Source organism: Poromitra crassiceps (assembly GCF_964638095.1).
Source record: "Poromitra crassiceps genome assembly, chromosome: 11".
In the NCBI taxonomy this organism is placed as follows: Eukaryota; Metazoa; Chordata; class Actinopteri; order Beryciformes; family Melamphaidae; genus Poromitra; species Poromitra crassiceps.
The window spans coordinates 37,321,734-37,465,912 of NC_139643.1; the positions used below are offsets into that span (position 1 = coordinate 37,321,734).

At 43.9% G+C, this 144,179-nt stretch overlaps 3 protein-coding genes across 4 annotated transcripts; 2 read left to right on the forward strand and 1 right to left on the reverse strand.

The window, feature by feature from the left end:
• Positions 1-51,851: 51,851 nt before the first annotated feature.
• Positions 51,852-113,971, forward strand: LOC310784731 (large ribosomal subunit protein eL14-like). 2 transcript variants are annotated; one of them, XM_083645765.1, is made up of 6 exons: positions 51,852-51,873; positions 104,206-104,307; positions 104,396-104,490; positions 110,039-110,138; positions 113,310-113,363; positions 113,871-113,971. In XM_083645765.1, exons 1-6 carry the CDS (start codon positions 51,868-51,870, stop codon positions 113,928-113,930), a joined length of 417 nt encoding a protein of 138 aa, XP_083501891.1. In that variant the 5' UTR covers positions 51,852-51,867; the 3' UTR covers positions 113,931-113,971. The 2 variants fall into 2 exon arrangements, with proteins under 2 accessions (XP_083501891.1, XP_083501892.1); XM_083645766.1 differs by lacking the exon at positions 51,852-51,873 and adding an exon at positions 95,865-95,907.
• Positions 62,479-79,431, reverse strand: LOC310784732 (large ribosomal subunit protein eL14-like; the record flags this gene model as incomplete). Its single annotated transcript, XM_083645767.1, has 6 exons — positions 79,413-79,431; positions 77,207-77,308; positions 77,024-77,118; positions 63,901-64,000; positions 62,759-62,815; positions 62,479-62,538 (listed from the first exon to the last, which is right to left on the reverse strand). Exons 1-6 carry the CDS (start codon positions 79,413-79,415, stop codon positions 62,479-62,481), a joined length of 417 nt encoding a protein of 138 aa, XP_083501893.1. The 5' UTR covers positions 79,416-79,431.
• A 4,864-nt stretch (positions 113,972-118,835) lies between the features above and the next one.
• LOC310784580 (SNF-related serine/threonine-protein kinase-like) lies at positions 118,836-137,143 on the forward strand. The gene is made up of 8 exons (XM_083645572.1): positions 118,836-119,012; positions 123,155-123,549; positions 124,257-124,475; positions 125,115-125,361; positions 131,741-131,882; positions 132,719-132,931; positions 134,028-134,162; positions 134,529-137,143. The coding sequence occupies exons 2-8, from the start codon at positions 123,427-123,429 to the stop codon at positions 135,826-135,828; spliced, it is 2,379 nt and encodes a 792-aa protein (XP_083501698.1). The 5' UTR covers positions 118,836-119,012; positions 123,155-123,426; the 3' UTR covers positions 135,829-137,143.
• The last annotated feature ends 7,036 nt before the right edge of the window (positions 137,144-144,179 follow it).

Here is a 144,179-nt window from a genome sequence, read left to right on the forward strand (position 1 = left end):
GTGTGTAACGTAATGAAAGAGTAGGACGCACCTCGGATCCGATCGGGTCCAGGAGGCGCCTCGAGTCGACCGTCCTCGTCTGGATCTCTGCACAAACTGCCTCCAAAACACTCGCTCAAGCCCTCAGCTACAGTACCTTCTCGCCGCGCGCACGCGCGCTCACACAAACACACGCACGCACGCGCGCGCGCGCACGCACACACACACACACACACACACACACACACACACACACACACACACACACACACACACACACACACACACACACACACACACACACACACAGATCTCACGCTGCACTTTTCGACCAGCTGACTGCTCTCTCTCTCTCAATCTCACCATCTCTCTCTCTCTCTCTCTCTCTCTCTCCCTCAATCTCCCTCTCTCTCTCAGCGCCCCGTTCACAGCAGCGCGCATTATGAACAAATCGTTGAGGCAAGTCAAGTCTCAAGTCTTTGAGCTAGAGTCCAAGTCAATTTCTCTTTGGACTTTTGGCACAAGTCTACATATGCACATAAGTCACTTTAGGAAGATTATTTTGATAGCAGATTTAAAAAAGTATTCTTCTCAGTATTGAGTGTATGATATTCTGGGATGTAGTGAATGTTATTGGGGTATTTTAAGCTCAGAACAGAGCCTAATGTTTAATAGATGATTGGGTTGCCTAATTGTGTAGGCTATATTTTTTTATTATTTGCATTTAGCTTTCTTTGTTTCCCATTCTTTATATGGCAAATCTAGTCACACATTGGAGCTTTATTCCACTCTGCAGGCAACCTCATCATTTGTTGACATCTGTACAGTTCACTTTGAAAGAAGGTTATCAGAATTTGATGGGATGTGTATTCCATCTGTTAGAGAGTGGTAGCTACAAATTCAGTCTCCACTCATGCCATGCACTCTCTGGCTCTGATGCAGTCTGACTTATTTTACAGACCATAAATTGTTAGTACATAACTGTTGTTAGATAATCCTTCACACCTCCTCCCCTTTCACCCTTCCGTCACCCAACAGCCATTCACAAACTCAGGTTTCACCCACTCACAGCTTAACGAACCCCTCCGCCCTATCTGCTTTCAGACCTACGTGGAAACATGTTCAGTTTGACACACACACAGTTATGGATTCAAATATTTCAAAGTTCGACAGTTATGGACACCTAGGTGGCACCTCCCACGGGCCGCCTCACAGCCGGGCTAGCAGCGACGGCCCAGATGGAGCGGGATCCTGCCAGCTTAGCTCTTGCTCCTCCTGGCAGACCTACAATTTTCTCTACAGCCTCTGACAGTCAGCACATGGGCATGTGCAAGGCTGCCAAGGATCAAAACCATGGGCCAACACCAAAACCCAAATCCACGTGCATGAAGCTAATGGCTGGTACTTGAGCACATTTCTCCAGAAAAGGCCTGATCCGTATATAGGTCAAAGGTGCAGGCTATTTCCAGGATGAGGGCTTCTCTTGGGCCTGTGTTTACAAAAACAACACAGGGTACATTGGAAAAAACAACTGTAATGTCAAACCACCTCGCCATCACACAGGAAGGCCTGTTACAGGACTGTGCAGAACCTCTGTGACAGTTATGGGAGCAGCCAGGCAGATCCTTTGTATCTTTCAAAAACAGATTGAGCCAATGTGCTCTCTATGCAGTGGTTCTCAAAGTGGAGTCTGGGGACCCCCAGGTGTCCTTGAGGTGGTTCCAGGGTGTCCCAAGCAAAAAGGGGGGATGTATATTTTCACTATCATTCCATCCATAAGTAACACAAAGACATAATGCGTGACTATTTTGGTCATGGGTTTCATTTCTGTAATAAAACATCTAAGAGCAAAAGTATACAGCAGAAGAGGGAAGCGCTGCATGGATCTGATGCATGGACCCTAATGAAGACCTAGCAGGTCGATACGCGTTGGTACGCAGCGCTGTCACCAGCCCTGAGCAGCAGCAAGATAGATCCCCTCATGAAGTCCAGACACTGGTGGTGGCTGAAGACTCCTGAGACTGAGGAAGCGGATCAATCTGTGAAGACTGGGCACCAGTGGGTGGAGACGGGGAGGTGGAGGGGTGAGATGTGGAGGTGGAGGCGCGGACTGCATAATCGGGCACGTCGTGCAAATGCCCAGTGGCCTGGCCTGGCCTGGCCGGGCCTGCAATTTTTTTTTTTTTTTTTTTTTTTTTTGGGTGTCCGCAGTCAGGCCACTCACTGAACAGCAGGCCAGGTGCCGCCTACTGGTTTACTAGTGGTTTTATTACTTTATTAGTTAGTCTGAAGTAATAATTACACTTCAGGGTTAAAGTGGGTGCATCTCATTGTAAAATTGGACTCGGCACAAATTGGGCTTCAAACGGCCCAAATTGGGCTTCAAACGGCCGAAATCTGGCTTCAAACGGCCCAAATTGGTCTTCAAACGGCCCAAATCTGGCTTCAAACGGCCCAAATCGGGCTTCAAACGGCCCAAATCGGGCTTCAAACAACCCAAATCGGGCTTCAAACGGCCCAACTCGGCCCAAATCGGGCTTCAAACGGCCCAAAATTTTCACGCGTGTCGGCCGGTAAGGTGGAGGGGTGAGACGGTGAGGTGGAGGGGTGAGACGGTGAGGTGGAGGGGTGAGACAGGGAGCTGGTGTGAGCAGGCCCGGCGTTAGGGGCGGGCCTGACCGGGCCGGGCCCCCCCATTCAACAAACCGGCCCCCCCATTCAATTTTTTTTTTTTTTTTTTTGCTAAAAACGTTTTTCCGTTTTTCTGTTTTAAAGTTTAACATGGAATCTGGCTGTCATTAGGCATTGATTAACTGAATGCTATTGCTAACTGTTACTTTGAACATCCATTTGCAATGATTCTGGCTGGATATTAACTATTGTAAATTTGTCACAATGAATGCAATTTGTGCACAATTTGTGTAAATACACTTAATATTAATTGTTTAGGCCTAATTATTTGTAAAGTCACAACACATTAGAGATGTGTGTAGTTCTTCACAGATTTAGCCTCTTCATTTTGCTCTCAAATGCACCAGGTTGACGAATTTTACTTTAAAATGTACAAAATCTTCTTCCGGGGGAGAATCCCCCCGGACCCCCTTGGGTAGCTTGGCCCCCCCAAGCTAGGGGCAGGCCCCCTCTGTAACTTGGGTCTGGAGCCGGGCCTGGGTGTGAGACGGGGAGGTGAAGGGGTGAGACGGGGAGGTGGAGGGTTGAGACGGGGAGGTGGAGGGGTGAGACGGGGAGGTGAAGGGGTGAGACGGGGAGGTGGAGGGGTGAGACGGGGAGGTGGAGGGGTGAGACGGTGAGGTGGAGGGGTGAGACAGGGAGGTGAAGGGGTGAGACGGGGAGGTGGAGGGGTGAGACGGGGAGGTGAAGGGGTGAGACGGGGAGGTGGAGGGGTGAGACGGGAAGGTGGAGGGGTGAGACGGTGAGGTGGAGGGGTGAGACAGGGAGGTGAAGGGGTGAGACGGTGAGGTGGAGGGGTGAGACAGGGAGGTGAAGGGGTGAGACGGGGAGGTGGAGGGGTGAGACGGGGAGGTGGAGGGGTGAGACGGGGAGGTGGAGGGGCACGCATTGACAGCGGCATGAAGTTGAGCAGAATATTTGATAGAGAGGGACATTTAAAAAGACAGCAGCGAGATGATTGGCTACCGATGGAGGTGTGTCGCTGTGCTATTGGATAGACGTGACTAGTGTCCTCTAGAGAGAGAGTGGCGTCAGCGGAGGACCAAAATGCGAGACTCATTAGCTAATGAACAGCCAGGAATGGGTCTCGCGCTACTTTTGCATGCTAAAATAAAGCTGATAATGTACAATTTGATTCAAGGGGGAAAAAACCCTTTCAGAGTACAACACAAACTGTCTATTTTGCTACAACTCGACAGTGCTGCTTAATCCAGGACCTTACTTCCTGGAACTCTTGAGAGTAAAAAACTGGTCCATTGGAGTGAATGGAGATGTTGGAACTCTTCTATCTACATGACTGGATGTGACCAGCTGATGCAATCAGCTGATGTGAACAGCTGGAGTGTGTTCAATCTGCAACGGTGTGCGCCATGTGCTACGGTTTTTCGGGTTGAACGTCATGTTTCCTCGAAACGGTGTGCAACAGGCTGTGAGGTATGTTGTCTCCTGTTTGGCGGGTGTGTCCGTTTTACCTTGGGGTTGACTTTTTTTTTTAATGAAAGGATAATCCCCAGCCTGGTCCGATGACTGGTGAGCCCCACACTGCTCCATTGTCTGCATGCAACGGCTAGTGTATCAGAGTTACGCAATCAACGACAGAGACAGCTTGCTGCTTCCCACTGAAATGGGTTGGCCGTACAAACACATGGACGTACACAGTGTTTTGGAAACAGCCGAGAAGCGTGGCTGTTACATAACAATTCCACTGACCCTTGTTGGGAAATAGTTAGGCATCCCAGATGTGGTGGAGTCTGATTCCCTCAAGGCCTTGGGAGTTCAACACACACACACACACACACACACACACACACACACACAGGCACACACACCATGGGGTAAATTGTCTCCAGTTGTAAACACAGTGTACAGTAGGCCTGTGTGGGATGAATTACGGGCTAAAATGTGACATCAAAACGCTCCACTCTGTTTTGATGTGTTGAGATGGTTAAAATGCCACGAATGGTTGGGTTCCAAACTCAGTGTGTTGTGACCCTTCTGGGGCCTTTGAAACCTCCACAGAGTAAACAAAACTGTGAGTCTAGCCACATGGAACTGGGTCATCCTGACATTGGTGTATGTGTGTGTGTGTATATTTCCAGGGTACAAAGTGTGTGCACTATAGTGGGACTGATTAATTGTGTGTGTTTGTGTGTGTGTCTGTGCGGATGGAGTGTCTGTGGTTGGGTGGTCTGAGCTGTTGTTGACATCCTGCTGTTTGGAAGGCTTATTGATGTTCACCTCCAAGATAGAATATTCTGCTCCTCCGACGCTAGCATCAATCACTTGAAGGCATCACTAGGTTTTTGGTGGAATTGGGTGAAAGAGCTAACCTGACGCTGCCAGATGGATGGGTTTGCTTCACATTTGAAGACAATTCACCTTACGTAGAAGAGACAGTCTGGCTTGAGAGACTAACAGGAAGTGTAAACACAATCCTGTTGCAGAGGTTATCCCCTCAGCCTGCTTCCAGTGAGTCACTAGTAGCTTTGACCAGAGAGACGATGTCTGGTTTGAGCAGGTAAAACAGCCGGCGTTTTGAACAGGAAGTCGTAACACAAACGGGTCAAGTGGGCGGGGCTACATAAGGTGAATAACATTACAAAATAACGAATGGAGTGAAAGAGTTGCAATTAGTGCCTCCTGAGCAGATTTATTTTAACATTTCATTTATTTTCATGATTTATTCTTACATTTTTCTATGTTCCCCTTTCTCTCAAGTACCCCCTGTAGTACCTCCACGTACCCCTAGGGTACGTGTACCCCAGTTTGGAAACCACTGCTCTAAGGTAATAGGGAGAATTAGTTCTTTATTTGTAAATGTCACAGGGTGACTATGTTTGTGTGTGTATGTATTGTGTGTGTGTGCAGAGCGCACTGATTGCACCCCCTCCTTTGCCTTTTTCCTCCACCTGGGTAATTGGCACACAGGTGTGGGTAGTTTGGGTTCCCCTATCTCTTCCTTTTAAATAGGAGCAGCCAGACTGACAGACAGAGAGCTGGAGCTGATGAGTTGAGACAGAGAGGAACAGCACAAACCAGCACCCATGAGAGCCTGACCAGCTGATGACTGTTCAGCAGTGCCATTGACGGCCTCGTTGGAGTCCTACAAAGTTGTACTGCCACAACAACAGCGTCTGCTGCACCTGGGTGACCTCTCTCTCACGATTCCCTCCATTTTTTATGTCATTGTATTTAAACTTACGGGGCTAGCCAGTGCTTTTATTTTTATCCCATTTTTAACCATTTTTGACCTCCCAGCTTGGGATTTTAACAAGTCATGTTTTTCTACATGGACTATATCATTGATGTTTTGAGACTGGGTCTTCAATGTATGGATTTGCAGTAAAATTATAGCATTTCTCCATTTTCAATTATTGTTCCAGAATGAATTCCTAGTGTGCGGTGGGACTATTTTTCCATTTAACTTATTGTTCCAGAGTGAACTCCTATAGTGTGCAGTGGGACTATTTCCTCAACCCTACCCCAGCAAATATTAAGTGTGGTGCCCATGTTGAGTCTCAACAGTGACCGCTTTAAACCATCCCCCTGATGTGGTCTCTTGTTTCCCCCTAAGCTTGGCGTGGACCAGCTGCCCCCCCCCCCCCTCAAGGTCCGAAGGAAGGATTTTTATTGGACTATCTTGGACTTTGACCTTCTGTGCAACATTGGAGCAACTTTCTTATTTGTAATAAAAAGTACATATTTTGCTTCCTATTGAACAACACCATTTAAATAATGTACCTTTAAAGGTTCTTCCTTTCTTACCCTCCAAGAAAGCACTTTTAGTCATTACCAGGAACCCCATTATTTTAAATTCCTTTGCTGTATGGCAGGAAGCTCACACTGTCATTGGTCTAAATACTTTATTGCTTCGTAACACTCCCCTATGGGACAACCCCAGTATTCCTTCCCCAGTCGCAGATGGGACTTTAAAAAACTGGGTCAACAAAGGCATTAAAACAGTCGGAGACTTATACAATCAAGATAACTTCACCAACTTTCAGCAGTTAATTGAAAAGTTTAATTTGCCAAATCATAATCTATTTAAGTACTTTCAGATTAGAGACTGGGTCCGTAATAGCTACGCAGATTTCCCACAAATTCCATCAGTATCCCCTCTTGAGAACCATTTGCTTAGTGTTGCCTTGCACACTACTAGGGGTCTGACATCCTCTATCTATACTATTCTAAACACCGACTTGCCAATCTATAATAGGAATGATAACAAAAGGAAATGGGAATCCGATCTTGAATGCACGTATGATGAAATTGACTGGCACGCCCTCCTTGAAATGTCTCAGACTGTTTTAATCTCAACTAAACACAGACAGTTACAGTTTAATATATTTAACAGAACCTATTACACTCCACACAGACTCCACAAAATTTACCATAATTCCTCTCCCAACTGCCAACGATGTAGAACCTGTGATGGGGATTTACTCCATATGCTTTGGAATTGCTCTCATTTAGAAGATTTTTGGAAATTTATTGTTGAAACAACTTCAGATGTGTTAGAAATCCAGGTTCCTTATGACCCTAGGATCTGGATTTTGGGAGACACTCGATCTCTGGAGGTGAGCATCAATAAGACATACTTCATATTACTTGCAGGTACAGCTGGCAAAAAGTGTATATTGCTAAATTGGAAATCTGAACTGTCTCCCTGTCAGAGACATTGGTTGAACGAATTAACATCATATAGTACTCCTGAGAAGATCCTGTACAGTGTGAGAAGGAAGCCGGCAACTTATAAAAAAATATGGGGCTCCTTTCTGGCCTCATTACCTTCATTACACCCTCTTGGATAGTTGACTGGTACTGGCTTTATAAGGTTCTAAGATCACCTTCATTATGTCCACTCCACATACCTAATTTGTTTATTGGTTTTGATTTGATTGAATATTACCTCCTGTAGTTGACTTTACTTTTATTTTATATTTGAAAGAGAGCGAAATGTCTACCATACCGGGAGGGGGGAGGGGGGATACCCTCTGTTTTCTTTGTTTTTGTTTTTCTCAGTCTGTTTTTTCTGTTTGTATTGTTTTGTTATGTATGAAAATTGAAAATTGCCCAATAAAAATATCTTTAAAAAAAAAAAGTACATATTTTTCCATTGACTCTGGCATTGTTTGTGGCTGCTCCCCAACAGAAATTGGGTTACATTATATCCCTGCACTTAAATGTATCATATTGCCTAGTATCATAGTCAGCTCCTGCACTGCTCAAAACACTCAGACATGCAGCAATATTCTCCAGATCTGCATATATTTCAGTTTTTTTTTACTGACATCAACAGATTCCTATATCATGCATATGAAAATAAACGTATTCCCTACCAGTGGTTCTCAACAGGGGGTCTGAGGACCACCAGGGATCCTTGAGGGGGTTGAAGGGCCTGGGCGGTCCGAGCAAGTTGATGAATTGTTAAACTTACAAGTTAACATAATTAGATGTCGGAGAATGACAGTACTGTTAACTTACCTCTCTGCATACACCAGTCATGGAAATTTGGGACAAAATCCTGTTCCAACAATAAAAACATACACAGATGGATATGAAAGTTGAAAATCACTGCCCAATACATAACTCTTTTCAGTGTATGTGCAAACTTCCTTGTTGGCCAATACAACTCTTCTCATTCTGATCAGTTCATGGATTCCCAAAAGTGATTGTGTGAAATCTCAACTCCAGTGTTGAACCAGCAGAGAGGGGGAGTACGTGTCTCGTCTCAGTATTCATGGACTCTACTTGTGCTTGCTTTCCCATGGGTTTGAAGCTATGTTGACTCCATGTTGTCTTGGTCATTTCAAGCGTCATCAGACCCTTAGTTATTCGGTAATCACAAAGCCTAAATTAGCAACAAAATAATCCTGTTTTTGTTGCGTCTTTTGCCTTGGAATGGGATTGGGATATAATGACGCGTCTACATTACTAACCTAAAACCCTTTAAGAGCTTGGAACACTGTGTTGGGATTCAGAGATTTTTGGTTATTTTGGTCCTGACAAGAATCCCCCCCCCCCCCCCCCCCCCCACACACACACACACACACACACACTATTGTGCACTATTTACAGTCTATCTGCATTGTGTACACTATAAGAAAAAGTCCATCTTACTGTAACAAGCCATCGAATCTCATTAATTAAAAAATAATCTTAAAACAAGTTATAACAATGTACCAATCATGTGGGGTAATCCACTTGTTTCCAGTGCAGTTTCATTTCAATCAGGAGAGACTAGAGACCAGAGAATGAATAAAATAATATTTATTACAATAGTGAATGAATGATGAATTACAGAAAATATGATGAGAATTAGGTATTGTTAATAGCCTTTGGCACCACAGGGAGATATTGAGATAGAGCTGCATCAGCCATGAGCAGCAGCCAGATATCCCCTGTCGAGTCTAGATACTGGTGGTGGTGATGGTGATGCCTCTCCTTCTGAGACTGATTAGACTCCTCAGACTGACGAATCAGATGACTGATGTCACGTGTCTGCGAAGACTGGGTGGAGAAGGGGAGGTGGAGGGTGTGAGACTGACAGCGCAGGGATGAGCAGGCTGAATGGGGTAAAAAGAAACCTATTTTAAGAGTACACTAACACAGCCATGTGATAGGCTTACAATGGAGGTGTGCGGGGTGAGAGGTGATGTGGCGCTATGTTATTGGCTATATGAGACCAGGAGGCAAACACCTGATTATTCAATTGAAGCCTGGAAGTTGACAGGCTATTTTGAGCATGTGAGCAGATTCGAAGGGGTGGATAAATAAGAAGTGAACTGAGGAAGTGTAAAGTGCAGATTGTAGTCTTCCTGACTGAACTTACGTTAGAACTACATTTGTTTCAGGATTTTATTTTTCTAAACAAGCTCAATATATTGAAACAAGGCAGAATAAGACAGATCATTCCATTAGTACCCAGAAATGTCTTTCTTCAAGAAAATTGGAGTTGATTGAATTGATACATTGAAAAAGTCAGATTATTATTATTATTTTATAATGTGTGCACCTGTGTGTGTGTGTGTGTGTGTGTGTGTGTGTGTGTGTGTGTGTGTGTGTGTGTGTGTGTGTGTGTGTGTGTGTGTGTGTGCGTGTGCGTGCGTGCGTGCGTGCGTGCGTGTGTGCTTTGCCCCCGCTTCCTTCCAAAGTGGTTTAAAGTGCACAGGAGATCAAAGTGGTTCTTGATTAATCCACATAACAGGAGCTTTTCCACTAATAACAGAACATTCTTTTCATTCTGCCTGCCTGGGACGTCCCAGCAGCCAGGCACACCAACACATGGACCTCTGGAAATGTCACACAATCTAACCAGAGCCTGAACATTCAACAGTCAACCAACAAATCTAATTTCTTGCCAGAAAGTCAAATTTTCTGGACACAAAAACTAAAAAATTGCAGTCCATGGCTTTAGTGCAACCCCACTATGACTTATTATTTCATCACATGGTGAGTGGGCGAGTGCATAAGTCACACCATGTACATAGAGCTTTTTGGCGCTGTTGGAATGTGTGTTTTTGGTGACTTGAACGGGGGTATGGAGCTGTACCGGTAACTCCCATTCATTTGCAAATCTAACTAACTGGATGGTTGTACCTCACAGTGTACTGCACGGAGAGTGATAGTAAAGGCATTGTTTATCTTGTTTATGTATGGACAATATGGCAAATAGGCGAATCTCTCAAAAAGTTGCCCTATCCCTTTAAATGTGTGAGGGGAGGTGTGTAGTACGTAGGTGGGGAGGGGAGGGTAAACTGGGTGAGGGCTGTGTGAACTGGGTGAGGGCTGTGTGAACTGGGTGAGGGCTGTGTGAACTGGGCGAGGGCTGTGTGAACTGGGCGAGGGCTGGGTGAACTGGGCGAGGGCTGGGTGAACTGGATGAGGGCTGTGTGAACTGGACGAGGGCTGTCTGAACTGGACGAGGGCTGGGTGAACTGGGTGAGGGCTGTGTGAACTGGGTGAGGGCTGTGTGAACTGGACGAGGGCTGTGTGAACTGGGAGAAGGTTGGGTGAACTGGGTGAGGGCTGGGTGAACTGGACGAGAGCTGTGTGAACTGGACGAGGGCTGTGTGAACTGGGAGAAGGCTGGGTGAACTGGGTGAGGGCTGGGTGAACTGGACGAGGGCTGGGTGAACTGGACGAGGGCTGTGTGAACTGGGTGAGGGCTGTGTGAACTGGACGAGGGCTGCGTGAACTGGACGAGGGCTGTGTGAACTGGACGAGGGCTGTGTGAACTGAGAGAAGGCTGGGTGAACTGGGTGAGGGCTGGGTGAACTGGACGAGGGCTGTGTGAACTGGACGAGGGCTGGGTGAACTGGGCGAGGGCTGTGTGAACTGGAAGAGGGCTGTGTGAACTGGGTGAGGGCTGTGTGAACTGGACGAGGGCTGTGTGAACTGGGAGAGGGCTGGGTGAACTGGGCGAGGGCTGTGTGAACTGGGCGAGGGCTGTGTGAACTGGAAGAGGGCTGGGTGAACTGGGTGAGGGCTGTGTGAACTGGGCGAGGGCTGGGTGAACTGGGCGAGGGCTGTGTGAACTGGAAGAGGGCTGGGTGAATTGGGTGAGGGCTGGGTGACCTGTTTGAAGACTGGGTGGACTGGGAGAGAGAGGGCTGCTGGAGTCATTTCATTTCACTGGGCCTCAGCTCACCGTCCAGACCGACTTCACTCACCTCAAGGCCCAAATCTCTCTCCAACCCCTCACTCCCACATAACGGTGTGAGGCTGCAGCTATACCCAATCAAACATAAAGAAATCATTTGTAATGGTATTGCACAGAGCAGGGCCTGTGTTTTGTCTCAGTGAGAAGGCCCTGGCCGTGGTCAGACAGATGTTTGGGTTGGATCGCCAAGCGGTGGAACGCCAGCCTTCCATCTGGCTCTGCTCTGTGGGCTACAGGAATAGAGTACTGAGACAGCGGGGAAGACAACTCCCCCTTCACTAGCGATAGCATGGTAGAGGAATGTTTTTCCTGCACCTGCAAGTCTTTTCTTTTAACGGGTCCACCCAAAAAAGAAAGGGGGAAGGGGGGGGGGGGAGGGGAGCGTTGAGCAATAATCATTTGAGGAATTTAATTTCGCCTGGGCTAAATCACTTGGAATGTTTGCATTGCGCCTCAGAAACTGAATCGGTCCCACGGCAACTGAATCCCTGGGTGTTACTGGCATGAAGAACGATCAGACTTATCAATTGAAACAGAAATACAACAACAAACACAAGTGTAAATGAGATTTCGGAGGTGATAAGTTAAATGCATTTTTCCTCCCTCAAAGACCTCCTTCTTTCAGTGTATCATAAAGCGGTCACATTCCTACATTACAAACATATATTTAGTGTCTATGATCGCTATCATGCACTGCACAATCGGTTGATTCAACTCTGAGGAGTGTAAAAACATTGTGCCAGTGTTCATAAGCCCACACAGAGTTTATCTTAAACTGGAATTATGCGTATGGATTATTGCATGGAAATTAGAGACACTGAATCCTGACAAGAAAACATTTTGAGCTTTTACCCCGTGCAGGTTTCTGCTCATGGAAGTGACCGTTATTTTTGAAAACTCCACTCTGTCCGCCCAGCCGCGTCCGTGTAGTTACAAAATTTGGGGTGTACATGGCCAGACGAAAATTCACAATATCAATCTAACTACAGAGCCGGAGAGCCCAGCGCCCCGCCCACAACGTACAGTCTCAGACCCTGCCGGATGTACATTCTCGGATACATTTCTAGACCTACTCCTTCAAAAATAAAAGACTTGATATTTTTCTTTTTAAATCGGCGTATGTATATGATATTCTATATGCGGTAAGGCTTTAGAATACAGCCCGCAACTTACCCTGTAAACTAGTGTAACAAGATCTTTACTTACAGGGTAAGTACAGGGTAAAATATATGACTTACAGGGTAAGTACGGGGTACAAGATGTGAATTTACCCTGTAAGTACATGGTACCACATCTGTACTTACCGATGTTGACTTGACAGGCAATTCCCCCCAACGTTGATGACATTCCCTGGGGTTGATCTGGCTGGTTAATCGGCTAGCTAGCAAGGTGTCCATTAGCAAGCAAGCTAACATTACCCAATATTAGTCAAAACAGTTGCAAGGTACAAGCCCCACGGCGGGTTTCCTAGCACCAGGACAGCGCCCCCAGCCTCCCTCTACCCTATGTGACCTTCATGTTCGCCCTCAGAGACCCAGGACAGACCCTCACCCTCAAGCCTGCCCCTACCCGCGGTATGAGCTCCATGGTCGGTTTCAAAGACCCAGGACAGCCCCCTCACCCCCACCCTCCCCAAGCTACACACAGAGCCCCTGCCCCACCAAGACCTTGTGGCCCTGGTATTCCAATCTAAACGTTGTGGTCCTGGTACTACTACCATCCTCCAGGGACCTACGTTACCCTAGTCTGGAGCTGTCTCCACCACTTCTGGACCTGGGGGCATAAACCAAAGAGATGGAAACAGTCTACCGGAAACATGTGCGCAAAAAAAAATCCTAACCCTCGATACATTTTCGGATGCAAAGCTTCTGTATTGGCTTAAAAGATGTGATATTGTGAATCCGCAAAGTTTCTACAAGAACTTCTTCGAAAACTTTTTTTTTTTTTATCCTGTTTCCGGTCTAGGGCGTAAACAGGCCGAGAGGTTATCAGGGATAATGCAAACCAGGCTCTGGTGAGGCGAGGTTAACCTTACCCACTGTTTGGACCTTGCCGGCCCACACTTAAGCACCACTCCCGGTGTACAGACAGTCAGCCATCCCCGGGATCCCAGGAATTATAGACGTATCAAACGTTAGCTTGCTTGCTTGCTAATGTGGACTTTGCTATCTAGCTATAGCTAACATCAGTGTTTGGCCGCTGCTCGTCTGTTTTGCTGTGTGTTTTTTGAAGGAATAGGTCTAGAAATGTATCCGGTCTGAGACTGTACATCGTGGGCAGTCTGAGACTGAAAATCGTGGGCAAGGCACTGCAGGCTCTCCGGCTCTGCAGTTTGATGTATCTCAAAATTCGCCGCACGGGAGCCTTAGCCCCCGTTCACACAGGACACCGAAGCAACGCTCAACCTAAGCTCTACCTACGCTGAACCCACAAGTTTCATTTAGGCGTCCTTGTTAACAGGCGAGGCCGTTCACACCACGCGCGCGCGTGTCACGCCGAAGCCACGCTCACGCCTTGCTCAAGCGATTGTTCAGGATTCACGCTTATTTTCCAAGCGTGACGCGTCAAGCCAGGCATGAAGTCAATGGGAGTTGTGGGCAGGTTCAAGGCGCGCCGAGTAGTCGCTGAGAGGAAATGAGAAGGCTTCTTGTGTGAACGGTAAGGCGTCAGTTCAGCGTGCCTGCTTCAAGCTTCAGTTCTACTTACGTTCGGCGTCCTGTGTGAACAAGGGGTTATGGAGGGGCGTGTCTGCTGGTGTGATGTCACCGAAACGAAACAATTCTCAATCAACACGCCAATTGTCTCTCACAACAGCATCACTTATTAGTGCTGGAAAATTTGCTGTGCGTCTGGAGGTCGCTCGCCCATCAAGCTGTGGAATAGATTAAAACAATATATTCTTTGGTTATCCTGAGATTTCCCCGTGCAGCAGGCAGGCAGGCAGGCCGTTCCCTCCCATCTCTCCCTCTCTTTAAGTATCAGCTATCTCCTGCCAAAAGACTGAATGGATATTAATAGTAACACTCCCAGAATCCAAACCACATTTGTTTAGGTCAAGGCTGAGCTCAGCGTCCATTAAACAATACAGGGAAACTCTAACGTCTGGCAGCATGAAGAAGAGGAATGAGAGATAAACTAAACAGACCTCCAGTGTTATAACTACCCCAGCTGGAAAAAAGGCAACTTGATTGAAGAGGTTACCGTAAATTCCGGACTATAAGACGCACCGGTCTATAAGCCGCAGCACCAAAATTGACTATTTTTTTCTTCTATAAGCCGCACCGGACTATAAGCCGCGGGTGTTTTGATGTTTAATTACCATATGAAAGGGTTCGTGCACAGAGAGGAATGTCGGGAAAGAGATCGCTGTTTGGGGAAGCTCCCATTTATTAACATTTCAACAAAACAAAACAAAAGTCAGGTCACTAATCCCCAGACAAAATCACACAACAATAGGCTACCGTATATGTGCAGCAAACCTGTAACCAGAGAAGTCAAGTCACTAATCCTCGTCTTCCTCTTCTTCCTGCGTACTGAAACCACCAAAGTCCTCATCTTCAGTGTCGGAAACGAACAGGTTCAGGGTGGCTTCGTCAACCACTCTCCTCTCTCCTTCATTGTCACTCAAAACCAACGAACTCCTCTTCATCACTGTCGGCATCGAACAGCCTCTGAAGCCTCTGACGGCCCTCAGCGCCAGCTGTGGCGGCGTCATCCTTTTCATCCCGCAGCAGTCCAGCGTTTTGGAACCCGTTGGTGATTGTGGATGTTTTCACACTCCTATAATATTCCGTGATCTTCCTTTGTGTGAATTCGCCGAAGTTTGTGATTTTCTCCTGGTAGTCGGGAGGGAGTTGTTCAGTAGTTCTCCCCCGGACGGACAGTCCCTTTCGTCTCATGAATCGGTAGCACCAAGATGGCCCACCTCTGAAATGTTCAATTTTCATCTCGGTGGCGATTGTTTTGGCCTTCAGTCGGATCTGCACCGTGGAAACGCCTCGGCCGTCTCCTCTCTGGGTCAACACCCAGTCCTCAAGGGAATCTTCAAGTTCCGGCCATCTGCTTTTGTGGCCTCTGAAGGACTTTTTTGTCTTATTACACTGAGACAGTTCCTGCTGCTGCTGCTTCCAACGTCTCACCATTGACTCATCGATGCCCAGGCTACGCGCTGCTGCTCTGTTTGTTTCTTTTAGTGCGAGTTCGACTGCTTTCAGCTTGAAAGCTGCGTCGTGTGACTTTCTGCGTACCTTCCCCATGGTAAGTGAGAGAGAGACTGCTCGTCTTGTTGTGATTCCGGGCTGATGAACTTTGCTTACCGTAATTACCATATGTAAGGGTTCACGCACAGAGGGGATTGTTGGCTGTTTGAGGAAGCTCCCATTTACCGTATTACCGTAACATTTCAACAAAACAACATAACACAACACCTTTGTTTATTTCGACAGTGCACACAGTGTCCGCGGTGTGGTGAAAAGAGGGCAACAGAGGAAATTAAAACAGAAGTGGATTTATAGGTAGAAAGAGTGCTAAAAAAGAGAGATTTTATTTGTATTTGAAATTTTTTTTCTGAAAAAATCCATAGATAAGACGCACCGTTATATAAGCCGCAGGGGCCAAAAAACGGGAAAAAAGCCGCGGCTTATAGTCCGGAATTTACGGTAATCATTTAAACCCGGGGGGAGGGAGTGCACTAGAGGCATCAGCCAGTAACTTGGACTCTGGCTGCCGACTGCCAGCCAAGCTTAAGCTCCTAGCTTAGTTTAAGGTGATTCGTGGGCCGAATAGATCAACTATAGACCAAGAAGCCAAAAGCCTTTTGAAACATTAAACTCTATACCACTTTACATCATGGCCATTTATGTTTTTCTTTTTATGAGGTTTTTCCCTTATAGTTTAATTTATGTTAACCTCTATCTCCAGTTTGCAATCTGTATAATCCAATGTGATGCCAGTATGAGCTTGCACGTGTGATTCTTCCTTAATTACGGTATGAGTGTGTGTGTGTGTGTGTGTGTGTGTGTGTGTGTGTGTGTGTGTGTGTGTGTGTGTGTGTGTGTGTGTGCTGAAGAAGTTGTGATTTCACCAACCGTTTCAGGGTTACAAACAAGCACAGGTAGTGAGTGAGTTAATGGGCTTTTCTATGTAAAACAGTGCCATCTAGTGCACAAACCTCACTAGACTTTATCATGTGATGATGGTCCACCCATCCCAAAGGCAGTACAAGCTGGAAGATACAACTGAACTGACTCAGAAACGTGCCAATGTCTCCTTCACTAACATCTAGATTCAACTTAAAGTCATGTTGACCTTTTGAAAGAATCTCAGACATTGCAATGCATTGGGAATGGCACACAGCCACACACTTTAACCAGTTTGTCATAATCTGGCGATTGACCGTTATCACAGCAGCCATTTTGTGTCTAAAGGGCAGGGTAAACATAGGTGCAATGACTGCAATCAAAACATTCATGAGAATTTCCAACTTCCAGTCCATTTAGGTGTTCCAGTGCCTGGGGCCCTCCTTAATGTTTTGGGTGGACCGTGGACATGTTTCCCCCACCTTTTAGACACAAAATGGCTGCTGTGAAAAAGGCCAATTTCGTTACTTCAGAAAACTCCCAGATTCTCCAGACCCAGCGTGATTTTTCTATTCATCGTGGCAGAGATAGGTCAAACAGAAGCTAACGTGGAAAGCGTGATCGGATGACCAGCGGTCGGATGACCAGTACCGAGCCCTGCTGACAAGGCCCAGAACATTCCCTCTGAAAAGTCAAACCTCATTTTTCTCAGAACAGCAGGAACAAAACCTAACAGGAAGAGGGGGAGAAGAAGGGCAAGGAGAGAGGTGTGTGATTTGTATTTGTGTGTGGGTGTGTGTGTGTGTGTGTGTGAGAGAGAGAGAGAGAGAGAGAGAGAGAAAGAGAGAGAGAGAGAGAGAGAATCTGAGGGACTGGCAGTCACCCAAACCCTGACACATCTGTCCAGGGCCTGCACACAAAAAGAATTAAGGGAAGGAAAAGTTTGAGAGAGAGGGAGAGAGAGAGAGAAAGAGAGAGAGAGAAAGTGTGTGTGCACGCACAAGTTTGGGGGAATAAGTGTCTGATAACCTTGGACATCCTGTAATACTTCTGCTCCTGTGATGGTTCATTTCCTATAATAACATTGAAACTGTTCAGTGTAAACTCAGCTCAATTAGCAGACCACAGAGCTGTCACTGTACTGTATGTCTCTCACACGCGCACACGCACATGCACACGCGCGCACACACACACACACACACACACACACACACACACACACACACACACACACACACACACACACACACACACACACATGCACGTGTTGAGTAAAAGAGTGGAGGACAGGGTTAGGTAAATAGTGGTGCTGATAGCCCTAAGGTTAACGTGGCGGCTCTGATTGGCTTATCTCTCCACGATGGCTTCGAAAACTCTGGCTGTCAGCCAATAAAAACAGGGCAGGGAATGCTCTGCCCCAATCAGCGGAGAGAAAACATCCTGTGCTGAGACAGAGGGAAAGGAGTGAAGCTATGAGGAGGTGAGAGGAGTGTGAGGAGACGTCTGTCTTACTGTAGATATGGTCTGTTTGTCACTGCCATGCAGGGCCTGCAGGAAAAGGGATCTCTCTGCCACTGGACTTTCTTTCTTTATATTAGTTGTCTCTGTGTTCAGGATCGCCATAATGCATTTTCCTTCAATGCAGATAGACCTAACATTTATCACATTATAGCAATCTCTGAAACAAATACGACGGCGTGAATTCAGCTGGTAAATAGCTAGCTAACTAGGCTACATTCCAAAAGTTAGCTATAGAGGGCCAAATATATTACCTTAAAATGTAGGCCTATTATTCCAGATTTTTTAGTTCCATTCTGTTACACCCACCATATAGGTCCCTAGCATAAGAATGACAATCAAGGATGTACTTTTAAACAGCAAATTATTTTATTACAAAAGTTCAGCTTGACAATCCCAGTAGGCCCACATTGACCTCTTTCCATAGAACCTCTCAGTTATTGTTAACAGGGCAGGGGTTATGTTCACTGCACACCAGTAGGCTACACACTGTAGGATAAATCAGTTTGTTCACTGCACACACCCGTAGGCTACACACTGTAGGCGCCACCCACCACAATTCTAATGTCAAAAAACAAAGGTCCAAGGCACTCTTCTGGCAAAAAGTTTAAAAGCCTTTATTGACACGTCAATTATTTCATTTTAAAACTGTGCAGGGCTACACCCTGAAGAAGGCTGTTATATTTCCCAGTCATCATTCTTCGCACTCTGAAAGGGCTCTCTAGCCGAACCAACCATACCGTACGTCACTAATCTTCACAAATAAACACCATTGATTGTTCACGATTTTTTTGTGTTCTCTGAAAATGGTGATTTTGGCGATCACCAAAAAAAAATATAAAAGTGGTGCTCACACAAAGGTCTCAGTTTTTGTTAACCACAGACTTATTTCAGGCATCTAACCAAAATCCCCATACAAAATTCCCATTGACTTCCAGATGATTGATATGATATGATTGAAGGGCCGATGGCGCACAATAGCATGAAAATGTCCGTCAAGAGCTGGCTGAGTCATCCGTTCAGGACTGGCCATGTTGAACGGCATGATGGGAAGTGGCGGTCCGGTGGCAGCGACCCCCTGCTGTGCTGCTGCCTGGCCTGGACATGTAGTGTCTGCCAGTCTGGATCAGCAAAAACAGGCCACACTTGTATGTATAAACACTCATTCATGATAGCAATCCCCATGTTTAGGACTTCCACAAAAGCTTTTGTGTGTGAGTGCAAGAACTGACCTGTTTCAACATCTTCCAACAACAAACAACTTAGGCTACTTCGCTGCTATTTTTATCATGACAGGCAAAACACACTTTGCGGTGTTTACACCCAAACGAACACACTTTTGTTTGCGTGGTTTTCTCAATGAGGGTCAGACAGGTGGAATGGTACATACCAGGAAGGGCTTAGCATAAGAGCTGCGAAAGCTACTGTGCAGGAACAATGGAGTCTGCACTGAAAGGCAATGTATGACATCATCGGCGAACTGGCCACCATCTTTCGAGTGACACTTGGACAATTGTGATGTCATCGGCGACCTGGCCATTTGGGCCATAGGTCCACATAATGACATCATCAGTGACCTGGCCACTTTCTTTTCTTTCTTTCTTTCTTTCTTTCTTTCTTTCTTTCTTTCTTTCTTTCTTTCTTTCTTTCTTTCTTTCTTTCTTTCGGGGGGGACATATGGACGGACAGGCCCTCTTATAGATGCCTCAACCCTTAGTGGCCACACCATAAAAATTAACATTCCGTCTCCTGGACGTCACTATGTGCCAGTGTTTCTAGCCGCGCGGGCTGAGGGGTCAGACAGGATTTCCTCCACCGGTAGCAGTTGGCTACACAAATATAGGCCTCAAAACAAACATGTTATTGGAGAGAAGGGCAGAGGAAAAGCCAGACAAAGCATCTGTGACATCACAGCTGAAAATAATAATTTCCCATCCATCACCGGGCGTTAAAGCTTTCCTGAAGCATGGCATTATGTTTGCCCCTCAAGACTAACGATGCAGACCTGAACTCCTTGGTAAAATGTTAAAATCTACCCACACGTAATCACAAGTATACAAAGTAGGTTTGGACAGATAAACCGGTTTGATAATGTATTGGACCAATATTGAAATATTTCCATACTTATGAACTGTCAATTGTCATCCTTCACTGATTTACTAGGAATCTCGCGAACTACGCACACTCGATTCCTAGGGTGGAGACTGGAGACCCTAGTTATACTCCACTTATAAAGCCTCAGCCATTGCTCAAGTGACATCACTGATGACATCACAAATGCTCAAGTGACATCACTGATGACATGATATCACAATCGTGACACACATTGCTGCCACAGACACCACTTAGCCAATCTTAACTAATAAGAAGATTTGCACAATTTATTTGAAAGTCAATCTTAATTTCAGTGGAGTTTTTGTGTCTATGATCGTTGGCTGTTTCAGAGGATTTTCCACCCGAGCAAGTGTCGGGGGTATGAAAATGTGTAAAGATATTTAATATCAGAAACCAATATCGGCTATCAGCAGCTCCAACACAAACATATCGGTATTCAAAATCCCATATTACATACTCTGATTTCTTTACATTAAGGTGAGAAATGAAGCTACCGATACTAATGACAGATAAATCTGATTCATCCACACTTCCTGCTGCATTTCCCCGTGTTTGTCTTGAAGGACAGGAAATGACTTGCAGGAAGTGGGCAATGGGCGGCATGCTTCCTGTCTTTGTTTGGTAGGAAAGAAGTAATTGGGCCTGTCCAAGGTGAAGGAGACAGAGGACAAGATGTCGCCTACGAAGGCGATCCGCTAACGCTGCCAGATGGTTTGTTTTCACATTACCATCTGTGAACGAGTCACTCAGGAAACCTTTTCAAAGGGCAGGCACTTTCAAAAAATACCTGGCAGTTGATTGGATGAACCATCTGTCTATTACGAGCTCGCTCTCGCTGGCATCAGACCTAAAGCCCGCCCATAGCTGCCTCGTAAGACGCTGATTGGTGCCACCCACTGGTGGGTTTGGATCCAAACCAATAGATTGGAGCGTGGCAAGATGGATTTGTGGTGTGACCGTGATCTCATGATCTTGCGCGAATCCAGCTGCCTCACAAGCGATGCACAGGACCTCAGCGAAACAGTTATGACTGATGAAGTTTAGAGATTTCCATTTGCATGACTCTTCAGAGGTTTATAGTGTATCACACACTGCGTCCGCTGCACCGTCCAATCAAATCCAGATTGTGACTAGAATTGAAATGCAGTGTAACGGAAAAATTATTTCATCGTCTGCTCACCCTGAAAGACAGATGAAGTTTGTCCAAAATGCAACAACTCAAGAGAAAACCAGTCACCATTGACTTCAGTTGTACTGTATTGGCGTCAATGGTGACTGGTTTTCTCTCAAGTTGTGCTGGCAACCTCCCTGTGGACAAAATTCACCTGTTTCAACTGGAATGAGGGTGAGTAGATGACAGAATTTTCATTTTTGAGTGAACTGTTTCTTAAATTAGGAAATTGGCTTCAGTGCTAGACTGTGTTGCTGCTTCCATCTAGTGGTACTTTATACTATCTGAATGGTGCACAGTCTCGACGCATCTATTGGGGGTAAAATCCAGTAGAGGGAGACATTTTTTGTTTTTTAACTTTTTATTGCCTTTTCTCAAGTGCAATCATATAGTACAGTCATATGTTCACAGATACAGTGGTGTATAAAGTACTCGAAAACCATACTTAAGTAAAAGTAAAGATATCTTCCCAGAAAAAGACTTTGGTAAAAGTCAAAGTCACTCATTAGAATATTACTTGAGTAAAAGTCTTAAAGTACTTGATATTTTCTGTACTTTTTATAGCCGCTGGCAAACAACGTTATGTTGCATTACAGCCACCAAATGGAATGGCGTGTGGATCGTGATTAACGTAACTTGCAAACTAGGAGCACTGATTTGCCAAACCTGATTGCTTGCAGGCTACGCAATTTCTTCTGATTTTACTTTGTAACTAAGATGCTTGGGGGAAATGTAAAAGTAAAAAGAGTACAAGTATCCATTTTATTTGGGAAATGCAGTGGAGTAAAAGTGAAAGTTGACAGAAATATAAATACTCAAGTAAAGTACAGATACTCAGAAACAATACTTAAGTACAGTACTTAAGTATTTATACTTAGTTACATTACACCACTGCACAGATACAGTACAGGTATGCGTTTGATTTTTGTTCCTATTCTCAGATCAAGAAGCAAGTGGACACCTGTGTGGTAAACCATCCTGACCTCCTGGCCATTTTCAAATCCTCTGTACAGTAAAGTACATCTGTATCATCGCTTTTCACAATGTTTTGATATCTGTCAAGAGAGGAAAAGAAACAAAGAAGCCCTTTGCTTGTTTGTTTCAAACTACATAATCAGTGCAGCACCTACAAGACTCAAAGACCAAGATTCCATTGTATTAGCCAGAGGATTTGAAAATGTATACAAGAGGAAGCTGACATCAGAATGGCGGTGCATGCAATCCACCTCTCTGACAGATATCAAAACATCATTGTGAAAAGCTGATGATGAGGAGTAATGATGAGCTGATGATACAGATGTACTTGTGTTGCTCATTCACTATGTCGGTTGAGGATTGCTTGGAACAGCTTCCATGTTCATGCATGCTGGTCATGATGAGAGACAGTTGATCCCAGTATCCAAGATCTCTGAAGAATTGGGAACGGCACTGTGTGAGAGTCTTCCAGCATGCCATGCATTAACGGTATGTGATACAACAAGCAGCCTGTTCAAAATAGGCAAAACAACTGCTTTCAACCAACTTGAGAAGCACATAAATGAGCTTCAGGGTCCGAGAACCTTTGGCTTGTCTGAGTCTTTCAGGGGCTTTGCCAGTTACAAGACAATATGCTCATCATCTCTATGGCCTGAAAAAGAAGGCAAAGGGCCAGCTGTGTAGCAGTCTTGATGATCTCCATTGCATTCTAGCATCTACCACAGACATGCCTGTCTCACATCTGCCTCCCACTGAAGATGCTTTTGAACAGCACGTCCTACGGGCAATGTACCAAACTGGTAATATGGTGCCAGACAGTCACGTCTCCAAACCCCTTCTATGGAATCCAGTCGGGAAAGGTTGGATACTCAAAGATGGCACATCACTGAAGCATGTCCTGTTCAAAGAAGAGCCTGCACCAAAAGCAGTAAGAGATGTCACCCATCTCTACTGCAATGATAAGGACTGCACTGCAGTCAAAGTACAAAGTGCCAGTGTCTGTCTGTGGCATTGCACTGCACAGAATGTGCACTGCCTGTGATTGATTCACCCCATGAAGAACAATTGGGCCAATAATTGGACAGTTTCCCCCTACACTTAGTTGTTGTTGGGTTGATGTTGAAATATTATAGAAAATAAATAGATAAATGAAACTGATATCAGATTGTCTGGTGATTTCTCAATATATGGCACACAAAAACGAATGTATCCTACTGAATGAACTTGACTCTACTGGATACCCTCCCTATATTTTGTCATTGTTGCTGCTGCTTTGGAGTTAAGGGATACTGTACCTGAGAACCATCTAAAAGGAAATATAATGTAAAAATAAAATTAGTATGTAAAAAACATTGGGATAAACTTACTCGTCTCTGTTAAGATGCAAACATTTGTTTTTATTTTTAGGCATTTTACAGTATTATTAGATTAGAAAGTATCAGACACATGTATTTCCATCTAGGCCTTATATACAAAACAATCATATTTTGACATTCTGGTTGTTTTGGAGGGTAGGGGGGACATTAGCTGTAGACCATGTCTGCAAATATTATGTAAATACAACCAGGTAGAAAATGACATGGAATCAAGTTAATAATCCCTCTTTCAGGGAAGGCATTTTTGCACTGTGTTGAATCACTTATTTGATTAATTGAATTAATTTTTCCAGTAAAATTAGAAACCATGACCATCCAATTCATCAAGGGGACATCTCAAATTTATGAAAAAACAATTCAATTTTGTTCTACCCCTGGTAGAAGAGTACATTAGGATTAGAATTGAATAGGTCTCAGAAAAATGAACAGTTTGATATTTCCGCCTATAATAAGGCCTTATATAAAAGGCTGTTGATTCACAATAGAACCATATTTTGACATTCTGGTTCCTTTGGGATGTAGGGACAATACCTGTTGACCATCTGTGCAAGTAGGATGTAAAAACAACCAGTAGGCAGTAAATGACATAGGATTAACTTGGAACTCCCTCTTTCAGGATAGGCGTTTTTTGCACTTTTTTCGCCTATGTGGTGAAGCACTTTATTGATCATTTTGATGACTTTTGCAGTAAAAGTACATTTGGTGACCATCCATTTCATGAAGGGGACATGTCAAAGGGGTATCTCAAAAACTAAGGCCTTTTTTGAGGGTCTGTTCCTGCACTAAAAAGCTGTTCCTCAGTCCCGCCTGCCCATTGGCTCCCCAGCATTCCACTCCCACTGCTCCAGGTGTCCACAATCACAGGTAATCAGTCCATAATTACTAGTTAGGCAGAAACTCAAAAATATACACACTCCAAAACACAAACCAAGTTGAAACATGCAAAATAATTAAAGCAAAATGTATTAAGGCAAAACAAGTATGCAATATAAATGCCACATCTAAATTAATAATAAAGGACACATCTAGTAGAAATAAATTACACATCTAATAAAGAATAAAGCACATAAACTTAATCACACAAATCAAATGAGTATTCTGCCTTGTGACAACTTTTTTCAACATTTATAATGGGATCCTAGCAGTGTTGTGAATGAACTAAGAGCGCCGCTCACTGAGCAAGCTCATTATTCTCATGAGCGGTGAGCTGAGCACACCTTTTGGCAAATCCATGAGCGTACAGTGAGCTACGCTCACAGCTGAAGTTGGTACAGTAAAACTGTACCCACCTCCGACACAATGTTGTTATCCAAGATTTGGGTCCCATGGGATTCCCAAATATTGCGTAGTTTCCGAGAGCCCTTATTCACATGCCAGAGCCAAAACTCAAAATGTAAACAGTGGCTACTACACCCTCCCAACCGATTCACTTGATCCCATTCTCAACAGTTGCATGTTATACAGTGGAATCCGCTTAAAGTGATGATTATACTAAAATGATCTATATAGATGTATAATAGCCTATAGAATAATAATATAATTAATTACAATGTAAAAAAAAAAAAAGTATGTATGCATGGGTATGTGTGTATATGTGGATATGTATGTACATATACGTGTATGTATGTGTGTATGTGCATGTATATAGGTATGTGTATATATTATATACTTTGTTTATTTTTGTTTGTATATTGAGGTACAGCCGGATGTTTATATATATTTTGGTGTGATAGTGTCTTGTAATCCCATGTGGGATGGGCCAGAAATGGCATATGACACGGGGAAAAAGGAAAAAAAACGAACTAACTACAACATACAACACAATATATACAGCCTACCAAGTACCAAATAAATATAAGATACAATACAAGAATTAGGCATATAGATCTATAGCATATATAATTTAGAACAGCTGCTTGTGAATAACTGGACTGGGGGGGGGGGGGGGGGGTGTGAATAGCTATGTAGGCTACCGTATTGTATTTTTAATTGTATATTTTTTACTTTAGAGCAAGATAAAATATGTCTGCTCTTGTTGAAGCTTGGGCTAAAAGCTCGTGAATTTTACATAAAGATGTGTTTAAAAAGCTATTGTGTGTTAAAAGCTATTGTGTGTTACGTTTTCAGTGCTGTGCATTTTCTCTCGGGAAACAAGAAGTGAGCTTGAAATGAAGTGAGCTGCTCATTTTTGGGGACTGTGAGCTATAGCTCAAAGTTCAAAATATGAGCTATGAATGTGAACTAGTTCATTTTAATCTGCATGAGCTGAACTTTGAGCTAGCTCTAGTGAAGTGTGAGCTTGCACAATACTGGATCCTAGTTCTCGGTTACTGCCCTCCAAGGCAGACAGCAGCGTGCTATCAATCACCAAGCTTTCCATCCAGCCAGCAGCATCATCAGGTTTTCCTCGTGGAGGTTTTCTCTCCTGTAATTTCTCCAGACTCCAGCTAACTCTTCTTGTTTGTCCTAAAACAATAATGATAAAATATATTCAGGCATTATTAAGAAGCATGTCACGGGTTGGGGGGAGCTAGAAGCTTTTGTTGAAAAAGAAAAATGACAAAAAATGTTAAGTCAACTTTTTTTCACTGAGACATTAAAACAAACGTGTGATGGCAAAAACTATGAGGAAATCTATTGACAATTTCGTCAACAAATAAGAACTAGACAAAAATGTTAGGGAGGAATTGGGAAGAGATCCAATCACAAGAGAAGATTTAATACCATTCCATAACAGATTAATACATCTTTCCAATGAGTTTGGAAATTCTAGAGAAACTTAACTAATGCATGCATTACACTTTAACTAAACCTGTTAGATTGCAAGTCAACTAACTACCATAGATAACCGACTAAAATCTTATGATATTTAGTCAAACTAGACTAAAAATAAAACTTCTCAGATGACTAAAATATAACAGCATTTTAGTCAAGGGTGCACATGCACCCCATGGCCTGTGGGCATGACGCCACTGTGATGAAGTAATGCTTCTCAGGTTCACTGTCATGCTCTTTTGCAGTTTACTGTACTTAGTTTCTCATGCAGTTTTAGCTTTGTAGGGCTGGGTTGAAACGTTGCATCGATAAGTCTTCCTGGAGCATTATCACCTTACTTTAGTCTTCACCCTGCACCTGAGACAGTTCTAATTAGGATGAGCACACCATCATATGTTTGAAGAGCCAGAGATACCCACCTGCTGTCCATGACATCCAAACAGGCCATGATTGTGGACGCCCCTGCCCTCACTAGATTTCGGTGCTGTCGATCCAGCCTCCACAGGACTCTGCCACACTTTCTTCCAATCGTTCTGAGTCTACACACAACAAATCAAGTCGAGACGTCCTTGTCAGTACCCACAGGTTATCAATCATTGATATCAAGCATAAGCTTCTCTAGTTCCCTGTAAATAATTATAACCAACTGTAATGTGCTCTCACCATATCTTTGAAGGCCTCTCCTTTATAAAAAACTCTTGGACCCTGGATACTCCAAGCCCAGTTCAGCGAGCTCTTTCAGGCATGAAGCCACCACATGCAGCTCCTCCTCTCCATCATAGGCATACACATTTTTGTCCTCACAGGTCATCAAAGCAAGCTGGCAGTGTTGTAAAGTAACGAAGTACAAATACTTCGTTACTGTACTTAAAGGAGGACTTACCCCCTAGATATGTATTAGAACAGTGATTTGAAAATACCTATGGAAAAAACCAAGAAATGACATATACTCTTGTCTATACTAGACTCTTTGGCTGTGTTCAAGTCAAGATTTTTTTTCGGAAATCGACGCCATTACAGTTTGCCTACTGCCTCAAAAATAATTTATTTGAGAGGGGCAACATCTTTATAAATATCAACAACTAGCCAACGCTGGTGGCCTGTTTGGAAAGAGCTTTGCTCAAAATGGTTGAAAGTTATATCAATTTGGTAATTCAGTGGCGAACTAGAAATTTAATTATTTTTCTGCATGTATCTCTATGGCAGTGTATCAAACTACGTTACGAGAGCAAAGTGACGTGGGCTCGTTACAGCAGCACATCGCACAATACGACAAACCCCCCGTTCTGGGGTAACACAATGCGAGATTTCTCTACGTCATTCCCTCGTCCAAGTTGCCATATAGTCCCTTTTCATTTTAGTTTGGGGGCTTTTCGTGATTCTTGTTAAAAGTTGTGCAAAAGTTTTCCTCTCAGCGCAGTGCAGGCTGCGCCTCCTCCCTCCTGCCAGACCCCGGCTGGCGAAACAGCCTGCTGCATGCATGGGGCGCTCTCTCACGGAGCAACAAACAAACACAGACAGAAATAGCTGGTGTGCGATTTAGAGAATACAGTCTGAGATTGGGTACAGGATTGAGGGAATCCCGCATCTGTTTGCGAAGGTGCGACTGGACAGGACACTTTTCCCAGACGGGCACAGTAGTCAGAGCGAGGCGAGTGTCTCTCAGGGCTACTCAGGGCACAGCTGCAGATCTCTCCTCCTCCTCCGCGCATTCAGTCTGTCCAAAATCAATACCGATATAATCTCAGTAGGAGGGATGCAGGGAAATATATGATAGTAGCCGATGTGTTTAGAGAAGCTTTGTCACGTTGTCACGTCGTAGTATAGCGTTATATTTTACATGTGCGCTAAACTGCGACCATATTTGTTTGCGGAAATATCAGACTGCTCTCTCTGCTCTCAGAGCACAGAGAGCCCAGCTGCTGCTGCGCGCGCCCGCGGAGCTTGGGGCTCGTCCATGAGGTTACAGTACGACTCTCTCCCGCCTGCCTGGGCTGGAGACAGTGCTGCAACTCGGACTGATAATATAGACATCATCATTCGAGCTTATCCAGGTAAGATATCAATAAAGTAATGACACATTCAGCGGGAAACTAACTATAATTAAGACATGTGCCAACTTTGACGACGTTTGGTTCAGTATTTTAAGAGCAAACTTCAATAGGAATAGGCTTGGAGTTCTGAGGAGCCGAAAGGGTATTCTCAAATACACTACTGCCGCATGCGCTGGGACGCGTCATCAGTGATGTTATCTGGGGTCGTTAGGTGTTTCGGGTCTGTCAACATCATACACCCTCGCCCAGTAGACCCAGCCGAGGCCAATTAAGACCCCGACTCGCGTCCCAGAAGCCGCTCACGGATCAGCCTTACTACTCTATCTGCAACGTTGCCCGCGGGAGGGGTAAACGAGAACGCCCAATCCGCTGCAATAGAGCTAGTGCTACGCCGCAGTATTGGCCCTTCGGTGCATGGAGGATCTAGGCTCTGTGGGTTACTCCCGGCCGTGCTCCTCCTTCGTCTCACCAGACCCTCCCGTGGCAAAGGCAATCCAGAGGCTGAGAGAATACCTCAAGGACGCCTCAAGAGGGCCTGTGCGCTGCACGTCATTTACCTGCGTCGAGCACCTCGCTCTAGCCTGGAGGACCTCAGGCCGCGCCGATCTTGCGCAGATTTTCAGGAGGCTAATCCGTAGCGTTTGTGGATTTCTCCCTCACGAGAGAACCAAGATGGGGTGCTAATCCCATCCCGTACCGGGTTGCCGTCTCTCCGGCCGTCAACTGTCTCTCCAGCTCGTCACCAAACTATACTTGGTTGTCACCTAGTCTTTCCTAAGTGTCACTGGCCAGAGGCAAGCCAGAATTCTATATTCTCAAATACACTACTGCCGCATGCGCTGGGACGCGTCATCAGTGATGTTATCTGGGGTCGTTAGGTGTTTCGGGTCTGTCAACATCATACACCCTCGCCCAGTAGACCCAGCCGAGGCCAATTAAGACCCCGACTCGTACAGGGGGGGTAGGGGAGTAATTATCTTGAAATCCCATAGTCTTTGGGGACAACCTGACGTCAGGTTGTACCAAATCTCCCATTCATTTGAGAGAAAAAAAAAGCAGTGTTCGACCTTTAGAGGGCGCTTATGCCAGATATGCTGCTGAAAAATGATACAAATGGTAAAATGGCAACAGTTTGGTGTCAAATGTGGAAATTTTGACCAGAATTCTTCACACATCACCCCCAAAGTCATATATATTGGTTAAAAGCTGAAAAAAAGTGTTTTGGAGGTAAGTTCTCCTTTAAGTATTTTTTTTCAGTATCTGTACTTTACTTGAGTATTTATTTTTCTGTCGACTTTTACTTTTACTCCACTACATTTTGATAATAAAACTTGTACTTTTACTCCGATACATTTCCCAAAAGCATATTCGTTACTCGTTACTATAAAATAAGATCGGAATAAATGTCATATGCTGCAAGCAAGCATGTTGTGGCGAATCAGTGCTTCCATTCTGCATGTTACGTTCGCCAACGGCTTACTGCTATAAAACCCACGAAGAAGAGCTTCAGGCAAAGATGGAGGATGAAGAAGGCGATTCGGAGACAGAAATAATACCCACTGCTACTGCCAGTACTTCGGCGGCCGCGGCAAACAACGACAGTGGTGATGATGAAGGCGAACACCCATGGCCATACTTGAAAGAATTGTGCAAATGCCGCTTATGCTTACCCAAAAACACGGAGATACTGGCTTACGCTACAACAACTCCCCATCCAACCTCAAGAAACACATCGAGGTAAATTAAGAGTAGCTAGCTAATGCATGGCAGCAATGTTAACGTTAGTTATCATAAACCTAGACTATCATAAGCCTGTTCAGATATGTGGTTACGAGTCGACACGTGATGGCCAAGACTGTGAGCTAGCATAGCAGATAGCATCGTATTAACGGGAGGCTAACCAACACTATTGTTAGCTTAGCATGGTGCTGTGCTGGCTAGCTAAAGTTAGCTAATAAACACCATGGTTGCTTGGTGTTGTGCCATCACCTAAGACAGAACACAGGCTTATTATAATTTGTGTTGGGTAACGTTGCTACATTCACAGATATGTTTACCACTGAATTTGGTCGGAATTAACGTTAATTAAACGCTGGAGTTCGGGGCTCGCTTTCTTATGGGTTACACCAAACTCAATACAAAAACCTGTCCGTTTACTGTTGTCTTGCTTGTCACTAAGTGCTATAACATGACTTTAGGCCTGTTATGAATCAGTTGGGTCTTTTGTAATATTCTCTCTAAAAACTGAAGCTCAGACCACGTACGTGTCTTGTTTATTTACAAAATTCACATCGGTGGTAACCTGTCAGTTGTGGTAGTAAATTAGTAGCAGTCCAAGGGCTCCAGCCATTCAGTGTTGTTGAACAAGAACCATTCAAAAATTTAGTGAACGTAAGTAAGAATTATGTTTTTATTTAATCATATTTGAACATAATTTCCTAAATATTTTTGTTTAAACCATGAAATGGTTAGTGTTATAAAACAGTGGTGATGTTTTGTTTTGATCACAGGTTTAATCCAGCTGAACTCGCGTTCCTCGTGGAGTATGCTGCTGCCATGAAGCCGGTCGCCAAGGCAACCAACATCTTGCAAGCAGAAGTAAATACCCAGATGGGGTGGCTCCTTCCAACAATCAACCTGCTGACCGGCAAACTTGACCGTGTGAAGTTGACCTGGAAGTACTGCAAGCCTCTGGTGGATGCTCTACAGGTAACTTATTCTTGTATTTTATTTGTCTTAATCTATTTTAGCATATTTTTGGTTGTCTTAACCCTCTAATTATTTTAATTGTATTTAAATGTCCTTTCAAAATGTTTCCTTTGCACTTTGTCTGTTTTTTAATGTTTTGTGTAAAGCATTGGAATTGCCTTGTTGCTGAAATGTGCTATACAAATATATTGCCTTGCAGGTGGGAGTAAAGAAGCGTTTTGCCCACATGTCAGGAGACCCTGAGTTGATCGCAGCTGCCATTCTTCTTCCGAAATTCCGAACATCTTGGACAAAGGATGATACCACAATCAGACTGGGTAAGAAAACGTGTTTGAGAAACATTCTGTACATTTTGTAATATTGGCAAAAACAAACTCACAGCTCAATTATGGATGCATGTATAGTGCATAAAACGTATAGCCTCAAATTAAAACAAACTAGTACAAAACCTTAGGTTGGGGTCATGACATGTTATAAAGTTGTATTAATCGTCTCATTTATATTTTCATCCTCACTGTATTTCAGGGATGGACTACATCAGGCAGCACATGGAAGAAGAACCCCCCCTGCCGCCTGATGCCACCAGGTCCTCATCTGATGAAGATGACTTCTTCTCTGCCCTGCACTCGTCTCATGCACAAGACACCTCCAAACAACTGGATGGATACTTGGCCTGTACAGCAGATCACATGGACTTGCTGAAATCCTTTCCAGCTGTGTGCAACCTCTCTGTGAAGTTGAACACGCCTCTACCTGCCTCAGCGGCATGTGAGAGACTCTTTAGTGTGTGTGTGTGTGTGTGTGTCCACCTCATGACATCTCTGCTGGCCATCAGAGACCACAGGTACAGAGTGTGCGTGTAGTACTCACCAAGGCAACCTAACGATTGTTATCCAACTGGGTTGGATTTTTTTCCTGTAAGTTCTCGAAGAGCTTAGTTTTCTTTAGGTGTCGCTACTACCAGCCTCAATTTTTAAGGTGGTGTTCATGTTCTCTGCTCATCTTAATGTTTCATCTCACACTGATTTACTGTCAGGTCCCATTCTTTGCCTTTGATGTGATAAGTAAAAAGTCCAGCTGGGCTTGTGTGTATGTGGCTGTATCACTGGCACGATAGAAATCTTCATTTCACTCAGTTATTTATTTCATTTTCCATTGTTAACACATTGAGTGCCAGCCATTTTTTCAATCCTGTAGGTAAGTTGTGCCAGTTTTTTTTTTGAGGATTCTGGCTCATTTTACAAGAGCCGAGGATTATTTTCTGTTAAGACTTCGTGAACACCAATCATCTAAAAATAACTAATAGAATGTGTGCTTTCTCTGTCTAAAAGAGTTAGTTTGCAGAGTTAGTAGTTATGTAGATATTAGCCGTTGAGTACAGCATGGTTTCAGAGATTTTCAGAGAGTTTGGAGATAAATGGATTTTTAGAACCACCTCACGTGCCTGTGATTATGGGTGCCCTTGTCTCCCACTCTGTGTGCTCTCTCTCTCTCTCTCTCCTCTCTCTCTCTCTCTCTCTCTCTCTCTCTCTCTCTCTCTCTCTCTCTCTCTCTCTCTCTCTCTCTCTCTCTCTCTCTCTCTCTCTCTCTCTCGAGAGAGAGAGAGAGAGAGAGAGTGTGTGTGTGTCTCCAAACTCCTCCCTCCGTCTGTGCTGCGGAGTGCTCTGCTGCTGGGAGTTTGAGCAGCGAGTTTGAGCAGCCTCTCTCCCTGGCAGCGAGTGTGGATAGGTCTCACTGTCTCTTGGGTTTGAGAGCCCCGATGAAGCCCCGTGCGACTCTAGGCTTTATGCTGCTCACCCAGTCCATTTCTGGAACCCCCCACCGCAGCAGCGCAAAAGCGTCCCCGCCTACAGTATGAGAATGAGGCTCGTTCGTTTCTGACTGTAAAATCGCCAAGCCATTTCCGCGGGAGGCGGCTGCTTTTGGTTGACTTTATCTCTGTCGGGAGGGGACCGTCGCCACCTAGCTGGTCGGTAAAATAGATTATACACATTCAATACTTCCAATATCTCCATAGGAGACGCGGGGGGCATTGATCCACGTAGCACCGTCAAAAAAACGCCCAGCTATTTCCTTGAAAATTAGAATGCTTTCTCCAGCACGGAAAGCCACAGCCACGGGTCCCGTGGCTGTGGCTTTCTCTCTGTCTCTGTCTGGAGAGAACTGTCGCCACTTAGTGGTCGGTAAAATAGATTATACACATTCTCTTCCTCCAATAGTGATATAGAAGACGTAAAAGGGGTTGATTGATGTCCCACCGTCAAAAAAAAAAAATGTTTATGTAAGACGAGATAGCTCGTCTATGGCACTTAACCGTTGGATTATGTAAGACGAGATATCTCGGCTATGGCACTCAACGTGTTAAGGATTCAGGCACCATTTAAGTGAGTAATTGTTATTTGTCTGATACAAATGTGAAATATTTACACTGCAGCAAGATAAGTCTCCAACATTCCAGTGCACAGAGTAAATGGCTTATTAGCAGTGCAGAAGAGTTGTTAGTTTTTCTCTCAGGTTTTTCTTGTGTCAACCTAGGCTGTACAGTAGGCTACACAGAAGTGCAGTTATACTTGTGCTGTACATTGCAAATAATTCAAAATGGCATAGATCCAGGAAAAGAAAAAACATTTGAGTAACTAAACAAATGTATAAGAAGGGAATACTTATTTATTTTTCTATTTTGTTCCTTCACATGTAGGCAAGGCATCACGTCGCCATAATACTGCCAAAGCAAACTCACAAAGTTCAAATTTCAGATTTATTTTACTGCTATTTACAGGATTTACTTGTACTTTTACTTTCAATACTTTTAAGTACATTTAATATAAGAGAAATACTTTTGATACTTAAGTACAGAAAATAGCAGCTACTTTTACTCAAGTAATATTTTAATGGGTGACTTTAACTTTTACCAAAGTCATTTTCTGGTGAAGTATCTGTACTTTTACTTAAGTATGGTTTTCGAGTACTTCATACACCACTGCCTATACCCTAGACCCGCTCGGCGGATCGGTGAAGAGCTAGTGCCTAGCGTTTATACATTCGGATTCAGTTAATGCATGTGTAAGCACAGTTGCAATCAGACAAAAACAGTTCACCGATTTTCATTCACAGTATCACATCAGTCAATTATATATATATATCCCTTTTAACTCTAAACACTCTAACTGCCCGGACGTGAGTGATTAATTCAAGTCTTATGTGGCGTGCACGCTCAGTCCTGCACACGCGTGTGCAGCGGTTTGTTGCGGGCGGTCTCGCTGGGTTCCTCCGGCGACGGAGGGGGTCTGGATCAGTGCGCTTTCGCTGTCCAGAGCGGAAAGGAAGGGTGAGGAGTGGGCGCAGACGGTCGATTTCAGCTGGCCACCCTGAGGTCTTGGGTCTGCGGGAGATCTCGGTGGAGGAAAGGGGGATCTCACAGCTCGCTTCTTTGGGTTGATAACACTCGCCTGGTTACGGCGATGCTGTTTCGGTTGCGAGGAGTGGGGGGTCGACTTCTCTCGAGGTTCGTCACACGTCCTTTCTGCAGCTAGTAGCTACGTAGAACTGAGGTTTTCGGGGTTCAACCCTGTATACAATGTGGTGTCCAGGGCGTGTCTGTGTTGTGGTTGAGGCACTCCGATTGGCTCACCTTATCTCGCTGCTGGGGAACAAAAGAGTCGGCTCGGTCCCCTGTGGTTTTATCAGGTGTGTTATTCAACTACTAGCCAAATGGCCAGGTGCCTGTATGTGGGGGTTGTGTCGCCCCACTGTGTCTCCACACAGACCGTTAGTATTCACTCAAACATGTATGTTTGCATTCAAACATACATGTCCCACTCCCAATGTCAGTGTTTACTCAAAATGTCTGGCCCAACACCAGGGTTGACCGAACACCGGTCCACAATACCAAAATGGTATTCACCACACAGCACCATGCTGTCAAAGGCCTACTGGGCTGACTGTCTGTCTCTCCATGGTTTTAACCTGCAGCCTCTGATTGGCAGAGTGAGTACACCTGTGCTCTCCTGCACAGGTGCCACAGCAGGGGGGGAGGGCCTGGAGAGAATCAGTGAGCAGAGGCAAACATTAATACAGGCCACAAACACACACCACACCCGTAACAATAGGGTAGGAAGAGGTGAGGAGTGGGAACAGACGGTCGATCTCGGCTGGCCACGCTGAGATGTCTTGGGTCTGCTGGGAGGCTTCGGTAGAGGAGAGGAGGATCTCAAAGCTAGCTTAGCTTTGGGTAGATAGCACTCGCCTGCTCGTCTTGGTCTCGAGGAGTGGGGGTCGTCTCTCTCGGAGGTTGTAGCACGTCCTTTCTGTAGCGAGTAGCTACTTAGAACTGAAGTTTTGGGGCTCCAACCCTGCATACAGTGTGGTGCCCAGGGCGTGTCTGTGTTGTGGGTGAGGCACTCCAATTGGCTCACCTTATATCGCTGCTGGGGGAACAAAAGAGTTGGCTCGGTCCCCTGTGGTTTTATCATAGGTGTGTGATTCAACTAGCCAAATGGCCGGGTGCCTGGAATGTGGGGGTTTGTGTGTCTCACCGTGTTCCTACACAGACCGTTAGTGTTCACTCAAATGTCTTACATCCAAACATACATGTCCCTTGGGTTAGGGTTAGGGTACCTGATGCCCGATCTTTTCCCCCGTGATGGGCGTGGCCTATTTCGTGCAGTGTCTCCATAGTAAGAAGTCCCATCCCATTTAAATCCATGAACATGACTACGTGGATTGCTTTTCAGAATCTTCTGAAGTTCTTCTCTAACCTCCCTCCTATTTTCCTCTGTGATCGTGGATGTTTGCTGCATTTCCTGTTTGACTTCTGGCTCTCCTTTGAACAGGTTGCTGAGACTCGGACATTCAGCACAGTTGCCACACGCCCACTGTGTGCCTGATGTTGTTTGCAAACCAAACAAATCATTACACCTCTTGCAGGGAGGAAGTTCTTTGCCATCACTGATTCTAAACGATTTGCAATTTACATGCTCTTCTATCTGTAGAGTTCCATTAAAACTAGGCCTCCTATCCGATTTCTTTGGAAGGAAGGTCATCACTGCATCGCCTACAAGATTGTCCCAGGTTTTCATACAGGATGCAAGGACAAGGATTATCCCAGGGTTACACGCTTTTGTTGACATGGAGACTCCAAAGTAGCTGACTTTAGGATTTGACTTTGGGTTGGATTCACAAATTGTGGAAGAGGCCATCATATGCTTCACTTCGCCTTTACGCAGCTTCTCCAGATGCTGTTCATTGACCTCCACCTGCTTCAAATGTGTTGTGACATGCACACACACCTCCCTCTCAAACTGTTGTAGCTCTTGTATTATTTGGTTTAGATGTAGGTTCTCTCCGTCTCCTCCTGCCTGTAAGACAATCTGAAAGGAAAAATATACCTATTCAAGACTAAATCACCCAGTAGTACAGCATATGCAAATTAACAATGTTTAACTTCCCTCCATCTTGCCTGGGCCGAGAGCTCCCCGCTCATTCTCAGAACTTCCTGGTCCAAATGATGTCATAATGTCATTTGGTCCAGGAAGTACTGCGAGTGAAGGTAGAGAGAGCAGATAAATAGTGATAGTCACAGTTGTTGGGCCTACAGTAAGGAAAAATGTACATGAGTAGAATACAGGAATGTGATTTAACACTGTGGTTGGCGGCGGTGTGGTTCATTCACGATTGTGATGTCATCAGTGACCTTCTAATGGCTTTCCGGCAGACTGGATGAATGTCATCAGTGATGTCATCAGTGATTTCACTTGAGCAATTGTGATGTCATCAGTGATGTCACTCAAGAAATTGTGAATGTTACTGATTGAATACCGGATTCTTACAGTATAATCAATCATCCGCTATAATTTTGGACTTGACACGTCTATTTATGTGTTTAAATGCTGAAAAAGGTCCATTTGAAGTAAGTCTGTTCTTCTGGCTTGTTTCACCACAGCCAAGTGGCCCAGGTCGATGAACAGACTGCTGTGTCCCTGCTAGCAAGACGCGGGTTAATCATTGAACAGACGGTGCTATCCTGCTGCTACCAGTTAAAGCTCTGTGTTGCGAGATGTGGTGGTAGCGAGATTGCATCGCGGTTCGGGAATTAGCTATAAGCTTGATCGCTTTCTCTCTCTCACCCTCACTCCGCTGTGTCCTGCCACACGCACGCACGCACACGCGCACACACACACACACACACACACACACACACACACACACACACACACACACACACACACACACACACACACACACGTGATATAAAGGGCGCCACCGCAGTAACTCCAGGCAAAATGGAAGGAAGTTAAACATTGTTAATTTGCATATACTGTACTACCGATTTTGTAATGATGCAAAGCTGGTTGAAAATCGGCAAAGTGGCCGTTTAAAATCATAAACTGTTAGATTTGAGTATATTGATGCAATGATTTTAGATTTATCCCTGTTTCCACCAATTCCCCCTACTTTCCCAGTCGTTACTCCACCCCCTCTGCTGATCTGGGGAGCGTTGTAGACTAGCACATGCTTCCTCCGATACATGTGCCAGCCACTTATTTTCACCTGACAGTGAGGCGTTTCACCGACAGGACGTAGCGCATGGCATGCTATTACCCCCAGTTTCCCTCCCCCCGAACAGGCACCCCTCATGTCGATAGGCAGGGAAGGCAACTCACCATGATCTCCAGCACACAGGACATTGGGCAACGCAGGGGTACTTCAGTAGAATATCGAAATGCCTGTGGGAACTTCATGTACAATTTGTTTCTGAAGCTTTCGATCCTGTTCCTGTTCTTCTTCCTCCTCTTCCCCCTAGGGATGTAACAATTCGATTGTTAGACTGATGTCACACTGACACCATGCGTCACTGCCCGGGCCCCTCCTTGACCGGCTCGCTTCTCCTCAGTGTTGCCAACTTGCAGACGTTGTCTGCTCACTGATATGTTGTGCCCATGGAAACAATGGGACGAGGGGAGACATCTCACAAGTTTTATTTAGGCGTCCTTGTTAACAGGCCAAGCCGTTCACACCACCCGCGCGTGTGCCACGCTGACGCCTTGCCTAACGCCGGGATTCCACTGAGTGCATTTGCATTGCATTGTGGCTGTGCTCCGGTTTTGGTCCGTGCTCCGTGCTCCGCCAACACCCGGCTGCGTGCAGAGCACGTCGTGGCTCCGCTCCGCCAGACAGCTGGAGTGACGAGACCGACAAGTTCTTGCGGTGAAATCGCGCGCATTCGCGCGAGACAATTTGTATGTGGGACAACAACAAACAGGCAGAAGATCATTGTTCCCAACTGGAGAAGCAGAGGAGGGTATGACACAAAGGCAAGGTAGAGTGGGGGATGGTGTAACCCCCCCCAGTACTTGAAAAGGGTAACTATTTTCTAGAAACCTTTTATAACTTAGCAAAGGAAAGATTTTTTTCAATTATTTTCTTCACATCAAAAAATATAAAGACACAGAGTGTTTTATTCTGAAAACCACCGGATGTTTTATTTTGTTTCTGTGTCGTACTTCCTGCCCCGCTCTACCCTTATCTGTGCGAACTTGCTGCGACTTTGCTCGGACATCCGGGAAAAATAGAAGCCTCCGCAACGCAGCGGAGTTGGTGGAAGTTGATTAGAGTGGAAACGTATCGGCTCCGAAGCCGTACCGGAGCGCAGCCGGACCGAACCCGGACTCAGTGGAATTTGCGCGTGAGCCACACGCCACGCTCAAGGATCGCTCAGGATTGACGCCTATTTTCCAACCATGAGCGGGTTCACACATATGCCTAGAGCGACGCTTTAAGCAACGCATAAGCAACCCATAAAATTTAGGCGTCCTTGTTAACAGAAGAGAGCGTTCACACATACCGCTGCCACACTGCGCTGAAGCCACGCTCTCGCAGCATAGGCGCAGCGCTGCATTTATCGTTGGCGTCTGTTCTATTTTTCAGCGTCTAGGCGCGCTGAACTGTCAAGCTATGCAGGAAGTGAGCAACAAGAATGGCAAAGAGCGTTCTGTTTATTTTCACAATTGAACCAATTTCAAATTAAAATATTATTACGGTAATCACATTGTTGGCTGTTGTTTCTGACGGACTTGGGCCATATTTTCTACCGAGTTTGCCCAAAGGGAGGGTGGAGTGCGAATTAACGAGTGCATAGTAGGAGAGCTGTCCTTCATGTGTTCCTCTATATTAACGTCTTTTCTGTCAGATGTATATATACCCACCCTGTCTCAATGCATGTATCACTCATGGTGTTGACCATGGACCTATTATAAGATGGACTGGGCATCAGACTGGTTCAGTGAAGCCGCTGCATGTTAGATCGCCGCTCTGGCGGTTGAATCCAGTATTAGGTCACAAGGCCCGCCTCCCCATGTTAGTGGATGGGAAAATCAAAACTGAAATAATCACAGTATACGTCAGATAATTTTTTTCCAAAGGTGGTTTGTATCATTTTCGATAGTCATTATCATGCTAATGCCTGTGCAAGTGGTCATTTTTCTGATCAGTTTGTTTTTAAGTAGTTATTTGACATATAAAAAGGGATAAAAATGGATGATTGAGAGCTGTGGCAGCCAGTCTCAAGCCGTCATTGGCTGGACAGGCTCTTCACATTATAGATCTATCGTCATAGACAAGACACGCGGCTTCATCGTTATTATGTAACGCTGCCTGGAGGTCGGGTGGCTCTGCTGGGTGTGTGGGGCCGGGAGATGGGCTCTTAGCCTGGGTAGTGCAGGCCTGGAGGTTGGGGTGGTTCATGGGTTGGCTGTGCTGGCTACCAGCAGTGTTGGGCAAGTTACTTTCAAAATGTAATATACTACATATTACTAGTTACTTTCATTTGAAAGTAATAAGTTACTTTACAATATTACTGTCTGTGTAGAGTAACTTGTTACTTATTACACTACTTTTGCATTACTTTTACCAAAACAACAGCAACAGCAGAATGACATCGCTGCCCCGGAACCATCCCAAAAAATTATTTCAACCGCCTTCAAGTCATAGTGTAAACAATCCAAAATTCTAAATGTTACCCTTTTCCTTTGTTATTGTCATCTATAGTGGTTATTTGCATAAAAACACACAGTTTGATTAGGAAATTATTGTATCTTTTTTAAATATGTGCTTTGATTTAATAAAATGTAACTCAATTTGTAACTTGAGTTACTTGACAAAGTAACTAGTATAATATTACTGAAATCCTATAAGTAATAAGTTATATTACTGAGTTACTGCTAAGAGTAATATATTACATGTAATATGTTACTTTTGTAACGAGTTACCCCCAACACTGGCTACCAGACATATCAATGGAGTGCAATAAAAATAACTTTGTTTTGAGAAAGGTGCGCAAGGAATTAACGTTGGTTGGGGACTGAAGTAAGTTCAGAAAATGTGTTTTACGAGTTACTCCAGCTACGTTATAGGTACACAATGGTTTTAACATGCAGGCTAGCAATGGCATTAGCCGCTGTTTTTCATTATTTATCGGCTTAATATTACTATAACTTAACAACCGATAACGATAGCTGGAATAACACAATAATACACATATTTTCAGAACTGACCAGGTTGTCCAACTGACAGGAAATGTGTTTTATAACGTTAACTCCCGTCCCGGGTATATGGATGAGGCCTAGTAGTACACAAGCACCTTTAGCTCATCGCTAACGGGTTAGCATTACATACACAGACGTTTTATTTTTTGTAGGCTATTAAAGCAACAAATGTTTTTATATGCATATCTGGGGGAAATGCTTTGACTGTGGGGATGTTCGTTCTTCACAAGCTCCTCTCTTAGCAACGATATACCAGGCAATAGACCAGGCAGCCTGGCTCACGCACTCACTGGGCTAACGTTAGGTTGGGCTGCCCACACACTACCGGGGGGGTACAACAACGTAGCCTCACGGTTAGATTTGTTAAACCAACATTTGCGCCAAAAGAAATGTAATCATAAAGTTAATCAAAATGCCACGGAAACATTAGGCTAATCAACACAGAGCTGTTCATCCGATAATTTCCCCCAGTGAGAGGCTGAGTGAGAGCCAAGCAGCCCTGGCTCTTCCAGGCTGAGAGGCTCCTCTTGCGGAGGTCTGGCTGATACAACTCAATCTCCGACAACGGAGAACGTAGGCGACATATTATTAACATTAACAAATCCAAGATACTCTATCCCTCAAGTACTAAAACTTATTGATACATTTGGACACTTTTTCTGGCTATAAAGTAAATTATAGTAAGAGTGAGGCTACCCCACTTAACCATCTACTTTTCAATCACACTTGGGTACCACCCCATTTAATTGGTTGCCAAATGGCATGAAATACTTGGGAATCAAAATTCGATCACCCATTGAAAAAATGGTAGAGTTAAATGCTCCTGATCTCCTTAGGACGATTAGGGAAGACATCAAAAGATGGACAGTCCTGCCTCTATCCCTGTGGGGCAGAGCTGAAGTCATCAAAATGAATATGCTACCAAGGCTGGCTTTTCTTATGTCATCTATACCTCTTCAGTTTCCCCCTAGTTGGTTTAAGGAAATAAACAAATTATTCTCTGGTTTCCTATGGAGGGACAAAAAACCCAGGATTAGCTATAAAAAATTAATACAGCCACGAAGTAGTGGAGGAATAGGACTTCCAGATATCCACCAGTACTACATAGCATATAATTCAAGATACCCCTTGCAGTGGGCTTATAATGGTGTGAGACAGATTGGTGGGTGGGAATGGCTTGAGGAGAAAATCCTACAAGAACACAACAAGGTCTTAACCCTATCAATGTTATGGTACAATCCAAAGATCACTCTGAGAATGAATAACCCACTGTTTGAATTCTCATGTGAAATGGTGAAAATATTGCAGAAACGTTTGACTTTTAGTGGAAATTCTCTACCATCATGTCCATTATGGAATAACCCTTTATTCATTGCGGGTGGTGAAACCCTTAAAAACAGTGTATGGCAGCAGCACAACATTAAACATGTGGGGCAAGTGGTGAGTAATGGAAAAGTGGTCTCTTTTAGTCAATTGAAAACTGAATTTGGGCTGAAAGACTCTGAATTTTTAACATATTTGCAAATTAAATCTCTCGCAAAGTCACTACTCTCTAAGAGTATGGACATTGGAAACAAGAGAGACCTGGAAGCTAAATTAATGAAGGCTGCTATCGGGAAGGGCACAGTCTCAGCAGTATATAGGCTGCTGTGCTGCGCCATCCCTGACCGCAATCTTCTAAGTAAAACTCATTGGGAACGTGACATGGGCTTCCCCATAACTACATCACAATGGGATGCAGCACTCAAAAATAGTACAAAAATATCTAACTGTGTTAGATATAAGATCATACAAATAAAGATAATTCACAGGGCTTATATTACACCCTGTATATTAAAGAAAATCGATCATACATTATCTAAACTGTGCTGGCATGGATGTGGAGTAGAGGGGACGCTCATGCACTTGTTGTGGAACTGCCCTCTTGTCAAACAGTATTGGTCCGACATTACTGTAATCTTGTCTGGTCTCCTTGGCTTTGATATTAAACCTTGTCCTGTAACCTGCATATTGGGGGTGAAGCTGTCTATTGAGCAACCAAAAATTGTCCATGATGTCATAACATCGGCCTTCCTTGCAGCTAAACGGATTATTCTAATGAATTGGAAACAACGGAAGCCAAACTGTTTCAATATGGAGACCTGGCGTAAAGACTTCATGGACTTGTTGTCAATGGAACAGGCAGCTCTACTCCTCCAAGAAGACAGGACTCAGGATCTTTATGGACCCTGGAACTTTGTCAGAATCCTCACTGGAATTTCTTGAATAGACTTTGAATGGCTGAATCTTTGTTTATATTCTGTACACCCCCCCCTTTCCTATTGTCTTTGTCATGTCCTGTTTGTATTATGGAAAGAAAAAAAGAAAAAAAAAAAAAAAAAAAAGTTAATCAAAATGCCACGGAAACATTAGGCTAATCACCACAGAGCTGTTCATCCGATAATTTCCCCCAGTGAGAGGCTGAGTGAGAGCCAAGCAGCCCTGGCTCCTCTTCCAGGCTGAGAGGCTCCTCTTGCGGAGGTCTGGCTGATACAACTCAATCTCCGACAACGGAGAACGTAGGCGGCACTACCCACAACACTATACCAGCAAACAACGTTGCGTAAAGCGTCAAGGTTAGATTTGTAAAACCAACATTTGCTCCAAAAGGAATTAAATCATAAAGTTAATCAAAATGCCACGAAAACATTAGGCTAGCTTAGTCAACACAGCAATCCCCCCAGTGTACAGGGGACTATTTTGGTTAGTATGGACTTTACGGTCTACTAGTTAAGATGTATCTTACGTCTCCGTGGTGCAACTAAACAAAGACACAACTTTAGTGTCAAACTAACTAGTTTGAACGTAGCAGTTAGTGTGGACTTTACACCCCAACTTAAGAGAGAACTTGCGTTCAGCTGGTGCAACAGGCTACAGGGCTCTAGTCAAAATGCATGCAGCCAGGTTGGCAGTTGGCACATCTGCATACAGTATATACAAAATAAATAAAAAAGTTTAAGATGACACACCTCACCCATCAATTCTTTACATTGTTCTTCCGTCTCTTTATTGCTCTCAAACAGTTTAAGAGACTCTTGAATAATCACAAAGGCCGTTGCTCTAAACTCTGCCGCGTCAGTTAGGAACTTCTCCGCCCTAAAACAAATGATGAAACGTATTCAGGGCATGGGGAAGCACAACACGGCAGTAGGCTAACGTTAACCGAGCTTCAACCAGAAAAACTCACCTTGTTAATTTGTGTGAAGTAGCCATAATAGTTGGAAAGTTGCTGCCGAGTTCCCCCCTGTCTTCTGCAGGATGCGGAATGTGTCTCCCAGGATGGGCCCTCCACACTCCTGCAGCATGGACAAAATCACCCCCACCCGCTTGGAACTTCCAATTAGTCCTGTAAACAAAGAAATACATTTTACTTTTGATTAACTATTTTAGTTTGAAAATAGGGTTTGATGTTTAATTCCCCTTTATTTCAATTTATTGTCTGTTTTTATTTACTGTGTAGATCAGCCATTCCCAACCTGTGAGCCGCCAAGATACTGCAAGTGGCCCACTAAATCATTTTCTTCGTGGGGATTTTTTGTTGTTATACAGATATTTCATTTGTAATCAATTTTTCGTTAATTAGCCTATTGCAGACAGCCCATCACTTTTAGTTTCATATTTTTGTGTAGTGGGATGGACAGCTCCCTTTACCGTAAAAAGAAAATAACAAGTGATCTGAGAAGGCATTATTTGACCTCCATGCTCTTTACACGACAGTTTCAAGATGTTTCAAGACCGTCTCAAGATGTAACACGATAATAGCAATGGCGAGAGAGAAATTGAGTTGGGATTTAACCCAAAAACCCTTGTAGTGAACAAGGAGTCAAAGTCTATATGCGGGTGTGAACAAGCAAAGTTTGTTCCGGGGACAGAAGCTGCATACAAATTAAAAATAGTGTAGAAAGCATTTCAAGGAATTGACTCGTTTGACTGTTCTGTTTGTGGGTGAAGGCCTGGAAATGTGTTTTTCCAAATGTCAACAAGAGTGAATTTTACATATATTTGGGTTAGCCAGTAGTCAGCCATGATAGAGGGAGTATATTGATGTACATGACTGCAGTGAGTTTGCTCCAACGCATTAAAGTTTAGATTTCTTTTTTATTTCTTTTTTTATTTACAATATTTTGAAATGGGCTCGTTTGACCTGCCGGCTACTTGTACTTTTAGAAATTTCAACAGCAGTAGATTTTACACTACGATAAATGAAGAATGCATGTACAAGGATACTAAATTTGCAACAGTTCTGTTATTTTTTTTAATAAACCTTTTTTTATTGGCTTATTTCACTGGTGTGTGTGTGTGCACACGCGCGTGCATCTCATTCATATGTGCAGACATTTCACAAGCTATATCTGCACAAGTACCTACTTTTCACAAGACCACATCATCTATTGTGCATAATGGGCAGGGTCACCTTGATAATCTCTTCTCTTGATGTCTTCTGAGAGGCCAATCTGGTGTGCTCCAGTGTGTTTATGCCTTATACGCTATTAATAAGGTTTCCCATTAAATAAAGAAGTATACTGTGGAGGAAAAAATCCACTGCAATGCTCTGCCGATTCATCAATAATGAGATATCCGTTTTAAATGTTCATAGGAGGTTTTCTTTATTTCCACAATCATCTCTCCGTGCACGGAGGTCTCCTCTTGTCTACATTTGACAATGCAAGAGCCTCGCATTATTGTTTACTTCACATCATATACTGAAACTATCGATGCCCGCCCCTCTCCGTGGAGGGCAGTTCTTTCCATTCATCCATGTAGCTAATCTGATGTTCACTGGAATACATAACAAGTGTCTATTCTCACAGTTCTTCCCAAAACAAGACACAGGTTCCCACAGGAACTCACATGTTCTCTAGACACTTCCCCAAAACAAGATACTTGTTCTCACAGAACAGCAATCCTCTGCATTGCTGAAAAACACAGTTCACTAAATACAGCATGGAATTGCCATAGCTAATAACTAATCAATCAATAAGCATTTGATCAATAATTTTCCATGACAATACTATGAACCGACAATTTAAGCCGGTCGCCCCCCCCACTTGCCCAAATTGAGCTGTCAGTGTAGAAAGCATTTCAAGAAATAACAAACAGTCTCCTTTGTATTTGTTCTGCTGGTCTATTTTCATTCAAAATTTAACTAATTGGGAACGGCTCTGTGTGAGAGTCTTCCAGCATGCCATGCATTAACGGGATGTGATACAACAAGCAGCCTGTTCAAAATAGGCAAAACAACTGCTGTAGAAGCCATTTATGTATGTTGTTGGCATGTCCTTTTATTTTCTATAGATTATCCTGCACTATTATTTTTAGACACTTGGTGGCGGTAATGGGATCACAGAGGTGTATATAAAGCACAGGTAACAGGAGGGAAATCATTAGGCACAGGTGAGGTGGAGCTTACACAGTTCTTACCAGACCACACAGAGACCAGACAGACCACACAACAGACCACACAACAGACCAGACAGACCACAGAAACTGGAAACAAACACGAAACAAATGGTATGACATCTTTTACAATAAACAACCAACAAACTGCAATACACTGTCTGGACAATCCATCATTGATGTCATTGGTCTGCGTAAGATCACTCCAACCAACCTACCTGTGTATTATGGCGAATGGACATTGGAAAGCCATCAAAAATGGCCATAATAACAACTGCTTTCAACCAACTTGAGAAGCACATAAATGAGAAACAAGTGAGCTGCTCATTTTCTGGGACTGTGAGCTATAGCTCAAAGGGTAACGCTTTAGAATACAGCCCGCAAATAAGCATGTAGTTATAGTATAACAATGGGGTACCAGGAGTGTAGTTATAGTATAACTACAGGGTATAAACTACCGATACTAATGACAGATAAATCTGATTCATCCACACTTCCTGCTGCATTTCCCCGTGTTTGCCTTGAAGGACAGGAAATGACTTGCAGGAAGTGCGCGATGGGCGGCATGCTTCCTGTCTTTGTTTGGTAGGAAAGAATTCAGGAAACCGTTTCAAAAGGGCAGGCACTTTCAAAAAATACCTCGCAGTTGATTGGATGAACCATCTGTCTATTAGTTCGATACACTAACTGAAATAGGTACAGTGTTCTGGACGCTGAGCACACCGTGTATCGAGACCCAGCACTCTGAGCAACAGCCTCCACAGCTTTGTCTCTTTACAGGGGGCCAAGAACTAAAATGTAATTTAGCCACCTAAAACAACGCCCACCTAAACAAATCAATATTGGTGTACATGCACGCTCTATTTTGACAATTTTCAGCGCTTTACTTTACCGTCAAACAGCCCTCTCATTCGGCACTATTTCCTCCAAACCGTACAACTACCGTATTCCTCCGCTAAACGCCTGCACAGAGCACATAGCCGTGGTTTACAATACAGGAAGGCTTAGAAGATAGATAAAACACTGACTTACTTTAGAGACAACAAGTCACCTGGCCTCTCTGGTCTGGGACGCTTTCCCCAATTTATCCTGGGAATGGTGAAAAAGGTCTGCAGGACACCCCGGCATTTAGGCAGCATATTTATCTCTCTTTCTGCCTGTTCACTCTCTGCAAAAGTTCCTCTTCTGTATATTTGCTGGTTCATAATTGTATCCTCTTGTCACCAAGGTGAATGGCATATCGTCCTCGCTATCAAAATCACTCATATTTTCGTTCGTGTATTCTATTTGTTGTCTTCACTAACAAGCTGGGAGAAATAACTACCCAACAGGGTAACACTTTACAATAACGTACACAAATACTATAGTAGTTACTAGTAAACTAACCATTAACTAATAGCCAGTTAATGAGTAGCTAATGAAAAATTTGGCATTAGTCAATCACTAGTTAATCATAGTTAATGAGTAGGTAGTCATTAGTTAATGATTAGTATCTAATTTCCTGAGTAGAGTAGTTAATCATTACCTAATGATTACTAAATGTCAGCTCGTGAATAGAGTAGTTAATCATTACTTAATGATTCCAAAATGTCAGTGCGTGAATGTATTAGTTAATCATTAGTTAATCATTAGTTAAGGTCACATTGTGAGTATAGTAGTTAATCATTAGTTCATGATTAGTTGTTAGTTCCTTAGTAGAGTAATTACTCATTAGTTAATGGTTAGTCAATGGTCAGTTTGGGAGTATATAGTTAATTGTTAGTTATTCATTACTTAATTACTTAATTATTACCTGTCCATTAGTTACTCTTTTTGTGTACCCTATTGTAAAGTGGTGCATCATACTCAGTAGTTTATGAATACTGAATCATTACTTAATTATTACCTGTCTATTAGTTAGTCTTTTTGTGTACCCTATTGTAAAGTGGTGCATCATACTCAGTAGTTTATGAATACTGAATCATTACTTAATTATTACCTGTCCATTAGTTACTCTTTTCGTGTACCCTATTGTAAAGTGATGCATCATACTCTGTAGTTTATGAGTACTGAATCATTACCTGTCCATTTGTTACTCTTTTTGCACCCTAATATAAAGTGAAAGATATCCTTATCAAATAAACACTCCCTCCAGGTGAGATTCGAACCCTGAACCCCAAGATTGTTAAATTGTAAGTCTGGTTCTCTACCATCTGAGCTAACCAGCCTGTTATTTGGTAGAGCCATACTATAGGTCTGTAGAGTCAGAGACTAAGTATTATGTCCTATCCACATACTACTTTCTGTTCAAGTACTTATAGTTTTTAAGGTATATTCCATCCAAATACTACTTCATGTCCAAGTACTTAGGTATGTTTCAGCCAAATACTACTTATGTCTAAGTACTTGTAAGTACTTGGACAGAAAGTAGTATTTGGGTGGAATATACCTTTAAACTATAATACTTGGTCTCCGGCTCTACATTCGATAGTATGGCTCTAACAAGCAACAGGCTGGTTAGCTCAGATGGTAGAGAACCAGACTTACAATTTAACAATCTTGGGGTTCAGGGTTCAAATCTCACCTGGAGGGAGTGATTATTTGATAAGGATATCTTTCACTTTATATTAGGGTGCAAAAAGAGTAACAAATGGACAGGTAATGATTCAGTACTCATAAACTACAGAGTATGATCCACCACTTTACAATAGGGTACACAAAAAGAGTAACTAATGGACAGGTAATAATTAAGTAATGATTCAGTATTCATAAACTACTGAGTATGATACACCACTTTACAATAGGGTACACAAAAATACTAACTAATAGACAGATAATAATTAAGTAATGATTCAGTATTCATAAACTACTGAGTATGATGCACCACTTTACAATAGGGTACACAAAAAGAGTAGCTAATGGACAGGTATATAATTAAGTAATTAAGTAATGAATAACTAACAATTAACTATATACTCCCAAACTGACCATTGACTAACCATTAACTAATGAGTAATTACTCTACTAAGGAACTAACAACTAATCATGAACTAATGATTAACTACTATACTCACAATGTGACCTTAACTAATGATTAACTAATGATTAAATAATACATTCACGCACTGACATTTTGGAATCATTAAGTAATGATTAACTACTCTATTCACGAGCTGACATTTAGTAATCATTAGGTAATCATTAACTACTCTACTCAGGAAATTAGATACTAATCATTAACTAATGACTACCTACTCATTAACTATGATTAACTAGTGATTGACTAATGCCAAATTTTTCATTAGCTACTCATTAACTGGCTATTAGTTAATGGTTAGTTTACTAGTAACTACTATAGTATTTGTGTACGTTATTGTAAAGTGTTACCGCTTTTGTGTGTGAGTGCAAGAACTGACCTGTTTCAACATCTTCCAACAACAAACAACTTAGGCTACTTCACTGCTATTTTTATCATGACTTTCTTTTCTTTCTTTCTTTCTTTCGGGGGGGACATATGGACAGACAGGCCCTCTTATAGATGCCTCAACCCTTAGTGGCCACGCCATAAAAATTAACATTCCGTCTCCTGGACGTCACTATGTGCCAGTGTTTCTAGCCGCGCGGGCTGAGGGGTCAGACAGGATTTCCCCCACCAGTAGCAGTTTACACAAATATAGGCCTCAAAACAAACATGTTATTGGAGAGAAGGGCAGAGGAAAAGCCAGACAAAGCATCTGTGACATCACAGCTGAAAATAATCATTTCCCATCCATCACCGGGCGTTAAAGGGATAGTGCGGATTATTGGACATAATGTTTTATGAACTCCATACCAGCTGTAGAATGTATGGGGAGCTGACTTGCTGATCCATGATTCCCGTGGGCGGAGCTCTAGCTTGATCTGAGTGGAGAAAAACGAGTCCCGGAGGTCACTCTAGGGTCACGGAGTTATCAAGTTTTACTCCTAAAGAAAGCATGCATGTGTTATGACATCTCCCCATGTGTTGTACCAAGAGCTATGCTGCAGCGCTGATAAACATGAATACAGTACTAGATATGCTGTTGGAGGATATTTTACATTGCCAACTGTGAAGTCAAATTCAGGTAAAAGAACTGCTGTGTACAGAGGTATGTATGAGTGGAATCTGTTTCCCAGGCACATCACACAAACTAACAGCAAAATAACTTTTAAACTATTAGCTAAACAACATCTCTCTAATCAGTATAAATGACAAGTGTATGTAAGTGAATGTATGTGTATGTATCTAATGAGATCAGTTGTGGAAGTCTTGTTATATAAGATGTATCATTTGGCTACATATAAAGGGACTGTGGACTTCTTTTCAGACTTTTGTGTCTGACGTTGACCTTAGACAGATTTTAAAATGTCATAGTGCTACTGTTTAGTTTATGCTTTTGTCTTGTTTTGTTTTTGATTTGATTTGATTTATTAGTAAGTCTCTGCTTGATTAGCAGCATATTTTCTTTTCGTTTCTTGTTTTGTTGTGTTATGTTTTGTACTGTTATTTTTAATGTTGACGGACCCCAGGAAGAATAGCTGCAGTTTTGCTGTAACTAATGGGGATCCTAATAAACAATAAACAACAATCTCATTTCAACAATAAAACCGCAGTCTTGCTGTTGATCAGACCGTGCTATTTATTGGCACTACTTTCTGGCTCCGCACTGCATCCACGGTGGTCACTATAACGCTGTGTACAGGCGTTTCAGACAGCGCGCTCTGTAAACAGGCTACTAAAACATACGAAACATGTCTGACTATGAAAGCGATGAAGATATGCCGTTTACGCCAGATTTGAGAGGATGTCTTTATGAACCTGAATACACAGATGAGTAACTTCGTCAGATCGACCTGGAATGGGCACAGAGAGGGAAAGAGGTGGAGCAAGAAGACGCAGATCAACAGAGTTGGAGAGCTACTGCTGCAGAGTAGCCTAGCCTATATTAGGCTATGTATTTTTTTTATTTTTTTTCCTGTCTTTGTTTGGAATTCAGGAAACAGTTTCAAAAGGGCAGGCACTTTCAAACAAGACCAGGAGACCTGGTTCTGCCAGACCCAGAAGGAACAAATTGGGGAAAAGAGGGACAGACCGACAGACCGACAAAGCCTCCTGTAGGCCGACCCCCTGGGTCTGGCAAAAAGAAAAAAAAAATGGGTGGAGGGGGGGTAGGTCGACCCCCCCCTCCCAACCCGGAATGGGGGCCACCGAGGCCGGGACGAACCTCTGCATGATAGGGCGGGGGGAAAAAAATTGGGTGGGGGGGGGGGTTAGGTCGACCCCCCCCCTCCCAACCCGGGATGGGGGCCACCAAGGCCGGGACGAACCTCTGCATGGTAGAGCGGAGGAAAAAAAAGTAAAAAAAAAATATAGTTTTTTGGGTGGGGGGGGGGGGGGGGGTAGACCCCCTCCCAACCCGGGAGGGGGGCCACCGAGGCCGGGACGAACATCTGCATGATAGAGCGAAAAACATTTTTTTTTTTTTTTTTGGGTGGGGTGGGGGGGGGGGGGGGGGGTAGGTCGACCCCCCCTCCCAACCCGGGATGGGGGCCACCGAGGCCGGGACCAACCTCTCTGCATGATAGAGCGGGGGAAAAAAAGTTAAAAAAATATTTTTGGGAAGGGGGGGGGGGGGGGGGTAGACTCGCAGTTGATTGTATGAACCATCAGTCTATTACGAGCTCGCTCTCGCTGGCATCAGATTTGTGGTGTGACTCGCGAATCCTGGTGTTCTCTCAAGTTGTGCTGGCAACCTCCCTGTGGACAAACCTCACCTGTTTCAACTGGAATGATGGTGAGTAGATGACAGAATTTTCATTTTTGAGTGAACTGTTTCTTAAATTAGAATTGGCTTCAGTGCTAGAATGTGTTGCTGCTTCCATGATCTAGTGGTACGTTATACTGTCAATAGGTGGTGCACAGTCTCGACACATCTATTGGGGGTAAAATCAGTGGGCAACAGAATTAGGTAATGTATGAAGCCAGTCGTGAAATTCCATTAATTTGAAAAGTCCGCAGGGGGGCGCACGTCAGGTCCGGAAGTGACGACACGTACATTGGCTCCAATGTAAAAATGAGCCGACTTCTGTCTCGTTCTGTGTCTTAAATAAACATTTTCCGAATGAGCTTATGGTCTGAATAAACAATTTCAAGTCTTTTTCATGCTCTCCTGGGCTCCGTTTTCTAAATTATGGTCCCATTTCGAGTAAAAGAGCCGATAAAAATTATAACTTTGGGGGCGGGATTTTCTTTGACACCAGCCAGCCCAACCAGTTGCCAAGGCAGGCTAGCTAGCTAGCTAGCAACGTAGCCAGAGATTAAAAGTAAAATAACAGAAACAGCGTTACCCTTATGATATTTTAATGATGTTAGTAGACACACGTAATAGTATAGATCCCCGTTATGAGGTATGTTGATCAAAAGAACACCTAAAACGCTATATCGAAATCGGGTTTTAGTGGACGGGCAGCTCTGAAGTTGGGGCTTCAGAGCTGATCTGCGGCTAGCTAGCTAGCAACGTAGCAACAGTATAGAGCCCCCGAGGTCTGTTGATCAAAAGAACACCTAACGCTATATCGTTATGTAATGTGACTTGTGACATGATCACCACATTTCAATAAATATAACGTTTTTGCACATTTGAATGCTGCTGGTCGTTTGTTTAATGCTGTATATATTGGACATTTAAAGCTGATACACAATTGTGTTGAGGTATTCCGCAAAGCTCAGTTAAAAATATAACGTGTAACACTTGAAACAATCAAATTTAACTTTTTCACAGCAATACATACAGTCCAGCCCACCATGGTATGGTTAAGGATTGGAACCATTGTTTGAATTATATCGAAATATATTTGCATGGTGTAGCATGTAATGCAGTCTGTTAAGATACTGTAAACATGCTAGATACTCTGTGACACAGAAAGGCAGACGAGCTAGCAGCAGGGATCTTGTCACCCTGATTTCAGATAAACTTGTCTGTCTAGTAGCTAGACAATATTACTGTACCATAATACCACAAGCTAAAGGCAGCATACACCAATGGAAGGATGGGTAGCATTTGTCATCCAGGCTATACAGTAACGTTAGGCTATTATAAAGTTATGAAACGCTGATTCAGATGTTACAATAATATGACATAATATGAGCCAGTTAGCCTAGCTAGAGAGAGTAATTTCAGACCACCAGATATCACCATATTTCATTTCAATAAATATAAAGCATTCGTTGATTGAAGCAGACTGCTGATCGCTTGTTTCTCCGTCGTCATGTCCTCATGGTCCAATCTTCGGTTCGTAGTTCGTGTTCACTCGACATCAACAATCTTTATATCACATCTGATCATTTTATCCAACCTGCCTCTGACCAGACAACTAATGGATCGTTCTGCGCGATCATATTTGCGACATTCAGATACATGATAATATACAACAAGGCTATCTTTGTTGACAATGTTTATTGACAAAAGCATTAAAACAAGCAAATATAACAATATTCTAATCCTCTGTTGTGTGTCCCATCGGTACTGGACGGCGCCTACCCCTGGAAGAAACGAATTAGACACTGTTAATCACTGTATAACGTTAATGTTTGCTTACCCAACACTACGTGCGATTGGTAAATACTGTAAATGCAGAGGTGGATAAAGTATCCAGAGGAGTTTAACCCCCTTGTTCCCCCTCATTGATTGATAGTTGATCTAACGTTAGCTAGATATATAACGCTATAGCTGGTAGATCATATGAGTATGCTTTGAGTCTGCCTCATCTCAAAGAGGTAACCTAGGTAAACAGAACTGCGTTTGTTTTCTGTCTACGTCCGAATATGTCCAGCATGCAATACTAGACACTGTTAATCACTGTATAACGTTAACGTTTGCTTACCCAACACTACGTGCAATTGGTAAATACTGTAAATGCAGAGGTGGATAAACTATCCAGAGGAGTTTAACCCCCTTGTTCCCTCTCATTGATTGATAGTTGATCTAACGTTAGCTAGATATATAACGCTATAGCTGGTAGATCATGAGTATGCTTTGAGTCTGCCTCATCTCAAAGAGGTAACCTAGGTAAACAGAACTGCGTTTGTTTTCTGTCTACGTCCGAATCTGTGCAGCATGCAATACTGTTTAACGTTGTATAACGTTAACTTATGCTACTCTAGTCTAACGTAGCTAGCGTTAATGTCATGCTATGTAATTAGCGTTACGTTAGAAAATAAGATTACCTCGATTTTGTGGAAGATGCAAGCGGCAGGCTGGTGACGCCGCGCGAGGTCTGGAGGAAATAATACTATTGTATTCAATGTGAGAGCAATGGAGCAAGGCTAGCAATAGCAACTAACGTTAGCAACATTTGTTAGCCAAGCTAACGGCTAGCAGGGAAAATAACATGAACAAGATGGATGCCGTGGCGGAGGAAACCCTCCCCCGAGTCCCGTCCACGCTCACGCCCTTTCCTGTTTTCCCGGCTCCAGGTTTGAACAGATTTCCCACAATGCAACAGGAAAATCCATTCATCCAATCAAACGAAATCAAACAATATCGGGAAGTGAGCTTCATTTTGCCGTGTCAAAATCATATAGCTAAGGTGGTCCAGATATTATGTACTGTCAATGGGTAAAATCCAGTAGGGAGATTTTTTTTTAAACTTTTTATTGCCTTTTCTCAAGCGCAATCATATAGTACAGTCATTATGTTCAGATTTGTGTTCTCTCAATGTCCGTAGTTCCTATAGAGAAACCGCAGGGATGACGTATTTTTGTAGGCTGAATGCGGAAGTCCCGAACTTCCTGGTTCTTCACTGTTTCTGTCTATGGGATTTTTGAATGGGTTTTTGGCGCGATGCTTCAAATAATGTCTGTGGGCAACACAAGTTTAATCAAACACGAACCAAGGTTCAGCGGGATAATCTTCACACATGAGGACCACTTTCATGAGTTTTGTAGCGTAAATGCGAGCCCTAGAAGTAAAAAGCTCGAGCTAAGCTAATCCAGAACTACACACTGTCGCATAGGCTTCCACGTCACGTCAGCACTCAACCTGGACTGTTGTTGATGTGTGCACTGATTACCCCGGGCTGAACGGGACTGAACCAGGTGAGGGAAAGAGAATTTCCGTGTTCGTCCTTTGAGTGGTGACGTTATTGACGTATATATCCCCGTCGACTCAACAGTGTAGTCTCATTTAGCCGTTTGCTAGCTAGCCACCCTTTTAACGGCACAAAAGCTTCAAAACTCATAAAAGTGGTCTTCATGTGTGAAGATGATGTTACTAAACACTGTTCGCGTTTGATTAAGCTAGCGTTGCCCAGAGAGATTATTAGAAGCATCGCGCCAAAAACCCATTCAAAACTCCCATAGGCAAAAACTGTGAAGAACCAGGGCTGTTAGCATCGATGATTTCCGGACTCGTTACTGCGGCTCTCTATTCTCAGATCAAGAAGCTGGTGTCCAAAAAAAGGTGTCCAAAAAAATGTGGACACCTGTGTGGTAAACCATCCTGACCATTTTCAAATCCTCTGTACAGTAAAGTACATTACATCTGTATCATCGCTTTTCACAATGTTTTGATATCTGTCAGAGAGGAAAAGAAACAAAGCCCTTTGTTTGTTTGAAACTACATAATCAGTGCAGCACCTACAAGACTCAAAGACCAAGATTCCATTGTGTTAGCCAGAGGATTTGAAAATGGCCAGGAGGTTAGTGTAGCCAGGGGCTCCAATATGTAAAATACAATGAATACAGCTACATCTAGTTCTAAATAGACAGCAGTCAGTCACCAGTTCAAGCGCTGTTACAAAGCAGTTTTATTAAAGGAATAAAATGACTATTTGCTGGTCCTGCTGGCAAAGACTGAAGAGATAGAAGATAGATGAGGAGGCGGCACAGTATTACACCAATGAGGGAGAATAGAATAACTCACTACAAACAATAGAAAGGGAATGGATCACTACAACCAATAGGAAGAGAATAATCACTACAACCATTAGGAAGAGATTAGATCACTACAAACAGTACACTCACAATTTAAGAGTGACCACACCCAAACTATCAACACACCACTCCAATTGGGTACCACACCACACGTCCCCCAGTGCACCCTGACTGCCACCAGGAAACCCTACAGAAGGACAGAGGACCAGTGTTAAGTCTTTTTAAAATACTAAAATCGGGCAGCATCAATAAACAAACAATTAAAAAAAGTGGATAATAATCAGCGCTTGACTGGAATTAAAAGAACAAAGAGACAAGTTAGCCGGAGCACATTCATATAACAAATCAACAATAAATTTAACAATTGTTGCCTTGACATTCATAATTTTCCATAACTACCAGAGGTATAAGTTGACACAACCCAGGCAGCTATAGGGATGTGTCCTCCAGGCTCCAGGCACAGCACCAGATGACCAGTCACTCTACAAACAAACAAACAATTCAGTCTAACACAGCATAGGGGAAAATACATGCATAGCCCTGGATGCTCAGTAGACAAAATAATGACTTACCCACTAACAGTAAAGTATTACCTCGACTGTATTTGAGTGGGGAGGGCTGTATTAAAGCAGCTGTCCTAAAAAGAAGGACATAGACATAAATAACCATCTACATGATGTGTGTCTGGTGTGAGAGAGAAACTTCAACAAACTGCATGGCTTACCCTATAGGTCTCAGGACGTTTCTCCACATGTGTTTTGACAAGAGGTGCAAGGCAAAGGCCAGACACACTCCAAGCTTGGCCCTTTATACTCCAAGCACCTCCCACTGACACACCTGTTCCTACTTGTGGGGGGGGGGGGGGGGGGGGACAAGAAATGTGATAGGAAACAGCTTTAGCGAATTTGTAACCAAACTCCATTCAAAAACATGCCGTTTTAACAGAGGGTCCATTCCTGGCATTGTGCCAAAAATGAGGCAGTCAAAATAGTGGTCGCACCGTCGTCAATCACTGTGGGTGATTTATTTTACAAGTGGCATTCAAGTCATATCTAACTAGTTTTAAATTGATTTCTCCCCACAAAAGTTAGGCTAGGCCTATATATGTCTCGATATAGGCTATCAGTCAGTCAGCTCCTATCCTCTCCGCAGTGTGGACGCACAGTCACACAACACTGCCTGCCTCAAATGGCTGCCTCACACAATAGAATTGGCTGCACCCAACTCGAGAAAACTTCTCAGAAGAGACTAACATTAGCGACAAATCTGGAGACTTCAAAAACATGCCGTTTTAACGGAGTCCATTCCGACCACGAGGGGTGGCAATGTGCCAAAAATTAGCGCTTCCGCCTTTGTTAGGCTACATAAAGCCGCCCAGTCAAAATAGTGGTCGGACCGTCGTCAATCACTGTGGGTGATTTATTTTACAAGTGGCATTCAAGTCATATCTGACTAGTTTTCAATGTATTTCTCCCCACAAAAGTTAGGCTTTTTCTGACATGGGAGCAAGCAAGCAGCGCAGCAGTAAGCGTCCCTCCTGATGCACTGGACATGCCTGCCTGCATAGCTGAAGCGCGTTGGGATCCCTCTACCAAACAATTGAAGGCGTTTTTGCAGCACTTAAGGAAACCGTGAGTTTGCTCGTTTAATTCGTTGATATAAGCGATTGCCCGAACGATTCATTAATTAATAAACTACGTGAACATGAAGTACCACCACCCGCCCACATAACAGCTAGCCTACATGATCAGGATCATGAGCTGCCAGAGTTAAACAGCAGCTACTTTTGCGCTAACCTGGATCCTACACCGGTGACCGAGATGAATATGATACGGACTCGCGGGAGTGCGCGTAGGCCGGCTAATTGTTGTTTAACATGCAGGCCAACCGGCTAGGAGCGGGTTATAATACGGATTCCACTGCATGTTAAGAAGTGGCTTTAGTCAGTCGAGGACTGCTTGGAACAGCTTCCATGTTCATGTATGCTGGTCATGATGAGAGACAACAGTTGATCCCAGTATCCAAGATCTCTGAAAAATTGGGAACGGCTCTGTGTGAGAGTCTTCCAGCATGCCATGCATTAACGGGATGTGATACAACAAGCAGCCTGTTCAAAATAGGCAAAACAACTGCTGTAGAAGCCATTTATGTATGTTGTTGGCATGTCCTTTTATTTTCTATAGATTATCCTGCACTATTATTTTTAGACACTTGGTGGCGGTAATGGGATCACAGAGGTGTATATAAAGCACAGGTAACAGGAGGGAAATCATTAGGCACAGGTGAGGTGGAGCTTACACAGTTCTTACCAGACCACACAGAGACCAGACAGACCACACAACAGACCACACAACAGACCAGACAGACCACAGAAACTGGAAACAAACACGAAACAAATGGTATGACATCTTTTACAATAAACAACCAACAAACTGCAATACACTGTCTGGACAATCCATCATTGATGTCATTGGTCTGCGTAAGATCACTCCAACCAACCTACCTGTGTATTATGGCGAATGGACATTGGAAAGCCATCAAAAATGGCCATAATAACAACTGCTTTCAACCAACTTGAGAAGCACATAAATGAGAAACAAGTGAGCTGCTCATTTTCTGGGACTGTGAGCTATAGCTCAAAGGGTAACGCTTTAGAATACAGCCCGCAAATAAGCATGTAGTTAGTTATAGTATAACAATGGGGTACCAGGAGTGTAGTTATAGTATAACTACAGGGTATAAACTACCGATACTAATGACAGATAAATCTGATTCATCCACACTTCCTGCTGCATTTCCCCGTGTTTGCCTTGAAGGACAGGAAATGACTTGCAGGAAGTGCGCGATGGGCGGCATGCTTCCTGTCTTTGTTTGGTAGGAAAGAATTCAGGAAACCGTTTCAAAAGGGCAGGCACTTTCAAAAAATACCTCGCAGTTGATTGGATGAACCATCTGTCTATTAGTTCGATACACTAACTGAAATAGGTACAGTGTTCTGGACGCTGAGCACACTGTGTATCGAGACCCAGCACTCTGAGCAACAGCCTCCACAGCTTTGTCTCTTTACAGGGGGCCAAGAACTAAAATGTAATTTAGCCACCTAAAACAACGCCCACCTAAACAAATCAATATTGGTGTACATGCACGCTCTATTTTGACAATTTTCAGCGCTTTACTTTACCATCAAACAGCCCTCTCATTCGGCACTATTTCCTCCAAACCGTACAACTACCGTATTCCTCCGCTAAACGCCTGCACAGAGCACATAGCCGTGGTTTACAATACAGGAAGGCTTAGAAGATAGATAAAACACTGACTTACTTTAGAGACAACAAGTCACCTGGCCTCTCTGGTCTGGGACGCTTTCCCCAATTTATCCTGGGAATGGTGAAAAAGGTCTGCAGGACACCCCGGCATTTAGGCAGCATATTTATCTCTCTTTCTGCCTGTTCACTCTCTGCAAAAGTTCCTCTTCTGTATATTTGCTGGTTCATAATTGTATCCTCTTGTCACCAAGGTGAATGGCATATCGTCCTCGCTATCAAAATCACTCATATTTTCGTTCGTGTATTCTATTTGTTGTCTTCACTAACAAGCTGGGAGAAATAACTACCCAACAGGGTAACACTTTACAATAACGTACACAAATACTATAGTAGTTACTAGTAAACTAACCATTAACTAATAGCCAGTTAATGAGTAGCTAATGAAAAATTTGGCATTAGTCATTCACTAGTTAATCATAGTTAATGAGTAGGTAGTCATTAGTTAATGATTAGTATCTAATTTCCTGAGTAGAGTAGTTAATCATTACCTAATGATTACTAAATGTCAGCTCGTGAATAGAGTAGTTAATCATTACTTAATGATTCCAAAATGTCAGTGCGTGAATGTATTAGTTAATCATTAGTTAATCATTAGTTAAGGTCACATTGTGAGTATAGTAGTTAATCATTAGTTCATGATTAGTTGTTAGTTCCTTAGTAGAGTAATTACTCATTAGTTAATGGTTAGTCAATGGTCAGTTTGGGAGTATATAGTTAATTGTTAGTTATTCATTACTTAATTACTTAATTATTACCTGTCCATTAGTTACTCTTTTTGTGTACCCTATTGTAAAGTGGTGCATCATACTCAGTAGTTTATGAATACTGAATCATTACTTAATTAATGATGTGTATATATTATATTTATATTTTCATATTATTATATAATCTGAAACAGAATTACTAGTAAATATTACACAGTAGTATATAGACAGGGTTAGACCAGGAAGCTTGTTATTATTTATTATTTATGGAGAAGGGGTGGGAGTTAATAAGTTTTACTTCTTCCCACTCCTTTTCGAATATGTATATATTCTATTTTTCTTTGTTTCTGAAATGGCTTTTATTTATTATTTTGCTTTCATATTCGAAATAAACACTTCAATCAATCAATCAATCAATCAATCAATCAATCAATCAATCAATCAATCAATTATTACCTGTCTATTAGTTAGTCTTTTTGTGTACCCTATTGTAAAGTGGTGCATCATACTCAGTAGTTTATGAATACTGAATCATTACTTAATTATTACCTGTCCATTAGTTACTCTTTTCGTGTACCCTATTGTAAAGTGGTGCATCATACTCTGTAGTTTATGAGTACTGAATCATTACCTGTCCATTTGTTACTCTTTTCGCACCCTAATATAAAGTGAAAGATATCCTTATCAAATAAACACTCCCTCCAGGTGAGATTCGAACCCTGAATCCCAAGATTGTTAAATTGTAAGTCTGGTGATCTACCATCTGAGCTAACCAGCCTGTTATTTGGTAGAGCCATACTATAGGTCTGTAGAGTCAGAGACTAAGTATTATGTCCTATCCACATACTACTTTCTGTTCAAGTACTTATAGTTTTTAAGGTATACTCCATCCAAATACTACTTCATGTCCAAGTACTTAGGTATGTTTCAGCCAAATACTACTTATGTCTAAGTACTTGTAAGTACTTGGACAGAAAGTAGTATTTGGGTGGAATATACCTTTAAACTATAATACTTGGTCTCCGGCTCTACATTCGATAGTATGGCTCTAACAAGCAACAGGCTGGTTAGCTCAGATGGTAGAGAACCAGACTTACAATTTAACAATCTTGGGGTTCAGGGTTCAAATCTCACCTGGAGGGAGTGATTATTTGATAAGGATATCTTTCACTTTATATTAGGGTGCAAAAAGAGTAACAAATGGACAGGTAATGATTCAGTACTCATAAACTACAGAGTATGATCCACCACTTTACAATAGGGTACACAAAAAGAGTAACTAATGGACAGGTAATAATTAAGTAATGATTCAGTATTCATAAACTACTGAGTATGATGCACCACTTTACAATAGGGTACACAAAAATACTAACTAATAGACAGATAATAATGAAGTAATGATTCAGTATTCATAAACTACTGAGTATGATGCACCACTTTACAATAGGGTACACAAAAAGAGTAGCTAATGGACAGGTATATAATTAAGTAATTAAGTAATGAATAACTAACAATTAACTATATACTCCCAAACTGACCATTGACTAACCATTAACTAATGAGTAATTACTCTACTAAGGAACTAACAACTAATCATGAACTAATGATTAACTACTATACTCACAATGTGACCTTAACTAATGATTAACTAATGATTAAATAATACATTCACGCACTGACATTTTGGAATCATTAAGTAATGATTAACTACTCTATTCACGAGCTGACATTTAGTAATCATTAGGTAATCATTAACTACTCTACTCAGGAAATTAGATACTAATCATTAACTAATGACTACCTACTCATTAACTATGATTAACTAGTGATTGACTAATGCCAAATTTTTCATTAGCTACTCATTAACTGGCTATTAGTTAATGGTTAGTTTACTAGTAACTACTATAGTATTTGTGTACGTTATTGTAAAGTGTTACCCACAAAAGCTTTTGTGGAAGTCCTAAACACAGGGATTGCTATCATGAATGAGTGTTTATACATACAAGTGTGGCCTGTTTTTGCTGATCCGGACTGCTCCTGGCCTGCCCCCCGGAGGAAAGGACAAGCCTGGATGGGTCAAATGCAGAGGACATATTTCACCGGCCACCGTCAGCATGAGTGTGTGTTGTGGCCGCATGCATGTGTTGTAGTGTGTTCGTGTGACAATAAAGACGGGCTTCCGTCTTTATTCCGTCTGAATTTTTTTTTAAGGTATCAATGGGTTAATCATTTCTGATTTTGAACCCAAATTCAAGTTTGTCTAATTGTTGACAAAATGTAAGAGATAAGTCTGCATTTGCCTGTCCTTCAAGTTGATTATTCAAAATACATGTAAATATTGGCAGTGAAACATCTCGTAAACTAATCCAGTACTATCGGATGGGAAAAAATGGGACACGTAGACTGATGAACAATTTGAACATTTATTTAAGAGCATCACTTCTTTGCCGCCTCCTTCTGGAGCTTCTTCACCTCGTGCTTGATGATCTTGTTCCTCTGCAGAAACAGAAACCACAAGTGCATGGTTAACATGCTATGGGGCTGTTGGAGCAACCAGGGTTCCCACACTTTTCCAGGCCCAATTCCCTCAAATTCAAGGAGCCAACATGGCATAGTTTGAGACACGGATCAAGCTTAATTACTATTTACAACACTGAGAATTTTATATACTCTAATCTGCCAAGTTAACGGTGCATTGTGTTTCTCTTAAACTTACCATCTTCTTGGCCTTTATCCTCTCCTTGTACCGTTCAAAGTCATTCATTTTGGCCCTCTGCAAAGAAAACCAGGATAAGTCAGTTGCATCTCTGTGGTATACATACTTGGTCACCACAATGAAATCGTTTTCCGCTTGCCCTATCCAGAGTGGTCATCTTATTAACCAGTAGCCTACTAGAGATGAAACTGGATGAAAATTTCATATCACGATTATAGTGACCAAAATGATCACGGTTATCAGTATTATCGTGGTATTGTTACAATGTGCTGAAAATGTTTTAGAATTGTAAACAGACCCAGACAGGCTGGGGGCCTGCATATATATACAGTATATAGTGTGTTTTTCAAAGCACGACAATCAAACAGTTTTAAGAATTAAAATTTGAAACGGCATTAGTAACGTCAGGAATTTTACCATGGTTTATCATTAAACCGGTAATCTTTTAATTTAAGGCTGACCCCCCAAAAAGCCAATAGTCAAATCAGCAGTCGAATCAGCAGTCATTTTTGTTGTTGTCTCAGCTGCGGACCTGAAAGAGCTCGTGTTGTAAACATGAATCCAACACACATTCTTCCCTACTTCAACCCAGTGTGAATAACAAGTGTTCAAGTGAATTCAACTCGTTTGTTTATAACGTTATGAAGTAGCATGCAGTGACAGATAAAGCTCTCCTTGACGACCTCAGAGAGCAGGGGTCCGCCAACCTGGATACATTCACATTTCGTGGCAAATAATCTCCACACTGTGCACTTTCATCCAACTGAGAGCACTTGGATGAAAATCCGGACCATCGAGTCAGGAGAGGTGTTGTCACAAGTTAAATAAGCCTTGAAAGTTTACTATGAGCTGCGGACGGTGCTGAGACCCGAGTCCTCTTTTCAATCCAATGTGAGTTCATGTCCGTTTGTTCCTCTGTTTGGCTGTAGTGTGTTGTCTGCTGTATGTCAGTCACAGCGCTGCTGTTTTCTGATATTCGAGCCACTACACAGCGTCATCGCCACAGCCGAGAATGCAGCAAGTTTCCGTATTTTTTTTGCCCTTTCCTGCTGCCCGCCCCCCCATCCCATCCCATCCCATCCCATCCCATCCCAAACCAGTCTCGCCAATAAATAGGAAGTGCATAAAAAAAAGGCCCTTACCTTCTGTCTGGCCTCGATCTTCTTGGCCCAGCTGCTTTTTGACCACTTCTCATTGACTTCAGCCTTCTCCCAGGCCCTCCTCACAAACTTCTGACGGGCACTGCACAAGACAAAATAAGTACTGAAACTAGAGGCATGCATAAAACACTTCATATTACAATTACGCTTGTGAAATAACCACAGGGTAGGTAGGAGTGTTCTTATGTTCATTATCATGCCCTTATGTTCATTATTCTTATGTTCATTATAGTTAGAGTTCTACTTAAATTTGTATTGTAAAAACCCATTGATTGTATAAACTTTATAATTATTTTATTTTGAAGGCAAAATCACGATGTAGTCCCTCTGATGGAGTCCAAGGGAGAAATAAAGCGCATGCGCATTGAGTCGACGGAAGCCGTATGTGTGTCAGAGGTTGGTTGTAACTTCCTTTCTGCTCGCGGACTGCCATCATGGTGAGTCGCCATGAAGCTTAGCATTTGTAACATCAATATATCGCCTTATTTTGCATTATGACGTCACCACAAAACATATATGCATTACTAACGTAGTGATACGGTCACTCAATATGCGTTAGGGGATATGTATGGGTATCGGAAGCGTTTAATCCGTATCAGTGTAATGTGGGCTGTCGGCAATACTACAACGTGGTCCGCCAGGCAGTCATGGCTGAAAGCCCTCTCTGAACCCGCTCCATGAACAAAACTCGTCTTGCTGGGTGACATGGCACTCACTACGTCGCCCTCGTCAAGTACCCTATCCTGCCAAAAGCCTTTAGCTTTAGTTAGCAAGTAAGCTAAAGACACGTTAGCTTGACAGCAGTGCGCGTTTTGAAGACGCTATAGCTAAAACCTGGCCCGGATATATCCTGGCTCAGACCCAAATTGCATCAGATGCCATCAGTTTCCGGGTACTCTGGGCCACACGTTTTGGACTTGCCCAAAATTATACACATTCTGTTCAGACATTTTTAATACATTCTCATATATATGTCAAAAACAGATCGACCCAGATCCAATTACTGCAATATTTGGGGTTGCCCCTCGCAACAGTGGGATATCCAGACATCAATCAGACCACACCTCCATCACACTGACGCTGGATTCGTGAGGTAATGTCATTTCTTAAAGGGATAGTTCACATTTTTTTAAGTCTAGCCCTATTTGCTACTTACCAAAGATGATGTTGATTGGTAGAGTTCTTTCTCAGCACAATCCATCCTGTTCCTCATAGTAGCTCTTGGAAGTTGTGCAAAAACGAAGCAAAGGTCACTGGGGTCACGCTCCTGTATGTAGAAGCTGACTGAAGCTCACTAAAATTTACTTTGTGTGCAGTGTGGATGAAATTTTAGCGATCCTCAGTCAGTTTGTACATACAGGACCGTGACCCCAGTGACCTTTGCTTCGTTTTTGCCCAACTTCCCAGAGCTACTATGAGGAACAGGATGGATTGTGCTGAGAAAGAACTCTACCAATCAACATCATCTTTGGTAAGTAGCAAATAGGGCTAGACTTTAAAAAATGTGGACTATCCCTTTAAGCTAGAAAAAGTCAGATGCACAGTCCAGGGTTCTCTGGAAAAGTTTGAAATGACTTGGCACCCCTTCTTAGATTATTACCATAAGGAATTTGACGCAAGAACTTTAGATTAGTAGCCCCTAACAGCTCTACCCTACCCTCTTCCCACCTCCCTCTTGTTCTTTCCTTGTCTTTATTTTTTGTTTGTTTGTTTGGTTTTTTTTTTACACTTGGTTGTCATTGCATCACAATTATTCAGGAGATTGTATACATGTATGACATCATGCAACCTTTAGTCCATGGGCCAGACCAGATATCGGTACCATCTGGGTGGGCAAAACCTTACCTATACTAAATTGTTTATCGGGTCAATATAAGTAAATTAATATATGATAGCCTTTCCACAGGAGTAGCTTTTCATTAATTTTTTTACATTTTCTTATTTTCCCCTATTAGCGCCTGTAGATTTTGTTGCTGCTTTGTTCCTATTCTTGTTATATATATATATATATATATATATATATATATATTCAAAAAAGAGTGTGATCGAAATCATGCAGTTTATTTGGAAGCCTATTTCACTTTTGAAATCATGAACACAACACTCTTTTTAAGGTTATGTTTATGTCTAGGTTCCCCAGATTCCATTTGTAGCATCTCTGTAGCATGTGAGGTGTGTGTTCAGTGAGGCTGGTGACTACTAGGACCATTATTCTGTGACAGAGGCCTTGACCTCGTAAGTCATTTTGTTCAAAGTACTTCAAACAAAGAAAAGTCTACACATCACAGAATAGAAACTGTTTACCACCGATAAGTTAATTAACTTGATGAATTAGCTACTACTAAGTAGCTAGCTGTGCACCTAGGCATGAGACAGGCGTCTATATTGTAGTTATATTAATGTAAAAAAAGAAAACATAGACTCATTGGGGTTTTTGATGGTGACTGTTTTAAGTGGATGTGGAGGAGTTACATATTACATGGTAAGGATCATCTAGCTCAGTGGTTTTCAAACTTTTTGTGTGCCTGAGGCACACCAAAGGGCAAGACAACATCTCAAGGCACACCTATATCCATGCAAAATAGCCTCTATAAATGTGTTATCACACTTATAAATTATTTAAAAACACGATTTAAAAAAAACACGAGAAAAAAAAAAGAAAAAAAAAAACACGATTTCAGACGGCAGCCGTCTTTATTGTCACACGAACACACTACAACACATGCATGCGGCCACTACACACACTCATGCTGATGGTGGCCGGTGAAATATGTCCTCTGCATTTGACCCATCCAGGCTTGTCCTTTCCTCCAGGGGGCAGGCCAGGAGCAGTGGTCGCTATTTCTTTCCAGCGACCGGGGACCTTCATTGGACCATCATTGGACCAACTTCAGATGTTGTCGTCACTGGTCGGATGACGATCTTCTGCATGTTTTTAGTGGGGGGTTACGTACGGAGGAACCCCCTGGGGGGCACGGGGAGAACATGCAAACTCCACACAGAAAGGCCCTCTCGACGAGATAGCCCACCTGGGCAGTAGGCACTGAAGATATGGGGGGGTCACAACTCCAGCGCCCACAGCATCCCAGGTGAGAATCGAACCCAGGACCTTCGAGCTGTGAGGCGACAGCGCTTACCACTGCACCACCGTACCCCCTAATGCCAAACTAATGCCAAATAAAATACTTGTCTAAATACTTGTGAAATATTTATTAACTAAATAATTGAGGAATTCACTTGAAACTTTTTTTCTAAAAATTATAATAAAACGAGCGATTTATTGGCTCATCCCCTCGGGCCACTGCCATGGGCCCTAGCTAATGGGGATGGATCTCTCCGCAAGACAAACAAGGCAGCTCTTGCCAGAGAGTTGGAGAAGAGTGTTGCTCCAGCAGAAGTCATCCCAGGACCTTCAACAACCATCATCGATGGAATGAGCTTGGTACAAAAGATGAAAGGGAATGACAAGACATTTGCACAGCTGGCAGAATCAATCCTAGCCAAGGTCCTGCATGAAGGAGGTAAGAGTGAACGCATAGATGTTGTCTTTGATGTTTACAAGGACATGTCGATCAAAGATTCAGAAAGGGCAAACAGAGGTGCAGCCTTGGGGATCCAGTTCAAGAATATTGTTTCTGGCCACAGCATCCAGCAGTGGAGGAAACTGCTCTGCAGCGCTGCCAGCGAAGCCAGTCTGATAAAATTCTTGGTTGAGGAATGGAAAGGACCCAAGCACAGAGATAAACTAAATGACAAGGTCATATGTTACCTGTGAAGAGGTTTGTTTCAAACTCAACAAGAAGCAATGGGAGGAGGTAACACAGCTCAAATCCTCTCAGGAAGAAGCGGACACTCACATGCTATTGCATGCTCTCCATGCAGCAGCCTGGCTTCAAGGCAGTGATCATTACGGCAGATGACACAGAGGTTCTGGTGCTGAGTCTGGGTTTGAGCAAGGACATCCCATGCCCAATGTACCAGAAATGCGGAACACAGAACAGAACAAGGTTCCTGGACATCACCAAACTATGCCAATCACTTGGTGGTAATATTGCTGGTGCCTTAATTGGCATGAACGCGTTCACCGGCTGTGACACTGTGAGCGCATTTGCAGGACGTGGGAAAGTGGGCACCCTGAAACAGTTGAAGCTAGACAGGACATACCAAGAAGCATTCATGGAGCTCGGCCGTGCTTGGGATGTCTCTGATGAGCTCTTTCAAAAGCTGCAGGAAATCATGTGTTGAATGTATGTACCCTCTACGCGCACTACAGATGTCAACCTCCTTCGGTACCAACTTTTCTGCACCAGACGTGGGGAGGTCGAGTCCAGCCAGCTTCCACCATGTGAGGATTGCCTATTGAGGCATTCCATTCGTACAAACTATCAGGCTGCAATCTGGAGACGGTCTCTTCAAACCCAGCCATCTATACCAAGCCCCAAGGACCATGGGTGGACCACAGATGATGAGGGACATCTTGATATCCAGTGGATGCGTGGTACCCCAGCACCAGATGCCATCTTGCAGTTGCTGTCCTGCAAGTGTGTGAGGTCATGCAAACCACCAGAGTGCACATGTATCAATACTGGTTTGAAATGCACAAACCTGTGCAAACTACAAACATGTGCCAACCAACACATTGAAGAAGAGCCTGCTCCACAGCTGACAGACTCAGATGTGGATGATGATGATGATGGTGGTGCCATCGTGGGAGGCATGGTGTCTCAGGAAGGGTAGATTGGCCTATTGTCCTGAAAGACTGGAAACTAGTGCTGCACGATTCATTGAATGGCAATCGCAGTCACAATCGCAATGTTATGTAATGTTATGCGTTTGTCGGTACAAAAGAAATAAGTCTGCAGATGCACGTTACCTCGCCTCTAAAAAAAAGAGGTGTCGTCTCCTAGCTAGCCAGTCACATGACGCCTTCATGGTCCCTTGATAAAGTCTGCAGATGCATGTTAGCTCGCCTCTAAAACAAAACAGCACATTCCTAGATACCGTTTATTATATCGCAATCGCAAATCGCAATATTGTCCACCATAATCACAAATCGCACCTTTCCCCCAAATCGGGCAGCACTACTGTAAACATTTTGAATGTAGCTGTTTATATACCGTAACACAAATAAACTATTTTTGAATGAGAAGCATGCCAGTTTACTCTCTTTTTGACTCAGAAATGTGCCAATTTAGTAGACAATTAGCTATAGTATATCTATCTAGTGTATGGTATGTATAGTATCATAGTATGTCTATATCTAGACATATAATATTAACAGTCAGTTGTCCATACACACCCCAGGGAGAGGATATAATGAAAGAAAGACGATTCCAGGGAAGGCACTTTGCCGGTTTTGAATGACAGCAGTCCATAATTTAAGAGGGGATAAGCACTAATAAGCTACCAGTCAAGGTCTATCATATAAAAACATAATCTAGGTATGTATATGAAATTAAAAAATCAAATCACAAATAGAATTTGCCCACCCGGATGGTACCGATATGTACAATTTTGAGCTGTGTCCCATTCCCTCGAGAAGTCATTCTTCTACCTTAAGGGCCAAATTCACCGCTCACGATGGGATAGTATGGGTACATTATACCTTTTCTGAATCCTTATAGTCCTGTGAGTATCCTAGTGTTTGTTGTTTGTATCTCTGATGTTCCTAGATGCCACAGTGCTGAAATAAAGACTATAGTTTAGACGAAAATTGTGGAAAAACGAATGTCACTGACAGTTTGAGGAGCTCCTGTGACCTCTGTATTTGTCAGACAGACACACAACTGAGCTTAAATGAAAGCTAGGAAGCTACGCTTTAAAACTTTATCAAACATGTTCTCATCAAACATGAGTGAAGGTCCTCAAAATGAGCCTAGAATAGGATATGCATCAGCACCTAGAATCCAAATTATTGTAGGGGCTGGCTAACTTCATGAGCTGATAACCGTGAGAAAGCTACCATTCTGCAAAGGCTATCATACTAAAATATCATCTATGGATATATACATGTTCAAAAATCATGATTAGAATTTGCCCACTTGAGTGGTACCGATATGTGAAATTTTGGGGTTTGGCCCATGGACTACTTGCACCTATTTTGTATTGTCTGTCTTCTACGGGGTTTGTTTTTTCTTGTTTGTATTGTTTAAAAACGAATAAAAACAATTTGAAATAAATAAATAGCTAAAACCTTGCCCACAATCAGGAAAAAACTTTGGCAGCTAACGTCGTATCAGGCGTTGTTGTACATACCTGGGGCCAGTTGCAACATCTGGTCACATACCCCGTTCAAGACAACTCGGACCGCCGGAAAAAATGGGTTCCGACCTGTAAAAAGTGAATTGAACGGTCGTTCAGGCCAGAATTACAGCTCGGAAATTCGGGTATCATTCAGAGCTCCGGTTTCTCCGAGTTGACGTCACAGCCACATCACAATGGCAACTTGCATCGTTAATGATAATCACAAAATTATTGTAAAGCCGTTTGTTGACGTTTTAACACACAATTTGAGGTCTTAATGATGTAATGTTAACGTTTCATATGTGTTTGTGTCATCTGTGTTTCACTCTGTGTGAAATTCAACATTCAGCATGTTTGGTTAGCATTGTTCACTAGTAGGTAGCTACCATGCTAACATGGGTTGCTATAGCAACAGTTTGGGGTTTCCCCCCCGAGCGGGAGGTGCAGCGTGAACGCAAATCTGTCCAGCCGGAGGTTCCGTGTTGAAACTTACGGCGGTCCGAGTTGTCTTGAATGCGGTATTACACTGGTCTTAAGCTAAGTTGGTCGTAACTTTACGACCTAACAGCTACGCCGGTTGCACCAAGACGGCTTAAGCCTTATTTTCACTAAGCCCAGGCGTAACTCTTACGACACAACCAGTTCTCCGTCTTTGAAGCACGATGTTAGATTATAACTAACTAGTTGTGTGGCTTAGCCTTCCCAAATGTTGCCGTTAATTCTTTAGAATTTAATACATAGAATTGGGAACGTTACATTCAATTTCATTCAGACTGTCTGTCTGGCTCAATCACCGCCATTTTTCCCCCGGAGCGAGGGAGGGTGTAGTGATGCACATACAGTAGTGGCTGATAGAGCGTAGTGGCACAGTGACGCTCCAAGCAGGTCGCGAGGCACATTTTTGCAACATCATCCAATCAGGGTGCATTCCCTGGCAATTCACATGGACGCGCATTGCTACGACCCGCGTAGTTAAGACCAGACATAAGCCGTGTTGGTGCAACAGGCGTAAATCCACTCTAAATACTGGTCTTAACTAAGACCGATGTAGGAGTTACGACCAGGCATAGTTAAGACCACTTGGTGCAACCGGCCCCAGGTGACTGTTGCCTCTATGAAATTCTCAATGTCACTCACAGACAGCCATAAATATCAGCTGGTAACTGGGTTTCACCCTATAGTCTCTGAAAGGAAATTTAACAGGGGGGGCAATACTGCTGCCGAGATACCCCCCCCCCCCTGCTAAGGCCAGGTGACTGTTGCCTCTATGAAATTCTCAATGTCACTCACAGACAGCCATAAATATCAGCTGGTAACTGGGTTTCACCCTATAGTCTCTGAAAGGAAATTTAACAGGGGGGGCAATACTGCTGCCGAGATACCCCCCACCCCCCTGCTAAGGCCAGGTGACTGTTGCCTCTATGAAATTCTCAATGTCACTCACAGACAGCCATAAATATCAGCTGGTAACTGGGTTTCACCCTATAGTCTCTGAAAGGAAATTTAACAGGGGGGGGGCAATACTGCTGCCGAGATACCCCCCCCCCCCCCTGCTAAGGCCAGGTGACTGTTGCCTCTATGAAATTCTCAATGTCACTCACAGACAGCCATAAATATCAGCTGGTAACTGGGTTTCACCCTATAGTCTCTGAAAGGAAATTTAACAGGGGGGGGGCAATACTGCTGCCGAGATACCCCCCCCCCCCTGCTAAGGCCAGGTGACTGTTGCCTCTATGAAATTCTCAATGTCACTCACAGACAGCCATACATATCAGCTGGTAACTGGGTTTCACCCTATAGTCTCTGAAAGGAAATTTAACAGGGGGGGGGGCAATACTGCTGCCGAGATACCCCCCCCCCCTGCTAAGGCCAGGTGACTGTTGCCTCTATGGAATTCTCAACGTCACTCAAAAACAGTCATAAATATCAGCTGGTAACTGGGTTTCACCCTATAGTCTCTGAAAGGAAATTTAACAGGGGGGGCAATATTCGGCAGGGTGGTTTCTGCTGCTGCCGAGATACCCCCCCCCCCCCCCCTGCTAAGGCCAGGTGACTGTTGCCTCTATGAAATTCTCAATGTCACTCACAGACAGCCATAAATATCAGCTGGTAACTGGGTTTCACCCTATAGTCTCTGAAAGGAAATTTAACAGGGGGGGGGCAATACTGCTGCCGAGATACCCCGTAATACATGCCGAGATACAACGTAAAGTGGCAGCGGGATATCAGTCTTTAATTTTTAAATTAGGTGCGCATCATTTAATTTTTGGTTTTCATCAAGTCTCTAGTATTAGATCAAACATCCATGCGCATGCGCAGTATTAGATCAAACATCCATGCGCATGCGCAGGGAGAATAAAACTATCTGGTAATTTCAGATAGGTTGGTGTGGGGGGGGGGGTATCTCGGCAGCAGTATTGCCCCCCCCCCCTGTTAAATTTCCTTTCAGAGACTATGGGCCCTATTCTCCCACAGGCCATCGGCGCTATTACGGGCCTTAACCGCAAAAAAACGTGCCTAGCGCCTGTTTCGGGAAAATAGCAATAGGCTTTAGGCTGCCAAATGCGCTTTAGGCCGAATGGGCGTGGCGGAGTCCCTGAATGCGCCAAAGTGGGCGTGTCGGCGCTAAATACCGGCGTACTCTTATCTTCCGACCTGCCGTTAATTTAGCGCCTTGCGCCTTTGAAAAGCAGGCCTATTCAATGGGCCAGTCCGTCCCCTCTCTCCTCTGTCACCCTTCTCTGTGTCACTCTCTCCCTCTCTCCTACTGACAGGAGCAGGCATTGGTGTGCGTTTACCAGTTTATTGTGAAATAAATCCTTCCGCGTTGAGTTACTGTCACAAGCCTGTGTGACAACGCTTCCAGCCTGGGTAAAACAACTCCGTCCGTACCGCTTTGAGGCTGCAGGCAGTCTGACAGGCACAATACGACTGTCTCTCTCTGACTGCCTGTGAATGCCCCAGCATGCAATTGGGTACTAAATTTCGCTACTAAATAGCAACCAAATGAGGCGAAATAGATATAAAAGGTCGATCTAAAATAATGTGTAATGGTAACACAGCCTGCAATTGTAGAACATTTCAATATTGGACCAAATAAATCATCGAAATTAAAACACCACCCTAAGTGAAACATATATGTCCTCCTGGGGCTATATATACCCCTTGTCGAGTTAACGTGATTTAGAGAAGTAACAGCGGAACGCGCTTCGGAACGCGCTTCTAATGGCATCTGCTATACTGTGATGTCCCTCCAATAACTTGGCCCTATTTCACATTTAGTTTTACAATAAAAACACATTTATGCAATGACTTGACATAATGTAGGGTATATTTATGTGGGGGGGGGGTGGTATCTCGGCAGCAGTATTGCCCCCCCCCTGTTAAATTTCCTGAATGAAATATCATAAATATGGGACTATATAGGCTATGTGGTGCCAGCAAAACGCTTCCAGGACACATATGGTTAATAGTTTAGCGCAATACTATAAAATGCAGCACCGCGCATGCATGATGCACAAGTAGCCTACTTAGTCGCTAGCTAGCTGTGACTGACTAGACCAAAGCAAGTCTGCACTGGTCTGCAACATAATTTTAGTCTGTTACATAATATTATAGTCTTGTACACATCACATAAAATAACCTGTCCTCCCGATTAACAATCATGTAGTCTACAAGTTGTGTGGGAGATAGAGTATATATGTGCGCGGCCCCCATGTAATTCAAGGAAAAGTATAGCTCATACGGTAGAGAGCTCGGTTTGAACGTCGTGGTGTTGAATTTTGCGCTTGTCTCGTAAACCGAGGATTTGTGGTTCGAATCCTGGAGGAAACTTTGCGCGCCCCCGCGAGCAGGGGGGGCATTCTCGCAGTCTGGTCCGACCCGCATGCAAGATCACCCGGTGGCGAAAACCACTGGAAGCGCGTTTGCGACTGGCAATAGTCCTTTGGTGGTACGCAACACCAGGGGAATATCGAACAATCAGCTGTGTATTTGGTGTTGGACTGTCTACTGTGTGCAACCTGGTCCCCGAAGTCACAGCCCACCGGAAAATGACTGGACCCCTTTCTCACCTGTCTGTCTATCGCGGCATACCGCTCTTCTGACTAGCTCAAAACTGGTGAAATGGCCGCGACGACGGGGTCGCGCTTATACCGGCACGGCGCCTTTCCCACATGCAGGCATTTGACCACGTTCCGGTCATTTTGCGGTACAAAGCGCAAGTGGGAAAAGGGCTTTAGTGTATGCAACTAGCTGATAGGACCCCACTTCTAACCAACCGAAATTCTCCTTTAATTCCTAATGAACACACTAGGCAGTATGTTTTGTGTGTGTCTCCTGGCTATAACCTTGCCCTGCATAAACCATGTACCTAATATTACTGCATTGCCAGTAACAAGTTAAAATAATGCTGACAGCCATATGCTAAATAAGCAAAAATTACACATTTCTCAATGGGTGCACACGTTTTGCAAGTTTGCACCAACTAAGTTGTGGTTAACTCATTGAGTGCCAATGACGACAGCTGTCGTCAATTCAAATACTGACGTAGAGTGCCAAAGACGACGATTGTCGTCAATTGCGTTTTTTGACGGGGGGATGTCGATCTAAGCCTCTTACATCGCCTCTTACAATATGGGAGCTATTGAATGTGTCTAACCTATTTTACAGAACCCTTAGGTGGCGACAGTGCTCTCCAGATTACAGAAATGTCAGGAATACAGCCTGAAAAAGCTGTGATCAAAGCGAAACCGCTCATGCTGCAGCCCAGAGCCATGTAGATTGCTCTGGCTGCTGCTTGACGGTGCCTGGCAACAGCAATCAATCCGCGCACACAACTGAGCTCCTGTGCCTCTGTCTGTCTGTCTGCATATAGTTTCTCCACACGATTACCCACCAGAAAGGCAGCACCCGACCCCGAAGGGCCAAACCTTTACCTGCAGTCCCGTTTGTCGCGCTGTGAGCTGTCGCAGCACTGTCGCGCTGTGAGCCGCACCGCCCGCAAAAACGGAGGCTCCGAAAATAGACTGGTTGCGTGTGGGGAGGAGTTTGCAGCTCAGTGGGGGAGAGGGGGGTGGGGCACGCAGGCTCCACAGAACTACACCAGGTCACTACATCAGAAAATATTAGCTAGAGTCAGTGAATGTGCTTGAAATGCTGCCTTTCACAAAAGGGTGAATATCTCAGCTTCTAGATAGAAATGCATGTTTTTGCTGTTTTTGACCTATCTTCTCCGGCTGATAACTAAAGAACGGAAAATGGTATCAATAAACTTTTTTTTGCTGATGATACAATAGAGTCTCCTTGTTCTTTTTGCGTGTTCGGTGTTTACATAGTAATATCACACAATATTCTGTGGGCCTCGAGAAATCACTGAAAACGCTCTGAAACTCTGGCACTGGGAGCGTCCGTTCTCCAAAAGTGGCTGGCACTCAATAGCCCTTTTCCCACATGCGTACCGGAAAATTACCTGTAAGTCAATATCGGACATTTCCCTGAATTTCCCTTCACACCTTAGCGTGCGCATATGGGAATCTAGTCGTCAAATAGCCGGTATGTTGGGGGAGGGGGGAGGGGGGAGCTTATTTGGGGGGTCGGCAAAACTTCACTCAGTCCTCCGTACTTCGCCTGACACAGGACAGACACAGCGAGAATGGCAGAGGCTTGCAAGGCAAGCTGCCCAACGCTTGTAGCCTATGTATGTAGAGAAATAAATGCACAAGCGAAGGGGGTCGGCAAAACTTCACTCAGTCCTCCGTACTTCGCCTGACACAGGACAGACACAGCGAGAATGGCAGAGGCTTGCAAGGCAAGCTGCCCAACGCTTGTAGCCTATGTATGTAGAGAAAGAAATGCACAAGCGAAATGTGGAAGTAGTTTGCTTTGATGTGCGCGAATGATTAGATGATGCACTTTGAAGAAGTTGGGATCCGTGTCTGAGAGAAATAGTTGCTGGTTCGATGTTTATCCGTTCACCTGTTGAAACACTTTTTACAGACTGGCTTCGTTTGATGTGTCCGGGGTTGCCTTCGGAAATCAGCAAGCTGACACTGCTCTTATTAGGCTATCACAAGATCATTTCGCCAGTTTGCTTTAATGTGCGCGAATGATTAGATTATGCCCGCTGGAACATTAAGCAACGTGTGTAGGCTACACTTCGCCCATGATTGAAGGACCGCTGTCGCGGAAAATGACTGGACCCGTTTCCACTTGCGTCCCCTTAAAAGCATACCGCTCTTGTGACTGGCTCGAAACTGGTGAAATGTCGGGGACGACGGGGTCGCGCTTATACCGGCACGGCGCCTTTCCCACTTGCAGGCATTAGACCACGTTCCGGTCATTTTGCGGTACAAAGCGCATGTGGGAAAAGGGCTAATGAGTTAAGTGGTTCAGTACTTACAATATGACATTATACCAAACTCTACCATTCCACACTGAAACTGCTAGTTTTAACAGATTTCATATTGATAAAGGTCCTGTAGACTCCAAATTCATTGTGAATTATCTAGTGTCACAAGTAACCCCATTTACAATAAAAACACTAATTTAGGACACATTTTGCATTATACAGCCATTCAACTCAATAAAGTTCAAGTGTTTAGGGAATACAGTATAAATATGTGCAAATTGTGTGAACTAGAAATTAGCCCAAGGAGAGAATGCAGTGCATATACTTAGTAATAGATTTCACTCTCTCCTGATATCTGCCCATCTACATATTATTATACTTGCACTGTTTGCGTCAGATGCATCAAGTCACATTTTCGAGGAGCTGCATGGGCAGGCTCACCAGCCGCGACGAGGACTTTGATGCTGTAGCATATTCCCGCACGAGGATTTAACTCCTGTACTAGACACTCACCTGTGCGGTACTTTGATGACATAGTCCGTCAGCTGCATGCACTTAAAGGGCATGGCCTGCCTCTTCACGCCCGTGCAGGGACCATCAACCAGAGCCTGGAAAGCACAGAATACTTGGCTATTTCAAAAGTCTCATTCTGGGCCACAGTGCATTGATCAATCAGTCTTCCTCACCACCACTCACCCTGTTTTGGTCAATGACATCGACGATTGCCACCAACTTGCCAGCATGGGGTCCAAAAGATAGATAGGCGACACGGCCGATCTCTACAAAACGCTTGAAGACCTGGGAAAGACAGCAGAGAAGTACAACTTAGGGATTTAGCTTGTGCACTTTTCGAGAATAACTTAAAATGACTGAGTAGGTAGGAGTGCCTTAATGTTACAGGACAGTCTGGGGCCAAAAGCGCATCTGGTAGAAATACACTTGGTGTTCTGGCGGAAACACCGGGAACGGCTCCAAAAAACCTATTCTGCTCTGAAAACAGGGCATCATAGTAACGTAAATAAATGTGATGTGCGTTATCTAGCTATGTAGCTACAAAAATAAAATAAAATAATACCATATAAAACCATCTATGGGGGACAAAGCACTGGGTGTGGCTCTTAGGGAGGAAGACCATGCCCTGCCAGTAATGTACACCTGGCTCTCTCCTTGGAGACGCGAGGTTAAAAGGACACAGCATTGGCTGTTGCAGGAACTAAATCAGGGACTTTCTCGAGATCCACTAGTCTCACTTGCCAGCAGTGTTTGGTGCATTGTGGTGGTGGTGTGGCCTTGTGCGGGTTTAAACTTGTTCCCATATACCTACCGTATTTCCTCTATTAGTGGCCTCTACTCAATTACTGGCCTCTAATATAGGACGGGGCCATGCCCCGCACGGACAAATAAAGGCCCCTCCCTCAATACAGGCCGGGTCAAAAAAGAAATAATTAAGGAGCAAAAACTACGGTGAATACGGTACTGTAAAACACAACGCATCTACCGTGTGACATAACCGGACGTAACGCAGAGACCAAACGAACCAGACGAAAGTTTGACGTTAAGTTTAAAGAGAGCGCTGTGCAATATGCAGCGGAACATTTGGTACAGTGTGATGTGGAATCAGCCCTTCAAGCAGAGCCTGCACGATGCTTACGACGAGTGGATAGCTGGGGACGCACTCCGACGCAGATAAGCAGTAGCCTACACAGCTGGAGGTGGAAACCTAAAAGCGCCTGCTCGACGCCTGCTTGTGGACTGGGTGATCGCCGCCTGGGACAAGCTGGACAAGGATCTGATCAAAAAGTCCTTCCAAGTTTGTGGACAGTCTGTGAAAACTGACGGGAGTCAAGACAACCTCATCCACTGCTTGAAGCAGGCACAGCCCTGCGCCGCTGGACGGGAGGCTCTCGCCCAGCTGCATTAGCGGGACCAGGAGAACAGACAGGCAGCCGATGAGGAAGATGAAGAGGAACTGGTCAACAATTAACTTGTTGTTCTGGATGATGTTGATGATGATGACGCGGAGGATACCGACATACTAGATGAGGAGGAGGATACTGAGTGAGTGACCACCAATATTTATTTGCGTTGTTTGGTTTTATGCAATATTTTGCAATAAAAGTCATGAAAATAAAGGAGTATGTCCATGAGAGTTTAATATTAAGAAATAAAGGCCTCACTCGATTACTGGCCTCTGCTCTAATATAGGACAGGGGCTCTCTGCGGCTCAGTAAATACAGGCCCCAGTTACTATTAGCGGAAATACGGTACATTTGTTTGGGAGGTTTTTGAACAGTCTTTGGGCTGGAAACCATTAGCTGTATCTGGCAACACTGCTTGCCAGGCAGACTCTCCCTGCACCGTGAGATAGAGCCACTAACGTTAGCCTTTACGTAACACTAAACCTTAGTGTGTGTGTTGGGGGGTTAGGCCCTATAAAATACACCAGGTATGTACAACAACGCCTGATACGACGTTAGCTGCCAAAGTTTTTTCCTGATTGTGGGCAAGGTTTTAGCTATAGCGTCTTCTAAACGCGCACTGCTGTCAAGCTAACGTGTCTTTAGCTTACTTGCTAACTAAAGCTAAAGGCTTTTGGCAGGATAGGGTACTTGACGAGGGCGACGTAGTGAGTGCCGTGTCACCCAGCAAGACAAGTTTTGTTCATGGAGCAGGTTCAGAGAGGGCTTTCAGCCATGACTGCCTGGCGGACCACGTTGTAGTATTGCCGATAGCCCACACACCGATACGGATTAAACGCTTCCGATACCCATACATATCCCCTAACGCATATTGAGTGACCGTATCACTACGTTAGTAATGCATATATGTTTTGTGGCGACGTCATAATGCAAAATAAGGCGATATATTGATGTTACAAATGCTAAGCTTCATGGCGACTCACCATGATGGCAGTCCGCGAGCAGAAAGGAAGTTACAACCAACCTCTGACGCACATACGGCTTCCGTCGACTCAATGCGCATGCGCTTTATTTCTCATTCCTACCAAAATCCATGACCATCCCAGCCTGAACACATCTACATGACCATTTGGAGTTATAGGCAGAGCGCCCCCTACTGGCCACACAGGAAGTTGGAGTAACTCCATTGTAGATTGCCCAATCTGCTCCAAACTTGTCATGCATGATAAGTGTACATGCCTGAAGACATCTAGATGTCAATATCCATTATTAATAACTACAGAAGAAAATGTGGTCAATACTGCCGCCATGTGGGCTGTAATTACAACCTAATTTCATTTATGGGAAAAGGGCTTGTTGCAGCTGTGCACTTTAATGGATCTTTATGTTATTCTGGAGGCTTGTGATATTCTGTAGATTGTTAATTATTATGCTGTACTCAGTTGCATTATTTTAATCCATAGTAATTCAAGTTGTATTTGTTGTATTCGGTTACAGAAACCACACGCTCAATCACATGCCAGTTAATAATAAACCAGTGGAACAGTACCGTGGTTGCAGTCTAACTCTCTAACTGGAGTGCATAGCCAGTTACACCCAGTTATTCAGCATCCGCACACTGAATTTTTTTTGTGGCCCTCTCTATCATCAAAGTTGCCCATCCCTGCATCCATTTGCAGAAAAGTTGAGCTGGGAAGTTCACTGTTCACTGGTCAGATCCACTCGCTACTAGCCAGGCTAGCCATTGTTAGCAATAACAGTTGATAACAAGGCATTTCGTGGCGATTAAAAAGATCCCACAAACTGGTGTATGCGCCCTGCTGTTAATTGGCAGATTTGACTATCCAACTAATCTGTAGCAGTTCCAGGTGTTGTGAGACACTTGATGTCTTGGACTTGTCTCAGGTCTCGTGCCAATTTGGACTCTTGTCTTGGTCTTGCACACCATTCGATGTTGGCTCGACTTTTTCCTGCATAGATAAACTGGGTGGGGTTTTTTTAAACACTGATTTGTAAAATTTTCCCTCTGCACAATATGAGATTTCACCTGTACAACCAGAGTAACTGACTTAGTGTATTCTATTCAGTAGTCAAAATCCTAATCCACATGAAGTGTCTAATGTTTAAGGGTACAGCAAAGCTGCGAATCAATCATGTGTCTGAGCCTTAAATTCCATAAGCATTATCTTTACATTTGGAAAGACATGTACAGTGTATATAGGGGGGCACGGTGGCTCAGTGGTAGAGCTGTCGCCTCGCAGTCAGAAGGTCCTGAGTTCGATTCTCGCCTGGGACACTGTGGGCGCTGTGGTTGTGTTCCCCCCCATATCTTCAGTGCCTACTGCCCAGGTGGGGTATCTCGTCGTAAGGGCCTTTCTGTCTGTGTGGAGTTTGCATGTTCTCCCCGTGCTCCCCCAGGGGGGTTCCTCCGTATATAAACCCCCCCCCCCCCCATTAAAAACATGCAGAAGATCAGATCGTCATCGTCATCTGACCAGTGACGACAACATCCGAAGTCGGTCCCCGGGCGCTGTACGAGAAAAAGCGACCACTGCGACCACTGCTCCTGGCCTGCCCCCCGGAGGAAAGGACAAAGCCAGGATGGGTTAAATGCAGAGGACAAATTTCACCGGCCACCGTGTGTTGTGGCCCTCCGTGCATGTGTTGATTGTAATCGTGTGACAATAAAGACGGGCTTGTCTGTCTGAAATCGTGTTTTTTTTTATATTCCCTAATAATCCCTATTTTGAGCTTGGCCTATGTCTCGATCTTCTCTGGACCAGGCTTGGCATTGCCTTGTACAGGCGGTCTTCACTACAACCCCGCTTGCACCTGAAGTTAAAGTGGGAGTCATATGCCTGCTCTTGAATAGGAGGGAATCTGGGATGGGACTCAAGTGCTGGTCATGCTCTGTAGGAATGGCCTAGAGTAGACAGATCCCCCTCCCCCCCTAAAGAAAACATCCACTAGATGGCAGTAAATGCCTTCAGACAGACCTTTTTATGTGAATGAAAAAGCAGCTTCAGGCACTCACACAGAGTGAAGCATTTAAAGGTAAAAAGCCTTTATTTTGGCATATCAAAAGTTTAAAATCGACGCCAACTGGTTTCGACCACTCAGGGTCTTCTTCAGGGCGTGTTAGAAAAGATCACGAGTGGAATGCTGTGATTTCCTAATATAAGCAATTAGCCAATTAGTGGCCAGGTGAAGCAAGATTACATTGGCATATTCACAATAAATCACAAATAAAAAGTTATCAATCATACAGGCATGAAAATAACAAATAGAACTCAGTGTGGCCCTTGGGTCAATACAAAAAAAAAGGCAGACATTTTTGGGTGAAGCTTGAATATTCCACTAACTAACCAACTAGGTTTTTATTTGACCGTACATCCCAGAACATGGCATTAGCATTGTCCATCCACATACTGTTTAACATTAACATTTGAGCTAATGCTATTGTAACAAACTTTATACAGGGTGCACATTGCACATCCAACATTACTAATTAATGATTAATATGACATATTTAGGTGATATGTACCCCATCAAATTGTTGTAGCGGGCTTATTTTAAAGCTAGAGCGAAGTTTCTGGTATCATCTGAAACTAGAAGACCTAATGCATCCATTGTACCAACCATCTCATGCTAGCTTGTTGGGAAGGGGGTGAGGGAAAAACTGGCATGGCCATTTTCAAAGAGATCCCTTGACCTCTCACCTCAAGATTTCTGAATGAGAATGTATTCTATGGGTACCCACAATACCCATGAGTGTCCCCTACAGAAAAGTGGCCAACATACTTATTTGAAAAATGTCATGGAATAGGAGGGCAGAGTAGAAATGCATTACAAACATGAATATATGAATATTAGTTGTGTTAACTTTTGTACCATTATTGAATAATGATTCTTGATACTCAATTCCACTGAAATATTGATATATCACTCAGGAATGTGACCCCCCCCCCCTATGTTCATCATTTAAATGAATGGACGCATTTAAATGCATTTGAATATGAAAAATATAAATGTTGGTATAAACTAGTATAAACACTACCGATAGGCCTATATATTTAATCTCTGGTAGCGAGGACATTTTTTGTGGCCCTCTATATCATCAAAGTTGCCCATCCCTGGAATAGATGCTTCTGGTTTGGTTCGAACTTCCTAAACACAAAGCTATGGCCTGTAGACTAAAAGATACTGCGGTGCACCTGTACTTCTGGAAGGGAATTTATCAGGAGGCATATAATACACCCTGCTTTTGACTTGGCAACTTGAAATGTGTGATCATCCAAACACCTTTCCATTTCACAGCCCCATGCCTTGTGCAGCCCTGGGTGGGAGAGTCTGGCACAGTGGCACTGGTCAAACAGGTTCCACTTCAGATTTCAGAGAACAGCTTGTAATTATTACATAAGCCAGTTGAACGTAAGAACATAAGAATAATGAACATAAGAGCATGATAATGAACATAAGAACACTAGGATTAACCTCCAGTTAAATTTTGAATGAAAATAGACCAGCAGAACAAATACAAAGGAGACTGTGTGTTATTTCTTGAAATGCTTTCTACACTGACAGCTCAATTTGGGCAAGTGGGGGGGGGGGGGGGGGGGGGCGACCGGCTTAAATTGTCGATTCATAGTATACTTCTTTATTTAATGGGAAACCTTATTAATAGCGTATAAGGCATAAACACACTGGAGCACACCAGATTGGCCTCTCAGAAGACATCAAGAGAAGAGATTATCAAGATGACCCTGCCCATTATGCACAATAGATGATGTGGTCTTGTGAAAAGTAGGTACTTGTGCAGATATAGCTTGTGAAATGTCTGCACATATGAATGAGATGCGCGCGCGTGTGCACACACACACACCAGTGAAATAAGCCAATAAAAAAAGGTTTATTTAAAAAAAATAACGGAACTGTTGCAAATTTAGTATCCTTGTACATGCATTCTTCATTTATCATAGTGTAAAATCTACTGCTGTTGACATTTCTAAAAGTACAAGTAGCCGGCAGGTCAAAACGAGCCCATTTCAAAATATTGTAAATAAAAAAAGAAATAAAAAAGAAATCTAAACTTTAATGCATTGGAGCAAACTCACTGCAGTCATGTACATCAATATACTCCCTCCCTCTATCATGGCTGACTACTGGCTAACCCAAATATATGTAAATTCACTCTTGTTGACATTTGAAAAACACATTTCCAGGCCTTCACCCACAACAGAACAGTCAAACGAGTCAATTTCTTGAAATGCTTTCTACACTAATAGCTAAATTTTGGCAAGTGTAAACAAATTAAGTAGGTATTTAATTGGAAACCAAACATTATTTACCTTGTTTTCTAAGGCATAAGACATCCAAGCACAGAGTGTAGAAAACCCTTTATTGACTCAAAGTGTGTCTGCCACACATCTACAGGGGAGCCCACCTACAAACCCCCCCCCCCCCCCCCCCCCCCCCCCCCCCCCACCCCCACTGACTTGAGTGCCTCATGTGCAATACCTAAGCTCATTACCCAGCTGCCACTATTATGCACCTTTCCACTGTACATATTGTGTTACTGTTATCTCATTACTGCTGCTATACTACCATGCACCTTATCATTGTACATATTTTATTACTCTGTCACTTATCTGCAAAACCATGTCGACACAAGCTCATTTACTGCTGCTACCTCTGATGCACCCTAACACTGTACATTTCCTGCCAACAGCAAACTTAGGCTACCTCACTTAGCTGTCAACAATGTTTATATCTGTGAATATTGTTCATATCTGTTAATACTGTCTATATATGTTAATCTCTGAATCCTTTTATATTTTATAAGCTCTTTAGATTCTTTATATCTTGTGTCTCATATTTTTTGTTCTTATCAATGTTACATGAGCACCAACCACACCAAGACAAATTCCTAGTATGTGAAAACATACCGTGGCAAAAAAAGATTCTGATTCTGAAAACTCCTGCTCACTTCATGCTGGTCAATAGCTGGGACCCCTCACCTGATTGGCCTCTCGGAAGACATCGAGAGAAGAAGCAATGAGTTTTCTACAACGCATTATTTTTTTTACAATATTTTGAAATCGGCTCGTTTGACTGTTCTGTGTGTGGGTGAAGGCCTGGAAATGTGTTTTTCCAAATGTCAACAAGAGTGAATTTTACATTTGGGTTAGCAAGTAGTCTTGCCAAGAGGGACTTAATCTACATAACCAGGGCACTATGGCCTGGACAGAAGGTATCATACCAGACTACGGAATTTCACCCAGAGAATACCACATCAAAGTTCAGAATACCAAACACCAGGTTTATTAAAAAAGAGCAGAGACGTGTAGTTCCAGTTCAAACAAAATATATTTTATTTTGGTTCAGGGCAACTGTGATACTTGCAATGACTTAAAGGGATAATAGTTCGGTTTGTTTGAAGTGGGGTCCTATCAGCTAGTTCGATACACTAACTGAAATAGGTACAGTGTTCTGGACGCTGAGCGCACCGTCTATCGAGATCCAGCACTCTGTGCAACAGCCTCCACAGCTCTGTTTCTTTAGTACAGGGGGTCAAGAACTAAAACGTAATTTATCCACCTAAAACAACGGCCACCGAAACAAATCAATATCAGTGTACATGCACGCTCTATTTTGACAATTTTCAGCGCTTTACTTTACCGTCAAACAGCCCTCTCATTCGGCACTATTTCCTCCCAACCATACAACTACCGTATTCCTCCGCTAAACGCCTGCACAGAGCAAGACTACTTGCTAACCCAAATGTAAAATTCACTCTTGTTGACATTTGGAAAAACACATTTCCAGGCCTTCACCCACACACAGAACAGTCAAACGAGCCGATTTCAAAATATTGTAAAAAAAATAATGCGTTGTAGAAAACTCATTGCTTCTTCTCTCGATGTCTTCCGAGAGGCCAATCAGGTGAGGGGTCCCAGCTATTGACCAGCATGAAGTGAGCAGGAGTTTTCAGAATCAGAATCTTTTTTTGGTAACACTTCATAATACTGTAACACAAAAAATGGGTAGTTACTGAGGAACGAGTAAGGAACGAACCATTAGTTCATGAATAGTTAATGATTAGTTAATGAGTAGTTGATAGGTAGTTCCTTAATGGTAGTTACTTAAGAACTGACCATTAGTTACCATGTTAACGAACCAGTAAGTAATGATTACTTCCCTAATTTTTTTTTTTTTTATATGTTTTCATTCACTAGTTCATTAATAGTTAATGGGTAGTTCCTTAAAGATCCTTAATGGTAGTTACTTAAGAACTGACCATTAGTTCCCATGGTAGTTACTAAAGAACTGACCATTAGTTACCATGTTAACGAACCAGTAAGTAATGATTACTTCCCTAAATTTTTTTTTTTTAATATTTCACTAGTTCATGAACAGGTAGTTCCTTAAGAACTGACTATTAGTTACCATGTTCGTGAGCATGACTCCACCAAATACTTACCAGTTGTTCATGAGTACTCATCGTTACTTCATGATTACCTTACCATTACTTACCATGTTAGTGCATCATTACTTCCTGCTTACTTTACCATTAGTTCCCATGTTTGTGCCCCCTCAAGTGAAGCAGTACATCTTACTGAGTAGTTACTAAGGAATACACCATTACTTCCTGCTTACTTTACCATTACTTAACATGTTTGTGCCCCCTCAAGTAAAGCAGTACATCTTCCTGAGTTGTTACTAAGGGATACACCATTACTTCCTGCTTACTTTACCATTAGTTCCCATGTTTGTGCCCCCTCAAGTGAAGCAGTACATCTTACTGAGTAGTTACTAAGGGATACACCATTACTTCCTGCTTACTTTACCATTAGTTCCCATGTTTGTGCCCCCTCAAGTGAAGCAGTACATCTTACTGAGTAGTTACTAAGGAATACACCATTACTTCCTGCTTACTTTACCATTAGTTCCCATGTTTGTGCCCCCTCAAGTGAAGCAGTACATCTTCCTGAGTTGTTCCTAAGGAATATACCATTACTTCCTGCTTACTTTACTAGTGAAGACGAATTTATTCAAGTATGCAAATTAAAAAAGTGTAGCTCCTCCCACTTTAGTAAAGTACCCTACTCCACTTAGGAGATCGAGGTACCCCACTAAAACCACGCCCCCGAGGCTCTACGACCTTCAGGGGCGGAGTTACCTTTTTTGGCTCCACCCACCCCCGCCGGAAGCCAGGGAAAGGGGGCGGAGCCTATTTTTTCACATTCGAACTCCTTGGGGGCGTGGCTACAGTTCTAGCCTACTTTGGTTAGGCCACGCCCACCGGAAGTGCTATATGTAAACCCTACCAAAAAAAGTGTTTTTTTTACTAAGTGTTTGAGCCAAGAACTAGTGAAATATTTAAAAAAAAAAATTTTAGGGTAGTAAAATGGGTAGTTACTGAGGAACGAGTAAGGAACGAACCATTAGTTCATGAATAGTTAATGATTAGTTAATGAGTAGTTGATAGGTAGTTCCTTAATGGTAGTTACTTAAGAACTGACCATTAGTTACCATGTTAACGAACCAGTAAGTAATGATTACTTTTTTTTAAATATTTCACTAGTTCTTGGCTCAAACACTTAGTAAAAAAAACACTTTTTTTGGTAGGGTTTACATATCGCACTTCCGGTGGGCGTGGCCTAACCAAAGTAGGCTAGAACTGTAGCCACGCCCCCAAGGAGTTCGAATGTGAAAAAATAGGCTCCGCCCCCTTTCCCTGGCTTCCGGCGGGGGTGGGTGGAGCCAAAAAAGGTAACTCCGCCCCTGAAGGTCGTAGAGCCTCGGGGGCGTGGTTTTAGTGGGGTACCTCGATCTCCTAAGTGGGGTAGGGTACTTTACTAAAGTGGGAGGAGCTACACTTTTTTAATTTGCATACTTGAATAAATTCGTCTTCACTAGTAAAGTAAGCAGGAAGTAATGGTATATTCCTTAGGAACAACTCAGGAAGATGTACTGCTTCACTTGAGGGGGCACAAACATGGGAACTAATGGTAAAGTAAGCAGGAAGTAATGGTGTATTCCTTAGTAACTACTCAGTAAGATGTACTGCTTCACTTGAGGGGGCACAAACATGGGAACTAATGGTAAAGTAAGCAGGAAGTAATGGTGTATCCCTTAGTAACTACTCAGTAAGATGTACTGCTTCACTTGAGGGGGCACAAACATGGGAACTAATGGTAAAGTAAGCAGGAAGTAATGGTGTATCCCTTAGTAACAACTCAGGAAGATGTACTGCTTTACTTGAGGGGGCACAAACATGTTAAGTAATGGTAAAGTAAGCAGGAAGTAATGGTGTATTCCTTAGTAACTACTCAGTAAGATGTACTGCTTCACTTGAGGGGGCACAAACATGGGAACTAATGGTAAAGTAAGCAGGAAGTAATGATGCACTAACATGGTAAGTAATGGTAAGGTAATCATGAAGTAACGATGAGTACTCATGAACAACTGGTAAGTATTTGGTGGAGTCATGCTCACGAACATGGTAACTAATAGTCAGTTCTTAAGGAACTACCTGTTCATGAACTAGTGAAATATTAAAAAAAAAATTTTTAGGGAAGTAATCATTACTTACTGGTTCGTTAACATGGTAACTAATGGTCAGTTCTTTAGTAACTACCATGGGAACTAATGGTCAGTTCTTAAGTAACTACCATTAAGGATCTTTAAGGAACTACCCATTAACTATTAATGAACTAGTGAATGAAAACATATAAAAAAAAAAAAATTAGGGAAGTAATCATTACTTACTGGTTCGTTAACATGGTAACTAATGGTCAGTTCTTAAGTAACTACCATTAAGGAACTACCTATCAACTACTCATTAACTAATCATTAACTATTCATGAACTAATGGTTCGTTCCTTACTCGTTCCTCAGTAACTACCCATTTTTTGTGTTACAGTATTATGAAGTGTTACCCTTTTTTTGCCACGGTATGTTTTCACATACTAGGAATTTGTCTTGGTGTGGTTGGTGCTCATGTAACATTGATAAGAACAAAAAATATGAGACACAAGATATAAAGAATCTAAAGAGCTTATAAAATATAAAAGGATTCAGAGATTAACATATATAGACAGTATTAACAGATATGAACAATATTCACAGATATAAACATTGTTGACAGCTAAGTGAGGTAGCCTAAGTTTGCTGTTGGCAGGAAATGTACAGTGTTAGGGTGCATTAGAGGTAGCAGCAGTAAATGAGCTTGTGTCGACATGGTTTTGCAGATAAGTGACAGAGTAATAAAATATGTACAATGATAAGGTGCATGGTAGTATAGCAGCAGTAATGAGATAACAGTAACACAATATGTACAGTGGAAAGGTGCATAATAGTGGCAGCTGGGTAATGAGCATAGGTATTGCACATGGAGGCACTCAAGTCAGTGGGGGGGTTTGTAGGCGGGTTCCCCTGTAGATGCGTGGCAGACACACACAGAGTCAATAAAGGGTTTTCTACACTCTGTGCTTGGATGTCTTATGCCTTAGAAAACAATGTAAATAATGTTTGGTTTCCAATTAAATACCCACTTAATTTGTTTACACTTGCCAAAATTTAGCTATTAGTGTAGAAAGCATTTCAAGAAATTGACTCGTTTGACTGTTCTGTTTGTGGGTGAAGGCCTGGAAATGTGTTTTTCCAAATGTCAACAAGAGTGAATTTTACATATATTTGGGTTAGCCAGTAGTCAGCCATGATAGAGGGAGTATATTGATGTACATGACTGCAGTGAGTTTGCTCCAACGCATTAAAGTTTAGATTTCTTTTTTATTTAGCCTACAATATTTTGAAATGGGCTTGTTTGACCTGCCGGCTACTTGTACTTTTAGAAATGTCAACAGCAATAGATTTTACACTACGATAAATGAAGAATGCATGTACAAGGATACTAAATTTGCAACAGTTCCGTTATTTTTTTTTAATAAACCTTTTTTTATTGGCTTATTTCACTGGTGTGTGTGTGTGTGCACACGCGTGCGCATCTCATTCATATGTGCAAACATTTCACAAGCTATATCTGCACAAGTAGGCTACCTACTTTTCACAAGACCACATCATCTATTGTGCATAATGGGCAGGATTACCTTGATAATCTCTTCTCTTGATGTCTTCTGAGAGGCCAATCTGGTGTGCTCCAGTGTGCTTATGCCTTATACGGTTTTAATAAGGTTTCCCATTAAATAAAGAAGTATACTATGAATCGACCATTTCAGCCACTCGCCCCCCCCAGCCCCCCCAGCCTCCTTTGTATTTGTTCTGCTGGTCTGTTTTCATTCAAAATTTAACTAGAGGTTAATCCTAGTGTTCTTATGTTCATTATCATGCTCTTATGTTCATTATTCTTATGTTCATTATAGTTACCTTTCTACTTAAATTTGTATTGTAAAAACCCATTGATTGTATAAACGTTATCATTATTTTATTTTGAAGGCAAAATCACTACCAGCGCCAGACACGCTGGGAGATGTAGTCCAAGGGAGAAATGAAGCGCATGCGCAGTGAGTCGACGGAAGCCGTATGTGCGTCCGAGGGGCGTGATTTCTATTCGCACATAGGATCATATCTATGCATAGGATAAGCAATAACCACGCCCTGTGGCGCCGGGATTGGCCAGGAGCAAGTCTTTTGTCTTCTTCTTTTGACAGCTGGAATCTCCCACACCACAAACACTGGAGGGCACTCAGCCCAGCGATTTCATGAACCAACTGAATAGCTCTTGAGAACGGACAGCGATTTCGAGAGCGGACATTGAGAGCGGACATTGAAATGAATTATGGTCACCTACCTTCCTTAGCATAGTACTAATAATAATAAGCATAATAATTGTAATCTACACAATGTACACAATCTACAAAAACATGCAATAATATAAACAGTGTTGTGTTCACGTTCATAGCTCATATATAAGGTATCATATCGTTAATTTCAAGCTCAATTCTTACCCAGAGAAAAGGTACAGCACTGAAAATGTAACAAGCAATAGTTTTTTAAACATCTTTATTTTAAAAGATGAAAAAACCCAGGTGCTTTAGTCCCAAGCTTCAATGCTCCTGGCCAATCCCGGCGCCACAGGGCGTGGTTATTGCTTATCCTATGTGCGAATAGAAATCAGCGCCTCTCACAGGTCTTCTTCTTTCAGATTTCCAGCAGTGTAGTGTAAGACTTGGCGTCTTACTGCCCTCCGCAGGTGAAAGATATCAATTATGAAAAAAATAGTGTCCACCACCACCCAACGTGCTCCAGTTAATAATATATTATTAGAATCTTAGAATCTCTCATACTTCTTTATTATTGTGCCTACTGCCCAGGTGGGCTATCTCGAAAGGGCCTTTCTGTGTGGAGTTTGCATGTTCTCCCCGTACCCCCCAGGGGGTTCCTCCGTACATAACCCCCAACTAAAAACATGCAGAAGATCGTCATCCGACCAGTGACGACAACATCTGAAGTTGGTCCAATGATGGTCCCCGGGCGCTGGAAAGAAATAGCGACCACTGCTCCTGGCCTGCCCCCCGGAGGAAAGGACAAGCCTGGATGGGTCAAATGCAGAGGACATCACCGGCCACCGTCAGCATGAGTGTGTGTTGTGGCCGCATGCATGTGTTGTAGTGTGTTCGTGTGACAATAAAGACGGGCTTCCGTCTGAAATCGTGTTTTTTTTAAGGTATCAATGGGTTAATCATTTCTGATTTTGAACCCAAATTCAAGTTTGTCTAATTGTTGACAAAATGTAAGAGATAAGTCTGCATTTGCCTGTCCTTCAAGTTGATTATTCAAAATACATAGATATTGGCAGTGAAAAATCTCGTAAACTAATCCAGTACTATCGGATGGGAAAAAATGGGACAAGTAGACTGATGTTGTTCATCAGTGAACATTTGAACATTTATTTAAGAGCATCACTTCTTTGCCGCCTCCTTCTGGAGCTTCTTCACCTCATGCTTGATGATCTTGTTCCTCTGCAGAAACAGAAACCACAAGTGCATGGTTAACATGCTATAGGGCTGTTGGAGCAACCAGGGTTCCCACACCTTCTTTCCAGGCCCAATTCCCTCAAATTCAAGGAGCCAACATGGCATAGTTTGAGACACGGATCAACCTTAATTACTATTTACAACACTGAGAATTTTATAATCAGAAGATGCAGCAGGCTTTACAGAAGCTCACAGACAACCCTTTACAAGAGAGAGGCTTGAATGTGTGAACACTTCTCAACTGTGCTACGTTAAAATTATGGCAGGCTATGTTGCATTTTAAATTTCTATTCTTGCACAAAATCTACAAATTCAAGCACTTTCAATGATCCATGTCAATTTTCAAAAAACCTTCAAGGCCTTGATTTTTCTTCATCAAATTCACAAACTTTCAAGGATTTCAAGGACCCGTGGGAACCCTGAGCAACATACTTTTGCTAGATATACTCTAATCTGCCAAGTTAACGGTGCATTGTGTTTCTCTTAAACTTACCATCTTCTTGGCCTTCATCACCTTGTAGCGGTCAAAGTCACTCATTTTGGCCCTCTGCAAAGAAAACCAGGATAAGTCAGTTGCATCTCTGTGGTATACATACTTGGTCACCACAATGAAATCGTTTTCTGCTTGCCCTATCCAGAGGGGTCAGAGCACAGGTCCTCCAGTTTAAAGAGCGTATCTCTATTCACTATGTTACTCCATCTACCCTGCTGCCCTAATGGACTTCACCACAATACTATCTTGGCCTTGACAAGTGCAGGGACCTTTAATGTCCACTGAATACACATTACAGTACAGAGCAATTTGGATTCAATTTTATTTTCATTCCACTTCAGGGTAGGGGGGGGGGGGGGTCAAGAAAAAGTTTAACAGGCAAATATTTACTTACTGCCTACAACGGAATAATATAGTCTCCAGTCACAAAAACACAATAGGGTCAGTTAGACATAAATGTGGGGCGGCATTAGCTAAGGAGGTAGAGCCGTCCCGGTTCGAGGCTGGCTCCTCCCGGCAGTGTGCTGATATGAAGTGTGTACAAATTTCTACAAAATTCAAGCCCTTTCAATGATCCATGTCAATTTTCAAAAAACTTTCAAGGCCTTGATTTTTCTTCATCAAATTCACAAACTTTCAAGGATTTCAAGGACCGATGGGAACCCTGAGCAACATACTTTTGCTAGATATACTCTAATCTGCCAAGTTAATGGTGCATTGTGTTTCTCTTAAACTTACCATCTTCTTGGCCTTTATCCTCTTCTTGTACCGGTCAAAGTCATTCATTTTGGCCCTCTGCAAAGAAAACCAGGATAAGTCAGTTGCATCTCTGTGGTATACATACTTGGTCACCACAATGAAATCGTTTTCCGCTTGCCCTATCCACAGAGGGGTCAGAGCACAGGTCCTCCAGGTTAAAGAGCGTATCTCTATTCACTATGTTACTCCATCTACCCTGCTGCCCTAATGGACTTCACCACAATACTATCTTGGCCTTGACAAGTGCAGGGACATTTAATGTCCACTGAATACACATTACAGTACAGAGCAATTTGGATTCAATTTTATTTTCATTCCACTTCAGGGTGGGGTGCAAGAAAATGTTTAACAGGCAAATATTTACTTACTGCCTACAACGGAATAATATAGTCTCCAGTCACAAAAACACAACAGGGTCAGTTAGACATAAATGTGGGGCGGCATTAGCTCAGGAGGTAGAGCTGTCGCCTGGGAATCGGAAGGCTCCCGGCTCGAGGCTGGCTCCCACCGGCAGTGTGCTGAAGTGTCCTTGAGCAAGACACTGAACCCCTAACTGCTCCCGACGAGCCGTCGGTGTGTGAATGGGTGAATGTGAGGTATGCATGTAAAAGCGCTTTGGGTAGTCAATAGACTATAAAATGCGCTCTATAAATACAGTCCATTTACCAATTACCACAGTATAAACTTTATTCCAGACTCAGGTCCATATAAAATATGTACAAAAACACAGACAGTACAATAAGAAACAAATAAAATAAAATAAAACCACACAACAAATAGGTTTAAAACACAAATGTGTGCTTGATGAATTGATATGATTATCTGCTGGTTTGGGACAGAAATTCTAGCCTGGTAAACCGCCCGTCACGTGAACTCACATTGCATTTGGTTCTCCGTGACGGTCTGGACCTGCACAGGCAGTTAAGATGATTGGTCGAGCCATGCTGGCTCGACGAATCAGCGGCGGCCGTAGGCGGGCTCTGGCTCGTCTGGGCAAGTAGTGGGTACATGGTCTTTGTAGTTCTTTTCACTCGTCAACATGGCTGCCGCCGCGGAAGTGACAGGCAGTGAATGAAATTGAATGTAACGTTCCCAATTCTATGTATTAAATTCTAAAAAACGACCCTCAACATTTGGGAAGGCTAAGCCACACAACTAGTTCGTTATAATCTAACTAAATGCTTCGAAGGTGACTTTACGACCGCGAGGACTCAATCAATGAATACCACGGAGATCATCCACAGGCACCTTCCGCGATCTGATTGGTTGAAGTTAACACCCACCAGCGGTGATAGACAGATGGGTCATCCAATCACCTGCCAAGTAGCTTGGACAAAGTGCCCGCCTCCGTCAGCGGGTCTGGTGACTTCAAACCCAGATCGACTGGTTTAGTGAAACCTATGTGGAGCTATACCGTCCATCTGGCAGCGTCAGGTTACAGAAATTCCACCATCTACATTTTTAGACAAGTCTTAGAAAGATTCTTTGCTGGGAGGACTCAGAGACCTGGCTTTTCTAAAAATGAAAATCGTCATGTATCAGTATTGGATTAATCTTATTAACCAGTAGGCTACTAGAGATGAAACTGGATGAAAATTTCATATCACGATTATAGTGACCAAAATTATCACGGTTATCAGTATTATCGTGGTATTGTTACAATGTGCTGAAAATGTTTTAGAATTGTAAACAGACCCAGACAGGCTGGGGGCCTGCATATATATACAGTATATAGCGTGTTTTTCAAAGCACGACGATCAAACAGTTTTAAGAATTAAAATTTGAAACGGCATTAGTAACGTCAGGAATTTTACCATGGTTTATCTTTAAACCGGTAATCTTTTAATTTAAGGCTGACCCCTCAAAAAGCCAATAGTCAAATCAGCAGTCGAATCAGCAGTCATTTTTGTTGTTGTTGTCTCAGCTGCGGACCTGAAAGAGCTCGTGTTGTAAACATGAATCCAACACACATTCTTCCCTACTTCAACCCAGTGTGAATAACGTTACAAGTGTTCAAGTGAATTCAACTTGTTTGTTTAGAACGTTATGAAGTAGCATGCAGTGACAGATAAGCTCTCCTTGACGACCTCAGAGAGCAGGGGTCCGCCAACCTGGATAAATTCACATTTCGTGGCAAATAATAATCTCCTGTGCACTTTCATCCAACTGAGAGCAGTTGGATGAAAATCCGGACCATCAGACAGGAGTCAGGAGAGGTGTCGTCACAAGTTAAATAACTAAGCCTTGAAAGTTTACTATGAGCTGCGGACGGTGCTGAGACCCGAGTCCTCTTTTCAATCCAATGTGAGTTCATGTCCGTTTGTTCCTCTGTTTGGCTGTAGTGTGTTGTCTGCAGCTGCTGTATGTCAGTCACAGCGCTGCTGTTTTCTGATATTCCAGCCACTACACAGCGTCATCGCCACAGCCGAGAATGCAGCAAGTTTCCGGGTTTTTTTTGCCCTTTCCTGCTGCCCCCCTCCCCCCCCCATCCCAAACCAGTCTCGCCAATAAATAGGAAGTGCATAAAAAAAGGCCCTTACCTTCTGTCTGGCCTCGATCTTCTTGGCCCAGCTGCTTTTTGACCACTTCTCATTGACTTCAGCCTTCTCCCAGGCCCTCCTCACAAACTTCTGACGGGCACTGCACAAGACAAAATAAGTAGCCTACTGAAACTAGAGGCATGCATAAAACACTTCGTATTACAATTACGCTTGTGAAATATACCACATCAGAGTTGAAATGTAACAATGGAAGTACAGCAACTGAGCACCTGAAGCATCAAGCCAACCATGCACACAAGTGCACACCCACTGTGCACTTGATCGTGCACTAGTTCCAAAGAGCATGGAAGGATATAAAAGTTATTTGCTAGTTCTGCATAGCATTTGCAGCTTCAACTCGCGCCTCTAGTCTGCGACAGCGAAACGCTGGGCGGTTCCAGCGGCAGGGGGCGCGAGGTTGAAATGCCTCCTGCTCGGCCTCAGCGTTTCATGGTACGAGGCGTCATGCACCAACCGGAATGGGAAGCAGAAAGGCGGGTTTTCGGCTCATTAGTCCAATCAGAATTTTTTTAAGGCGGGTCTTCCGCTCATTAGTCCAATCAGAATTTTTTTTCGTGGACACACGTGCCGTGATTGGTCGGATTTTGTCGAACTTCCTTCCAGGCATGTTCTGAGAAGAGACGAAGGAACGCACGAACTTCCTTTCTGCTCGCGGACTGCCATCATGGTGAGTCGCCATGAAGCTTAGCATTTGTAACATCAATATATCGCCTTATTTTGCATTATGACGTCGCCACAAAACATATATGCATTACTAACGTAGTGATACGGTCACTCAATATGCGTTAGGGGATATGTATGGGTATCGTAAGCGTTTAATCCGTATCGGTGTAATGTGGGCTATCGGCAATACTACAGTGTGGTCCGCCAGGCAGTCATGGCTGAAAGCCCTCTCTGAACCCGCTCCATGAACAAAACTCGTCTATAGCTAAAACCTTGCCCACAATCAGGAAAAAACTTTGGCAGCTAACGTCGTATCAGGCGTTGTTGTACATACCTGGTGTATTTTATAGGGCCTAACCCCCCAACACACACACTAAGGTTAGTAAAGGCTAACGTTAGTGGCTGTATCTCACGGTGCAGGGAGAGTCTGACTGGCAAGCAGTGTTGCCAGATACAGCTAATGGTTTCCAGCCCAAAGACAAATGGACCCTCTGTTAAAACGGCATGTTTTTGAATGGAGTTTGACTGTACTATATGATTGCGCTTGAGAAAAGGCAATAAAAAGTAAAAAAAAAAAAAAAAAAAAAATCTCCCTCTTCTGGGTTTTACCCCCAATAGATGCGTCGAGACTGTGCACCACTCATTGACAGTATAATGTGTTGTTTGGATCTTGTTTTTATTTGAGAGCTTCATCTTGTTCACAACAGGAAATATAAGTAGACACTAGAACAGTACAGCGCTTCAGCGCCACCCAATGTCAAATTGCTATATTACAACACTCCCACTCAATTTTACAATTGGCATTTTACTTCAATTTGCACTTCTCATTTGAATTATATTTCAAAGAATGTATATTGACAAATAATGTCAAGATAATAAGTCTTTAAACAAAAAAATGTGCAATTCATTATAATTTCATTATAGCCTTTCGTTATTATAATGTACAGGAGTTTTTTCTTTTTTAACACAAAAACAGTGCCTATTATAGACAACTAAATTACTCCACAGGGAAAAGCCCAATCTCTCTCCTCAGAGGCTTAGGGTTGTGCATAGGGAAACCTGTGTGGAACAAGGCATCAGTAATAGAAAAGAGGAAGATGGTAGTTGAAGAAGTACATAGGCAAGAGGAGGCAGTAAGATGTACTAAGGCAGTGTCGCAGGCAAAGCAAGGGCAGTGGGTGAACTGGGAGAGTGTAGAGAAGAGAAAGTTGAAGTGGAGAGAGTTGTGGAGCATGGAGGCCAGCAGAATTAGATTTATTCTAGGGGCTACTTATGATGTGCTGCCATCTCCCCAGAACTTAAATCAGTGGTTGGGCGAGGATGGTGCCTGCCCGTTGTGTTCTAGTGTATGTACATTGAGGCATATACTGTCAGGGTGTAAGGTCAGTCTCTCCCAGGGGCGATACACCTGGCGTCACAACCAGGTGTTGAAATATTTGGCAGCTGCAGTTGAGGAAAAGCGACTAGAAGTAAATTCTCTAGTTGCTAGCAAAGAGACTAGACAGATCAAATTTGTACGTGAGGGAGAAAAGATTAGACCAATTAAGGTCAGGCACAAGTTAGGGCAGCTAAGTGTAGGTGGAGCCTGGGAAATGAGGGTTGACTTGAATGAACAGCTAGTCATCCCAGCATATATAGTTAGCACCCGGCTACGTCCGGACTTGTTACTGTGGTCTGAGGTAGAGAAGAGAGTTTATTTTATCGAACTCACAGTCCCGTGGGAAGATCGAGTTAAGGAAGCTTATGAGCGCAAGAAAGCTAGGTATGCTGAAATGGCAGCAGAGGCAGAGCAGCGAGGTTGGAGGACTCGAGTGCGGCCTGTAGAGGTGGGCTGCCGTGGTTTTGTGGCAAAGTCCGTTATTGCCTTACTAACTGAGTTGGGCATTCGGGGACGGAGCCTGAAACTTGCGGTTAGCAACATGTCTCAGGCAGCAGAACGAGCAAGTGAATGGCTGTGGATAAGGAGGAAACATGCTAGCTGGGGAGCTCGCTAAGGTCAGATTGATTGTTTGTTGTTGGTCATGATTAACGGTCCGCATCAACAGGGCTGAATCATTGACGGTGGTGGTGTAGTTAGGGATTGTTTGTTGTTGGTCATGATTAACGGTCCGCATCAACAGGGCTGAATCATTGACAGTGGTGGTGTAGTCAGGAATGTCATACCGAACCGACCTGGATAGCTAGGCTTAGATAGTGAGGTAATATGCAGTTGTGCGGTGGTAGCATGGAGGGGGGTGTTTCCAGGACGCTGGATTACACCGTTAAGCCTTCTTGAGGTGTCGTGGGCCTAACTTAACGAAACGTCGGTGAAGGAAGGTGCCCACTTGAAAACCCCAATGACATGCTTCATACTGCTGTTGGCTAGGGTAGGTAACTGGTGATTTGTGTCTTGTTTATTTGTTCGTTAGCCTGTTAGCTTGTTTTATTCTGGATTGGGCTTCTAAATGTGTTTTTCCTCGGATTTTGGCACAAGGGATAGTAACATCTTGTCCTGTGTATTAATTAATACCTCAGATATTCAAACTTCTGCTTAGGCAGTGGCTTGGTCAAGATATCTGCCTTCATGTCACCTGTTGGGCAATATTGCAGTTGTATCTGTCCATTTTGCACACATTCACGGATGTCGTGGTAGCGAATATCTATGTGTTTAGTCCGTGAGTGATCCACTGGATTCTTTGCGATTGCAATGGCTCCTTGGTTGTCTTCCAGGATCACTGTGGGCGTGACACTCATTCCGAGATCACTCAGTAATCGTCTCAGCCAGGTACCCTCTTGAGCAGCTTGACTGAGTGCGACGTACTCCGCTTCCGCTGTTGAAAGTGCAACTGTTGCCTGTTTCTTGCTGAGCCAGCTCACTGCTCCTCCACTTAGTAAGAAGATGTTGCCGGTTGTTGAGCGGCGGTCATCTTGATCACCGGCCCAGTCAGCATCTGAGAAGCCGATCAAAGTTCCAGATTCTGACCGCTCATACTTGAGAGCAAGGTTCACTGTGCCTTTCAAGTATCGAAGTATCCTCTTCACTGCAGTCAGATGTGCAGCATCTGGATTTGCGTTGAATTTTGACACAGCACTCACTGCTTGAGCTATATCTGGTCGTGTGGCCATTGCAGCATACAGCAGACTTCCTACCATAGACTGATAGGTTATTTGGTTGACAGGCTTACTGACACCGTCATTTTTCCTCAGTTTGACGTTTGCATCAGCAGGAGTTGCAACAGCATTTGCATTATCCATCCCATATTTCTGAAGTATGGCTTCAATGTAATGCTTCTGATGAAGCAAGACACATTTATTTTCTTTGTCTTGGACAACAGAGACGCCCAGGATATAAGACAGCTCACCCATGTCCTTCATCTTGTAGCGTTTCTGTAGCGCCATTTTCAACTCATTCATGCTTGTAGTCGACTCTGTAATCAGAATGAGATCATCCACATAAACAGCGAGTATCTCAAGCTTTCCTCTTGATCTCACAAACACACAGGGGTCTGATGTGCTCTGCTTGAATCTAATTTCCATCATGAACCCTGTGAAAGCTTTGCTCCAGCAGCGAGGAGACTGCTTCAGTCCATAGATTGATTTCTTCAGTTTACACACCAGGTGTTCCTGCCCTGGTTTGATGTATCCATCTGGTTGCTGCATGTAGATTTCCTCTTCCAAGTGTCCATTAAGGAATGCAGTTACTACATCCATCTGGTGCACATGTAGATTATTTTGTATGGCAAAGGACAGTAATGTACGAATTGAGCTGAATCGTACCACAGGTGAAAAAGTTTCATCATAGTCTGCACCATACAACTGTGAGTAGCCCTTGGCGACGAGTCTGCCCTTGTATCTCTCCACTCGTCCATCACTATGATGTTTGACTTTGAACACCCATTTTGATCCTATGGCCTTTCTGTCCTTTGGTAAATCCACTAAGTCCCACGTCTCATTTTCCAGCAGCGACTCATATTCCAAGTCAGCCGCTTCTTGCCATTCCTTTGCATTAGGACTAGGGCTGCACGATATATCGTTTACACATCGACATTGCGATGTGCGCATGCGCGATAGTCACATCGCAGGACGTGCAATGTCAAAAGCAAATTAACTCGTCATGTTGCTTGATAAACTCTCGCTTTAGGGGTAGCCTACTGAGTGAAATGCAGGCTCTCTCAAAGGAGAGAGACGCCCCGCTACTGTACTCACTCATTTAATGCTTAGCTTCAACCATGGCTTCAACACAACAAACATGCACAGAGAGCAAAATTGAATTGTTTTTGCTTATGTTGCGTTGCTGACAGTAGCCTGTCTGTAAACGATGTGATTGCGGAGGCGGACGCGTCCACAGTTTGCAGCGCACTAGCATACAGCAGGCTGGCTGCTGTAACTCAACATGTCCGTGGAGTGGAGATATTTACTCTTGAAACACCAAAAAGCAAGACCGCAACTTATGACACGAAGGCTAAAGTGATTACTGAGAAGTTGTCCGTGTATCACCGCAGCTCTCTCTCCCCCTCAGTCTGATGATGCATCAGATGATAGCAGTAACGTTACGGTAGAGGTAATCATACATAGCGACTCATTTACACAAAACATGTCGGTGAAAATAAAAAGACAATAGACATAGCTGGGCAATTAAATGTATATTTATTACTTTTCACGAATGAATTGTTTGTCACCGGTCGGCTGCATGTGAATCCTCGTCTCTGTACTGCCCTGCGTGCGCTCAAAAACCGGAACTCCCCAAATGCGGAGCGTACCACTTGGTAGTTTCTGGAGGGGGGTCAGACCAAGTGTGTGAAGTAACCATGTGTGAAGTGGCAGCGGTGTTTCATTGTTGATTTATTGAAACGTTAGAAGAACGAAAGAAGTTGAAAGCAGTGATTATAATCAATTAAATCTAATGTTTTTCTGCAAATAGCATCATTGGGAGGTAGATTCTGGCACTCAATATTAGGGGTGGGCAATATATCAAATTTATATCCATATTGTATTGTGATTTGAGACTATATGGTCTTAGATGTTGGATGGTAATATGGTGATACAGCATACATGTTGTCTTTCCCTGGTTTTAAAGGCTGCATTACACTAAGTGAAGTATAGGCTAGTGACATTTTAAAGTAGAATGTCATAACTCAATTTTTCATGTATGTAAGTCATGGAAATCCATTGATCAAAATGTGTATGCACCCTGATAGATGACGCTCTGGGGCCTACCAGTAGGTCACAGCCCAGTGGTTGAGAAACATTAAAATACCTAATTTCCCCTCCAAAATCAGATGGACTCCTCTACAAAATCATCCCAATCATTCTAGAAATATTATTTTCTTTCAAATAGAGCTAATCTGGTGAAAATCTGTATTTTTTCATATCGCAATATATATCGCATGGGCGGGGAATATCGCAATGTCAGTTTTTTCCAATATCGTGCAGCCCTAATTAGGACTTAACATTGCTTCTTTCAGTGTACTTGGCTCTGTTACACTACACACATTGGCATGATGATCAACAGTCACTATATCAGCATATTCATCATATCCATATCTTGTTGGAGCCCTTCTGATTCTGCCGCTTCTTCTAGCAGCTTCTCCCGCTTCTCCTTTTCTAGCTGCTTCTTCGACAGTGACCACCTCATCATCTTGTGTTCCACTCTCATCTGTCTCCATGGTTACCTCATTCTTTGAGTAGGTCACTTCCTGTTTCCAGTCAAAGTCTGATTCATTAAAGATGACATCACGACGAATTAGAATCTTCTTTTTCTCTTCATCAAACAGGCGATAGCCTTTAGCATTGTTTGCATATCCAACAAAACGAAGCTTTACTGCCTTCTTGTCCAGTTTTCTTCTCTCTATGTCTGGAATATGTGCATAAGCAACACAGCCAAACACTCTCATGTGTCTCATGTCCGGCTTTTTTCCACACCATCTCTCATAGGGTGTCTCTTCCTTCAGGACAGATGTGGGCAGCCTGTTCTGTATGTAAGCTGCGGTTGCTACAGCTTCTGCCCAGTACATCTTTGGCAATTTGGCATGTGACATCATGCTTCTAGCTGCTTCAATTAGTGTCCTATTTTTCCTTTCTGCAACACCATTTTGCTGTGGTGAGTGAGGTACTGTCAACTCATGGTGAATGCCTTGAGCCTTCAAATATTCTTGAAACTCCTTTGACGTGTATTCACCACCATTGTCTGTTCTCAGTCTTGTGACATTCTGCCCACACTCATTTGAAAATATTTTCTCAAATTCCTTGAATTTGCTTAGGACTTCACTCTTCTGTTTCAGAAAATACACCTTGCAGCATCTAGAGTAATCATCGATAAAAGTCACAAAATATTTAGCTCCACCTATAGATTCAGTCTGCATGGGACCACAGACGTCACTATGGATCAGCTGCATCTTGTGTTTGGAATGGATTTTTCCAACCGGCTTGTATGGCTTTCTAGACAGCTTGCCTTCCACGCATCCTTCACAGAAAGGAACCTCTTTCTCTGCAGAGAAATCCACTCCGTTCACCAGATTTTTTAGTTCCTTCAACTTGGTCGTGTGTCCTAGGCGCTGGTGCCACAGGCTGGCTGCTACTGATGCGCTGTGACAGACAGAAGAGCTTCCCTCGACGTCTAGTTGATACAGCCCATCAGCTCTTTGTGTTCCCATTCCCTGTAAAGTTCCATCTTTCCCACGTATGTAGCAGCGAGACTTCCTGAACTGCACTGTATTCCCTTTTCTGACAGCTGCTCCCACTGAGAATAAATTCCCGGATAGCTTTGGAACATACAGTACATCATACATTGTGACATTTTTTTCATTGCTTAATCTGAAAGTCATTCTCATTTTGACATTGCCAAGTCCTAGGGCATCCACCACCCTGCCGTCACCGAGTTTCACACACTGTGCTTTTGAGAATTGCTGGTAGTCTTGAAGAATGTCTTTATCACCTGTCATGTGCTTTGATGCTCCAGAATCAATCAACCACTGTTGTGGCCTCTCAGCCAGGCTTGCTGCCTCTTTAGCGACAAAGGCACTTTCAGATGAATCTTCTGCATCTTCACACACCATGTTTTTGGCCTTGTGGGTTCTCTTTTTATTTTTCCAAGTTGGACAGTCGCGTTTTATATGTCCTTCTTTCCCACACTTGTAACATCTCCATGTACTTGGTCTTTCAGCTCCCACTGCCTTGTAGTCTCCACAAAATTGTGATGACATAGCTGATGCACCACCTGACGTAGTACCACTGGAGTTATCATGAACATTCACTCTCTTTTGCTCTTCATTTATCAATGCTTGCTGAACAAACCGCAGTGTCAGACTGTCAATCTTTGTTTCAAGCGCAGTGACAATTGTAGCATAGCTTGGTGGCAAACTACCTAGGAGTGTTACAATCTGATCTTCCTCTTCAATCACAGAGCCTATTGCTGCTAGTTGATCAGTCAGTTCGTTTTAAATGTTCATTTAAATGTTCTCCTTCTTTCATCTCACATCTGAAATATTTCTTCTTCAGGAACAGTTTATTTGCCAGCGTATCTCTCTCAAAATGTCCTTTCAGAGTGTCCCATGCCTCTTTCGGGGTCTGGCAACTTGTTATCAGATACAGCTGTGGTGTACTCACATTCAGTACTAGCATTGAGAATGCCTTCTCTCTCCGCTTTGTAAACTCCACTTGTGCCTGGGCATTAGCATCTGCGGCTAGCATCTCTGTCTCTGTTAGCATGCCCCATAGTCCTCTTGCCTTCAGAAAGTGTTCCATCTGAAACTTCCAGGTTGCCCAATTCTCTGGTCCGCCCAGCCTGTCAATAAACAGTTTATCCTCCATTGTGTCTTCCACAACACTGTTTATCTCTTACACAAATCTCCTGGCAACTGGGACCTGGGAGACTGGGCCCATAACCTGTTGTTTGGATCTTGTTTTTATTTGAGAGCTTCATCTTGTTCACAACAGGAAATATAAGTAGACACTAGAACAGTACAGCGCTTCAGCGCCACCCAATGTCAAATTGCTATATTACAACATAATGTACCACTAGATCGAAGCAGCAACACAGTCTAGCACTGAAGCCAATTCTTCCGCTTGACGTCGCCACAAAACATATGCATTACTAACGTAGTGATACGGGCACTCAATATGCGTTAGGGGATATGTATCGGAAGCTTTTAATCCGTATCGGTGTAGTGTGGGCTATCGGCAATACTAGCCTACAACGTGGTCCTTTAGCTTTAGTTAGCAAGTAAGCTACGTTAGCTTGACCGCAGTGCGCGTTTAGAAGACGCTATAGCTAAAACCTTGCCCAAGCTAAATCCCTAAATTGTACTTCTCTGCTCTTTCCCAGGTCTTCAAGCGTTTTGTAGAGATCGGCCGCGTCGCCTATCTATCTTTTGGACCCCATGCTGGCAAGTTGGTGGCAATCGTCGATGTCATTGACCAAAACAGGGTGAGTGGTGGTGAGGAAGACTGATTGATCAATGCACCGTGGCCCAGAATGAGACTTGTGAAATAGCCAAGTATTCTGTGCTTTCCAGGCTCTGGTTGATGGTCCCTGCACGGGCGTGAAGAGGCAGGCCATGCCCTTTAAGTGCATGCAGCTGACGGACTATGTCATCAAAGTACCGCACAGGTGAGTGTCTAGTACAGGTCAGGAGTTAAATCCTCGTGCGGAAATATGCTACAGCATCGAAGTCCTCGCCGCGGCTGGTGAGCCTGCCCATGCAGCTCCTCAAAAATGACTCGATGCATCTGACGCCAACAGCGCAAGTATAATAATATGTAGATGGGCAGATAACAGGAGAGAGTGAAATCTATTACTAATTATAAAACGGCTCTCTCAAATCAAGCAATCTGATTGGTTCACAGCCATTGTATAATTCCAGTAACCGAGTTCAATAACCCATGGCCATGGGTTATTGGTTGCCATGGCAACTCTCTTACTAAAAGGCAGCGCTGCGCTCGAGCCAAACAGCTTTCTCCTGATCTGCTGTATGGAGGGTCACTAGTCCTTACAATGAGTCATTATGGACGCATGATGGCGCAACTCTCTTACTAAAAGTACCTCAAAAACAAAATGGCGGAGACAGCTTTCAGATCCTTGTGAATCGATCTTCGCTTATAACTTTACTAATACTTCGCAGAAAATGATGTTTTGTACAAGAATAGACGCGGGCTAATGTCTTAACCCCGCATTTCTAAATAAGACGTAACGTTACTTGGTGTCGGCATATGGCTCTGGTGTGGGGCTTTGCAAAAGCTCTCAGCAAGCGCCAGGATTGGCCAATGTCGACTTCAGTCTCCAGAACGATCCAATCAAATCACCCGCACGTCTATCTTCTTGCTAGAGGTCCCGCCTTACAGTAGTGTTTCAACTGACTCTATCAGAATAAAATGCCAGTCGGACTTATAGTATTATTATTATTATATTATTATACTTGGAAACCGTTTTATAAAAGCAATATAGCACTCGAGCTGCGTGGTGTTGTGGAATATATCCCGCTGATAAGCTGTTATCCCACGAGGCCTGCGGCCTCGTGGGATAACAGCTTATCAGCGGGATATATTCACCACAACACACTTGCTCTCGTGATATATTGCTTAAGTATATGCACTGCATTCTCTCCTTGGGCTAATTTCTAGTTCACACAATTTGCACATATTTATACTGTATTCCCTAAACACTTAAACTTTATTGAGTTGAATGGCTGTATAATGCAAAATGTGTCCTAAATTAGTGTTTTTATTGTAAATGGGGTTATTTGTGAGACTAGATAATTCACAATGAATTTGGAGTCTACAGGACCTTTTATCAATATGAAATCTGTTAAAACTAGCAGTTTCAGTGTGGAATGGTAGGGTTTGGTATAATGTCATATTGTAAGTACTGAACCACTTAATCACAACTTAGTTGGTGCAAACTTGCAAAACGTGTGCACCCATTGAGAAATGTGTAATTTTTGCTTATTTAGCAAATGGCTGTCAGCATTATTTTAACTTGTTACTGGCAATGCAGTAATATTAGGTACCGTACATGGTTTATGCAGGGCAAGGTTATAGCCAGGAGACACACAGAAAACATACTGCCTAGTAGTGTGTTCATTAGGAATTAAAGGAGAATTTCGGTTTGTTAGAAGTGGGGTCCTATCAGCTAGTTGCATACACTAACTGAAATAGGTAGTGTTCTCTGACGCTGAGCGCACCGTTTATCGAGACCCAGCACTAAACAACAGCCTCCACAGCTCTGTCTCTCTACTACACGGGGCCAAGAACTAAAACGTAATTTAGCCACCTAAAACAACGCCCACCTTAACAAATCGATATGTGTACATGCACATGCACGCTCTATTTTGACAATTTTCAGCGCTTTGCTTTTCCGCCAAACAGCGGTCTCATTCGGCACTGCTTTTTCTCCCAACTGTACAACTACCGTATTCCTCCGCTAAACTCCTGCACAGAGCCGCCACGGTTTACAAAACAGGAAGGCTTAGAAGAGAGATAAAACACAACAAGCGAAGAAGGCTAATTTCCAATAGGCCTACATGCCCAGTACAATCCATTCTGCTTTATGATCAGTACAGTAACGTAAATCCACGGATTACAAGGTCCGATGTTCTGCCAAAAAGTGAAAACTGACCAGTGACCATAACGTTAGCTGCAGCTAAATAGTGATCGACATGAAGCAATAAAGTGATTCGTTCTCCACATTTCTTGTGGCTAATGTTATGGGACGACGACAGTGTAGTCAGTAAACTAGCGCCACGTTTTCAATGAGTTTTATCGGGGGTGCGTTGTGGAGAAGCGTGCGTCTGTCTCGTGTCATTAACGGGAGCGCATCTCCACCAGTCAATTTTCATGATGAGCTAGGAAACTTCCTGTTAAAACTTTGAAAATAATAGTACTTAAACAAAAGTAAATAGCTTATTGATGCACGTTGGATGAGAAAAAGGTATTTCAACAAACAAAGCAGCAAACCTTGTATCAAAATACTCGTGAGGTTAAGATTACGAGTGAAACTGTGGCTGTAAGGCATTACTTAAAATTAATATTAATGCCAATGTTACAATAAGGGTTTTATTTTGAAAGCCCTAAAGCAGATGACATACTTTTACATTCTGGCTGACTTGACGCCCGTGCAGTTATGCCTGTCTGAAACACAGCCATGCTGCCTGATCCACATGACATGCGTACCATTTTTAAAGGGGTGAGGGGTGGGGCGAGTACACGAACAGCGGAAACATTACTCGAGTACTGACGTTATGAATGAGTACTCGAGTACCCGAGTACTCCCGCCCATCCCTAATTGCCACCCCTCGTTGGAATGGACTCCGTTAAAACGGCACGTTTTTTGAAGTCTCCAGATTTGTCGCTAACGTGATGCAGCCAATTCTATTGTGTGAGGCAGGCAGTGTTGTGTGACTGTGCCTCTCCACTGCGTAGAGGATAGGAGCTGACTGACTGATAGGCTATCAAACTTTTGTGGGGAGAAATACATTTAAAACTAGTCGGATATGACTAGTTGCCACTTGTAAAATAAATCACCCACAGTGATTGACGACGGTGCGACCACTATTTTGACTGCCTCATAGCTAAAGCTGTTTCCTATCACATTTCTTGTTTTCGATACATGCTACCGCGCCCGCGATTGTGGGCAAGGTTTTAGCTATAGCGTCTTCTAAATGCGCACTGCTGTCAAGCTAACGTGTCTTTAGCTTACTTGCTAACTAAAGCTAAAGGCTTTTGGCAGGATAGGGTACTTGACGAGGGCGACGTAGTGAGTGCCGTGTCACCCAGCAAGACGAGTTTTGTTCATGGAGCGGGTTCAGAGAGGGCTTTCAGCCATGACTGCCTGGCGGACCACGTTGTAGTATTGCCGATAGCCCACATTACACCGATACGGATTAAACGCTTCCGATACCCATACATATCCCCTAACGCATATTGAGTGACCGTATCACTACGTTAGTAATGCATATATGTTTTGTGGCGACGTCATAATGCAAAATAAGGCGATATATTGATGCTATAAATGCTAAGCTTCATGCGACTCACCATGATGGCGTCCGCGAGCAGAAAGGAAGTTACAACCAACCTCTGACGCACATACGGCTCAATGCGCATGCGCTTTATGGCCTTTTTTATGCATTTTTATGGCTCGAGCGCGAGGGCACCGGCTTTCTACTGCGCCACAGCGCCGCAATAGCGGTTGGGAGGTGTATTGAACATTGGATCCCATAGGTTCATGTAATTCCGTTCTTTTTAATTGACCAATGACGGGTGAGGTTGATTTTATGTCAAAACGTCACAGTGAGATGAGAACATAAAGAGAAAAAAGGGGGGGAAACACTTGTATTGTGTAGTTGTACTTGTGTGGTTGTTTTGTTGCATTTTATTGACATGGCTATTTCTCTCGAGGATGCATTTGCATCTCTTCCCATTGCCCTTAAGGACGAGCAGAAGAAAATCTGAAATTCAATAGCTTCTTTCCTTTTTCCGTTGTGTCTGCTATCCTCTTCCCCAACAAGAAGGCGCGAAAACTGCTTTAGCAGCGCTCGAGCCTCATATAACCAATGTGCAATACACCTCCCAACCGCTATAGAGGCGCTGTGGCGCAGTAGACAGCCGGTGCACTCATTCATTGCGGGACGAAGAAGTGAGGAGAAAAAAGTCGGACATCTGGGATAAAATGCACGTTTATTGAACAATAAGGAATATACAAAGACCCGGCGACGCTTCCGTAGAGCTTCCTAACATCTGTGGCTTTGAGGGTGAGTACATTACATGTTGGATTTGAACGTTTATGGACACGTAAATCAGGGAAAACCAACCGGCGACCGGAAAAGGGGACTAGTATCCAAGACGCTGATGCAATGTAATGCAGTGTAATGTAGCTAATCAGCGTCTTGGTACAAGGCTATAACCATATATGTGTCGGGGTCCACCCGCTATGCCGACCACCCGCAATGCCGACCTTAGGTTTAGGCGTGGGGGTGGGAGAGGTTAGGTTTTGGGTAGGGTCTGGGGGAGATTAGGTTTAGGCATGGCATGGGGGGAGGTTAGATTTGGCGTGGGGGCTGGGAGAGGTTAGGTTTTGGGTTAGGGGTCTGGGGGAGGTTAGGTTTGGCGTGGGGGCTGGGAGAGGTTAGCTCCACCGACACGCTGCACGCCGCCTCGCTCAGCTGGTTCTGCTTGTGGGCTATCGGCATTGCGACCTGTCGGCACTGCGGCCTGTCGGCACATAGACGCGGCACCATATGTGTCCTGGAAGCTTTTTACATACAAATACATTTAAAACTAGTCGGATATGACTAGTTGCCACTTGTAAAATAAATCACCCACAGTGATTGACGACGGTGCGACCACTATTTTGACTGCCTCATAGCTAAAGCTGTTTCCTATCACATTTCTTGTTTTCGATACATGCTACCGCGCCCGCGATTGTGGGCAAGGTTTTAGCTATAGCGTCTTCTAAATGCGCACTGCTGTCAAGCTAACGTGTCTTTAGCTTACTTGCTAACTAAAGCTAAAGGCTTTTGGCAGGATAGGGTACTTGACGAGGGCGACGTAGTGAGTGCCGTGTCACCCAGCAAGACGAGTTTTGTTCATGGAGCGGGTTCAGAGAGGGCTTTCAGCCATGACTGCCTGGCGGACCACGTTGTAGTATTGCCGATAGCCCACATTACACCGATACGGATTAAACGCTTCCGATACCCATACATATCCCCTAACGCATATTGAGTGACCGTATCACTACGTTAGTAATGCATATATGTTTTGTGGCGACGTCATAATGCAAAATAAGGCGATATATTGATGCTATAAATGCTAAGCTTCATGCGACTCACCATGATGGCGTCCGCGAGCAGAAAGGAAGTTACAACCAACCTCTGACGCACATACGGCTTCCGTCGACTCAATGCGCATGCGCTTTATTTCTCCCTTGGACTCTATCAGAGGCCTTCAAAATAAAATAATTATAAAGTTTATACAATCAATGGGTTTTTACAATACAAATTTAAGTAGAACTCTAACTATAATGAACATAAGAATAATGAACATAAGGGCATGATAATGAACATAAGAACACTCCTACCTACCCTGTGGTTATTTCACAAGCGTAATTGTAATATGAAGTGTTTTATGCATGCCTCTAGTTTCAGTATTTATTTTGTCTTGTGCAGTGCCCGTCAGAAGTTTGTGAGGAGGGCCTGGGAGAAGGCTGAAGTCAATGAGAAGTGGTCAAAAAGCAGCTGGGCCAAGAAGATCGAGGCCAGACAGAAGGTAAGGGCCTTTATTTTTATGCACTTCCTATTTATTGGCGGGATGGGAGGGGGGGGGGGGGGGCAGCAGGAAAGGGCAAAAAAAAAAACGGAAACTTGCTGCATTCTCGGCTGTGGCGATGACGCTGTGTAGTGGCTCGAATATCAGAAAACAGCAGCGCTGTGACTGACATACAGCAGACAACACACTACAGCCAAACAGAGGAACAAACGGACATGAACTCACATTGGATTGAAGAGGACTCGGGTCTCAGCACCGTCCGCAGCTCATAGTAAACTTTCAAGGCTTATTTAACTTGTGACAACACCTCTCCTGACTCCTGTCTGATGGTCCAGATTTTCATCCAACTGCTCTCAGTTGGATGAAAGTGCACAGTGTGGAGATTATTTGCCACGAAATGTGAATTTATCCAGGTTGGCGGACCCCTGCTCTCTGAGGTCGTCAAGGAGAGCTTTATCTGTCACTGCATGCTACTTCATAACGTTATAAACAAACGAGTTGAATTCACTTGAACACTTGTTATTCACACTGGGTTGAAGTAGGGAAGAATGTGTGTTGGATTCATGTTTACAACACAAGCTTTTTCAGGTCTGCAGCTGAGACAACAACAAAAATGACTGCTGATTCGACTGCTGATTTGACTATCTTATTGGCTTTTTTGGGGGTCAGCCTTAAATTAAAAAATTACCGGTTTAATGATAAACCATGGTAAAATTCCTGACGTTACTAATGCCGTTTCAGATTTTAATTCTTAAAACTGTTTGATCGTCGTGCTTTGAAAAACACACTATATACTGTATATATATGCAGGCCCCCAGCCTGACTGGGTCTGTTTACAATTCTAAAACATTTTCAGCACATTGTAACAATACCACGATAATAGTATTAACCGTGATAATTTTGGTCACTATAATCGTGATATGAAATTTTCATCCAGTTTCATCTCTAGTACTGGTTAATAAGATTACCGTACTACTAATCCAATACTGATACATGAAGATTTTCATTTTTAGAAAAGCCAGGTCTCTGAGTCCTCCCAGCAAGCAAAGAATCTTTCTAAGACTTGTCTCAAATGTAGATGGTGGAATTTCTGTCCCAAACCAGCAGATAATCATATCAATTCATCAAGCACACATTTATGGTAATTGGTAAATGGACTGTATTTATAGAGCGCATTTTATATACCGTAAATTCCGGACTATAAGCCGCGGCTTTTTTCCCGTTTTTTGGCCTTTTTTGCCCCCTGCGGCTTATATAACGGTGCGTCTTATCTATGGATTTTTTCCCCAAAAAAAAAAAAATCTCTCTTTTTTAGCACTCTTTCTAACTATAAATCCACTTCTGTTTTAATTTCCTCTCTTGCCCTCTTTTAACAACATAACATAACATAACATAACACAACACAGGTAAGCAGAAAGAAAAAGACGAAGCAATCACGCCATGAATGAGGAAATGACTCACCTGCTGGAGGCTGGAGATACACCGCTTGGGCTAAACTTTTACTCCGTGAAACACTATCGATTAAGTCCGACATCGCTCAGAGGTTTTGAGCAGCTTGAAAACAAGTTTGAAAACGTGCAGAAGTCCATCCACTCACTCACTAAAGAAAATAATGCAACCGTGAAGAGTTTCACTCGTGTCCAGCCATCTGGCCGAGTTAGAGCCGAAGTCCCGAACACAGTGAGAAAACCTCCCGAAGCTGCTGCTGCCTGCTGCAGCGGGGTGCATATTGTCCGGCCAGCCGACCGAGAGGCATGCGAGCCGGGCACTATTAAACAGTTGGGGTGTGTGAGGTGGCTGGCTGTGGAGGTGGCGGTTTCTCCTCCTCCTCCTTTCTCCCGCACACCGGGCGCCTCGGCCACGTCCAGACCCCGGCCTGCCACCGAGGGCCATCTTCATCTGCCTACTCCGCTGGCCCGACCGTCAACTCATCCTCCAGGCTGCGGGGAAGAAGCCCCTCACCGTCCGCGTTGGTGCAACAGAAACGCGCAACATACAACAGCATCATCGAGTCAATGGATATCGCTTTGGCGTACTGTACCCAGCGAGACTCGTCATAACCATTGATGGACAGCGGCGGAACAAGAGCTCAAAGTGAAACTGCCGAATATCTTTTGAGTTGGACTGGTCAATAGTACTGTGAGTAACTAAAATAAAAAAATAAAAAACGGAATTCTCTCTTCTTTAGCACTCTTTCTAACTATAAATCCACTTCTGTTTTAATTTCCTCTCTTGCCCTCTTTTCACCACACCGCGGACACTGTGTGCACTGTAAAAAAAACAAAAAATACCACAATGTGTGATTTTGTCTGGGGATTAGTGACCTGACTTTTGTTTTGTTGAAATGTTAATAAATGGGAGCTTCCCCAAACAGCCATCTATTTCCCGACAATCCCCTCTGTGCACGAAGCCTTACATATGGTAATTAAACATCAAAACACCCGCGGCTTATAGTCCGGTGCGGCTTATAGAAGAAAAAAATAGTCACCTTTGAAGGTGCGGCTTATAGACCGGTGCGTCTTATAGTCCGGAATTTACGGTAGTCTATTGACTACCCAAAGCGCTTTTACATGCATACCTCACATTCACCCATTCACACACCGACGGCGTCTGCAGCCATGCAGGGCGCTAACTGCTCGTCAGGAGCAGTTAGGGGTTCAGTGTCTTGCTCAAGGACACTTCGGCACACTGCCGGGTGGAGCCAGCCTCGAACCGGGAACCTTCCGATTCCCAGGCGACAGCTCTACCTCCTGAGCTAATGCCGCCCCACATTTATGTCTAACTGACCCTGTTGTGTTTTTGTGACTGGAGACTATATTATTCTGTTGTAGGCAGTAAGTAAATATTTGCCTGTTAAACATTTTCTTGCGCCCCCCCCTACCCTGAAGTGGAATGAAAATAAAATTGAATCCAAATTGCTCTGTACTGTAATGTGTATTCAGTGGACATGAAATGTCCTTGCACTTGTCAAGGCCAAGATAGTATTGTGGTGAAGTCCATTAGGGCAGCAGGGTAGATGGAGTAACATAGTGAATAGAGATACGCTCTTTAAACTGGAGGACCTGTGCTCTGACCCCTCTGTGGATAGGGCAAGCAGAAAACGATTTCATTGTGGTGACCAAGTATGTATACCACAGAGATGCAACTGACTTATCCTGGTTTTCTTTGCAGAGGGCCAAAATGAGTGACTTTGACCGCTACAAGGTGATGAAGGCCAAGAAGATGGTAAGTTTAAGAGAAACACAATGCACCGTTAACTTGGCAGATTAGAGTATATCTAGCAAAAGTATGTTGCTCAGGGTTCCCACGGGTCCTTGAAATCCTTGAAAGTTTGTGAATTTGATGAAAAAAAATCAAGGCCTTGAAAGTTTTTTGAAAATTGACATGGATCATTGAAAGTGCTTCAATTTGTAGATTTTGTGCAAGAATAGAAATTTAAAATGCAACATAGCCTGCCATAATTTTAACGTAGCACAGTTGAGAAGTGTTCACACATTCAAGCCTCTCTCTTTTAAAAGGTTGTCTGTGAGCTTCTGTAAAGCCTGCTGCATCTTCTGATTATAAAATTCTCAGTGTTGTAAATGGTAATTAAGTTGATCCGTGTCTCAAACTATGCCATGTTGGCTCCTTGAATTTGAGGGAATTGGGCCTGGAAAGAAGGTGTGGGAACCCTGGTTGCTCCAACAGCCCCATAGCATGTTAACCATGCACTTGTGTTTTCTGTTTCTGCAGAGGAACAAGATCATCAAGCATGAGGTGAAGAAGCTCCAGAAGGAGGCGGCAAAGAAGTGATGCTCTTAAATAAATGTTCAAATGTTCACTGATGAACAACATCAGTCTACTTGTCCCATTTTTTCCCATCCGATAGTACTGGATTAGTTTACGAGATTTTTCACTGCCAATATCTACATGTATTTTAAATAATCAACTTGAAGGACAGGCAAATGCAGACTTATCAATTACATTTTGTCAACAATTAGACAAACTTAAATTTGGGTTCAAAATCAGAAATGATTAACCCATTGATACCTGGTGCAGCATTTGCGTGTATATCCCTCATTTGTGTGTGTATCCCTTTAAGACGCGGTTCACGGTCTTAAAGGGATACACACACACATGCTGCATCAGGTATCAATGGGTTAAGAGATAATTTGTTTGGAAATCAGATCTACTTTTTGACATGACACACAGAGCTCTGTTCATGGGTTTTACAGTTGGAAATTCTCCCTTTACCAAACAATGTGTTGGCCTTTTACCAGCCTAATAGTGCATGGTGGTGTGTCCCTACTACTTGGTAGTAGCGTTAGATATTAGAGTGCAGTATTGACTTCTGACATCTTGTAAGTTAACTTGCATTGTAAAGGAATGAGTTGTGATTGATGCCTGCCTACTGGACTGAGTACACCCACTTTAGAATAGGATCAATTATTGAAATGCTTTCTATGTGAAACGATTGCAATTCTAAATGTCAACCTAATGGGATCTAATTTTGTCTTTAGATCCTTACTGCTTGAAGTGACGTTTTGCCTCAAATGTTCAAGTAGCATGTATTAACTGTTAGGGCTGAGGCGATTAACACATTCACTGCCAACAACGTGTAAACACGTTTTCAGAATCCAGCTGTTGACTGCCAACAACGTGTTTACACGTTTTTGGCATCGATTTTTTTTTTTTGACAGTGGGTTGTGCATCTAACCCTTTTACATCTCTTATATAATTATTGGAGCCACCGAACGTTTACAACCCATTCCACCGACCCACTAAGTGGCAACAGTGCTCTCCTGACTAGAGGAAGGTAAGCATTTTTTTAACTTGTCACGCCATTCTCACCCCAGCCATTCTCATGAAAATGGATGGGGGAAAACGCTTTCCTTTTCGCGCTGATTGCTGGCGATGCGGGATTGCAAATTTACATAATAGATTACAGGTGGAGGAACACACTTTGAAACACGCAGCATAAATATGACTAGAATCGCAAAAGCTTCTCTCAACCAAAACTCCAAGAAGCGAGCGAGTCCATCCCGACTTCCTCAAACAGCGGCCGTGCAGACAGGCACAGCAGCAGCAAAGCACTGAGACTGATGACAAGCTGACGGCCGCTGCAGCCAAGAAGAACGCCCACGGAGGGAGGAGTTGAAGCAACTCTCCCTCTCGCTCTCTCCCTCTCTCTCTCGCTCTCTCTCCCTCCCTCCCTCTCTCTCTCTCTCCCTCTCCCCCTCTCACTAGGATTAAACCTAGTGCGTCTCCCTCCCGAGAGGGAGGGAGAGAGAGAGAGAGGGAGGGAGAGCGAGAGGGAGGGAGAGAGAGAGAGAGAGGGAGGGAGAGCGAGAGGGAGGGAGAGAGAGAGGGGGAGGGAGAGAGAGAGAGCCAAAAATGAATGGTTAAAGTGACTGTTCTATCCAATTTCACAAAAAGCCGTTTATCTCTGAATATTTTTTCTGACGCTAAAACCATGCTGTATTCAACTGCTAATGCTTACATAACTACTAACTCTACAAACTAACTCTTTTAGACAGAGAAAGTACACATTCTATTAGTACTTTTGAGATATTGTATGTTCACAAAGTCCAAGCTGAAACGAATCCTCGGCTCTTGTAAAATGAGCCATAATCCTCAAAAAACGGCTTGGCAGAAGCTACCTACAGCAAAAAAAAACGGCTGGCAGTCAATGTGTTAAAAAGATCCCACAAACTGGTGTATGTGCCCTGCTGTTAATTGGCAGATTTGACTATCCAGCTAATCTGTACAGTTCCAGGTGTTGTGAGACACTTGATGTCTTGGACTTGTCTCAGGTCTCGTGCCAATTTGGACTCTTGTCTTGGTCTTGCACACCATTGGATGTTGGCTCGACTTTTTCCTGCATAGATAAACTGGGAGATTTTTTTTTTAACACTGATTTGTAAAATCTTTCCTCTGCACAATATGAGATTTCACCTGTACAACCAGAGTAACTGACTTAGTGTATTGAGTAGTCAAAATCCTCATCCACATGAATTGTCTAATGTTTAAGGGTACAGCAAAGCTGCGAATCAATCATGTGTCTGATGCTTAAATTCCATAAGCATTATCTTTACATTTGGAAAGACATGTACAGTGTATATTCCCTAATAATCCCTATTTTGATCTTGGCCTATGTCTCGATCTTCTCTGCATCAGGCTTGGCATTGACTTGTACAGGCGGTCTTCACTACAACCCAGCTTGCACCTGAAGTTAAAGTGGGAGTCATATGCCTGCTCTTGAATAGGAGGGAATCTGGGATGGGACTCAAGTGCTGGTCATGCTCTGTAGGAATGGCCTAGAGTAGACAGACCCCCCCCCCCCCCCCCCCCCAAAGAAAACATCCACTAGATGGCAGTAAATGCCTTCAGACAGACCTTTTTATGGGAATGAAAAAGCAGCTTCAGGCACTCACACAGAGTGAAGCATTTAAAGGTAAAAAGCCTTTATTTTTCCATATCAAAAGTTTAAAATCGACGCCAACTGGTTTCGACCACTCGGGGTCTTCTTCAGGGCGTGTTAGAAAAGATCACGAGTGGAATGCTGTGATTTCCTAATATAAGCAATTAGCCAATTAGTGGCCAGGTGAAGCAAGATTACATTGGCATATTCACAATAAATCACAAATAAAAAGTTATCAACCATAACCAACAGGCATGAAAATAACAAATAGAACTCAGTGTGGCCCTTGGGTCAATACAAAAAAAAAGGCAGACATTTTTGGGTGAAGCTTCACTAACTAACCAACTAGGTTTTTATTTTACCATACATCCCAGAACATGGCATTAGCATTGTCCATCCACATACTGTTTAACATTAATATTTGAGCTAATGCTATTGTAACAAACTTTATACACGGTGCACATTGCACATCCAACATTACTAATGTGATTAATATGACATATTTAGGTGATATGTACCCCATCAAATTGCTGTAGCGGGCTTATTTTAAAGCTAGAGCGAAGTTTCTGGTATCATCTGAAACTAGAAGACCTAATGCATCCATTGTACCAACCATCTCATGCTAGCTTGTTGGGAAAGGGGTGAGGGAAAAACTGGCATGGCCATTTTCAAAGAGATCCCTTGACCTCTCACCTCAAGATTTCCGAATGAGAATGGATTCTATGGGTACCCACCATACCCATGAGTGTCCCCTACAGAAAAGTGACCAACATACTTATTTGAAAAATGTCATGGAATAGGAGGGCAGAGTAGAAATGCATTACAAACATGAATATATATGAATATTAGTTGTGTTAACTTTTGTACCATTATTGAATAATGATTCTTGAGACTCAATTGCACTGAAATATTGCTATATCATTCAGGAATGTGACCCCCCGTTATGTTAATAATTTAAATGAATGGATGCATTTAAATGCATTTGAATATGAAAAATATAAATGTTGGTATAAACTAGTATAAACACTACTGGTATAGGCCTATATATTTAATCTCTCTGGTAGCGAGGACATTTTTTGTGGCCCTCTCTATCATCAAAGTTGCCCATCCCTGGAATAGATGCTTCTGGTTTGGTTCGAACTCCCTAAACACAAAGCTATGGCCTGTAGACAAACATACTGTGGTGCACCTGTACTTCTGGAAGGGAATTTATCAGGAGGCATATAATACACCCTGCTTTTGACTTGGCAACTTGAAATGTGTGATCATCCAAACACCTTTCCATTTCACAGCCCCATGCCTTGTGCAGCCCTGGGTGGGAGAGTCTGGCACTGGTCAAACAGGTTCCACTTCAGATTTCAGAGAACAGCTTGTAATTATTACATAAGCCAGTTGAACGTTGCCCAGCTGGTTCTGTGCAGGGAACAGGGACAGACAGTAGCCTACACACATGCCAAATAGGGAATCAGTTGGCCAGTTCAACAATCTGAATGACAGCTTGAGTCGGGTTTTGGGATATGAAGTATAATAATAGCTAAATAAATACATAAATAAACAAACCCATTGTTGTGCACGGCTGTGATACCACTTTTGCCTTTCACCATCACTACTACTAATTTCTAAGATAAAACCTGGTGAGATTATAGTCTGCATTATGTGAGCACAGGGTCAGGTAAAGGAGACAAATAAAATAAAAATTTTATTCTAGGACGGGGCTTCGCTTAGGACCTGTAATAAACATGCTTTTTTCTGAAGAAGACGTATTTCTGACGTCAGAGATGAATGGGACCAATGCCAAAACCAGTGAAGATAGCTGAACCAGATAAAAAAATTTACCGGAATTTTACCTTCAAAATAAAATCATAGTATTTGTGACATGTAAGGCGTTGGCTGAACATCTGAAAGAGAAATTAAATGTATCCATGCTTAAACAATAATCGAATCTTCAGAACCACCAAACAAGGTGAATCCACTAGAAAAACTATAAACCTTGGCTTGGCAATACAGACAGGCAAGACAAAATGGACACATTCCATCGTGAGAATGAAATAGCCAGGTATCTTTTTTACAGCTGGATATGCTCCATGTTTGATATAGTGACTATTACCGGTAGTATTATGCCCCCTTTTGTCTGTCTCCACACTGACACATGTACGCCTTTATTTTGAATGCAAACTGACTTCCGGTGTTCCTCTGGCTAACTGTGTTTGGCGTGACGCAGCTGAGGAGAGAGCGAGAGCAGCTGGGAGAGAGCAGAGGTAAAGATAGCAGCTGAGAGAGAGAGAGAGTGACATTTTTACAACCGGCCGCGTTGGGATAATCGCTGGCCAGTTTGCTGTCAATTGGTGCCGTCGTGAGTGTGTGTGAGTGAATATCTGTCCCATTGAGACCAACGGTAGCGTTTATCTGTCTGCCCGGATTAACTGCATCGCCCCGCATTTCGAGGGAAAGGTGCTTCATCACATTCCCCCATGGTAAGTAGGGCTGTGATAACGTTAGTGCAGGGGCAGGCTGACGGTGGGCCTGCCTGCTGTGTAGTGTCAAGTTTGTTTTGCTGTGTTGTATTTCTATGCCTGTTTATATTATATTGCTTAGTGTTTACGCAGACAGATCAGTGCTGTCATGTTAACCTGCCCAGCCAGAAAGCATCCTATGCTGTCCAAAAATATGCTGCTCCATGCCATTGCTACTGAACAGGACGGTCACTTCATGAAAAATCACCACAATGTTCCTTTGAATATTCCTATAGGGACTTCTAGTGTCTGTGGTAGCCTTTACTCAATAGTTAAACAGTGATCCAAATATCCTATGGTGTCAGTCACTGTAATATTCCAACAACGCTGAGGAAGGTCTTTGACTGAAACGTTCGTTGCTGCTGCCCAGGTATATGAGGAAATAAATCAACAAAAAAGACATTTGGAGTGCTGGCTTTTCTCTTTTTCATATCTCGTGCTCGCCCTGCACCCAGTGAGTTTTTAAATATTTTCGAGTGTGCTTGCAACCTGACTTTCTACTGAAATATTCCTCTCTAGGGACTTGCTCAATATGGAGGTTGTAGTGACATCTTCACATTTAATGGCATTTTGTCACCAGTGGTATCACTAGTTTAGAATCCCAGCAGTACTATTATGCAATACTTTTTGGTGTAAAATTTGTATAGCAGCCCACTACTCTTCTGAAATTGTGGTGTATGCTACTGAGAAGTCTGCCCTTATCCAATGTGTAAACACGTTGACCTGTAAATCAAGTTGGATCAGAACTAACTAACTGAACCAGTAACACCAATGAAAATCACTATAATGTTCCTATCATATTCTTATATGAACCAGACCTATACTGCATCTGTGTGATACTCAAGACTGAGTTATAATAACCTTGTCGTACGTTATTATGGTATAGCCTACTATATAATCTCTCCTCTGGCATCACTGTATAATATTCTTAAAATGGCTTATACACTTTATGAGATATTTTGTATACTTCTGAAATTAATTGTAGGGCTGCTGTTGTCTTTGCATCTCGAAAGTCACCACTTTTGTTTGTTTATGCAATGTGCAATAATGTTTGGTTGTAAAGTTGGGTATGGAATCCAACTGAACCAGTAAACTGATTCACCTGTGTGCCAGGAGGAAGGTCACTGCCATATTCATATTATGAGCCACACAGCCTATCAGAGTGTAATGCCTATTGGAGTTGGTCCTTGACCTATAATATCTGTGTTCGCACATTGATATGTGTGTGTGTTCACACGCACACGCACGTGCATGAACACACACACACACACACACACACACACACACACACACACACACACACACACACACACACACTCACACACTCACTCACTCACTCACTCACTCACTCACTCACTCACTCTCTACCTTCCTTGCAAATTGATACACCAGCAGCTCCTTGTACAGTTATACAACTGACCTCGGAGTGTGTGGCACTGCTATGTTGTTGCTTCGGAGAGACCAGAGTGGATTGGCTGGCTTTGTATTCTAAATATACAAATTTTTTCCAAAAACGTCTCCAGTGTACTCGAATAGAATCTTTTCATCTTGTAGTCTCATCCGTCACCTGCTCGAAAAACCCATCAAGAAAATGCACACACGCACACGCACGCACACACACACACACACACACACACACACACACACACACACACACACACACACACACACACACACAATCATATGGACATCGGTAAATATCGGTTATCGGCCATAACATCAATTCATTAATACACAGGACAGGATGTTACTATCCCTTGTGCCAGAATCCAAGGTAAAATACATTTAGAAGCCCAATCCAGATTAAAAACAAGCTAACAAACAAGCTAACAAGCAATATACAATTCACCACTTACCTACCCTAGCCAACAGCAGTATGAAGCATGCCATTGGGGTTTTCAAGGGGGCACCTTCCTTCACCGATGTTTCGTTAAACAATGTTAATATTGGTTAACGGTATCGTCCAAACTTCTCATATCGGTGCATGATGCATCCCTAATTGGGTGCATCACTCATTCGCTGATGGATTGATCTCATTACCCTGCTTGACCTGGGCCAACACAAAACCCTGGCTTGACCTGGGCCAACACAAAACCCTGGCTTGACCTGGGCCAACACAAAACCCTAGCTTGACCTGGGCCAACACAAAACCCTGGCTTGACCTGGGCCAACACAAAACCCTAGCTTGACCTGGGCCAACACAAAACCCTAGCTTGACCTGGGCAAACACAAAACCCTGGCTTGACCTGGGCCAACACAAAACCCTGGCTTGACCTGGGCCAACACAAAACCCTGGCTTGACCTGGGCCAACACAAACCCTGGCTTGACCTGGGCCAACACAAACACAGACTAGCATACAAACAGCTGTGTGTCTCTGTGCACATGTTAGCATCTCCCTCGATAGCTCCAGTTATTTGACACATCAACACTCGCATGGTGTCAATGCTGGGGAGGTGACGAGTGCAGCACAGTTGAGATGACTTTAGTGCGTGGGTTTAGTGCGTGCGTGCGTGCGAGACAGAGCAGAGCCAGATCTCCTAGCCAGGCTCCTATTATAAGAAATATGACTCACTCTCTTTTCACAGGTACGATGCTCCAACAGAGGATCACACAAACACCCCACGGTGCTTTTTAAGGCCTTGATATTTTCAGCGTGACCGCTGGTGGGTTAGGGAATTCGATAGCAGCTCCGTCAAATGCACAGAGAGGGATTTCTTTTCCGTCTTTCTTGTCCTTCAGCATGTTAACACACAGTTATGTCGATGGGCGTGTTCCCTGACGACAGTGTTTGTCTGTCTGTTGTCTCTGTCGGTTGAATCCAGGTGAGTGTGATCATATACAGTCAATGAGTGAGGCACACCTAGGGCGGCGAGGGTCACCTTTCAGGAATGTTCTTGGCTCATACTGGTGTGTGTGTGTGTGTGTGTGTGTGTGTGTGTGTGTGTGTGTGTGTGTGTGTGTGTGTGTGTGTGTGTGTGTGTGTGTGTGTGTGTGTGTGTGTGTGTGTGTGTGTGTGTCTTGGTGTTCTTGGCACACAGGGTGATTCCTGGGAGAGGAATGCCATGCCTCCCCTGGGGGCGTCATTTCATAATCAGGTCCGTGTGGCAGCAAATGACGACAGTAGCTTCTGGTGAACAGAGCATGTGGGATATGTTCACATAGGGCTAGACCAGGGGTTCCCAACCTTTTTCGGCTCGTGACCCTATTTTGATGTCGCAAAAACCTAGGGACCTGCGACATTCAAATTCCGGTACACCATCGATAATGTCATCAGTGACCTCGTCAGTGATGTCACATAGTATGCTTCTCCCCCCCGAAAGAATTCTGACTTTAGTCTGAGAATTCTGACTTTAATCTCAAAACTCTGACTTTATTCTCAGAATCCTGATTCAAAGTTATAATCCCAAAGATTTTCATCTAAATAAAAAATATATAATTAAGAGTCACTTACAATGTTGATTTAGGCTATGGTCCATTAATGGAAGCCTTTGCACTATATTAGTGACATTATGTGACATTAGTAATGTCACATAATGCAACACTGTTTGGATGTCACCTGCAATTACCACTCATCGCCATAAGTGTCACCCAAGAGAACAAAGCTGAAATCTTAGAGATTATCACTTTAAACAAAAACAAAAAAATCATCTTCGGTAGTATTAAATTGGGTCTGGTGTAAAAAAAAAATAATAATAATAAATTTCAGGCGACCCTATTTGAATTCCAGGCGACCTTTGGGGTTTGAATGTGTTTGACCACCTTGTGTTTGACCACCTGGGGTTCCAACCTTTGGGTCGCGACCCTAAGGTTGGAAACCACTGGGCTAGACGATATGACCAAATTCTATACCACGATATAGGCTACTTCTTCTGTACTGTAACTTCATCTGGAATCAATGTATCAATTTATATTCCTATGATCCATCTACATCAATTATATGACTTCCAACTACACACACACACCCACGCACACACACACACACACACACACACACACCCCCACAGACAGCAGTACCATACCGATATGCGGCCGATATATCGGTGCATCCCTATATGGATGGATTTGGATTCCCTCCCAATCTCACTCTCTCTTTCTCCCTCAGACCATCATGAGAAGACGGGGATGAAGTGAGCAGAGCCGCACCACAGCAGGTGGAATCCATGTGAGCGTTTACCCATACCGTCGCACAGGGGTCGCCGCATTCAGACAAGCCCTCAGCTGCTCCGAGATCAGCTCCCGCATCCCCTCACCCAGTCCCAACGTCAGCCGCTTTGGGAGGAAGAATGGAGCACTGACCCGGGACCAGCAGGTGGCAGAAGGCAGCTCCCCCCTAGCCTACCCCCTCCCTCCCTCCCTGCCCGTCCCCCAGCAGCCATGGCGGGGCTCAAACGTTGTCACGATGGGAAGATCGCCGGGCTGTACAACCTGGACAAGACGCTGGGCCGCGGACACTTTGCCGTGGTCAAACTGGCCCGGCACGTCTTCACCGGGGAAAAGGTACGGTCCAAGGCGGAATCTTGAGAAAGACTTATAGAGGAAAGGCTGACGGACAGCGCTTAACTATTTGAATAATACCAGAGACATTGGACTATAGAGACAAGTTCCAGTCACTTCCTGTGTCTGCCACGCCCCTTAGGAGACTGGTCTGGCCAATGAAGCTTCATAACATTGACAGCCAGCCAATCACAAGCTGCTATTTATGAGACCAGAAGAGTACCATTTTATACTATTGGCGGAGCCTGGAATGAGCTATCTCTATAGTCCATTCATCTCTGATAATAATAATAACTATAGATAGATCTTGGTTTGCTTCATCATTGCTTTATCAGACAAATTCCTCCTATGTAATCTTGCATATTGTGGCAATAGAAGTGATTCTGATTCTGATCATTACTATTATAGTAGATGTAGTAGGAGCCGGCCCAATAGGAGTAGTAATAGAGTAGTAGTAGTATTATCCTGGGTTTCATTGGAGAGTTTTAGTGTCTCATGATTTCAATGCTGTTTCAGAGACTTTTCCACCCTGGATATTTGTACATTTTTGGCGTGAAAGCGGACAACCAGCTAGTGGCAGCTTCACTGCAAAATCATTGCAGTATATCGGCCTAGAAAACAAAATATCTACCCTTTCGTTGCTGATAATTGTAGATCAAGACTCATATGCCTGCATTCTCCCTCATCCTGCCACCCCTGCCTCCCCCCAGGTTGCGGTGAAGGTGATCGATAAGACCAAGCTGGACCCGGTGGCACGGGGTCACCTCTTCCAGGAGGTGCGCTGCATGAAGCTGGTGCAGCACCCCAACGTGGTGCGCCTGTACGAGGTCATCGACACGGCCACCAAACTCTACCTCATCCTGGAGCTGGGAGACGGAGGCGACATGTACGACTGCATCATGAAGCACGACGGAGGCCTCAGTGAAGAGGTGAGACCACCCCGGTCAGACGTGACACGGCACGGGAAGGGACTGTGGAATCATTCAAAAGGGGGGCGGGGGAATGTCACACCTGATCTTCAGCTGTCACAGATGTTGGATTCTTCTTCAACAAATCCCATGGTGCCACTCACGCTGCTTTGGAAGTCGTGAAAGTTGCAGGTTTTATATGATGAGGGTGGATTGTTCAAAAATCATTTATGGTGCGCAATTATAGCCTCTCTGGTGGTTGAGAGTTTCGCTCCAGAGACGAAGTCCAGAGACCAGAGAGGCTAATAGCGCACTGAGTCAGTGTGCTTCTCAGCCTCTCATGTGTTTGACTTTGACACCCTCAAACACCAGAGAGGCTGAGGAGTGCACTGACTCACTGCACTCCTCAGCCTCTCTGGGACTGGTTGGAATTGTACACCTACTCATATGCCATTTTCCAGGGAGTAAAAAATAATGGGATTTTGCTATAGAAAATATGAGGAAATAAAACTTTTGTAATTCTTTTTTTGGGGGGCGCCCTGTCCAGAGTGTTTCCCTGCGTGTGCCGGGCTCGCCTCCGAGCAGGTCAAGAAACGGACTCAATAAATGAGATGTGTTACTCTTGCTTGATACCCTCTCTCTTTTTCCCCCCTCTCCCAGGTGGCCAAGTGTTACTTCGCCCAGATCGTCCACGCCATCTCCTACTGCCACCGGCTGCACGTGGTGCACCGGGACCTGAAGCCGGAGAACGTGGTGTTCTTCGAGAAGCAGGGCCTCGTCAAGCTCACCGACTTCGGCTTCAGCAACAGGTTCCAGCCGGGCAAGACGCTCAACACCTCCTGTGGCTCCCTGGCCTACTCGGCTCCAGAGATACTGCTGGGCGACGAGTATGACGCCCCTGCTGTGGGTACGTTTTACTGTGTGTGTGTGGGTGTGTGGGTGGGTGTGGGTGGGTGTTAGAGAGAGAAAGTGAAAGTGAAATTCTGGCTCAAGCAAGTGGGTAGAGATCTATAATGACTTTGCAGCGTTTTCTGAAAATCGTAAAAAGTCATAAAAGTGGTCCTCATTTGTGAAGATTATCTTGCTGAACACAAAGTTCGCTGTTTCATAAACTTTTGTTAACCACAGACGTTATTACACACGGCCCATATGACCTACAGTACTCCTGGATGGACCCTACAGACACACAATGGTACATAGCTTTATCAGCTGGCTGATAGGAGGAGAGGAGTTGCACACGGGTCAGAGGGCTGTGGTGTGTAATTTCTTCATCTTCTCCTCCTCCTCCTCCTCCTCCTCCTCCTCCTCCTCCTCCTCCTCCTCCTCCTCCTCCTCCTCCTCCTTCCAGTACATAACACCACCCCCCCACCCACCCACCCACCCCTTCTCTGGACCGTCGACAGTGGTACCACCCATTTTGATATTGAATTTAAAATGGAATGGACAAGAAATTAAAAAAGAGAGAGCGTCGATCGTGTGAAGGGGGGCAAAGCGTACGAAGGGAGAGAAAGAAACGAGAGGAAAACAGACAGAGGGAGAGTAGGCATCCGTAATCACTCTCTCCACCTAGAGGCCACTGCGTCAGAGCAAAAAAGGGACACACACACACATACACACATACACGCATGCACGCACACACACACACACACACACACACACACACACACACACACACACACACACACACACAGAGGAGCAGGAGAGGCACTTTTTCCATTGTTCTGACTGAGTGGATACACAGTGTGGCTATTTTCTTCTGTCTTTCTCTGCTCTCGCTCTCTCTCTCTCTCTCTGGATCTCTCTCACTCTATCGCTTTTGTGCCGAGCTGAGCAGCATCCACAAATGTTGAAATCGTAGTAATGGTCTGTGTGTGTGTGTGTGTGTGTGTGTGTGTGTGTGTGTGTGTGTGTGTGTGTGTGTGTGTGTGTACGTCCACTGCTGATGAATAGCTCACACTCTTTCTGTGTATGTGTGGTCAGCTGTCCTGTAGAATCTGGCACTTGACCCAGATGACAAATCAGACGTGCGTGGACATTTTCCATGTTGTGTGGAGTGTGCACTGCATGTTGTGTGGAGTGTGCAGCACTGCATGTTGTGTGGAGTGTGCACTGCATGTTGTGTGGAGTGTGCACTGCATGTTGTGTGGAGTGTGCACTGCATGTTGTGTGGAGTGTGCACTGCATGTTGTGTGGAGTGTGCACTGCATGTAGTGTGGAGTGTGCACTGCATGTTGTGTGGAGTGTGCAGCACTGCATGTTGTGTGGAGTGTGCACTGCATGTTGTGTGGAGTGTGCACTGCATGTTGTGTGGAGTGTGCAGCACTGCATGTTGTGTGGAGTGTGCACTGCATGTTGTGTGGAGTGTGCACTGCATGTTGTGTGGAGTGTGCACTGCATGTTGTGTGGAGTGTGCACTGCATGTTGTGTGGAGTGTGCACTGCATGTTGTGTGGAGTGTGCACTGCATGTTGTGTGGAGTGTGCACTGCATGTAGTGTGGAGTGTGCACTGCATGTTGTGTGGAGTGTGCACTGCATGTTGTGTGGAGTGTGCACTGCATGTTGTGTGGAGTGTGCAGCACTGCATGTTGTGTAGAGTGTGCACTGCATGTTGTGTGGAGTGTGCACTGCATGTTGTGTGCACTGCATGTTGTGTGGAGTGTGCAGCACTGCATGTTGTGTGGAGTGTGCACTGCATGTTGTGTGGAGTGTGCACTGCATGTTGTGTGGAGTGTGCAGCACTGCATGTTGTGTGGAGTGTGCACTGCATGTTGTGTGGAGTGTGCACTGCATGTTGTGTGGAGTGTGCACTGCATGTTGTGTGGAGTGTGCACTGCATGTTGTGTGCACTGCATGTTGTGTGGAGTGGGCACTGCATGTTGTGTGCACTGCATGTTGTGTGGAGTGTGCACTGCATGTTGTGTGCACTGCATGTTGTGTGGAGTGTGCACTGCATGTTGTGTGGAGTGTGCACTGCATGTTGTGTGCACTGCATGTTGTGTGGAGTGTGCAGCACTGCATGTTGTGTGGAGTGTGCACTGCATGTTGTGTGGAGTGTGCACTGCATGTTGTGTGGAGTGTGCACTGCATGTTGTGTGCACTGCATGTTGTGTGGAGTGTGCAGCACTGCATGTTGTGTGGAGTGTGCACTGCATGTTGTGTGGAGTGTGCACTGCATGTTGTGTGCACTGCATGTTGTGTGGAGTGTGCAGCACTGCATGTTGTGTGGAGTGTGCACTGCATGTTGTGTGCACTGCATGTTGTGTGGAGTGTGCAGCACTGCATGTTGTGTGGAGTGTGCACTGCATGTTGTGTGCAGTGTGCACTGCATGCCGCATGGTCACTCTCGCTCAGTCAGTTGAGATGAGCATGTTTTGATTGTGGGGATTATCCCTCCAGCCTGGATGTACTGCACAGTATGTGAGAGCAGCTTTGATGTGGAACAAGCTGAATGCAGGCCAGCGGTCAGTGTTGCGACTGCAGGGTTACTTTTCAAATATATTCCACTGCAGATTACGAAAAACATGCCCTAAAATGTAATTTGTAACATATTCCATTCGATTACTCAAGTTAAGTAATGTATTCTAAATACTTCAGATTACTTTTGGAATACTTCAAAATGGTTTTGCCGAGCCCATTTGTCTGGGCCACTCTGAATGTGCACAAACGCAATGAGGGCAATGCGGTCGCGAGTCGACGCACACTGATGTAATGTTGCGACCTTCTTCAGCATGATTGTAAGTCAAATGTTCTTTATATTTCCATGTCAAAAACACATTCCCGAGAGTGTCCTGGCTGTCTGTCTCCTCCGACAAGCAAATAAAGTAATCCTTTAAAGTCATCTATTTTTAAAGAGAGTAACTGTAAAGTAAAGGTAAAGGTAAAGTCCCAACGATTGTCACACACCTGAGTGTGCGAAATATGTTCTCCGCATTTGACCCATCCCCTGGGGGAGCGGTGAGCAGCAGCGGTGAGCAGCAGCAGTGCCGCGCTCTGGAATCATTTGGTGATCTAACCCCCAATTCCAACCCTTTTGATGTTGAGTGCCAAGCAGGGAGGCAAATGGGTCCCGTTTTTATAGTCTTTGGTATGACTCGGCCGGGGATCGAACTCACAACCTCCCAGTCTCAGTTCTGTATTCAGAATACCACCATTTTAAACTGTAATGGAATAGTTACTCATATTTTGCATTTTAAATACATGCATTCCGTTACTCCCCAACCCTGTCAGCGGTCGTGCAGGACTCTCTGAAGCTTTGAGGGGATTACATCACTGTTAAAGTAGCTGCTGGCAGTCAGGTGGGTGTTTGGGTGTGCCCGTGACGTGCCAGGTGGCAGTGTGCCCCGATACCGGTTGGCAGGAGAGATAACGGCACCGCCCTCTCACCAGTAAGATGCGATTGGTCGAAGCGAGCGATATACATCAGTTTGGCCCCGTTTGGGCTTCGGTGCTTTTCTGAGGAAAAAAATATTTGAAAATGGGAAGTGATCCAAAATGTGAAGAAGGAGAAGGAGAGCTAGTGTATGTATGTCATTTATTAATCCACGCTCTGCTCCCAAAAATGTGCAAAACTTCACAAGGTGCCACATGCTGTTAGGAGGAGCAGGGAAAAGACTTGTCATCTTCATCAGTGCCTTGCTCAAGTATGAATAGGAATAAGACAATGAATGAATGAATGAATCACACCACAGTCGCATGATCCATAGCCACTTCTTGTGAATTGTATCCTGTCAGTTATGCATCTACAAAGAGGAGTACATACAGTACATGTGCAATCCACTAGTACCTGAGACATTTCCCTCTTCTACAGACAATCTTTAAGGCAATTGATAGTCTTCTGTTATATCACCACAAAGCAATCTTGGTAGGAAAATAACAGGTGGTTGTAATCGATTAACAGGTGATTACAATCAAACGACACACACAGCCAATGAGCTGTGTGTATTGTAAAGCGCCATATTGGTTGGAAATGCTTGTGCCATCGTGGGAATACTATGGATGCGTTCAGATGCAATTACTTTTTGCGGGACCCGGAACAGGCCAGCCTAGGGGAGCCTTGGGGGCTTACTGACTGACTGACTGACTCACAAACTCACTCACTCACTCACAGACTCCCCATTGTTGAAACCTGCATGTGTGTGTTGAGCAACAGCAAGCAGCTGAATGAGCCTGTGACACAGGTGAATGTAATCACCTCACCTGTCATCTTACAGTGAACATGTGCATCATTCAGTATCATTCAGTGTACAAGTGAGACAGTAAAAAAAGAGAAGAAGAAGAAAGTAATGTTACATAATAATGATCAGCAGAACAGGATGCTGAACGGGGTCAGCGGTGTCAAAACAAGACAGACCGGGTGTTTATTATGTCAGGCGACGGCTGGTGTCGTAATGCAATGCAGGTCGGCGAAAAGTGGTGTTTACACACACCCAGCTGTCACCGCTTCATAGCCCGCATAGTTAGCGCCAGCGATGCTAAGTGACGTGAACGCCGTTACCAAGACGACGTGTCAGCCATCTGGTTTATAAATAAAGTTATCGAGGAAGGAAGATTGACAGACCTCTGATGCGAGTAATGAGGGACCGGGGTCACGGTTGCTAGGAGACGTCGTTGGGGGGGGGGGGGGGGGGGGGGGGGGGGTGTATGATGAGGGAGACCACAGGGGGGTTGGCTCCCCTTCATTAGCAACATGAGATGCTCCTTCACGGCATCACAATAAGCTGGCACATTGGCTTTAGCAGATGAAACTCTCCACCTCTGCATTGAGCTAGAGTCCAAGTCAAGTCTTTAGTCACAACAAGTCCAAGTCAAGTCTCAAGTCTCTTATGGATGAGCGTTCTGTCATCTGCTGGATGCCATCTGGTCTGCTTCACACTGCATGCATAGCTAAAACTAAGGAATTCAAAGCATGTACTGTATTATCCTAAGTCCTTTAATAGCATACACTACAGTATCAGTAGACATACCGGACACATATAGCATACAGTACAGCAGACATTTCCTTAATATTAAAAAAAATAAAAATAAAAATAAAAGTTTGTTCACAAGTCTCAAATGTTGAGTCTGAAGTGTTTTGAGCATGAGTCTCTCAAGTCACTGTGTGTATGACCTAAGTGCATCTCTCAAGTCCAAGTCACAAGTTCAAGTCTCTGGGACATATCACCAACGATGCAATGGATAGTATATGAAAGGATCTGTGTCAACAATTTATGACATTTTCATATAAATAAATGTATCTTTTACTATCTCTGCAAATAAATGTATATTTGATTGCTCTCTATCGCTGATTGATACAATGAATCAACCTATAGCCAGTTCATGGAAAGCTTGAAACAAAAATGTCAACAAAATAAAGAATATGAGGAACTCATGGATTACCACACAAAAAAAGGCATTAACGATTTGATTTTTGTTTGTTTTCGGTGGTTGGTTGCCTCATGAAGCTCTCCGCCTGGAAGCAAAGCTTTGCACACTATTTTATTTACCCATCACTTCATATTACACGGGACGCAACGCCCAATGCGTTTGAATTAGAGCGCCCTAACCAGTCTAACAGCCCATGAAAAACTGCTCAACGTAATGACTAAGGAAGCCAAAGTTGGCCTAGTTTATAAGTGCACGTCTGTGTGCTTTGATCTTCCTATCTGCCTCATGGTTATTGGATGTAGTAGTATTATCTGAGTGCAGAATGTGTCAGTGGACCATGCCGTCGACAAGGGCCGAGGCTAATGCCAGGAGTGAAAAGTTGTTCTTTTAACCCATTGATACCTGATGCAGCATTTGCGTGTATATCCCTCATTTGTGTGTGTATCCCTTTAAGACCGCGAACCGCGTTAACGCGGTTCGCGGTCTTAAAGGGATACACACACAAATGCTGCATCAGGTATCAATGGGTTAAAATGGCCATTCGGACCATTAGCATGTGTGAATCTTTGAAGGATGAACACATGAACCCACTTTGTGTGTGTGAGCATGATGGTGGCAGGCAGCAGTGCACAGCCTCATCCTCGCTTCGACAGATGTGTCCCGGGCTAGTACATATTTATGGAAACGGCTCCGATCAAATATGACTCATGTTTCATTTGAACGGGGTGGAGGCAGTTTTTGTTTTTCATATCTAGGTCACCGAGCAGGAAGAAGAACGCGCTTCACTCTGTTGGTCTGGCATCCCGTTTCTGATTATTCCCTCAGTCTATTACGTGCACACTAGCATTTTTGGTATGGAAAAACAAATCTCTCTCTCTCTCTCTCTCTCTCTCCTCCCCTCCTCTCTCTCTCTCTCTCTGCAGATATCTGGAGCCTGGGGGTGATTCTGTTCATGCTGGTGTGCGGTCAGCCCCCCTTCCAGGAGGCGAACGACAGCGAAACGCTCACTATGATCATGGACTGTAAATACACAGTGCCCCCTCACATCTCCCACGCATGCAAAGAGTGAGTAAAACACCCACAGACGGACTGGCTACTCTGCAAGGTGCTGCATATTTCATGCTTCTAGAGGTGTGAAGAAAGAGGGTGGAGCGGGAGGAGAGGGGAGCAGTCTCTCTCTCTCTCTCTCTCTCTCTCTCTCCTCGTCGTCCTGCTTTCACTCTATGCTGCAGTCAGCTGCTTTGCGAGAGATGCAGTGGCGTGTTAAGTGTATCTAATGCATCCATTAAAATCTGGCCTCTATTTTTAACATTGCGATGCGTAAACGATGCGTCGGTGCAGAGCAGTGCACAATAGTTGCTGAATACAGTTTGAACACTTTGGCGGGTGGCGGGGGAAATGCAGAGCGCTTGATTGTTCCCGTCTTGCAGGTTATGGATCCAACTATGAGAGAGAAGAAAATTAAGCTTACCAGTCTGCCTCGATGCATGATTGCAAACCCATACCTTTTTGCTAGGGGGGGTTGGCGTCTGGGTAGTGTAGGGGTAAAAGTACCTACCACCGTGGAGAGCCAGCTTCAATTCCCGGCAGTGGTGCTTCCAGGGTTCCAGAGGTCCTTGAGGGGTTCCAGAGGTCATTGAGGGGTTCCAGAGGTCATTGAGGGGGTTCCAGAGGTCATTAAGGGGTTCCAGAGGTCATTGAGGGGGTTCCAGAGGTCATTGAGGGGTTCCAGAGGTCATTGAGGGGGTTCCAGGTGTCCTTGACCCCGCGCCAGAGGCCCACCAAACTAGATTTGAAGGCTATGTAGCAGCCTGATGATTTGTTTACATTCACCAGCTCATACAGGAATACCTAATTAGGCCGAATGTTAAGGAAAATATGCCTCTTGTGACTGTCTCCAGTCTTATAGACCACATGCTGCAGAGAGACCCCAAGAAACGGGCCTCCCTGGAGCTGATCGAGGGCCACGACTGGCTGCAGGGTGTCGACCCCTCCCCTGCCACCAAGCTGTCCACGCCGCTGGTGTCCCATCGCAGCTTGTCGGAAGAGGAGCACGGCTGCATCATCCAACGCATGGTGCTGGGGGCCATCGCGGACCGGGACAGCGTGACCGAGTACGGCTCTCCCTCACACGCAGCCATATGAATCAATGCACATGCAGCTATTCTTCCCTGCTTTATCTCTGGATATTTGCTATCATGCACTAGTCCCATGTCGTCATCGGTTTAATTGTCATTACAGTGATAGTGTTCCTACGCAGGTCTGGAAAGTCTGGAAAAGTATGAATAATTAGTTAGATCATTTCCAGGTCTTGAATAGTTTGGGAATTTGAAAACATGCCTGGAAAAGTATGGAAAATGTTGTGTTTCAGGTCTGATACACACATAATTATAGCTTTTATGTTGTTCTCGACCCACTGAGTCCACCCACAGGTTTTGTTGATGTGAAGAATAATGTTCAGATATAGAGGGATGCTCTTATTACCCAGCTGCTGTCCGCATGCATTATATATCAAAATACTCACCGAAATCAAATCCAGTCAAGAACATAGGGTCTGAGGGCGTCCGGGTAGTGTAGTGGTAGATTCCCTGCCTACCAACACGAGGGTTGCAGGTTTGTGCCCCCGTGTTACCTCCGGCTTGGTAGGGCGTCCATATAGGCACGATTGGCTGTATCTGCAGGTGGGAAGCTAGATTAGGTAGGGGTATGTGTCCTGGTCACTGCACTAGCGCCTCCTCTGGTCAGCCTGTTCGGGGCAGAAGGGAACTGGTGGGAATAGCGTGATCCTCCCACATGCTACGTCCTGCCGGTGAAGCTCCCCGCTGTCAGGTGAAAAGAAGCGACTGGCAAGTGCGCATGTGTAGGAGGAAGCATGGTGCTAGTCTATGGCCTCCAGGATCGGCAGAGGGTGGAGCAGCAGGGGTAAATTAGCCAAGTGAAAATGGGGGGAAATCAGAAAAAAGAAAAGTAAAAATAAATATGTAATTTTAAAATCGAAACCGTGTAGGAACTCTGCCAATCATCTCACATTAATCACTGTGAAGAACAATCTTCATCTCAGATTAGAATCAGAAATACTTTATTCATCTCCGAGGGGGAAATTGTGCAATGCTGCAGTTGCTCACATTCAAGTATCGAAATAGGCATGGAGAAATGTTAAGAAGAATAGTGTGTTGGAATGCAGCTGAATCTCGCTCTCCGTCCTCTCAGGGCCCTGGAGTCGAATAAGTACAACCACATCACGGCGACCTACTACCTGTTGGCTGAGAGGATACTGAGGGAGAGGCAGGAGAAAGAGATACACAGCCAGACACGATCAGCCAGCCCCAGCAAGGCCCAGTTCAGGTACACACACACACACACACACACACACACACACTGTTGAAAATACAATAGCCTTAAATGTAATCACTCAAACAAAATCGTTCATTCATCATACTCAAAATTCATTCATTAATCATCTTTAATCACCTTTGATCATATACACAATATAGAGGAAATTATTGATTCCAATAATCTGGGATTTTTAAGACTAGTAGTGGACTTTAAATGGGCTAAGTGACTGCTTAAGTAGGCTATATACTGTAGTAGGCTATAAAGTAAGCCTTAAGTAGGCTGCATAGCCTACTTATATCTTAAGTAGGCTATGCAAATATTGCAATATATGCCAATACTCTTAAGCCCACTGAACCTTGTCTTAACCCTTCACAGACAGTCATGGCCCACCAGAGTGGATGTTCACCAGGATGTCAGTGACGGGCTGGGGGGTCCGGCTATCTCCCACCCTGGAGGACCCCAATCTCCTGCCCGCAGTGCTGAGAGCCTCCACAAAGGCCCCCGGCCCAAAACAGCTCTGTTGGACCTCAACCAGCGGCAGGACAACCACACCCAGCCCCTGGCCCAGCAGCCCACCCGGCCGAACCAGGAGAGGGGGATCAGGCCTCTGGTCAAGCCCCACTGCAACCCACTCAGGCTGGGCTCGCTGGCCCCGGCCCGCAGCCCCAGTCTCTTCAGTGTGGAAGAGGACGAGGAAGAAGACCGCGAGGAAGACAAATGCTTGCCGCCCTCTACGCTGCCTGCTCAGGTGGTGCTTCGTTGCAAAGCCTCCTCTTCATCATCTTTGTCCTCGTCCGCTAATCGCCTGACGTCTCGTATGAGTGCCCCAGTCCTCAACCAGATCCATGAAGAGGAGAGAGAGGAGGAGGAGGAGGAGGAAGAGGAGGAGAGGTGGGAATTGCATGGACTCGGCCAGCCTAAACCCAGCCTCAGCCTCAACCTGAACTCTAGAATACAGCCACCGTCACCGGTCCTGCTATCGCCTAACATCGTTAGTGCGATGGTGACCCCCGGCTCAGAGAGTAGCGACGATGACACGCAAAGTCACCGTAAGCGGCAGCTGGATCGGGATGCGGTGACCGGCGGCGGGCGAGGGAGCGAGAGAGAGGGGGCGGCCCGGGGGAATGAGGGAGAGAGGACGGGGGCGGGGCAGGGTAGCCCCTCCCAATGCACCAGCCCCGGGTCAGGGTCAGGGTCGGGCCAAGGCAAGGGCACCGCTAAAGCCGCCAGCGGCCTGGTGGAGAGCCTGAAGCTGATGAGCTTGTGCCTGAGCACCCAGTTCCACAGCCTGACAGGGGGAGGAGGGGGCGGCAGCGGCGGAGGGGGCGGCGACCCCCAGGACCGTCCCATGTGGAGGATGTGCATGGGCGGCTCCACCGGTAGCCTGGACAAGGTGTCGCTCCTGGGCGGCGGCCCTTCCCCCAGAGGGCACCTCCACCACCACCAGCAGCCCCCCCTGGGAGACACGCTGGTGGACCCCCTCCTGGACATGCCCTGCTCAGGCACCCTGAGGCTGGGAGAGCTGGACCTGGCCAGGGAGAACCACAGGAACCTGACGACGCGGGTGCGGCAAATGCCTCTGAGCGACAAGACTTTGTCCGTCAACATCCACCGGAGCCCCAAGGAGGGACTGCTCTGTACCCCGGCCCCCCACAGCTGCTGCCAGGTCATCTAGAGCGCAGGCTCCCAGCTCCATGTTTTACCTTCACCTGTGCACTCCTCCAGTCTCACTCCTCTCTCCTGCACATCCCCTCTCATCCGGCTTCTCATTTAGCTCTCTCACCACTTTGGTTTGTGAGTTCACGTTGAGGGGGGACTGGGTGCCATGCTGAGTGCACGCAGCATTTGAATGTTCTGAACGGGACACTAAGGAGAAAAAACATATTTATTTATTATTAGATATTTTGACCCTCTGGTGGGTTTTAACCAGAGACATTACCTATGGTGCTCAGTGACAATCTACGCTCTTTCGCACACTCCCGCCCTTACCCACGAATACGTATGTACACACAGCACACACACACACACACACACACACACACACACACACACACACACACACTCCCTCGTCACTCTTCTGATCAAAGAGAAAGTTGAAGAGCCGATGTGTTTTTAGTACTAAGTATCGTGTTACCATGTTTCGCATAATTGTCTTTTGTTGTGCTCTGATGCTGTAAGATTTTTTTTAATCCGTTAAAACAATTTTTTTTAATTATGTTTTGAGACAATCATTTTACTCTTTTTTTTATATTCTGACTGAAATAGTTGATTATGACTCAATGACGCACTTTCACTCAGTGAGGAGGACAGATAACGGTGAAAACCTTCAAACGGACAGACAGCGGCACTTCAGTGTGACGGCGGCACTTTGGTATTTTGTAGTCGATCACTGTTTTATTTGTCTATCTTAAAGGCGCTCTGCACTCGACGAGCCTCTGCGCGCGCGCGCTTACACGCCAGAGTTTGTACATCATGTGAAGAAGCAAGCAGAAGGCTGCTAGCAGTACTCCTGTAGTGTTGACGCTAGAGTTGTATCGCAGTAGAACTCTGACGACTAGATCCTTGTAGACCATTTAGTCCTCACTCCTGCTTCTAGAGACCTGCTGGATGTGCTGGGGGTTGGGTAAAGCTGGAGTTTCTGTCGGCAGGACCTCTGACCTCTGAATCAGCATTTGTAGATGTGACGCAAAACCCCAAACTGATAGAATTCTTTTAGGCGTAGCCGCCCGGTCTCATTCCCAACATTCCAATATGTTAAGTCGATTTGCCAAGTCCCACAGTGTCACTATACCAAGGCACACGGTGCCGTTTTGTCCTCATTTTTGGACGAGCTGCGTAGTCCAGCAGAACTGGATAAAGGAAGAAAAGCTCGCACACTGTAGGGCTCCAAGTTAATCCATTTACAGTATACGCCTATTTCACATGCAGCCAAAGCAGCCATTTTGTGTTGAAAATGCAGGAAGTAACACGATATACAGTAAAAATGAAAGCTCCTGCTGTTGATATGAATTGTTTATACAATTTATACCAACAGCAGGAGCTTTAATTTTTATATCGTGTTACTTCCTGCATTTTCGACACAAAATGGCTGCTTTGGCTGCATGTGAAATAGGCGTATTGCACCGGTGGTAACGTTCCGAGCAACAGACCGCTCTACATCAGTCAAAGTGACACAAGAACGACGCCATCTTAAATACCCACATGATGAAGTCACATGATGCAGTCAGGTGGATCGACTCGCTCATGTGACAGGAAAAGTGTGGTGTTAAAAATACGTTATGATTATAGCGACCAAAGTTATCACGGTTATCAGTATTATCACGGTATTGCTAAAATGTGCTGAAAATGTTCAAAAAGTACTGATATAGTCATTGAAATCATTTCACCAAGGCTGCACGCCTCTGCGTCTGGGACTGTTGCTAACTTTGGTTGATGACGAACTGTATTTACGGTGTTTTTCAAAGCGCTGTAATCACGGTAACATGGTAATCCCAGTAACACGGTTTTAACAATCATGGAAATTTGAAACGGTATGGTTACCATCAAGCAATTTTATCATGGTTTATCATTAAGCCGGTTATCGTTTCATCCCTACTCTCATGTTAATACGCAACCAGCCATGTACATCCTGTAGCTTTCCAGGATCAGGGTAGCCACTGTTGTAGCGTATTCCAAGACAAAAACAAGCAAGGGGTTTGATTGAGTAGAACATAACAACACTGCCCCTTCAAGTATCGGTCTGTGTAACTGGATGTTTGACCCACCCCCCGTGGAATATATAACTAACTTGACAGTGCATGCGTTTTGCTGTAGCAACCTTAATCTAACCCATCAAGGTCAATCCACCTAGTGTATCTATCTACTGAAGTAACAGCTGCCAACGGTCACTTTATCTACTGTAGCCTCACTGCAATATCGACTGCAAAATGTACAACAAAAATGGATGTGCCATAAAATGTCTTGAGCATATTGTACTGTATGTACTGTATATGATAGAGATCTATTAAAATACTATGACGTGAATGAAGTATAAAGTGTTTCTTTGGGCCTGATGTTTTTTATATATCTTTTATGAGTTGACCTCCATTTTCTTTTGTCGATGCACCTCTTCTTTAGAAGTGTGAACACTTCCAGTTTGTGGGAGGAGGTATTTTAAGAAATAAGTAGAGACACCCTTTGCGGCCATGTTGCCAGCGTTCAACGTGAGCCAGGCAGGCAAAACCACAGAACAAAGCAGCTTCAGATAATAAGGGGATACTGTGTCAATGCTCTCACTGTACTGCATTGTCCCCTGCTGTCCACACAGCTAGACAGCAGAAACGTGGTGTCCTTCAGCAGTCCATGTGATGCAGACACAAAACACACACACACACACACACACACACACACACACACACACACACACACACACACACACACACACACACACACACACACACACACACACACACACACACACATCTTTGGATAATGGTCTGTCAACTTCCCTGTTAAATTAGAACACCAAAATTATCCATGTGTTCCCAGTAGGCTTTCTCTTGGGCTCCGTGCTAAGACATTAGCATACACTATGTCGAGTGATGGTAGGCCACTAAAAAATAAAGCTAACTGATAATCTTTAAGTCAATGGAAACCAAAAATTATTATTTTTTGTTATATTGAGTGTCTCTTTTTCTTATAACATTAATACAAATAAGTACAAACGAAAAAGAACAGACTAAACAAAATACTATATTCTCTGCTCTGAAACTGTGAGGGTGTATCTGCTGAAGTCCTCCCAGTGCTCCGCCCCCCTCAAGTGCTGCGCAAACTTGATACATTTGATGCATTTATTTTGTATTCCAGGGTAGAGACACTTGACTTGGCATACTCTCAGTTGTGTTTAAATGGACTAAGTCTGAAGGATGGTGGGCGGTAGGCTATTTAAGAAACACATTTAAGGGAATTAAAACCATCCAAAATGGACATGTAAGGAGAGCAGTGAGGGAATGAGCGAGATGGGCCAGTGTGCACTACTGTACGTCTGCTCTTATTGGGTTTATTTTCCTGAATGGGACCAAAGCTTCCCCCAAACACTGCAGGGAGTTGTAGTCTAATCTCTGCAACAACTGTGTTACTGCTCCACAGCCAGCTGAGAGTCAATCACATCAGATCAGATGAGCTTTAGGATGGGCGGATTAACCCAGGTGACCTGCAGGCTCACACACGCGCACGCACACACACACACACACACACACACACACACACACACACACACACACACACACACACACACACACACGGACACACACACACACACACACACACACACACACACACACACACACACGGACACCACACAATCCATATACAAGATCGCCTGCTCTCTCTCTCACTCACTCACACACACACACACACACACACACACACACACACACACACACACACACACACACACACACACACACACACACACAGGATTAATTTAAAGAGTTTCACATGTTATCATGAAATACCATATTACTACATTTGTCGACTGGGTATGGGAAGGTGTTCGCAAAGATCTAGTAAAAATTGCCATAATCTTTATTTGGAAGCCAGAACTAAAAATAAAAAAATGAATCACATCAAGGTCATATTCAGGATCAATATTCCCTCCAAGCTGAATGAAGACCCCATTGAAAAAAAGAACCCAATAATAATAATAGGCTAATAATATAACATCTTATTAGCCACTTCTAAGGTGTTTTAGAGGTTTTGATGGTAAGTGATGGCTACTAAATTAGATGCAGATGCTTCATCACACCTTAGTGTTCAGTGGACTTGTGTTTACATTGTTTGTTTGGCTCAAGATCTGTCAGCACACCATCTAACCTGACTGTGAGTGGAGCAGAATATGGAGGCTGAACTCTTGCCACCAGGCTGTCAATGATGATCCCAAAATAAAACTGCAGTTAGGAACAAAGAACACCCACCCCCACCCCGTGTGTGTGTGTGTGTGTGTGCGTGTGTGTGTGTGTGTGTAGTGTGTGATTTGACTGTGTAGGTTTGTTCAGATCAGCGTGTTACTGAAACTGTTTTACCTCACATAATGTGAAACCAAAGACTGCTATGAGAGAGAGAGAGAGAGAGAGAGACTTTATTGAACCCAACGTGCCATGGTCAAACAAAACAATTTGTTTTCTTTCCAATGAAAAGGCAAGGAGCAGAGAGAGAGAGAGAGAGAGAGAGATATATAGTGTGTGTGTGTGTGTGTGTGTGTGTGTGTGGGGGGGGGGGGGGGGTATTTAAACAGAACACTTATTGCAGACTTTACATAGATGGCAATAGGAGGTATGGCAACTCGCCAAAACCTATAGCACACAAGTTACATAACCAGGAACAGACAGAGCAAACAGCAGCGAGGCAAGCAATGGAGCAGAAGCATGAAGGAGCGTTAGCTAACAGTGGAAGAGGCGGGGCACAGCTGGGGGACATACATATTCATCACAACACTCAGCGCTCAGACTTGCCACTATACAGGAAAATATAAAAGCCGCCTCTGGTATTTTTCCAACTCACTCATTTTTCCCCCAAAGCAGGCCTATATCATTCTCCATGGTTGTGGCTGCACTATGGGGTTATACAATGTTGAATGACTGTTCTAAGAAGGCATCTGTATACAAAACAGTAGGCTATATTCTGTACATACTGTAAGTGGATGAGGGAGGCCCAGCAGTGCTTAGTTATTGATGTAAACTTACAGTGCTGATAAGTATGGAAACATGGGAGTCACTTTGTGGCTGAGGCTAGATTTTGTTGTGGTGGATCAATATTTAAAAAAACAGCAGTGTTTGGGCACACTGATGCCTGAGGCTTTCAGTGAAGAGGGAATCATTAGCATTAGGGGATTTTATGAATCATTGATGTTTTTCAGCTATTTTGTGTCTATAAAAGGCAGGAAGTAACACAGGTGCAAGCTAAGCAAATATAGATAGATTTATTTGATGATCCGTTTAAAAGAAAATGCCATACATTAAATGTACATGCAATTCCAAAAAAGGCATCAAGGATAACACAAAAAGTAGATAAAAACTTATCTACTTCATTAATGAAATCATTAAAATAAAATCATTAATGAGCATTTACAACTTCCAATCCATTTAGGTGTCCCAGTGCCAGGGCCCTCGTTAATGTTTTGGTTGCACCTTACTTGCCTTTGAGACACCACCGATGTGATGCATTGGCTCAGTCTCAATGAAAAAGTCTGTGGATCCTTAATTTCCTTTCCTTGTGGGAGGCGACGAGAAATCACCACCTCAGTTTCCCTGTGTCTATTGCTAGTATTCTGTTGGCCAACTTGGTAGGAAAATAACAGGTGACTGTTACATCAATTATTGGTGATTACAATCAAGTGACACAAACAGCCAATGAGCTGTGTGTATTGTAGCGCCATATTGGTAGGAAAATGCTTGTGACATCATGGGAATACTATGAATAGGTAGTATTCCCGATGACATCACTATCTATAGAATACTCATCGAATACTATCTATAGAGAAAAACTCTACTATGCAGCCCAGTCTCTGCTGACTGTGTCTGTGAGCTTTTCCTGAAGCACCAGCGGTTCTCAAACGTTTTCACGTCAAGGACCCCTAAACGGACACAAATTAGACCACAGACCCCCATCTGATAAGATTCCAGAAGATCCCATTCTCCTGGTGTTGGGGTCATTAATCTGATTGGGTGCACCTGGGCCCAGTGCACTCATTGGAAGACCTTAAGAAGACCTTCAGACCATTCAGTCCCCCCCCCCCTCCTCACCTTTGTTCAGTTTGTTTAATGTAGGCTAATTTGTGTTGTCTTCTTTTCCCGTAGTTTTAGTTAATAAATTATTATTGTTTTAACTTTTATTTTGGTGTATGACTCCCCTCATTTGTTACTTCCTTGAGGGCGGTTGTAACATATGAGGAGAGTCATGCACTAGACTTGGGTATTATTGTATACCGGGAGGTATTTAGAATCACGACGATTTTCAATACCATCAAAACCGTTTTCTCTCTTTTTTGTTCAGCAAAAATAGTCGCAAGTGTCCTTGCCTGTGCTGGGCTTAGCCTAAATTATTTTTATTTTTACTCGCCATTTGTGGGCTACTTTTTTTAACTTTATTAACATAGGCAAGCATAGTGTATGTTTATATAAACTTTAAACGGAACATCTTACAGGCTTGCCCATAACGGTTCCATTTGTTTATTTGCCATTCTCCATTGAGGACATTTGTGAACAACATTGAATTGTTGTCCGCCTCTTAGGCCTCCTCGGATAATGAATCAATGAAACGACCTGAAAAAGATATACGCTCTTGTTGAGCTCAGAGTGATGGGGGCTGTGAGAAGGCATGGCTTCGTTTTAACGGGCCACAAGCCAAAAAGATTGAGAAGCACTGCCTTAGATCACCTTTAGGAGGTTATAAAAATGACACTTTCGCCGAGATTCTAAAAAAGCAATGTGTCAGGAGCCAACATGAGTCGGTGCAGCGAGTGAGAAATATCAGTTTCAGGGAGAGATAGAACTGTCACCTTATTGAATGTGAGACCCTTTGGCTGCACAAAACAGTATGTGAGTGACAGTGTTGCCTACAGATAAGCCAGGGCCTGACAGCTGATAGGAGACTGTGGAATGCAAGCAGGCTGTCATGTGTGGTGCATCTGTGTGTGTGTGTGTGTGTGTGTGTGTGTGAGAGAGAGAGAGCAAGTGTGCAGCTTGCACGCCCTTCTTTCCCTCTTTCAATTATATCCAAACCCAGTGTGAGAGCACCTGTCAGCATTCTCACTCCTTTCACTTTTCCCTATTATGAAATGAGCGCGTGCACGTGTGGCTGAGCGGGTGAGAGAGACAGAGAGAGAGATGATGAAGATGCTCGCTCGCTTATTATATGAGCTGAATGGACAGAAGCGTGGGCGTAACGCACGTCACACATGCACAGAGGAGCCGAGCCAGCATCCTCAGCAAAACAAACAGCCCGTAATAACCCCCCCCTCGTCCCCTCCCCATCCAAGAGACTTGGTCTCCGTGGCTACCCTGTTGCCAGGCAACGCTTCTGTTGGGAGGGTGGTTCTGATGTCACAGAAATGACAGAGATGGGTAGGGGTGACAGAGAGTTTGCACCGTTAAATGCCAGGGTGCTCAGAGCTGAAAAATAACATGTCTCCTTGCAGAGAGACAGCCTGGCATGTGACTCTTCCCTAGTGTTCACTTTTTCAACTGCAGCCGTTAAGTCACCCTACACCTGCAGCTGGGAACATTCACTGGGAATGGAAAGTCACAGCAGATCACACATCTGTATTTAGTCCGCCCGCAAATTAGACACCGAGTCAGACCCTGTGCTGTTCATAGCACCAAAGTGATATGAAACAAACCTCAGTTATATAATATGAGACCATAATATAGGCTCTGCCTTTTCCCCTGTGGTGACCTCTGACCCCTCTGATCAGGGGCGGACTGGGATCATAATTCAGGCCGGGCATTAGATACCAAGCAGGCCAGGCCGATACGGGCCGATGCGCGTGCCGGCGTCCGAAGGGCGGCGCCGAAAAATTTGGGCCGTTTGAAGCCAGATTTGGGCCGTTTGAAGCCAGATTTGGGCCGTTTGAAGCCCAATTTGGGCCGTTTGAAGCCCGATTTGGGCCGTTTGAAGCCCAATTTGGGCCGAGTCCAATTTTACAATGAGATGTACTCACTTTAACCATGAATAAAATAATAAAACCACTAGTAAACCAGTAGGCGGCACCTGGCCTGCTGTTCAGTGAGTGGCCTGACTGCGGGCATATTTGTTCATCTTCACCCGTGTCGCTGTGTACTTTAAAGGAATCCATTTGTTGAACTCATGATGACCCACGAGACAACAGGCCTATTTTTGCGCTCACACACACACACACACCTCTGACCCTATTCTGTCATTGCAATTGTGAGTTCAGTAGAGCATCACAGTCGTGGGTCACTCAGCTCAATATGCATGAGAGAGGCGTCTTGTGTGGGACTTAATGCAAGCCGGTGGTGAGGCCATGTG

Coding starts and splice junctions, on each gene's coding strand:
- LOC310784580 (XM_083645572.1), top strand. CDS start 123,427: ATGGCGGGGCTCAAACGTTGTCACGATGGGAAGATCGCCGGGCTGTAC. Junction 125,362..131,740: donor GTATGACGCCCCTGCTGTGG/GTACGTTTTACT, acceptor CTCTCTCTGCAG/ATATCTGGAGCCTGGGGGTG. Junction 132,932..134,027: donor GACCGGGACAGCGTGACCGA/GTACGGCTCTCC, acceptor CCGTCCTCTCAG/GGCCCTGGAGTCGAATAAGT.
- LOC310784731 (XM_083645765.1), top strand. Junction 104,491..110,038: donor GTCATCAAAGTACCGCACAG/GTGAGTGTCTAG, acceptor TGTCTTGTGCAG/TGCCCGTCAGAAGTTTGTGA. Junction 110,139..113,309: donor AGATCGAGGCCAGACAGAAG/GTAAGGGCCTTT, acceptor TTTTCTTTGCAG/AGGGCCAAAATGAGTGACTT.